This window comes from Nannobrachium achirus (genome assembly GCF_963921795.1).
Source record: "Nannobrachium achirus genome assembly, chromosome: 5".
Lineage (NCBI taxonomy): Eukaryota > Metazoa > Chordata > Actinopteri > Myctophiformes > Myctophidae > Nannobrachium > Nannobrachium achirus.
In genome coordinates this window covers 19,929,701-20,047,200 of record NC_137814.1, presented here as the reverse complement: position 1 = coordinate 20,047,200, position 117,500 = coordinate 19,929,701, and the positions used below count along the sequence as shown (strand labels likewise).

The following is a 117,500-nucleotide window of genomic DNA, read 5'->3' as shown; positions in this document are numbered from 1 at the left end:
GGTACCAGGGGTCTCCATATATGGGTAACTGGTCCGAATCCGATATACATCACTGGCCAGATGGCCATGACAGGGCGCGACCTGGCTTTTCGCCCTTATATTTTCGATTTTCGAGCTGTGCCAACCGTTCTTACGTCTAGCTTTGTGTGTCCCTATGTTCGTAGTACGAGACTAACGTCACACGAGACTAACGTCATAGAAAGTACGCAGAAACCGGCATCACCACAGCTGACTTCACGGACAGAACAACCCATAAGGAGATATGCATGCGTGTTGTGTACTCGTTAGATACCATGCATGTAGCCTTACATTAAGACATCTATTGGTGAGACTTCCACATTGTGACTATGACAATGCTAGGGAGTCTTACCCACAGATATAAAAAGCTAGATGCCTCGTTCGCCTCTGCAGTTAATTGGAGCGATGTGCAAAAGTTCTTGTCCGGACTTCCTGAAAAAACTAAGGGAACGCTGTCAGTCAAAGTGACTACTGGCCAATCACAGCGCGACTTTTCCAGGACACTCTTGGGACTTATCCAAGGACCACAATTCATTTCAACAGAGCCAGTTCCGATGTTGCGCGGCTCAGCTGTTCTCACAGGCTGCGTGCGTAAAGACACGCCCCCACCTGTCTCTGATTGGCCTGTGAACTTCCCTATGTGTGACGCACGCGGAAGCAATGAAGACGGAAGTGATGAAGATTCCCTTAGTTGCTAAATGCATACGCCCCCTCGCCGAAGGAGGCATCTAGCTTTTTATATCTGTGGTCTTACCGACTTGTCAGACAGTAGATAGGAAGTCATAAGAACCAGTAAGACTCCCTAATCGGGAAATAAGCGACCGTCAGGTCGCATACACAAACTTGGTCGCATACACAAACTTTAGAAGGCAATGAATGGTAGGCAATCAGTAGGGAATATGGGAAATGGAACAGATCCATATTGATGACATGACTTTAGAGATACTGTGTACCGCTTTGCGTGATTTTAGGGAAAAAACTTGATAAATAAATAAATAATGAAGATAACATAGTGTTCTCGCCTTTCAGGCGAGCCCACAACTAAAGATGCAATTGGAAATTGCAAGTGTGGTTGCTGACGTGACTATATTTTGCAGCAAGTTAACTGTCATGTGAAGCTTGACCAATTGATTCCCTATTGATTCCCACTCCCATTGATTCCCTATTGATTCCCTATCCCGTTGATTCCCTATTGATTCCCATTCCCATTGATTCCATCAATTTCCAATGGCCGCGGAAAGGTTTATCCAGTGAAAAGAAGGTTTCCCCAGAACTACAGTGTGTTGAAATTGCAAGTGTGGATTCCGACGTGACTATTCTGCTGCAAGCTGTCATGCTGAAGCTCAACCAATACTCGAGCTAGCTATAGGGCCACTCCTCAAATGTTTTTCCTTCAGTTTTCAATTGCATCTGATTTCCATCAATTTCCAATGGCATCTGATTCACAAAAAAGTTTATCTAGTGGAGAAAATAAAGTTTCCCTAGGACTACAATGTGTTGCCACACTATAAAGATAAAGAGTCGCTGTTGTTTCCAATGCTGGCGTTCCCAAAGTCTTTCTTTCTCTTGTCTTGAGTGCTTCTATAATCTATTTAGCCTGAAGACACACGAGTCATGAACTGACCTGTTAAATGGCAATGGGCAATAATAGACCGTTCATCTGTCTAGTTAGAGACCAGGCCGCATGGTCTGCTCTGGCTGGTTAGCCTAGTTCAGTCCACGGGGGTTTGGGGCCACAATATAAACTCCTGCTGCTCGAAACCATTCAGCACCGTTTAGTGAGGAAAGCGCTCTGATGGCTTTTGTCTTCCATAGACTAACTAGTAGAATGACGCAGCACGGCGCTGCTTTGATGCGTTCGATGCGCCCCGTTAACAGTTTAAATTTACACCTGCCTCTTGCATTCCTCTCCGGGCGGGATTCCTCCCTCCCATCTTGACTTTAGTGGGAATGTTTGTTCTGTGTAACAACAAGCCTCATTCACTTTTAAGTCTATGATGTTGTCTATAATGAAGTGTGGAATAAAGGCTGAAATTAACATTGTTGGTCAGTTAAAATGAGGACAGACACTCCCTTGGTGAGGGAGTTATGCTACTGGGCTGACGCAATAACGTCCAATAATCATAATATCTTCTCCCGTCTGGACTATTACGTTTGATGACCAGCATGTTCAGGGGTGGAAAAGGTACTCACATATTGTACTTAATTAAAAGTATCAATAGGCCTACTGCAATATAGAAATACTCAGTTACAAGTAAAAGTTCGGAATTCAAAATGTAGCCTACTTGAGTAAAAGTATGGAAGTATTGGCATCAGAACGTAGAAGTAAAGTAGCCTACCAAAAGTAAAAGTGCAAAATGTTTGAAAATAGCAGATCTACAAGCTCACAACGCATCGCACTGCGAGGTGTTGTGAGCTTGAGGTATGAAATAGGGCTAAAGTGGTTATGTTTTATAATATTAGCCTATATAGCCTATACAAAGTAACTAACTACAGTTTTCAAATAAGTGAAGTGTAGTAAAAGTAGCCTACAATATTTGGATTTGAGATGTAGTCGAGTGATGTAGTCGAGTAGGTAAAGGCTACTGGAAATTGGACATACTCAAGTGAAGTAGGCTACAAATACATCAAAATGTTACTGAAGTCACAGTAGGCCTACTTGAGTGAATGTACTTTAAGTACATTCACTCAAGTAGCCTACTGTGACTTCAGTAACATAGTTAGGCTACTTTACACCACTGAGCATGTTGGATGCCTCATGCATTCAGTCAGTGGCTAATATAATAGGCCATATCGTTAATAATAACCTAAATTAAACTTGGATGGATTTTTTCCCCCCACGAAATAGTGTGGGTTGTGAAACACTACACTGAAACACAATGTTAAAAAGCAACCCATTCAACATTCAAGGCAGTATAGGCTGCACAATTCATGCAGCACAGAGCTGTTGCTCAGAGGCGTCAATTGGGTATGGCAAGCTCTGGCAGCTGCCATTAGTGCCATATAGACCTACCTTGGCTCCAGGGGAAAACAATAAAATGTACTTCTTAAAAATAAATTCATCCCTCGCGCGCGTGCAAGACACCAGTCATGTTGCCATACCTTAGCCTTTTCTGAACTGACGCCACTGCTGTTGCTCCATCTTTAATAAATGCAAACATTTGTGCCTGGGCTCCATTCATTGATGGCTCACTTAACCTCTTAATTTATGTATGACCACCATAGTTCTATTCAGGCAGCGGCCATCGGTCACACCGCATGGCCCTTTTACCCCTTTCATCCCTGCGGTAATCGCCGCGTATTTCACGCAGCAACGAGCGCCACTGCCAGCGAGAGTTCGCTTAATTGTCCTCGTTATTGACAAGTCGGTTCCGGTGTGTTAGTGATTTTCCACTCCTTCGCGACCGAGTCGTGGTTTGGTTGGGGACATCTGTGGGGGGTCAGGGGTGAGGGCAACCCCGGAGCGCGCATCCATCTGCCCAACAAAATACCCATGTCTTTCACACAAGGACTGCTAAACACCTCTAATATCCCCCCAATACCATTTGCATTATTATTAGACCTAAATGAGAAGCGCAGTGTTGTTGGCCAATGGCCATATACGCGTTGGAAAAATATATATAGACCTATTAAAAAAATGTAATACTACAACATTAGGCTATGCCTAAACCAAAACAGCCTTTATGTGGGGTTTATTGTGCAATCAAAGGGATATCAAGAAGAAACTAGGACACGTTATTACAGCTACTTCGAGAGAGCTTCCCAAATCCTCTATAATCTTATTTTTGGGAGGACAACGAGATCTATTCCGTGGAAAACATTCTTGTCCCCTATTATTAGAACACTGGAGATGTTGGAGCTGCTTTCAAAAATAACCAGTGTTGGTAGCCTAATTAATTCCAATATATTGTAGGAACCCCCATGGCATTATATCCATCATATATAGCAGCCTTATATGGAGGTAGAGGGTGCCAACCGTTTAGAATGAGCACAACTGAACTTAACGATTTCTTTCAGGCACTCAAACAATATCACGTTATCATTATCTCTCCTGTATACAGTGGGGCATCATAAATGCCCATCTGGGCCTGGTCTGGGACAGTCCATAACCATTTGTGTGGTGTCACTGATTTTATTAACAGCGCAATGGGAAGCAGGTTTTACAGGGGGTGGCAGCTGCTCTCAAGCGAACAACCACACATCTATAGAGCATTTCCAGAGATAATAAAAGCAACTACAATGGACAGCAATATGACTATGATAACATCAGCATGGAACCTACTGGGCTAATGACAATAAGACTGCATGTCTTATCATGTGGTTCTCATGGTTCTCGGGGGGTCCCCAGCAAATTGATGAACAGTTGAACCCTGAGAATAGGCCTACTGTTTTCAAAACATTTGGAAAAATCTTGGAAAATGTAATAACTTTTCAATCACTTTCAAAATGTTTAACAGCAGTAAATCTTCCTTTATGGACGTCCCTGGCACTGCAGATACTGTACATGTCAATTTGGGGTCTGAAACTGTCTTGAGATATTAGAGGAGGGGTCTTCAACAGGGGGTCCTCAGAGTTACTACAGGGGGGCTGCCAAATCTTTGTGTGATAGGATCATGTTTTTTTACATTAACCATTTGATCCTTATATTCTGAGTGGAACATCTACAAGCTTACAACGCCTCGCAGTGCGAGGCGTTTTTTGGCAAAGAGGTTTGTAGAGGGAAAAGAAGAGCAGACTAAAGTATTTGGTGGTTCAAGTGGTTAAATGTCTGAAAAAACAAATTACTCCAACATAATGGCAGTGCTGTCAAACAAGTCTAAGCTGTCTAAGAAATCTACGAACATTTTTAATCTGCAACACAATTTTATACAATATGTAGAGGGGGTCCCTGCTTCATCTCTCTCTCAGCTAAGGGGTCCCTGGCCTGAAAACGTTGAAGACCCCTGTATTAGAGGGTCTTTGACCTTTAACATGAACATTTTGAGAACCACTATTCTATATTAGGCCTATTTGCATGCAGACATCCCTTCTTGCCATGCAGTGCTCTCAGGTTTTGTGACGCGCCTGTCTGGACTGTGGGCCCCAATGGGCCCCTATATCCTAACCTAACCCACCCACCCACCAAAGACCCAGCATCTCTGGCGGAACAAACCCAGTTCAGCCCCACAGAGACCCTGAATATAGAGCAGCTATTCTATCTAATGAGGCAGAACTTGGGTGGGTTGCATCTATAAAAACTTTGCCAGCCTTCTGTTCTTTGGCAAACAAAGACAGAATTTGAAAAGTTTCACCCGTTTCCCCCCTTCTCCCCGCCTCTGACACACACACACACACACACACACACACACACACACACACACACACACACACACACACACACACACACACACACACACACACACACACACACACACACACACACACTTGAAGCAGTTGAAACAGGCACCCCCCTTTTTTTATTTCATTGAATTTATTCTCAAGAACAACGCTTCCACGGGGAGAGCTTTGATATGGCAGGGTTGTGTTGGAAGGGGGTCTGTGAGGAATTGGCGGCTGAAGATGTTTCCTCTATTTTTCATAATGTAATCTATGCGATATTCTATCCCAGACCCAATACATGATAGCCTAGTACTAATTTGACTATTTCCCGCGTTGTGAACAGGGATAATTGGGTAGCCTTTTGCCTGCTCTTGTCTTGCGCATGCATGCACATTATGTGTATAATGATCATCTAACAGCCTGTTTACATTAATGTTTTTCTTTTTGATGCATGGCAGAGGACAGGAGGGAAATGCTGCACAGTTGACAGTCCCACATAACTTTATCTACTCGGATGAATTTATACCCCCTGTGCCCCTTTGTTTCGACGGTTTTTAACAACTGCTGTCAATACTTCGATCAATATTTCCCATGCATAATGCATTTCGCGCATGAAAATGCAATTCAAAGTGTTCTGGAGAAGAACAAACAATAGTGTGTGAGTGAAGGCTCGCGATGTGGAGCGCATTGACATGTGGTGGTGCCACGCACGACAGAGCCGCAGCCACGGCAGTTAAAGCAGGGGTTTATATACATTATGCACAGCATTGATTGAAGAGTTTATTATCAGTTTGCAATAGAATGAAAAAATCGAACCTCGTTTCGAAGTGAAGTGGTGAATTTGTATTCTATGTGTTCTAGATCTATACATTCTGTGATCTACTTTCTATGTGCGTTATATAGTTCTAGTTCTTCTGAATGAATGAATGATTTTGTCTGGAGAGCCAAATTGTCATGTGAAGCTTGGCCAATCCTCAATTCTTCATTCTGGACATGCACGGGACATGACAGACAAAACTAACCAATCACAGCGCGGAGATGCACGGGACAGGTACGGGACAGACAAAGCCACACCTTGGAAGCGGCTTTCACCGCTTCAAAAAGGTACAGTTTGACAGCGCAAATCACTGGTGCACGGTCAACTAAAATGAGATCCTATAAGCGTTATACGGCTTACAGGAACCATATCTCATATAACATTGAAAGACAGACGGATAGAATAGAACATAATTTGCATGATAACATCAATTTGGCCTACAAAAGCAGAAAAGAAAAGAATAAAAATAACGGACGGGGGCTTTGCACGAGTAGCAGCCGTGACTTTTCATACCAATTTTGAAGGAGGCTAGGGATTTGCACTCACGTGTTGTTGGGGTGGTGGTATAGCTGGAGAACGAATTAGATCCTTGTTTAGTGTTAAATCTGCGTTGAACATGATTATATAGTGGAAAGAAATTGGGCCCCTTCCTTACTTCCTTCACAGGTGGTTACCAATGATTCTTATGAGTTAGTGTATATACCGGTATACTATGTTACAGTTAGTTTGAAAAAACTTAGATTGGGAAAGGAGCGCTTGTTAGTTCACCTGGAAGTGGAAGAAGCTCATGTCTCAGTGGTAGAGCATTTGAATGCATTGGTCCCACGTCTAATTGTTCCTCCATTGTTCCCATTAGTCCCACGCTGGTGAATGCTAACCTGGTGAATGCTACTATGCCTAAACCTAACCCTAACCCTATCCTCAGTAAAACTATGCCTAAACCTAACCCTATAACCTCAGTAAAACTATGCCTAAACATAACCCTAATCCTAACCCTAACCTCAGTAAAACTATGCCTAAACCTAACTCTAATCCTAACCCTAACCTCAGTAAAACTATGCCTAAACCTAACCCTATAACCTCAGTAAAACTATGCCTATAGACATAACCCTAATCCTAACCCTAACCTCAGTAAAACTATGCCTAAACCTAACTCTAATCCTAACCCTAACCTCAGTAAAACTATGCCTAAACCTAACCCTAATCCTAACCCTAACCTCAGATTCCTAGTTCCCCGAAGGAGCGGTTGCTCCACCTTGTGCCCAAAAACGAGCGCTCCTGTTCTCAATCTACCTGAATCTCAAACAAACTGTGACATATATAGCACTGGTTCTCCTTTTGATTTCAAGGACCACCATACCTCTGAGAGTGTACAAATGGAACCAAATGGACCCGTACAGGTCCATTTGGCAACCATAAGGGGCCATTTGGAAGAGAGTTTCCAGTGAGCCAACATGCACAATATCAGCACCCTGACCAGTGAAACACAGCCTTCATTAGGACCTGTGAAGGAAGTATAAGCCCCTTTTCAACCGCAGCTTTAGCAAAAGTATTAATGCATACTATGATCATTTTAATACACTATAATAGATTATAATAGTGGTTATAAACACAATATAATCTATTATCATGTATTACAACTATATCCTGGTGGTCTAAATGAAAAGTCAGTGAGCGATCACGATCAGTCCTTCTGAAGTGTTTGGCCCTGTTTGGCCTAGCTCAGACCTACTCTAGATTGGATACTTTTTAGTACCACGTTTAGTACCACTTTCACACCACTCTACCCAGATCCTTGTAGTGGAAAACCTGCACAAGTGGGCGGTGTGGAGTGGTGTGGTGTTGAGCCATGTCAGTGGAAAAGGGGCTATAGAGGCCCAATTTCATTCCAATATGACTGCTGTGCATAGAGCATATAGTTTTGTTGTTTTGGTATATATGAGAAATGATAATTGTTCGTCCTACTTTGTTCTTTGTTTGTGTTGGTTGAGCAGCATTGTTTTTGTATCTTTGCCTCATTAAGGCCCCAAGCGGTCAGCACGAATTCAATCAAGGCATGGCTGTTGAAATATTGATTAAGGCCCACAGTGTATGGAGAGATATGTGCAGGTTTTCTGGTGCGGGGCGTTTTGTTGCATATAGACCAAGTTATTTGTCTTCAGTCGCTTGTTTACTCCCACGGGAAAATCGGCGCCTTTCGTTCACAGTGTCTCCGGCAAGAGGGGACATGTTGCTCGCATAATGCTGGGTTTGTTGTGCACGCGTATATGGTACGCCGATGCGTGTGTGTGTGTGTGTGTGTGTGAGAGGGTGTAGAGAGAGAGAGAGAGAGAGAGAGAGAGAGAGAGAGAGAGAGAGAGAGAGAGAGAGAGAGAGAGAGAGAGCTAGCGTGTGCGCGTGCGTGCTGTATTTATGCATATGATTTATGCGTGCCGTTCCGTGTGAATGGGTGCGTGCACATGAGTGTATGTGTGGTGCACGTGGGTGGGTGTCTGCATTTGCGCGCGCGCGCGTGCGTGCGTGCGTGTGTGTGTGTGTGTGTGAGTGTGCGTGCGCGCGCGAACGTGCGGCGTGCCTTCGCATTATGCGTTGCTCTTTATGAGGCGTGTGCTCTTAATGTTCAAAGAGAATTCTCTAGTTTTATGGAGGATGACTTCGTAAACAGGGAGGATTTTAACGATGTTATGTGAGGTTGAGGTGCAGGCGTGCAGCTGGGCACCTGTACCATCTCTAGGACCCCGTCCTCTAGTCCAATTAATATAGCCCTGCGGGGGGGTTCATTTCAACATACTCTTCCAGGGACTTGAAAGAGAAATAAATAGGCTATTGGACAACTTTAGGCCTACTAATTCGTTCACCCATATAGCCATGCTGGACGGCTAGATAAAGGCCTGCCTATAACTTGATATCAGTGGCGTCAGTTCAGAAAAGGCTAAGGTATGGCAACATGACTGGTGTCTTGCACGCGCGCGAGGGCGCGCGTGCAAGACACCAGTCTTAGCAACAGGCACGATGAATTTATTTTAAGAAGTACATTTTATTGTTTTCCCCTGTAGCCAAGGTATGGCAGCTGCCATATAGCTTGCCATACCCAATTGACGCCGTATGGCAGCTGCCATATAGCGTGCCATACCCAATTGACGCCTCTGCTTGCTATAGGCTAAGTGAATGCATTGCAGCCGGAAAAGATGAGAGAGAGAAGTCTGAAACCTTTACTGGCCAGGGCTGCCTGCATGCGCGCTAAATAGCAGATCTACATATAAGATCACAACAGTCAGCCACACCATCTTGCAACGGAGTCTAATTTAAACTTCGTGCAGCGAGTGATAGTGATGATGATGACTCATAGTAGCCTCACTTCAAAAGTGGGTTAGTGCCCAAAGTTGATCTAATATATACGACTGCAGGCATCAAAGCTTTCACTCCAGTGGGACATCATTCATCTTCGGTATAGCTCCACCAAGCTACTGATGAGCCGAAATATGACCCAAAGTTTTGACTATTATAGTGTGATAATCATGAAAAATGACTCATAGCACGCAGAGATAAACGGCATGATTCGAAGCTCTCCACAATCCATCACTTCAGCAGGGGGGCCGCGCAGAGCCTGTGCCTGTTTCTCACATCAAGAAGACACCCACAGCTAAGCACTTGCTGCTAATTTGACATACTATTAAGCACGACCTATAACAAGACACACAGGTACAATCACCATTGTGAATTTAACTGGTCCATTTGGGTCAATTGTACACACGGGCTTAATGAATGAATGAGGATAGCCTATCATGTGCATACATGGGGATCGTTGGTCGAAGGCAAATTAAGCAATAAACCATCATGTGAAATGAGCAAAACAATTATTTTAATTAACCTGTGTTTGATTAAGATTTTATCAAATGATGGATGGTACACCCTTTATACAGGTGAAAAACTTCTTATTTCCTTTTCTTGAAAGGCAATAAATCAAACAATTTGTCCACCTTGCCTGAGAGGTTACACATTACTGTGCAATCCATTCTCCTGCATGCCGCCAAAGTGGTGGAATTACTCTGACAGCTAAAAAAAAGTATAGCTATAATACCACAATTAATTGTGTATGTATTCAAAATGTTAATTGTCTTGAATAACCTTCAACTACACGGTATAGTCGGTATTAGTATTTTATTAGAGGCTACACAAGGCGTACAAGCCACAACATGTTATTGGATTGTAATTAATGATGCGTTCATTGGGACTGCTAACCTATAATATTGCAATAGGCATACTAATTTATTAGTAGGCTATGTTTTGTAAAAAGGTACAATAACTAGTCACTAAAGCTGTCAGTTAAAGTGAAGAAGTAGGCTATGAAACGGTGTATTTGCCTCTGATAAAGCATAAAGTATCAGAAATATACTCAATAAAGAAAAAGCACCTCAATGCTCAAGTAGGCCTATACGCAACAGAATGAGTAAATGCAGCCTATGAGTCTACTTAAATTCCACCACTGAACAACAGCCTTTGACATATTAATGAGAAGAGAATGCTGTATGTTTGGGACGTATATAGCTATGGTGCAGAGGGGGACACATAACTTCACTTGAGTGATATCCAGTCCAGACGTCCGCCTGTCGCTCCTAACCTCCCTCCACGCTTTTCTTAACTCGTCCACCCCATCTGTTCATCCAAAGCAACCAGGGCACAATCTGGCTCACTGCAACCATCAGGTATGTGCACGCGTAAAACGCGCACTCGCGCGCGCGCAAGCCCACGGGCGGTGAACCTCCACAGCCGTTTATTAACGCCAGCTCCAACTTTTGGCCCCCCTTTTGTCTTCCCCCCCCCCCTTTTTTTTGCCAACAGAAAACTAGGCTCAACTAGAGTCTCAAGCAACTGCACAGCCTTGGAACTGTCGACATTGTGTATTCACACAGCATCCCATGCAGCCCAGGACAGAGAGAGAGAGACCTCCTGAATTCAACCGTATCCCTTCCCCCTGGATTCTCCCACTAGACTGATGTATGGGCTAAAGTTGTTCCCTGGCCGACTATAACTTAGGCCGTTCCTTTTATTGGGGCTTGATGTGTGAATCTTTATGTGTGCCCACCCCTGACCTCCTCCTGCATCCCCGCTCCAGAATGCCCTGCGAATGGAGGCAGGGCGGCGAAGCGAAAAACGGCTGGACAAAAGCTGATGAGATTCAAAGCGGAGTAAAGGGAGTGAAAGAAACAAGGCGAGATGGGAGGAGGGGAGGAGGAGTTCAGGGGGGGAAAAGGAGAGAAGGACCCTTAAATCATCATCGGAAAGTCATTAGAAACCTGGCGTGGCCCGTCGTTGACGGCCGCACAGATTGCCCGCTACCAAGCACAATACCGGTAATGAAGTGTAAGCAAAGTGGGAGTGTCAGAAGACAGATTTCTTTGCTGTAGTCACTCCGATGCCCTAAAGTTTCCCTCAATCTGTGTATGGGGGTGTAAAGAGCTGCATTCATGAGATGTTAACTGTTTTGTTAGTTAGGAGGAATTTATTCAAAGTGTTGCAGCTATCAGTCGACAGATGGGTCGTATGGTGATGGATCTGAACCGAAGTTAACCAGGAGAGAATGAGACAGAGGAAAGAGAAAGAATGTTTAATGCAACTGGACGTTGCCAATCTGGTGACGTTCTGGAGACAGTCAATAATAGGCCTATAGTTGTTGGTTTCATTCACTTCAAGTTAAAACGCAGCAGGGGTCTTCCACGTTTTACAGGCCAAAGGTATAGGACCCCTTGGCTGTGAGAGATGAAGCAGGGACCCCCACTAAATATTGTATAACATTATGTTGCAGTCTTGCAGATTAATCCTTTTCATAGAGCCTCATATAGACTTGTTTGACAGCACTGTCATCGGTGTTGGATTCATGTTAAAGCGCATTTTCAGAAAGTTAACCCTACTTAGAAAACGTGCATGTGATCTGCTATTTCCCCCTACACCTAAACCTCTTTGATGAAAATAGCAGATCTCCAAACCAACAATGCCTCCCAGCATGAGGCATTGAAGATCAGTTATCTTCTGCTACCATCAGAAAGTGGATAATGTAAAAAAAATATCCTAAACATAAGGTGCCCCAACCCAACTGGTGCCCCCTGGCCCCTGGACCTAGCTGCCTGGGCCCCCATGTTGAAGACCCCGGATTGCTCCGTTTTGGTTGACATGCACGTAAAACGCGAATCACATATCCTATAGTTGCCTTGCCTCCATAGAATTCTGTCCAAACAGTCTACGTGTTGGAGTGGTGAAGCAAACGTCTTATAGGCCCATTTAATTTCACTACACAACTTATAATTGGTCAATTAGCGCATTTCACTTCAATGTGAAATCCATGAATGGTCCCAGTTTAAATGGAGTGAGTGTGGTCCTCTCTCGGAGACCCTATAGTATAGTATAGGCCATGACACAGGTTGCTCAAGTGCTCTTGTCTCTTCTGTCGCGCTGAACGGCGCATTCACACTTTAATCATATCTATCAATGGTCGGAGGAGATGGGCCATTATACAGACAGATCCTCGAGTGCGATTCACCGGTGTGGAGACACTGGAGAGCAATAATTGCATAATTAGTGCCGGGGAACTAATTAGAGCGGTGCTGCTTGTGATGGCACGCGAGTTAACCAAAGGTTAGATGGGGATTGAAGGGGCGCGCATGAGGGTGTCCAACAGCTCCAAGATCGATTATTTAGACACCCCTCGCCAGATCCCTCTCTTTCTCACCGTGCACCCCCACCCCCCGCCCTGCTCCCCCCGCGGTTGCTTATCTGGCGGACAATAGGGACCAAATCGCTCATTTCCATCTCAATGACTTAAGCTCCAACGAGAGGCAAGGATCAGGCGACCAACTCGGGACCAAATACCCTGCGATCACTAGAGCAAATGGGACCACAATGCTGATGGAGAGAGAGAGGAGGGGGTCTCTAAAGATTTTCGCTTTTTCTTCTTTCTGTCTGTCTTTTTTTCTTTAAGAAAATGCTAATAATGTCTCGTGAAGAATGGCCAGGATTTTGGAGGCTCTCACTAATTCTACTATTGTTGGACTCGCGTGCAGACTAGTGAGATTGACATTACAATCACGTGAGAGATGTGATATTGTTGTGCGTGCGCGCGCGTGCGTGTGTCCTTCAAAAGAGGTCTCTTCGGTTTGCCAACTGCCAAGTATAGTCCAACATTCTGAAAGTCCCCCCCCCCCCCCCCCCCCCACACACACACACACACACACACACGAAGAGAGTTTAATCCGGATGGTGTAATTTGCTTTTGATTGCTCTCTTTCTCTGTAAGAATGCTGAAAGGTGGGTATTAGAACATCATTCAAATTCTGTGTATTCTTAAACTATATAAAGAGAGAATAAACACGGTGGTTCTCACACGACGGAATACAACAACCCCACTGGGCGCTTTGTGTATAGTTGAATGCGCACGTTGCGTTCAACTTGTGCCAAATAGTCTCTTAAAAAACAATTTAAACTTAATAAAGATCTGTCTGTTGAATCAAGGTTGCTGGCTGAACGCTTTGCACCTCGGCCCAAAACGGTGTAAGACTTGCATTATTATGCTATTTGACTGGATATGTTGTCCATTCAGGTGCAAGGCTGCTATTTGACTTGCTGTAGCAGATGGGCTCTTTATATATAAAAGAACATGCCAACTGATATTAGCCTCTCCCTGGAAAGGCGAGAGTTGCCTCTGAAAAAGCTTAAGGCTGTGTCAGTGTGTGTGTGTGTGTGTGTGTGTGTGTGTGTGTGTGTCCGCGCGCGCAAGAGAGAGCGAGGGGGGGGGGAGAGAGAGAGAGAGAAAGAGAAAGTCGAATGGGTCTGGTGAAAGAATGAGAAAATCTCCTAAAGAGCCGTGACGGGGGCCTGGCCGTTCCCTAAATGTATTTTAATAAGAGGTAGCTACCCTCATATGTCCAGGCTACCTCATTCATCCCGCCTCTCCCTCCAATAAAGGAGCCATAGTCGGACGGGGAGGCTCGGGGACCGGGGCAGGTTCAGCCATGGGCGGGACAAAGGCCGCATGTGGTGCTGTCTCATTATGCCGCCGTTAGGCGGAGGGCTGTATGGAGCTTGGAAGCAGCAGGGGCCCGGGTCCCCACAGGCCGGCTCAGGGCCACAATGCAGCCGAGGACGGCTGCAAAGGGAGACCCAGCCACGCCATTATACCGCCGCCGCTAACGAGGCCTTCATACGCCTTTGATATAATCTCACTATTGAAATCCTAGATAAATCCCCCCTGCATTTACAGCCAAATCCCATTTGTAACGGGTGTGTGTAGTGTAGTGTGCAGTGCGACTGTGTGTGTGTGTGTGTGTGTGTGTGTGTGTGTGTGTGTGTGTGTGTGTGTGTGTGTGTGTGTGTGTGTGTGTGTGTGTGTGTGTGTGTGTGTGTCTTCCTTCACCTGCATTCTGGCAGGCGAGGCCACGGAGAGAGGAGATGTCTGGCATGTTAAACCGGTTCGGAACACAGGCATTAATTGTATTTTTTGTTATCCCCCCTGTCCCGCTCACACGCACGTCTCGTGATGGGATCTGAGATCAGTCCATATTAGATTCAAATCAATGTTTAGATGGAAATTGCGGATATACTCACTTTAATTGAATCAAGTTGATCCTTAGAATAACAGTTAATGAGTTAATGGGGGAAAAAAGAACAAATTAAATGTATGTGATTATGTGATTATGGAAATAAAATGGTTAATGAAATGGTGCTATTGCATGCCACAGTTAGGCCTATACACGACACGGCCACTGAATCTCTCTGTGGCCATAATGTTATTTAATTTGAAACTGATCAGAATCAGATTAAATTACTGACACTTCATCAGACGGTCTGATGTGAAGTGTCAGTATGTTAATGTTTATTCTGTCTGTCTGGAGGTCTGAGGTTGAATGGAGTTGATTATCAGCGGACCACTGCGGGCAGGTCATCTGGCCAGTGCAATGAGCTATAGCCTACATACGGCACGTGCATACGGGGACAGAACAACTTGTAATAAATCTCATTTTATGGCGAATGTGTGGTGTATGTGTATGGCATCCTGAGCAGACACTCCTATTTAAATGCTTTGTCCTCTAGCTCAGGGACACTGCGCATCTCCCGTTGCCCTCCTGTGTCGGTGCGCAGACTCATTTAACAGCCCCGGGAACATAAACAAGCAACGGAAACTATTGCTGTATTAAATCAAGCCCCGCGTTTAGCCCACATTTCGGTGCCAAGTTCTCCCGTACAGTCCAGGAATCTCTAAACAGGCTTAGAGGTCTTTCAGAAGTCCCCCATTTCCCGTTCAAAGCGCGGATTGGTCACACAGCAGCTCATTTGCATGCTGCGCCGTATAAACCCTCCCGTCACTGCAGCCCTTTCGCGCTGAGAGAGCACACCTCGAGGAGAGCGCATACACAGCGTGCGCATTGACAAACCTATATGGCATTATAATATATATAGGCTTTAAGGAAGAAGAAAAAAGCGGTGGTGGAGAATCGAAAAGAAAAGGAGACATTATTGGGAACGCTTCTTTTTTTTCAACTTAGTTTGGTTGAACGTGGGACAGTTGAGTGAATTTGTTATTCTAATTTCTCTGTCAAAAGTGTCAAGGATGGGAGGAAGAGGGTGGAACGGTCTGGTGCTTGTGTGCATCTTTCTGGCTGCCCTGACGGCTCTCACGCGGGGGAAAACGGTGAAATTTCAGACATTTGAAGAGGACGCGCCGGGGACTGTAATCGGAAACTTGGCCAAGGACATTTCCTCCTCTCCCTTCCCGGGCTCCAAGACCAGCTTCAGGATGATGAAACAGTTCAACTCATCCTTCATCCGTCTGAGGGAGAGCGACGGGCAGCTGGCCATCGGGGAGAGGATAGACAGGGAGAGAATCTGCAAGCACATCCTGCACTGCATCATCGCGTTCGACGTGGTCAGCTTCTCCAAGGAGCAGTTCAAACTCATCCACGTCGAGGTGGAGGTCAAGGACATCAACGACAACTCCCCCGAGTTCCCCCGAAAGGAGTCGAGTTTGGAGATCTCTGAGAACACGGCGGTGGGCACGAGGATCCCGCTGGACTTCGCCCTGGATGAGGACGTGGGCGCGAACTATATCCAGAGCTACCAGATCTCCGTCAACAGTCACTTTTCCATCGACGTGCTCAGCAGAGCCGACGGGGTTAAATATGCGGAGCTGGTCCTCATGAAGGAACTCGACCGAGAGACGCAGAGTTCTTACTCACTGGAGCTGGTTGCTATGGACGGCGGCAGCCCGTCCCGCAGCGGAACGACGCGCATCAACGTCAAGGTGAAAGACTACAACGACAACAGCCCCGTGTTCGACAGGAACAGTTTCTCCGTGGACCTGCCCGAGGACGCGCCGGTGGGCTCGCTGCTGCTGGACCTGAACGCGGAGGACCCGGACGAGGGGCTGAACGGCGAGGTGGTGTACGGCTTCGGCCACCAGGTGCCCTCCGAGATAAGGCAACTTTTCAGAGTGGACCGCAAGACGGGACGCCTCACCCTCGAGAGCCCGATCGACTTCGAGAGCAAGAACACGTACGAGTTCGACGTGCAGGCGACCGACCTGGGCCAGAACCCGAGCCCGGCGGTCTGCAAGATCGTGGTGCAGGTGCAGGACGTCAACGACAACGCTCCGGAGATCTCCATCACCCCCATGACGTCCATCACGGCGGGGATCGCCTACATCACCGAGGCGGCGGCCCGGGAGAGCTTCGTTGCGCTCGTCAGCACCTCGGACAGCGACAGCGGCGCCAACGGCCAGGTGCACTGCACTCTGTACGGACACGACCACTTCAGGCTGCAGCAAGCCTACGAGGACAGCTTTATGATAGTCAGCACCAGCCCCTTGGACCGGGAGAAGATCCCCGAGTACAATCTGACGGTGGTGGCGGAGGATCTGGGCTCGCCGCCGTTCAGAACCATCACGCAGTACACCATCCGCTTGACGGACGAGAACGACAACGCGCCCGTGTTCAGCAAGCCCGTGTACGACGTGTCCGTGGTGGAGAACAACGCTCCCGGCGCGTACATCACCACCGTGGTGGCGAGAGACCTGGACCTGGGGCAGAACGGCAAGGTCAGCTACAAGCTGGCGGACACCTACTTCATGGGCTCTCCCATATCCACGTTCGTGTCTCTGGACCCGGCCAGCGGCTCGCTCTACGCGCTCCGGAGCTTTAACTACGAGTTGATGAAGCACATGGAGCTGCGCATCACGGCCAGCGACGGCGGCTCCCCGCCGCTCTCCGGCAGCGCCAGCGTCTACGTGCGGATCGTGGACCAGAACGACAACGCGCCGGTCATCACGCAGCCCGCGCTCCACAACGGCTCCGCGGAGGTGCCGCTGCCCCGCGACGCGCCCACGGGCTACGTGGTCACGCAGGTGGAGGCGCGCGACGCGGACGAGGGCGCCAACTCGGAGCTGTCCTACAGCCTGGCCGCCGCAGGGGAGGCGGCCGCGTTCTCCGTCAACAAGGCCACGGGGGAGGTGTACCTCAACCAGCCGCTGAGCCACCGCGACGTGGACGAGACCCTGAGCGTCATGGTGACGGTGAGCGACAGCGGGCGGCCCGCGCTCACCTCCACCGCCACGCTCCACTTCCTCCTGGTGGCGGGCGCCCCGCCGAGCGACAGGACCGTGTACCGCACGAGCGGCGTGGGGGACGACAGCGTGCACGCGCAGTGGGACCTGTCCGTGGTCATTATCGTCGTGCTGGCGGGGAGCTGCACCCTCCTGCTGCTCGCCATCATCCTCATCGCCACCACCTGCAACCGGCGCAAGCGAGACAAGAGCGGAGAGGACAGCGACTCGTACGGGGAGAAGGACACGTTGGAACGGAGTCGGACGCACATCGACAACCCGCTGCTGCCTCTCCACGGGACGGCGGGAGGGGAGGGCTTCGAGGAGCACTCCTACGCCAGCCAGCCCGGGGGCTTCACCTCAGCTCACCCGGGGAGCAGTGACATGTGCTCTGCCTCAGAGGACGGCAGCGAGGTCCCCTGTGTGTACGACTCGGACAGCAAGCCCCGCGGGAATAAGCACGAGGTGAGAATTCAGATTTCTTTTGAAATATAATTGTTCTGCACAAAAGACAATTTGACTTAATGAGATTGGTTCAAAGCCATAGACCAGTGGTCCTCAGTACCCCACTGATTTCTGAAGCCAAGTACCCCCTTCCGCTGACTACAGCATTTTGCTTATACATTTCACATCAAAAGATCAGATCCAATGCCAATATGTTCAAAATAAAACAGCATAATGGCAAATAAACATTGCTTTCTTTACAGTAAACCGTTGTCAAGAAAGCAATGTACAGATTATGTACAGATGATAATGTTCACACAAAGACTGTCAATGTTGTCATTACCCATACATTTTCTCCTGTATCTCCTGCAGTACCCCCACGTACCCCTAGGGGTACACGTATCCCCATTTGAGAAACACTGCCATAGAATATGAAGGGAGTGAAGAATGATATTCATTGATGTAGGCTCTTTCTCTGTCTTGTCTCCAGGGCTACTCCACCCTGCCCGGCTATGGGAACAGCAAGGAGGCGGTGAGACCCATCACCATCTGGAAGGGCAACTCCTACACCACCATCTCTGCCAGGGACCCGGTGTTCAGCGGCAAAGACAGTGGCAAGGGTGACAGTGACTTCAACGACAGTGACAGTGACGTCAGCGGACCGGATACGGGCCTGAAGAAAGACGGGGGCCTCGTTCCGCCCATGGGTCAAAACGGTAAGGGCAAAGATATTGAATATTGATAAGCTTGATGATGGAGGAGTGTCAAAGGGAGATCTGCGTGTGTTGGTCTCATTTCAAGGATCCCCAGTTTGTTATGAATTAGGCCACGGACCCCCATTTGATACAATGTGTTATCAATCTGTAAAATCCTCAGTGTTCATTTAACTTTAAGAGTGTCCAAATGGAACCATATTGGGTTCATTTGGTTCCATTTGTACACCCTCAGAGTTATAGATCCATATAGAATCCACAAGTCTATTTAGTTCAACAGACCGAGTGCCACGCTGCGAGCTTGTACATCTGCTATTTTTGAACATTTGTAACTCAAATATTTGCTTCTGGGGGGGTCCCTGGGACACCATATTTTGAGATGGGGGCCCGCGGCCAGATACATGTACTTTTGGGGGTCCTTGACGTGAAAAAGTTTGAGAACCACTGATTTAGAAGACATTTTAGTGCTTATGGGAACCAGTGCTCTAAACCATGGTCTCATCTCTTGTGCATCTCTGCAGGTCTGTGGGCGTGCACCAGTGAGTGCAAGGTCCTGGGCCACTCGGACCGCTGCTGGAGCCCCACGGCGGTGCATCGCGCCAACGCGGCGCCCTCGCCGTCGCCGGCGGGCGGCGTCTCTCCCGCCCCGACGACCGCCGGGGTGGTGGTCCCGTCCTCCTTTGGCGTCGGCATGTCCAAGACGGCCTCCCTGCCGCGGGACCCCCACCGCCGGGGGGACGCCGGCTTCTACCAGGCCCACCTGCCCAAGACGGTGGGTCTGCAGAGCGTCTACGAGAAGGTGCTGCACACGGGGTACGACTACGTCCTGGTCACGCCGCCCCGGCCGCCGCGGCTCCAGTGTCACCAGGAGGTCATCAGCGACGTCTCCATACCCGTTTACACGCCCTCCCCGTCGCGCTGTCCCGCCAACGACGTCTGATATAACTCACACACACTCGCGCGCACACGCAAACAGAGGCGTCAATTGGGTATGCCAATGAGGTATGGCAGCTGCCATACCAATTGGCTACAGGGGGAAAACGATAAAATGTACTTCTTAAAATAAATTCATCACGCCTGTTGCTAAGGTATGGCAACATGACTGGTGTCTTGCATAAGACACCAGTCATGTTGCTTTACCTTAGCTTTTGCTGAACTGATGCCACTGGCACTGCACACACACACACACACACACACACACACACACAACGCATATGCACACATGTCCACAAACACACACTTGAACTTGAACTGTACACTGTGTTTAAAACAAAGAAATATATAATTTATGAATCATTGACAATGAGAATCATGTGTAAAAAAAAAGAAGAAAAAAAAAGAAATATTTGTTGCCATGAAGAATGTGTACAGTAATATACACGATTTTATTATACACGTGTATTTGGGATTTTAAATGTTTTAATGTATAAAATCAACATTTGGGAGTCCATTCAGTCACTTTGGGGGAATTTGTTGGACATAAAGTGTATCTTATGGAAATTTCTTTTTGTACATACAGAGAATTTATTTTTTATAAAAGTAATAATTAAAAAGTGAAGATATGTAAATATGAATTGTAAATATTGACTTTTAAGCATGCTTACTATTTAAAATGGCCCACAGAACTATTGAGTTTGAGGCCGGAGAACCAGGATGTATCAAGTTGATAACAATGTATGAAATCATAATTTGAATGCAATAATGGCAATTGTATAGATTTCTTATGATCACGATATTCTGAGAGAAAAATAAACTTGAAAACTGCTGTTCCGAAAACGTTGCCTCTTTTGAATTCCTTTAACGTAGGCTACTATAAGCTAGAGAGATGCTCCTGACGTCAGTCATCGTTAAGGGCCAACAGGTGTCGCTGTTGCCGCGGCGGTGGGCTCCTGCCCTTGCAGGTGCCATGAGAAGGTCAGTTCCTCTTGTGAATTGGATTTATTGTGTCTGACCAGATGCTAAGTTAGGCTAGTATATGGCAGTCTTGGCAGATACACATACTTTGTTGCCCCACGGCAGAGAGACCAATACCTCACCCTCGTTTTAGCTATTTCTTTCTCATTCGATGCTTGGGGTGTGTGTGGTATATAGCCTTATTGAGGTTTTTTAAAATGGCCTATAGTGATTTATCTCGGAATTTATGGAGAACCGGAGTGTAATGTCTCCCCTGAAAACACTAAAAGGGCACAAAAGGGATTGTAAGCCAAGGCTTGACAAATTCCTCAATGATAACGTGTTTTATTTCTCCTCGCCAGAGTCAGAGAACACTGTTTTTCTCCCCCCCTCTCCTGCACCACACTATGAGAAAGTGATTTTTCTTTTGTGCCAAATACGTGCCGAGCAGCCTTGCGGAATTCCTCATTATCATTCTCTGACCTTCACGAACATGGATCCAATACAATTTTAATCACACAAAAGCAGCTCCGGAGTCTGTGGACGCGTGGAGGGAGTGAATGGGTTGCGGTGCGGTGGGGAGGGAGCTGGGAGGGCAGAGGAGGAAGGTTATTTAACTTCTCAGTCCACTGCACACTGTGGAACCTCCGTGTTGCCTCTGAGCTGGAGAAAACATGGCACATTCCTCCAGGGTCACCTTTAACCTCCTCCAGCAGCACAGTTTGCACAGAGAAAGTGTGAGAGATGGTGTGTAGTGTGTGTGTGTGTGTGTGTGTGTGTGTGTGAGATAGAGAGAGAGAGAGAGAGAGAGAGAGAGAGAGAGAGAGAGAGAGAGAGAGAGAGTTACAGAGAAACAGTGAGTGTGAAACAGACACAGAGTAGAGGGGGAGAGGGATAGCAGAGGCGTCAATCGGGTATGGCAGCTGAATGCCAGGGAGAAAACAATAAAAATGTACTTCTTAAAATGAATTCATCGTGCCTGTTGCTAAGGTATGGCAACGTGACTGGTGTCTTGCACGAGCGCGAAGACACCAGTCATGTTGCCATACCTTAGCAAATCGCTGAGCTGACGCCACTGTCCAGGCTAGGCTACTCGCAGAGGGAACTGTCCAAGGTGATTTGAGGAGAGTGTCCGCCATCCGTGGAGCATTTATGTGTTTTGCAGCCTGCCCAGTGACCAGTCCCCATCCATTCCTCGGGGTAGGCTAATGAATTCCTGACCTTTTCTTATTCCCCCTCTAATGAATACACGGGCGATAAGCATACATCAAGAAAATATATTGCCGTAATCACCACATAATCGACCATTATTCACAGAGCGAAAGGTTAACTCGCTTCAGATTTCCCATGGACCCCTTGAGCTGTTTTGCTATCTGGTAGCCCTCATATTATCGCCATCTCTCTCTAATCTGCGATGCTGGGTCATTTGCACCATTGTTCCAACCACCAGTGTGTCACGCAAGTAAAGTGCTAAGCACCACCTGCCCTGGCAGCGGTGGAAAAAGTACTCAAAAAAGTAAAAGTAGGCTATCAACACTACAATGTGGAAATACTATGTGTTACAACTTACAAGTTAAAGTCCGGATTTCAAAATGTACTAGAGTAAAAAAGAAATGGTACTCCAGTAAAGTAAAAGTAGGCCTCTAAACTTAAGTAGGGCCTACAGACCAAGGGTTTTCAACGTTTTCAGGCCAAGGACCCCTTAACTGAGAGAGAGATGAAGCAGGGACCCCCATGACCTTGTAATAGATTCCATATCTTTTCATTTAATAGCACAATCATCAGTGTATTTTGGATTCATTTCCATTTGTGTTTTCAGATATCCACTTGAACTGTCTGTCAATATAGGTCTACTTCTCCCCTCTACACCAAACATCTTTGCCGAAAATAGATTTTCTTTTGAAGACCCTTGCAGTAGACCTACTTAAGTAAATGTACTTTACTATCCACCACCACATGCGCCCTGCATGGCGAGGGCAAGGATAGTTGCAGGCAGGTGGAAAACAGAACCGCATAACTTCTCCCATGGTCACTTCCCCAAGCCAGTAATAAAACACGACTTCTGTGAATGAGCGGGTCTGTTTGGTTGAGGAAAAACAGGGGGGGGAGAGAGAGAGAGAGAGAGAGAGAGAGAGAGAGAGAGAGAGAGAGAGAGAGAGAGAGAGAGAGAGAGAGAGAGAGAGAGAGAGACACACTGGGTGAGACTGGGTGGAGTGGGGGGGGGGTGAGTTAGTGGTGGTCCCGTCGTGTACTCAGGTGTCCAGTGTGTTTTACTTCTAGTTGGAGCCATGGCCGGGAGCACGGAGAAAGTACCCATCGCCTCAGCGGGGCCCGAGGACATGCAGCAGTTCATGCCGCCGGTAAGTGCTGTGTGACAGGCGGGGAGGAGAGGGTGCAAAGCCGGGGTCCATATGGAGAGAGCCACGCCAGTGCCGGGAAAAATATAGGCCTACAATATTGGGTCCGTCTGATCTGTTCAATCAGGACCCCTCGCTGGAGAAAGTTGTTATAACGACTGAGGCCCTGTAAGCTGCCTTTATAACAACCTTGTTATAACGACTTTAAAAGTGTTTTTCTTCAGGCAATCTATAGGCTAAATGCAACTATTTTACAGTGGTGTAAAGTAACTAAGTAGGTTTACTTAAGTACTGTACTTGAGTATAATTTTGAGGTATTTGTACTTTACTTGAGTTGAGTATTTCCAATTTCCAATACCTTTACTTCTATAGGGAGGCCTAGTCCAAATATTGTACTTTTACTCCACTATAATTGTTTGAAAACGTTACTAGTTACTTTGCAGATATAAATTATAATCTTATAAAACATACATTACTATTGTAGCCCTATTTTATACCTTGGCTATTTGAAAATGGCACATCTACAAGCTCACAACGCGTCGCAATGCTATTTTCAAACTTTTTGTACTTTTACTTTTGGTACTAAAGCATATTTTGATGCCAATACTTTTGTACTTTTACTCAAGTACATTTTGAATTCTGGAATTTTACTTAGTTGTAACAGAGTATTTCTACATTGCAGTATTGATACTTTTACTTAAGTAAAAATATTTGAGTACTTTTTCCACCACTGCTGATGCTATAAATGCAACTATTTTTGGAACCAATTGGCACTATGGCAACACTCAGATAGGCCTATTTCCCCCCCCTTCTAAAGAACTGAATGCTTGTCGTTGACCGTATATAGGCGTATACCGCGGTGGCCGTCAAACCCGCCGCCACAGGACGCCTGCTGAAGGCCGGGATCGCAGTGCTTATCGCCGGTGCTATCCTTCTGCTGTTCGGGGCCATCGGGGCCTTCTACTTCTGGAACAACAACGAGAAACACGTAAGTGTATGTTTTGTTTATTTATTTAGCCTATTTAATGAACTCACGTTTATTTGGATTGTGCTTTGAGATGTGGAGAGCAGTTGGGTGAGTTGGGGACAGGCCATGGATTATTTAACCATATTTCTGTGGCAGCGCTTAGGCAAATAGTACAACTGTAAATGAAACACCACAGTTCCACGTAAGAAGGCCAGGTTATCCAGTCTGGGGGCCAGACATATGAATGGAAGCCTTGTGTGTGTGGTTCATGAATTCTTTCTGGTCCAGCTGATGCTCCAGGGGCGAGAGGTGTACGTGAAATTAAAGGAGGAAGATTCCCTGCATTTTGGTATATATTTTATCACGTAAAAAATATGTATTCTTTTGTTGTTCACAAAAGCGTTCTTTAACCTCACCAAAGAAGGCAAATGTTGTGTTCGCATTCGTTCTGTTCAACATGCAGACAAGACAAGTTTCTTGGTCTCTCTAATAAGTGTGCATGTGCATGTGTGCGTGTCAGAGGAAGAGAGAACGAGAAAGAAAGAAAGAAAGAAAGAAAGAAAGATAGGGAGTTATTTGAACAGAAAGGGAAGAAAAAATACATACCCAGAAGACAGACATTCTATTGTGCAGGACATGAGAGGAGGTGACAGGACATGACTGAGTGACTGCACAGAGAGAGAGAGAGAGGAGAGAGAGAGAGAGAGAGAGAAGAGAGAGAGAGAGAGAGAGAGAGAGAGAGAGAGAGAGAGAGAGTGTGAGTGAGTGAGTGAGTGAGTGAGTGAGTGTGTGTGTGTATTGGGGGTGGGTTATTAGGTTCAGGGAACTCATACCTGACATGCCAATCTAACATCTACGGTAACTATGTGTGCATGTGTGTGTGTGTGTGTGTGTGTGTGTGTGTGTGTGTGTGTGTGTTTGTGTGTGTGTGTGTGTGTGTGTGTGTGTGTGTGCGTGCATGTTTGTTTCAGGTGTACAATGTCCACTACAGCATGAGCATCAATGGTAAAGTGGAGGAGGGCTCCATGGAGATCGACACGGCCAACAACGTGGAGAGGTTCCGCACCGGCGCCGGAATCGACGAGGCAGAAGAGGTGCATGACTTCCAGATCGTAAGTCCATTGAAACCGTATAACGTACATAGCCCACTTCATTGTGCGTTGCTGGCCGGAAATCTGCTATTTTGGGGGACTAGAGGTTCGGGCCGCTAAAGTGGCCCTCACATCTAGAGTTCGGGTTGCTAGGTGGCCCTCACGGGAACCAGTAGAGTCGTTTTACTGAGAATAAGGTTAGAAATAACTTTAGGATTACGCATATCTTTCTGAGGTTAAGATTAGGAATAAGGTTAGGTTTTGGCACCGTTTTACTGAGGTCAAGGTTAGGAATAAGGTTAGGTTTAACCGTTTAGGCATAGTTTACAGAGGTATATAAGGATATTAAGGATCTCAATGGAGAATAACAAATAAGCCTTGCCTTACCCGAGTTTTCTTTTAGTTGACATTGATCAGTGAACTGTACTGTCATGAAACTGTACCTTTTCCTATCCAAAACTTCTAATAAATACCTCAATCAATCAATCAAAAGGCATAAACCATCAGCCCAGGCGAGTTTCTTTCCGGCGACTGTTCTGGTATTCGCCCTCACACCTACATTACACCGCCAATCCGACTGATATGCCCATATATGGAGATCTCTGTATAGTATATTGTTATGGCTGAGTCATGGTGACATGAGCATAAAGCCTTTAGGCTCAAAAACACAAGCGAAAAACAAATCCACCCAACAAAATACAATGATAAAGTCTGCAGGAGAACTGAATACAATTTACAATTTAGCATACAGTCTTATGCAGAGCGACTTAAGTGCGAAATTAGAGTAAGCAGGGTAAAGCAAGCATGAACCCCCAGTCATCAACAAACAACAATGTAAACAGTCACATAGTGTGAGCAGCAGAGTGCAAAGAGAACAATGCAGCGCCACAAAGAAACTAGGATACCAAGTAAACATCACACCTAGCATAGCAGCATCTGTCTAAACAACATGCTATCTAAACATTTGGGGTCAAGAATAATGTTCTCTTTTCAAATGACCCCCCCCCCCCAAACACACACACACACACACACACACACACACACACACACACACACACACACACACACATACAGTTTAAAATAAATTGCAGCGGTTCCCAAACTTTTTAGCCTGTGACCCAAAAGAGAAATGAGACATTGACTGAGGTTAGGGTTAGGATTAGGTTTAGGCATAGTTTTACTGAGGTTAGGGTTAGGTTTAGGCATAGTTTTACTGAGGTTAGGGTTAGGAATAGGGTTAGGTTTAGGCATAGTTTTACTGAGGTTAGGGTTAGGTTTAGGCATAGTTTTAGTGGGAAGTTTTTGTAGGAAAAGAAAATGGGATCTTTACTCAAGATCGATACAAATTGGTCTGTGACCCACAAATGGGTCCCGACTCACTGTTTGGGAACCAGTGCTCCATTGGTTTGTTGGGCGAGATATGATATGATATGATTGATTGATTGATTGATTGAAGAGTTTATTTGCAGTTTGCAATGGAAAAAAGTACAGTTTCATGACAGCGTAAATCACTGGTACAAGGTCAACTAAAAGGAGATCCTAGTAAGCTTTACGGCTTATTTACACAGGAACCACTTTATGTATCTCATATAACATTGAAAGACAGATGGATAGAACATAGTACTTTACATAGGATATCATCAATTACAAAAGCAGAAAAAGGGGGGATGGAAACATGGGGGCTTAGTCTATTTACAAGCCTCGAGTAGCAGCCGCCTGAAGGTGACTTTTCATACCAATTTCGAAGGAGGCTAGGGATTTGCACTCCTTAAAGGCTTGCGGAAGGGCGTTCCACATGTTGGCGGTATAGCTGGAGAACGAATTAGAGCCTTTTACAGTGTTAAATCTAGGTTGAACATGATTAGTGGAGCTGCTTCTGGTGTTGTGATCGTGGACATCCTTGACCTTTAGGAAGTAGTTTGTCAGGTACACGGGTATCTTGGAGGTGTAGTGTATCTTGTACACCAGGCCCATTGCAAGATGACAGAGATGTCATATACTCAATAGGCCCGACTTAATAAATCAAAATGACCAAATCCCGGTTATGTTTCCCCACCTGCTCTCTCTTTAATCACCCATCATTCTGTCCTGGCGTCCTCAGGGAATCACAGGCATCCGCTTCGCTGGGGGAGAGAAGTGCTACATCAAGACTCAGATCAAAGCCCGTCTGCCCGACGTAGAGGCTCTCAACAAGGATTCCCTGACCCTGGACCTGGTAGGATTGTCTGTCTGTCTCCTTATTAGGGATGGGACGATATGAAAATGTCATATCACGATTATTGTGACCCAATAAATCGCGTTTTACGATATTATCACGGTAATCAAAATATCCCCAACATCCATTATCCTGGGGTGAAAAACTTTCCAAAAAATAGCCGATAGATCTGCTATTTTCTGCTATTTTTAAGATATTTGGTAGAGAGTGAAAAAAAAGACTATCAAGTATGTATGTTATAAGTACCTTTTATTATAGAGGGTTCAAGTAGTACCGGATATGCAGCTCGGCAAATAAAAGGTGAATTGATCCCAGTGCATGACGGAGGACGATATCACAATAAATTAAATCTCCATGATATGATTATCACGATAAACGATAATATCGCTTATCGTCCCATCCCTACTCCTTATCTGTCTGTCTGCCTGTCTCTCCTAGCTTCAGTACTGTTCTGTGGTCTGGGGTTCCAGATTAAAAGCACACAGCACAGACGTGTGTATTATGGAGATGTTATCACTGCAGAACCCTTCCACTGTGCTCGTTAATTCACAGAACACGCACACGCGCGCGCACAATGACATACGCACACAGCACTCACAGTCTGTGACTGTTGAACTCAGACCGTCGTCTCACAATTAAAATCATTTACGTCCGCATATGCCTCGCAAGCACATAAATCCACAGCGCACGTGATTTGTTCTCGGGCGAGTCACACATAAACACGCACGCACACAATTAGTTATCATGCAGGGCTGCTCTTATTGCCTCACTCTGACTCATAAACGATCATTTATTTCACATCTGTGTGTGTGTGTGTGTGTGTGTGTGTGTGTGTGTGTGTGTGTGGATGGAGAGATTTATAATAGTCGCTTCAGGCTGGTCATCTGCTATCATTTAGAATGAGATGGCAAATGTGGTTCAGATACGCGCACCAACATGCACAAGCACAGATAAATGTACACATACACACAAGCAGATAGATATACACTCATACACACGCACACGCACACGCACACGCACACGCACACACACACACACACACACACACACACACACACACACTCAAGTAAAAGTATCAATACTGTAATATAGAAATACTCTATTACAAGTAAAAGTCCGGAATTAAACATTTACTTTAGTAAAAGACAAAAGTATTGATTTCAAAACATACTCAAAGTACCAAAAGTAAAAGTGAAAATGTTTGAAAATAGCAGATCTACAAGCTCTGTGAGCTTGTAGATCGACTATTTTCAAATAGCCAAGGTATAAAATAGGGCTAAAGTGGATCAATGTATGTTTTATAACATAATCATCTATATCTGCAAACTAACTAGTAACTAAAGTTTTCAAATAAATGTAGTGGAGTAAAAGTACAATATTTGGATCCGAGATGTAGTGGAGTAGAAGTAAAAGTACTGAAAACTGGAAATACTCAAGTAAAGTAAAAATACCTCACGATTGTACTTAAGTAGAGTACTTAAGTAAATGTACTCAGTTACTTTACACCACTGACACACACACGCGCACGCACGCATGCACACACACACACACACACGCACGCACACACGCACGCACGCACACACACACACACACACACACGCACGCACACTCTCTCTCTTCCAGAGGGAGCGGTTCTGATAAACTCTTATCGGTCCTGCAGAGGAGAAGGACGCTTGCTGTTATTTGTCCCTGGAGCAAATCATTTGAACCGAAGGGAGGCTGGTGGATAAAAACTCCCCAAACATCTGTGAGGGTAGCGTAGCGCCAACCTCCAGAACAAGCACCTCCCAGGCAAAAAGCCATTCCTCCAGTATTCCCATCTTAACCTGCGGGCTGTGTGGATATTTATATATATCAACTTTCTATATACTGTATACTGGAGATACACAGACGCACACTAATATGCATTAGCGTGTTTACGGAGTCCCTCTTTGGGAAATCTCATTAGTTTATTTGATGATTTCCCCCCTCCCTGAAAAAACGGGGGCAATTGAGGCCATCTCTTCCATCTCCAGTCCATCTGACTTTAATGCGCTGTGACTTGGTAGACGTTTGCTTAAAGGTGCTGTAATTGATATTTCTTTGTTAAAATAATTGTTAAATAGCTCTATATTATGATAATAATTGCTATAGAGCGTTTGTTCAACAACAGGAGTCTATATATAATATAGGTTCGGCCACGTACTGTATATGATATGGAGATATGCTGTGAGAGCCCAAACATGCTTACTCAGTTATTCGTTATGTGAAAGTCCTATGACGTCTATGACATCTAGTCTGGGATCACTTCACTTTTCGAGGTTTGATCCGGACGGGAGAGGAAATCACTTTACGTCATGTTGTAGTACTCAAAGGACTACAATTTGCCGGAACTATCAAACCGGATTCAGTTTTAACCCAAAATAATTCCCCTGCGCTCAAGGACATACTTTTAGGGCCTACCTAATAAACTCCTTGATGCGGCGTAGTTTTGCTTTTGAAAATGTTTGGGATATGCATCTTTTATTCCAACTCGTAGCTACTGGCAAGACTACACTAGGCTACCCCAGCATTTTAATAGGGATTGGGGAAACAAACGGAGGGAGCCAAAACAAAGCGACGCCGCTTCTTCGGCTTGTCGTTTCCGCCTAGACCGGATCAAACCGCCCGTTGTTAACGATCACCAGGCTTTCCCTCAGAAAGCCTGGTGGGCGAGGTTAATGACATCAGACATCATACATACAATCCCTTTTATGCCCATACATGGAGATCCCTGTCTGTAGAACCAGCCACACAGATATGGGCTGTCTTGGCCATATACTGTATGGATTCTGTTAGTGTGGTATGCGGCAGATGTGGCCTCCATATATCGGCATTCCCATATGAAGTCCTGTTGGATATGGGCTTAATATTGATCCCTTGACATCAGGGATCTCCATGTATGGGCATAAAAGGGATTCTGTTAGTATGGTTCCCCAGACATCACAGTGAAGTCAGAGTGTGATGTCAGAGCGGCAAACCGTTTCTGTTAGAGTGGTTCCCCTGACACTCAGTGATGTCACCTGTGATGTCACAGTGATGTGTCGGGGGAACCACAGTGTCAGGCGATACGGACAAGCTGTGACTGACCGTTCACATACTAAACTGCAACCTACGGTTGCAATTAACATTATGTCGTTGTCGGGTGAAAACCTTGTTTGTCCAAAACCGTTCGTTTTGCATTTTTCATTTAACAATGCGTTGTGTGCTTGTAGATCTGCTGTTTTTACTACTTTTGTGCGACGGCCTTGTATGATGAAGCAGGGCTTCACTTTGCGAAAGAACATACAAATTTGAAACATGGAGATACGAGGTTTCCATCCGACAACGACGATTACTAACCATGTTTGTTGGCGGGGGGATTATCTGTACTTTTTAAACATACAAGTTGTCAGCATGTGTTCTTTTCCCCCCGCTGTCTGTCTGCAGGAGGATGAAGTGATGCCAGCCAAGTTTGAAGAGGATTCTCTGATCTGGGTGGCATCTGACACTCCGCTCTCTGACTCTGCTTTCCTCAGCAACAAGATCAAGGATCTGTGTGGAGAGCTGCCAATTTACTGGCTCCGCCCCACCTACCCTAATGGTATGCAAACAGACCAGGGGCGTCACAAGGGGGGGGGGGGAGTTGCTAGGGCCCAAGGTGGAGGGGGCCTTAATTATTTTATACTTAAGCTATTGAAAAATAGCAGATATACAAGCTCACAGATGCGAGCTTGTATATCTGCTATTTTTGAAAAGTTGTGAAAATGTGTGCAAATCATTGAATACATGTATTTTTCAAGCGAACATTTGTAACTCAAATGTTGCTTCTGGGGGAGTCCCCATGGAACTAAATATTTTGAGATGGGGGTCCGTGGCCAAATACATATCATTTTGGGGGTCCTTCACATGAAAAGGTTGGAGCTCCACTGACATAGAAACATAGGTTTTTCCCAAAACCTATAGTCAATAGTTAAAGCACAAAATGATGCGTAATAATGCGTTCCCAGTCTAAATGGGTTAAACCCCCTCCCCCTGTGAAGAACGTTCATGGGGGGCCCGCAGTGAATCCTGGTACCCAGGGCCCAGGATTGGTGTGACACCCCTGCAAACAGACACCATCATCCAGATTATTAGCGGAATGAAAACATATGGTCTTTCGGTAGAATCAACTCTAATGAGACTGACAAGCCGGTCTCATTAGAGGCATTACGTCATGATTATAGAAGCAAAAGAAGAAGGGGAAAAAAAGCCTTCTGAAGAGGCTGTTCTTAAATCAGGAGGACGTCGAAGAGCAATGTATGCATTTGTAGAACAGCCCTAAGTTGCAGTGTTGTGTATTTTAGCCAATAACCATATGAACCGTTCTCAGTCTGGGGCAAACATTTGACAAAACCAGTGGATGTACAAGCTCACAACACATTGTGTAGATCTATTTTTGGAAAAGAGCATTTATTTAGTGTAGAGACTAGAGAGATAAAATAGTAGAGGGCTTAATGAATATAGAGTTCTGGGGGATTCCGGTCAACTAAATACATGCTTTAATCCATTAAAACCGGGGAAGCATCTGTGTCAGTTTAGATTTTTTGGTTGGCTATTCAAAAATAGCAGATGCACATCTTCTATTTTTGAACATTTTTGAAAAATGTTGAAAAACGACTGATTAAGAAGGCATTCGTAGAATCGGCCTCAGGTCGTGGTTAATAGTTCAGTTCTGACCGTGAAACCATGCATAACATTGACTATTCTGAGAAAAACTACATCCTCAAAACACAACTGTAGTCATTCATCCAAACGCCTCCAAAATTCCCGGAAACGACCGCGGCCGTCCTCAAAAGCAGCGCTGTTCCCATGAGCAGAGGTGGAAAGTAACTAAGCACTTGTACTTGTAACTAAAGTACTGTACTGTTAAATTTTGAGGTATTTTTTTTTACTTATTTCCAAATCTCAGTACTTTTACTTCTACTCCTCTACATCTCAGAGGCAAATAGGCCTATTGTACTTTTACTACAATCATTTGAAAACTTACTTTCACTAGTTACTTTGGATTATGATTACAAAACATACATTAGCCACTTAACAATTTTGCTGCCATTTTAAACATAGTTGTAGTAAGCAGCTGCCAAATTGTCCTTACCTTTTAACGTGGGCACGTGCACGCATAGTGCATGATCTGTGTGCGACTCATGTAGTAGACCGGTCGACAAGATGACAGCTTTCGAATAAAAAAAAAAATCCATTGGAATAGACAAATCCGTTGCCAGGCTGTTACCCCTGCTGTATCTGCCCGTGTTACATAAGAAAACATTGGAAACGGCCAGTTGTGCGCTATGGTAACACGTGGACACGTTCGCGCACATAGCAGACGATATGTGCGCGGATCATATGCCAGGCGGGCACAAGAATCAAACACTATCAAATAAAAAAAAATGTGTGAAAAAAGACGATGAAATGACGTGCTGCTCCTTCCTCTGTTTACAATGTAAACATATGGGACGGAAGCTACGATTGGGCCGGAAACCTAGATCCGGTCAGAACCGGAAATACGGCAGGATACAGTTAGGAGGCAGGCCTAAGACTCCGAAACGGCTATATACAGCGATCATACTTTTAATTGTTTCATAATGATTAAAGCTAATTACATTTCCGGGAACGACGGGCATCGCAGCGTGGTACAGTGGGAAATCAACGGTTTTCGACAGGGATCGCGGGAAATGAGTTAAGATTAGTTTTATTGGAAAAGTTACATAGTATAGCTTTAAGTATATTTTGATGCCAATACTTTTGTACTTATACTCAAGTAATTCTTTTTACCTAAGTAAAATATGTGATTACTGTTTCCACCACTGTGCAGGAGGACAGAGGAAGAGGAGGGCTGCTCCTCGTCTTCGCCGCCAGGCGCCTGCCGCCGAGGAAGAGGAAGACGTGGAGGCGGAGTTCAACCCGGAGAACCCCTATCAGGTGAGTCACACACACACGTTTGTAATACTACAGTATATCGTCGTTGTCGGGTGAAAACCTTGTATGTCCAAAACCGTTCGTTTTTATCATTAAAAAAATGAACTAACCTAGTGAAAACATGCCGATCTACAAGCACACAATGCCTCGCACTGCGAGGTGTTGTGTGCTTGTAGATCTGCTGTTTTCACTACTTTTGTGCGACAGCCTTGTTTGACGAAGCAGGGCTTTACTTAGCGAAAAAATGTACACATTTGAAACTTGGAGATACAAGGTTTCTGCCCGACAGTGACGATATCGTTGATGACATCAACGTTTTATGACACATTGTGACCTTGGTAAGGTCTGAGGAAGAGCCTCCCGGCTCGAAACGTTACTAGTGAATACTAACCTACGATGGGAGCAGCATTCTGGTGTGCGGATTTTATAGTTTTTTCACGTTGAGTTTTTAATCCAGCACCCAGCCCAGAGTGGCAAAAAAAAAAAGAAAACGACTTTCTGGCCTTGACGGCCCATTAATCCAAGCAGAAAAGTCCTATCTGATTGCATTAAACGATGTTAAATGACGTTAAACTCACTTTGCCACTCATTTTGTCATTCAATTTGCCACTAGATTTCACTTTATGCATGCGCATCATAAGACATAGGCCATAACTCCAAACACAACCCCTACCCCTGACATCTAAATGTCTTAAAATCTTTTAAATTTAAAAATAAATCTTTTAACTATAAAACAACCATGTATCTTATGAGGACCGGGTCATTTGTTTACTGTCTACGTTTCAAATTCTACTATACTTTTAGCTGCAGTTTGCCCTCACAAATATAGTGTATATACAAACTGACTCACGCGCATGCGTGCATGCATGCATGCACGCGTGCGAACACACACACAATGGTACAAGCATTTGCATAGACCAGTATTTCTCAAAGTGGATTCCAGGGACTCTGTGGGTTCCTTTAGGTCTGAATGGACCCATACATGTCTGTAACTCTGACAGTGTACAAATGGAACCAAATGGACCCGTCAGAGTTAAGGGGAGACCTTGAAATGTAAAAGTTTGAGAAACAATGGCATAGACCAGTGGTTCTCAAACTTTTTGGGCTTCAGTTCCCCCTTTTCTTTATTGTTGAATCCAAGTACCCCCTTTAATCCAGTGGTTCTTAAAGTGGATTCCATGGACGGTGTGGGCTCCTTTAGGGGGTCTTGACCCATACAAGTCTGTAACTCTAACAGTGAACAAATGGAGCCAAATGAACCCTAACGGGTTAATTTGGTTCCATTTGTACACTGTCAGAGTTAAGGGGAGACCTTGAAATTTGATAGTTTGAGAAACACTGCTTTAATCGACAACATTTTGACTAGAAAATACTGACATAAAAAGTCCAGTTTTTATGTTGAAAATGAAAGTAAGTAGCCTGTTTTCTATTCAGTAACAGTAAAATTACTTAAAATTAAACGTACTTAATTTGGTTTAAAGCTACGTATACAGAGCAGCACGTTCACATACATTTGTCAATGTTTTTATCATTAAACATAACAGTAAAATAAATGTTTCCATTTTCCACGTTCTCTCAAGTACCCCCTGTAGTACCTCTGCGTACCCCTAGGGGTACACGTCGTACCCCCATTTGAGAAACACTGGCATAGACAACCTGGCCATACGCTGCAGTTCTATGGTGTTATACTGCATGCCCACGGCCACCTAGCATAGTATATTCACACAGCTGTCCTGTGCTATGGGAGCGCTACCTGAGGAGGCTACGGCTGGCCAGCCCTTTCTCACAGCTGTGTGAGAGGCAACAGATGTCAGGGTCACGGCGGAGGCCCTCGGCCTGTCACAGCGAATCTGAGCGCTCGTGGGGTGTGGCGCTTTTTTTTTGTTATTGCTGTTGTATGACTGTGTGTGACAAAGTGGGTGTGTGTGTGTGTGTGTGTGTGTGTGTGTGTGTGTGTGTGTGCGCTGCTGTCTGTTTGACGAAGCCTTTCAGAATAGTCCCGTCTAAAGCTCTCTTTTCAGCCATTGAGGACATGTGAATAATTCTGCTCAAGGCCCCCCCTTCTCTCTACCCGCGTCAAGCGCTGATGCACACGCACGCACACGCACAGACTCCCATATGCAGGGGCGTCACAAGAGGGGGGGGGGGGGGGGGGGGGGGGGAGTGGGACTGAGTTACTACTAGGGCCCAATGTGGAGGGGTCTTCATTATTCATTCCTTATTTTATACTAGCTATTGAAAAATAGCAGATATACAAGCTCGGCTGCGAGCTTGTAGATTTGCTATTTTTCGAAGTTGTTAAAATGTGTGCAAAGCTTTGAATAGGTCTATATGTATTTTTTTTTTAATGTTTTTTATCCCACGGTTTTTGTAACCCATTTTTCTCACCCGGTGACTACCTAACCTGTAGTCCTGGTTTCCGCTCTCCCCCTGCCGCGCCAGGGGACATTGGGGAGCACCTGGCTGGCTAGGGGGAGGTAGTATAGAAACCAGGACTACTGCATGTTTTTGTGTGAGGGCCTATGCCCAAGGAGACACGGGGAGAACATGCAAACTCACCACAGAAAGGCCCTATCGCCAACCCCACCTAGGGTGTGGGTGCTGATGACGCGGGTGGAGGAACACGCCCCCAGCACCCACAGCTTCCCCCGGCGGGAATCGAACCCAGGACCTTCGAGCTGTGAGGCGAAGTGCTAACCACCGCACCACCGTGCCCCTCTATATGTATTTTTTAAGCGACTATTTGTAACTCAAAATTTGCTTCTGGGGGGTCCCTGTAACTAAATATTTTGAGATGGGGGTCCGTGTGGCTAAATACATATCATTTTGGGAGTCCTTCACATGAAAAAGTTTGAGCACCACGGTCATAGAAACATAGGTTTTTCAAAAAACCTTAGAAGGATTTGAAATATTCAAAGACTTGTACAAATATGTTCACGATTTTTCAAAAATAGCAGATCTACAAGCTCGCAGCCGCGCTGTGAGCTTGTATATCTGCTGTTTTTCAACAGTTAAAGCACAAAATGTGAGTGGATCCTTGTACCCAGGGCCCAGAATTTGGTGCGACACCCCTGCCCATACGTACATGCACACCTCCCCTTCCTCTCTCATCCCTTATGCTGGGGCCCAGTTCCCTAATCCCCCCTCTCTCTCTCTCTCTCTCTCTCTCTCTCTCTCCCTACCCCTGAGAGAATGGTGTGTTCCGCAACCCCCCCCCCCCCCACACACACACACAACACAACACGCTCTTTGACAGCTACAGAAAGGGGGGAGGGGGGGTATGGGGTGTTAGAGCACAGTGTGCGTACACGTCGGATTTTTTTTTTTTTGACAACAAAAAACCCCACATCTGACAACATCCCCTCCTCCAAATCCCCACGCCTGTCGGAAATGTATTTTTAATTGGTCTGAGATGAGCCGTCTCCGCCGCTTAAACCTCCAACGCATCGCGCGTCCCCGGGAACGACGGAACGCTGAGCTTATGATGCAGTGTACTGTACACCATGTGGGGAAGAAAAAAATAAATTAACCCAACGACCACTACTAACCGCTGTCTTTCAAACATCAGCGTGGTTTACCACTGGCAGGACACTGAACATTTTGATGCATGCAGAAATTCTGGGTATAAGGATCCACTGGGGGCCCCCCATGAATGTTCTTCATATAAGGGGGGGGGGGGGGGGACTGGGAACACATTATTACGCCTCATTCTGTGCTTTAACTATTGAAAAACAGCAGATCTACAAGCTCACAGCGCGGCACCGAGTGCCGCAGCTACGAGCTTGTAGATCTGCTATTTTTGAAAAATCGTGACAATTTGTATATTTGTGTATACAATTTGAATATTTCAAATCCTTCTAAGGTTTTTTGAAAAAAAAAAAAAAAAAAAAAAAAAAACATGTTTCTATGTCAGTGGTGCTCGATCCTTTTCCTGTGAAGGTCCCCCAAAATGATATGTATTTGGCCCACCGACCCCCCATCTCAAAATATTTAGTTCCAGGGACCCAATGTGGGAAAAAATAAACCCAACGACCACTAACCGCTGTCTTTCGAACTCCCCCCACATACGCTACCAGAGAGGTCTGGGGGGCGAGAACTCGGAGGGCACCATGACTTTTGACCCCATGCTAGAAGAGTTGAGGCATTACATTTTGTATAACATGGTTCCATTATGAAAATAGCAGATCTACATGCTCACAACGCCTCGCGTTGCGAGGCGTTGTGAAATAAACCCAATGACGACCACTACTAACCGCTGTCTTTCAAACTCTCCCCTCCCCCTCCCCCCACCCACCCCACCAGAGAGGTCTGGAGGGCGAGGACGCGGAGAACACCATGACCTGGGACCCCATGCTGGACCACATGGGCATCTGCTGCTCCGAGTGCCGCCGCAGCTACACGCAGTGCCAGAGGATCTGCGAGCCCCTGGGAGGCTACCACCCCTGGCCCTACCACTACCAGGGCTGCCGCGTGGCCTGCCGCGTCATCATGCCCTGCCGCTGGTGGGTGGGACGCATCCTGGGCATTCTGTAAAAAAAAGAAGAAAAAAAAAGGCCAAAACGGCACCTCTCTCCTCTCCTCTGGGGAGGTTGTGGGAGGGAGGGAGGGAGGAAGGGAGGGAGGGGTGTGGAGTTCTGGGGAGGGGGTAAATAAAGGGAGTTTAAAACCCATTTAAGACCTGGATTATTTTTATACTTTAGCTGTTGAAGAATAGCAGATGTACCAGCTCACAGCGCGGCGAGTGCAAGCATGCGTTTTTTTCAAAAACCCTATTTAGAAGACGGTTATAGAATCGGGTTGAAAATATTGAAAGACTTGCACAAATGTTCACGGTTTTTCGAAATTAGCAGATCTGCAAGCTCTGCGAGCTTGTATATCTGCTATGTTTTAATAGTTAAAGCATAAAATAATGGTTGAAGTAATAATGCGTAATAATGCGTTCCTGCTGGTCTTTATGGGTTAATGCCTGATTCGTCCTGATGCAATTCCGCCGAAACATCGCCGATTTTAAAAGCTCGCAACGTGTCGTGAAGCGACGTGGTAGCTTGTCGTAGATCAGATCTGCTATTTCCGCCGTGTGTCGCCGGTGTGCAACCAAGTATGAATTAGGCTTAAGAGAAAGTGCAAGCAAAGAGGTTCAAACAGGGTCCCAAGTCCTGCCTCTGCATTCTGTGTAGAACTGAGCGTATCGAGTGTTAAATTGTCACGTCCCAGGACAGAAAGACAAGTGAATAGAAGCAAAGAACTGCAGTAAGAGTCGACGCTCAGAGTTGATCATTAGAAATGCATGATAACAGTATCTGGGCCACACATATCATAATATGTAAAGGTATGCTAAACCACATACTGTACTGTTTCCATGTACCATATAGCTCAGCTCATTAAAAAAACAACACGCTGACTAAACCAAAGATTCAATTCTATAGATTATACCCTATATATCGTCACTGTTGGACAGAAACCTTGTATCTCCAAGTTTCAAATTTGTACGTTTTTTTCACCAAGTAAAGCCCTGCTTCGTCATACAAGGCTGTTGCACAAAAGTAGTGAAAACAGCCGCACCGCGAGGCATTGTGTGCTTGTAGATCTGCTATTTTCACTAGTTACGTTCATTTTAAAAATGATAAATACAAAACGAACAGTCTTGGACACACAAGGTTTCCACCCGACAACGACGAAATACAGCATACTGTTGGGAGAAAGACTGAAAAACAAAATGGTGGACTCTCAGCAAGCCCATTTACAGTGGAGCATGTTGAGGTCAGAGCCGCTGTTCATTTATGTGGAAAGCAGTGGGCTTTTTGTGTACGCTTGTATTTGAAGAGCTGTTTTTCCTTCCTGCCATTCACTGCTTTGTGATGTAAATAAATGTACACGATGAGAGGAATTCTATATAGGCAGAGTAGCAATGTGTCAAGCTGCATATTGTGTGTGCTTAATGTCTCAGCAGCCTTAACGTCTATTCAAGTTTTAACGGTTTCCCTTCACTCAAGCCGTTTTCTTCATTAACTTTCCTGCGCTGTCTGAATGCTTCCTCCACTGTGTTTCCATCCAAATTAAAGCAATTTTAAAGTTAAGAAATGTCACAGTGCAACGTCAACGAATAAATCTTTTTTTATGTAAACCTTCAAACGTCACCCTGCTTATCCGTTATTACAACTCCACATGACATATAGGAGCCACTTAGATATAGATATAACATTCTAGCACTAAAATACGCAAGTCATTTCCTCTGTTTATGCCACACACAACCATTTACAGTTTTTCCCCCCCTCCTCCTTCGGATGTGTGGCATCCCGAGCACTGAGCAGAGAGAGAAGTTACCAGAGTGCTTTAATGTCAAAGTTGCGGTTCTGGATCTCTTTAATGAGACTAAAGACTCTGCAGCCGTCACGCTCCCAGATCTTACCCACGATGCAAAGCGCTTAGCTCCTTTTGATGTCAGGGGGAGCAGCTTCAGGCGGTAGGGGGAGATGGGGGCTGGTGTTAGATGGGGTTGGAGGAAAAGTGTGTGTGTGTGTGTGTGTGTGTGTGTGTGTGTGTGTGTACGTGTGAGCTAGTGTGTTGCACTAGCTGGTAGCTAAAAGAGTCCCAACCGCTGCCACGAACGGGGCCCGTTTGATCGTCACCAGATGAAACGATGTGCGATAAATTCAACACTTAACCCTGTGTGAGAGGTCTGTGGCGGGGCCTGATCCATATTAATGCTACCGTGCCTGCCTTGCCACTTTGCCGGTGTATCGACTCCCCCGCAGCTGTAGCTGCGTTGTATGGTGGTGGTGGTGATGATAGTGTTACTGGGGGGGGGGGGGGGGGATGTAGGGGTTTGAGCCCACTTCTGCTGCTCCCTAGCTGCCTCTTTATTAGACTCTTCAGACCATCTCATCAACCATCACACTGGGACTGGTGATTGGAACTGGCATAACTAAGGCAGCTGTTCTCAAATGGTGTGCCGTGAAAAGAAAGTTCACTGATTTTGTGACCACGATCACACATTGCAATTTAACAGTGGACAGTGGTTCTCAACCTTTTCATGCCGTGACCCCCAAAATAATTATTATATTTTAATTGGGGACCCCCCCCCCCCCAACCTGACGAACACTAACAGTTGAGGCATCACATTTTGTATAACACGGTTCTATTGTGAAAATAGCAGATCTACATGCTCACAACGCCTCGCATTGCGAGGTGTTGTGAGCATGTAGATTGGCTATTTTCACAATTTCTGATTCTAATAAAATAATTTGGGGACGCCCCTTGGGGTCCCGACCCACAGGCTGAGAACCACTGATTTAAACCACTGCATTTTCAAATGGACTCCATCAGTACGTTTTTCATACTCATTTCACAATACAGTGGTGAATTGTATACCGTCCCTGAGCTTGTAGATGGGCTATTTTTGCTATGAAAACACAGGCGCGCCTTGAGATTTTGACTTGCCAATCGGTGTGCCTTGGGCACAGATGTTTCAAAGCCACTGGCATAAGGAACCCTGACATACTACATCCCTCCCAGCGTGTACACGAATAGTGATTTTTTGTATTCAAATTATTTGACCTCAAAGTATTCGAATAGTCGAATATTTGACAGGACTGGCCAAACTGTCAACAAACTGTTAAGTAAACTGTTAAGTAAGCAAGAGGCGAATATTTATCTGCGGAACAGAGTCACATTAAATGTAATACCTACAATTCCAAGTGCTTGTCAGGGTGGGGGTCCCCAGTTCAATTATGTTTATTTTGGGGGTCACGAAAGAGAAGAGAGAAAACAATACAAAAAAATACAAAAAATAAGCGAATATTCAACTTCGGTGAACGACGTCGAATAGTGACTTTGAACTCTCAGTACACCAAACTCCTAAGAGCACACACATCCCTCCAGGCTATATTGGTATCCAACCCTCTGTTGTGAGTCTGGCAAATTCAAACATTTTTATTGGTCCTTCAAACATATTTGCTTCCGGAAATGAACATAAGAAAGCCAACCCGTCCCCATTGCTGGTGTTAAAATCTGTCGAATAATTGCTCAGACAAATCCCAATTACAGGAAGCTAGGCCGGGAACACATTTTAGTGTATGGGAGGGGCTTACAGTACATGTACAGTATGTACATGTCAGTGGTGCTCAATCCTTTTCCTGTGAAGGACCCCCAAAATGATATGTATTTGGCCCACGGACCCCCATCTAAAAATATTTTGTTCCAGGGACCCCCCCACATACGCTACCAGAGAGGTCTGGGGGGCGAGAACTCGGAGGGCACCATAACCTTTGACCCCATGCTGGAAGAGTTGAGGCATTACATTTTGTATCACATGAATTGGTTCCATTATGAAATGGTTCCATTAATGAAATGGTTCCATTATGAAATGGAACCAATTCACAACAGAAGTGATTGAGCACCACTGACATGTAGCAATATTTGTTTTTGTAGGCTAATTTCTGATTTAGGCCTAACTATAGGTTAGGCCTAAATGGGTTAACATGAAAATCTAGTGTATGGAGGTGAAAAAAACAAGATTCAATTACACTTTTCTTTAACACTTCGAAGGCTTCCTTTTTTATTAATCTTTACATTTTTATACAACCGGTGAAACAGGACTTTTGTAAAAGGTTTCCTAAAAGGAGTGTTTTACTTTTTTTTAACACTTCAAAGAAATTCCTTTTTTTTATTAATCTTTACATTTTTATACAGGTGGTAAATCGGGACTTTCGTAAAAGACTTCCTAAAAGGTAAGGAGAGGAGAGAGGGGAAGTGGAACGAAATTTGGAAAACTTGACCCAGGTGAACCAAGCATGAACCAAGTGATTTCTCTGGTTATCTCTCAAATACCCATTATATAAATACAAATATTTTTGTATAATTATTTTCAAAGACCTAGGCATATTTGAGGTTACTAAACACCTAGTCTCGCGTAGCCAGACAACTATTCCACAATCTCCGAATGCTATACAGAGTCTGGAACGGCAGCTCCCGAACGGCGAGTATCGGAAGTAGCCACTGCTGCACTGTCCCATTGGAAACATAACAGAAACACAATAGCTCAGACAAAGTCATTCGAGCGGCCTATTCTTGTTATGAGTGTATAGTTTAAGAAAACGTTTGAAAACATCATCGAGGTAACACCAATAACACCAGAGAAAGACGAAATAACGCCCCAGAAATGTTGAAAGGAGACAAACGCTTCCAGTAGGACATGTTATTGCTACTGCACCAAGGGAGCGGTTGCATCACATCCGCTTTATCTCGCACTCATCGTTTCTATTTCCGTTTGCCAGACTGTATGCCGGGAGCATTTGCCTAAATCGCGGAGGCAACAGTCTGGCCTCGCGAGACTACTAAACACCTAATAATATATATATATATTTTTTTAAAGGCCTAGGTCTTCAGAGCCATCTTCAGAAAACTATGAATTATTTCTTTGTGTGACATTTGCTGCTGCTGGCTAGCACTAGTAACCAGAGCCAGCTCTGCTGCCAACTAGATGGCATAGCCAGACAGGAACAGTTCTCTGGAGCATTCCCCATAGTGAGACACCTCACTCATTACCAGGGTTAAAGGGAATAGGGAGGGATATTCCACTTTCAAAAAATCTTGTGGTCATTTTATCGTCTAATCAGGCTTTTGTGAACACCATGGGCAGTTTTAAATTTGCTTGATTCAATATTTAGAAATGTGATATTCATTTTATCAGTCACTCCCCATCCAGGGTCCATTCCTATAACTTCAAACTCCATTTTAACCATGACAAATTAATTAATACCAAATGTTTCATGGTTTAGGTATTGGTTCATAATACTCTGTCTACATTCTTTATCATTAAATCGCTGTTTGTATGATTCGCTCTGTATAATCGAGTTCTTACTGGCTTATTGGGCAGGTTACTTGTTTCCTTATTAATCTCTTATCACGCAAACTAGCAACTTGTACTGGCATCATAAAGCCAAGGCATCATAACAAAATATAAAGGTAAAAACAGAGGATGGAAAACATACAGGCATATGGGTCTACCTTTTACATTATTAGAAAGTAGGCCGGCAAGGAGAGTTCCAGGGGAAGTCTCTTTCCAAAGAAAGAGAGAGAGAGTTTCAAAGAGAGCTCCAGGGCAACCAACAGGGGCCTCAATAGTATTAGTCTCAATGCATTTCAGTACAGTGACATCAGAAAGTTTCTACCTGTGGCACGTTTTTCCGACTCGTGCTCTTGCGATCGTGGCCGAGAGGGACTTCGGGAATCGGGCTATTTCTTTGACATACATTTTCACAAAGGTCTTAGTTTTCACAAAGCTCTTAAAATAGGAAATGTAAGCGGATACTTGCATTGAGAAATCCTTTCATAAATATTATACAATTCAAATACTTCCACCTAATTTGATCCAATCTCCACCCCTTTTGACAATCGGATCAATTCAACCCATCAATCAAGACCATTGAAATGACTTCCTTGAGAAGATCTTTATTGCGTTGAGTCCTGGTTTAGGGTTGTGAGCTTATAGGAGAGGAGTGGCAGGGCACAGGGCTCCATGCTTGGCTTGCTGGTTTTGTGACTGTCACTCCCGCTGGCTGAAGCCAGTAGGTAGAGCTGGGCAATATATCATCGTTGTCGGGTGGAAACCTTGTATGTCCAAAACCGATCGTTTTTATCATTTAAAAAAAATGAATTAAACTAGTGAAAACAGACGATCTAACAACGCTGTTGTGTGCTTGTAGATCTGCTTGTAGATCTGCTTGTAGACATTACTTTTGTGCGACGGCCTTGTCTGATGAAGCAGGACTTTACTTCGCGAAAGAACGTACAAATTTGAAACTTGGAGATACGAGGTTTCTGCCCGACAGTGACGATATAAGTATTATATCAGTATCACGATATGACACTATATATTGTCTGGGACTTTGGATAGCATGATATGGCAAAGGTGTCGTCTCTTCGGTGGTGCTGTTTTAAAGGCTGCATTGACCATTTTCAGCCTGGCATGCCTATTTTTGGCATGTCAACAACACAGGCAAACAATGTTCAAATTGTGAGAACAGCAGATCAACAGGCTCACAATGCGATGTGATGTGAGCTCGTAGATCATCATGTGACACTGTGAGTAAAGTGAAGTGGTTATGTATAACTGTTCTGGTAGTTCTACTTCTGTTATTAGAAATCGTTACTGATGAGAATGTATCCAAATGATCACTGTGTAAACATTTTGTGAAAGCGTCAATAATAGTCATTCCCATGAGGTATTTGGTCAAAAACATTGTGATATTTAATTTTGTCCATATTGCCGGTAGGAGACACCGGAGCTCTGTGACCAGCCATGGTGGAGGAGAGAGGAGAGAAGGAGAGATGGGGGAGGTACAGGCATGTCAAGTGTGTGTGTGTGTGTGTGTGTGTGTGTGTGTGTGTGTGTGTGTGTGTGTGTGTGTGTGTGTGTGTGTGTGTGTGTGTGTGTGTGTGTGTGTGTACTAGGGATGGGACGATATGTTTTCATAATCACGAATATTGTCACCAAAGAAATCGCGATTTACGATATCACGATAATCAAAATATCCCCTACATACCTTATCCTTGGGCTGAACATTTGCTAAAAAATGGCTGAGCTTGTAGATCGTCTATTTTTTTGGCAAAGAGATTTGGTAGAGAGTGAAAAAAAAAGACTATCAAGTACGTATATTTTAAGTACATTTTACCAACAGAGGGTTTAAATGGTACCAGATATGCAGCTCGGCAAATAAAAGGTGAATTGATCCCAGTGCCTGACGGAGGACGTTTTCACGATAAATTAAATCTCCACGATACGATTATTGTGAGTGTTTTTTTATCACGATAAGTTATCGTCCCATCTCTAGTGTGTGTGTGTGTGAGAGAGAGAGGTAGAGAGAGAGGGGGAGAGAGAGAGGCAGAAAGAGACAGTGGTTCAGTACTTCTTGAACTCCACGTCTTCAGGCGGGCTCATCTCCACTTTTCTTTTGCCAACATCTGTCCAGTTGGTGCTCAGGACTGTACCACCTGACTCCATCTGCAGGGGGGGGGGGGGGGGGGTTGGGGGGAGAGGCAGACCATGACATAGTCTTTAATTAATAGTTAATGGCTATCGATAGCAAAGACTAGGCGTACAGTTAATCATTACCTTCAGTGGTGTTTGTCTTTTCTGTGATGCAAAAAGCCAATGCAGACATTTAAACCAAATCATTATACATGTACTCATTAGTCAGACTAAAGTACTTGTCTGACTTTATTCCATCCATCCCTTTCTTTCTTTCTTTCTTTCTTTCTTTCTTCCTTCCTTTCCTCCCACAGTTTTGGTGGCACTTGCTTGGGCCATATGTCAAATCGACAGGCTTCATCAGGAATCGATTCCTTGCATTTTGCTAAGAGATACGTTACATAGTTTAATTCATATACATTTATTCATGAATACATTTTCTCCATTGACTTTAATCAAAAATGTAACATTTCCCAAATACGGAGATGAGTGACACGGGAGAGTGTTTTCGGCAGGTGATTCAGTCCGAGCATATCAAAGGGTGCGTTCGGAAACGCTCAAATAGGGACAAGGAATGACAGATACAGGGATATTTGCAAGTGTGACTTGCGTCATGGCAACCACACTTTCTAGTTTTATTTCAAAGTGTTTGGTCTAAATTTGTTTAAACTGACAAATAGTTGATAATTAATTAAAATGCCTTTATAAGAAAAATAATCTTGCCATGTTGCCAAGCTGGAATATACTTATACCGGTAGCAATCTTTGTCTGTAAAGATTCAACATTATTGTTGATGGCACTTTAAAATCTTCACAAAACCATGATTCCTCGATACAAGAATTGTCTTAGGTCTACAGAATTCAACAGTTTCTACCTCACTAGAGAAGAGTCCGGGCAGAAGGGTATAGCCTCAGAGAGATTAACAGGACATGACTTTATACTTCCAAAAACATGTCTCCCCCTGTCTCAATAGTGAATGTTTCATACAGGGGTGTCACACCAAATTCTGGGCCCTGGGTACAAGGATTCACTCACATTTTGTGCTTTAACTATTGAAAAATAGCAGATATACAAGCTCAAAGCACGGCACCGAGTGTCGCGCTGCGAGCTTGTAGATCTGCTATTTTTTTTAAAACCCATGTTTCTATGTCAGTGGTGCTCAAACCTTTTCATGTGAAGGACCCCCAAAATGATATGTATTTGGCCATGGATCCCCATGTCAAAATATTTAGTTCCAGGGACCCCCATAAGCAAAATTTTGAGTTACAAATGTTCGCTTAAAAAATATATATATTCAAAGATTTGCACACATTTTCACAACTTTTAAAAAATATTGTAGATCTGCTAATTTTCAATAGCTAAAGTATAAAATAATTATGGCCCCTCCACCTTGGGCCCTAGTAACTCAGTCCCACTTTTCCCCCCCTTGTGACGCCCCTGGTTTCATATGTAACTCAGCAAGTGTACAAATTCGGTTCCATTTGTACATTGTCTGAGTCATGTTAACACTGGGTTAGGGTTAGGGAGATGTGTTGTGTGCAGAGTTGGGCAATATTACTCAGGAGAGTAATATGTTACTTATTACATATTACTCCTTAAAAAGTAAAAAAGTAACCTTTACTTTACTTATTACTTGAAATCAAGAGTAATACATTACATATTACATTATATCAAACATATAATTTTCCAAATGTCTGTCTGTCTGAGTGTCTGTCTGAAACAGCGTTTCTCCTCAGTGGCTGGAGCAATTGATCTGAAATCGCATCACCATTAGCATATGAACACACCTAACATAACTGTGAAGCCTGTTTGTCACTTTCACAAATCGTATGCTGTATATTAGCATTTTTATGGTGTATCTACTATCCATTCTGCATCTAGCATGAGGCAACATGTTTAACCAGCTCTCTCTCTGTGTGTGTGTGTGTGTGTGTGTGTGTGTGTGTGTGTGTGTGTGTGTGTGTGTGTGTGTGTGTCTGTGTGTGTGTGTGTGTGTGTGTGTGTGTGTGTGTGTGTGTGTGTGTGTGTGTGTGTGTGTATATATATGCACGCGCGGGGGGTGGGGGTGGGGGGGAGTGTCATGGCCCTGTTACAGATGTTGTCCAAAAATCATGCAGATCGGTACACAGTATCTCTATAGCCATTAAACGAAACGGGTATTTCTTACATTGATGCTCCTACATATTATCATGTAAGCACCAGTTAAAGTTACTTTCCATCCCTCATATACTGTGTGCACAGTGCACCCCATAACCCACACACTGCACATCATTTCAGAGCTCATATCTTTGAACGGGTAAGGACTAGTTATATTATATTTTCTAAAACGGCTAGTTCAATTCCTTAATTCTGATTGGCTGGTTGCCGTGGTATATGAGGCTATAACCCACACCTTGAATCAGTTTATATCAAAGTCAGGTGCGTTTTTTCTTTCCACTGTGCCGTGAGGCTGAACTTGAGAAGCGATCGTTTGATTTTCTCTCAAATCCTGCCGTGCGGGTGTTTCTAAGCACCGCCCGCATGCATAGGACAGTGACTGAATGTCTCCGGGCGGGGCTTGTAAAGGCGACAAGCGCCTCTATTCTCCAGGCACATACTCGGCTGTTAGTTTAGCCGGTTGCTATGCTAGCGTTTTTGATGTGATGTTCACCCACAAAGCAGCTAAATCTGGATGAAAATAAACATGTGTATGGATCGAATCGGAAACACTCGGCTGGCGCCTCGTGTTTCCCAACGCCTCTCAGCCGGTGTATACTACCCCGGTAACCACTCGCCTCTTGTGGCTTATTGCTTTAATATTACACACGCGTCATGTACTCACAAAGGACTTGTTCATGGCGCGCTTGACCTCATCAGAGCCGTCTGAGTAGATCTGCTGGAAGAGGCTGTTGAGCGCCGCGTCTCCCTCCGGCTTCTCCTGCTTCTCCTCCTCGCTGATCTCCCCCACCACCTTGTCCCAGTCCCTGGCGCCGGGGGCCGACGACGGGTACTGGCCTGTACGGATGGATGGGACCATAAGCCTTATTATCGTTTATCTTGATAAGACAAAAAAAAAAAAGACTCACAATAATCGTATCGTGGAGGTTTAAATCTACCGCGAAATTATCCTCCGTCGTGCGCTGGGATCAATTCACCTTTTATTTGCTGAGCTGCATATCCGGAATCATTTAAACCAGAGGTCTTCAACGTTTTCAGGCCAAGGACCCCTTAGCTGAGAGAGAGATGAAGCAGGGACCCCCAGATTCCATAGTTTCATCGTTTGACAGCACAATCATCAGTGTATTTTGGATTCCTGTCAATGTGTGTTTTCAGATATTTAACCACTTGAACCGTCCATACTTAATAAACTTGACCTTTCACTCTGTAATTAGTCTGCACTTTTCCCCCTCTAAACCAAACCTCTTTGACGAAAATAGCCGATCAGAATATGAATATGGACGCTAGGGTTAAAAGGCGAAATAAAAGTTTCTACCACACAAAGATTAGGAGGACCCCCTGTCTCTGAGGAACCCCTAGGGGTCCCAGACCCACTGTTGAAGACCCTTGGTTTATCGTGATGAAAAAACACTCACAATAATCGTATCGTGGAGATTTCAATTTATCGTGAAATTGTCCTCCGTCATGCACTGGGATCAATTCACCTTTTATTTGCCGAGCTGCATATCCGGTACCATTTAAACCCTCTATAATTGGTAAAAGGGACCTGGAAATAACGTACTTGATACAGTGTTTTTTCCCCCCGCTCTCTACCAAATCTAAAAAAAATAGCCGATCTACAAGCTCACAACTCGTCGTTTCGCCCCAGGTTAATGGATGTTGGGGATATTTTGATTATCGCGAGAATATCGTAAATCGCAATTTCTTTGGTCACAATAATCGCGAGGTGACATCTTCTTACTGGCCTGTTTGGGTGGACGGATCCGGCAAGCGGCTCACGTTAGTCCGGGTCGCAAAGTCGGGCAATCAAATCACAGGCTTTGATTAATTATTTATGCATTCACTTTATATTTAAAGTGATGCTGACCTTTGGTGGAACCTCGAGTTGTGCTGAGAAAGTGTGGTTTTGAACCGTTTCACCATACAAGGTGGTCTTTAGTGTGTATGGGTACATAAGAGTGAAATTTATTTTTGTTTGGCAACTGAGGCAGCATTAACAAAAAAAGAGCAAACAAATATATACGCAACAAGAATAATAAGGAGAAAATTAAGAGGCCAGTTTTGACCTTCCAAAACCGGGAAAGCATTTGTGTAACCACTTTAACTATTAGTTTATACTTTGGATATTCAGAAATAGTAGATCTGTGATTTGTACAAATCTTTGGATATATATATATTTTAAAGAGAACATTTTAAACTCAAATCATTGTTTCTGGGGGTCCCTGGAACAAGATCGTTTGAGATGTGTGTCCAGCGACCAAACACATATTATTTTGGGGGTCCTTGACAAGAAAATGTTTGCAAACCACTGATATAGAAATATGTTTTTCAGGATTTAGAAGACATTAGTCGGATCGGCCTCAGGTCTTAATAAATAGGTTACAGTGATTGAAGGTTCTTAGCCCTAAGTTATCTTTTCATAAAAAACTAATACTGAGAGTGGATGGAATCGTCAACTTCTGGTTCCTGGAACACAGAAGCAATGGATAAAATACATATTTGGACTTGGACATCATGGCCAGGTAGCTGTACAACTCAAGTTTCTATCAACATCACTTGAAACAAGAGTTGACAGTCTGCTTCCTCTTTATGGGCTATTTTTTATTCTATACAGTAGAGGCAACCGGAAAGTTAGAGAGTGAGACAGCGTAGGAGGAGTGGTGGTACAGGAGGAGACAACGTTCTGGTGGGATATGATGACCCAAGGCCGAGCTGGGCGAGCTGAAAAATATACGGTACATTATTGCAATATTTTGCAAGAATATCAACCATGATTATTTTCACGCCCACCTTTTTTTACACTTGAAAAATGCAAATATTGTCGCCGTCGGGCAGAAACCTTGCGTCTCTGAATTTTTTTCTTTGTGTAAATGAATGCCCCTAATTAACCCATTTAGAACAGGTACACATTAGTGTATTATTATTTTATGCTTTAACTATTGAAAGATAGCAGATATACAAGCTCACAGCGCGGCACCGAGTTGGTTAGGGTTAGGGTTAGCGCTGCGAGCTTGTAGATCTGCTATTTTTGAAGAAATCGTGAAAATTAGAATTTTGACCCGATTCTATAAGTGTCTTTTGAATCCTTCTAAGATTTTTTGAAAAACCTTTGATTCTATGTCAGCAATCTGGCCAGCCATCGTCAAGGAAAAGGTCCTTTGCACTTAAATGGAGCTCAGTTAGTCTGTTCTTGAGAGACTACTATGTCAGTGGTTCTCAAACTTTTTCAGGTGAAGGACCCCCAAAATGATATGGATTTGGCCACGGACCCCCATCTCAAAATATTTAGTTCCAGGGACCACCCAGGAGCACAATTTGAGTTATTAACGTTCAATTTAAAAATACATATATTCAAAGATTTGCACACATTTTCACGACTTTTTCAAAAATAGCAGATCTACAAGCTCGCAGCGCGGCACTCGGTGCCGCGCTGTGAGCTTGTATATATATATAATATATATATAATATAATTGGGGGGATTGTATATCCCCCCAATTATTTTGGGGGGGTCCCCAGATGATTAACTTAATGTGCAACATTGTTTTCTCACTCAACTGTAAACAAGCCAACATAACGTTTAAGTATATAGAGGGTATCTTCACATTTCTAAAGTGACAATTATAGGGACTTTTTAATACCTCTAAAATGACAAATGAAACATTGTCCAAATTGTCAAATATATAGAGGCAGAAATTGTGAAAATAGCTGATCTACATGCTCACAATGCCTCGCATCGCGAGGCGTTGTGAGCATGTAGATCTGCTATTTTCACAATAGAACCATGTTATACCAAATGTAATGTAGCACTGTAATATTGGATCATTCCGTTCTTGACAATAAGCAATCCTACTGTTTGAATGCTGTACAGACGCACGCATGGAGCAAAAATAATGATAGAAAAAAAATACTTTGAATGCTGTACAGACGCACGCATGGAGCAAAAATAATGATAGAAAAAACTTCGACTTTCTCTGGTGGGAGTCGACTTGTGTAATGAAGATCGACTCAGTCGACTTGTCGACTTTTTCGTTAATGCCCTATTTTGAACACGGCAAGGGTGGGGGAGTTCTAGAAGAGCTGCATGGGCTTGGGCTGTGTGTTGTTAATGCCATGTGACACATGGAGCACCTGTTGGAAGCCCTGTGCTCTTTGGCCCAAATGCTGACATTCTCCCAGCTTTGGTGGCCCTGTGGTGTGAGCGCTAAAAACATTAGCAAAGGACACGACGTTGTGTCCTGTTCTACTGAAAAACAAACTAGACGGCTAGAATCCTGCAGAGCCACACTGTGTGTGTGTGTGTGTGTGTGTGTGTGTGTGTGTGTGTGTGTGTTTACCTGTATGTGTACGTGTACCGTATGTGTATGTTTATGTGTGTGTGCGCGCATTAGGGATGGGACGATACGCGATATTATCGTTTATCGTGATGAAAAAAACACTCGCGATAATCGTATCGTGGAGATTTCATTTATCGTGATACCGTCCTCCGTCATGCACTGGGATCAATTCACCTTTTATTTGCCGAGCTGCATATCCGGTACCACATAAACCCTCTATAATTGGTAAAAGGTACTAATAATATACGTACTTGTCTTTTTTTCACTCTCTATCAAATGTCTTTGCCAAAAAGTAGCAGATCTACAAGCTCACAACGCATCGCAAAAAGATCTGCTATTTTTTGACAAATGTTCCGCCTCAGGATAATGGATTTTGATTATCGCGATAATATCGTAAATCGCGATTTCTTTTGTCACAATAAACGTGATATGACATTTTCATATCGTCCCATGTTTGGGAGTCCTTGGCATGGATAGTTTGGGAACCCCTGATCAACTACACAGAGGCCCCTTTTCGACCGGGGTTGAACCGGTTCAGTTCTTTCTTCCTGCCAATGGGAAGAACCAGTTCTGAGTGTTTCCACTGAACGTTAGTTGGGAACAGGAACTACAAAACCGGTGGCTCGTCTTGTGAACCGTGACAACATAACGTGGCCGTGTCCATAATCAGCAGGTTGGAAGACACTGCTGCGATATGTAAACGTAAACAGTGCCATCCGCAATAACAGCACGAACGCTCGCATGTAGTCTAATAAGCGATCCGCAATTCTTGATTAAACCCGAAAAGCAGTATCAACATGAAAAAACATACGTATACATTGCCAAGGCAAAAATGTAACGATCCAACCAAAACTAGGGCTTAATGTACATAAAAAGGGGATCCAGATGTACTGAACAAGGAGCTGTCACAGGTTTTCCTTTTTATATTAACAACTTGAACCCTAAAATTTTTTTCACGATGTTTCAAAAATAGCAGATCTACAAGCTCGCAGCGCGGCACTCGGTGCTGCGCTGTGAGCTTGTATATCTGCTATTTTTCAATACTTAAAGCATAAAATAATGATACACAATATAGTGTACCCGTTCTGAATGGGTTAAACTCTCACAATTATTTTATTACCTCCCACCAACTTTAAAAGGCACTGTATTCAAAAGCACTCGCTATATTCAAAGCAAGCAAAGCATGTTGTTTTTAGAAAGATACATTATATAATTGAACGTACATTATATTATATGTTATATTATACATTCAGTAGCAAAATCACAGTCCACTTATGTCAAAGGTAGACTTATTTGCGCCGTCGCCATTGCACAGCTCCACCAATAAGTGGGGGTGTGGGTGGGGTTTTAACAGATAAAAAGTGGTACTTAAGAGGATATCCTGCAGCGAGGGGGCGAGTACACATAATGCGCTTGCTTTGACTGCCCACTTACCTTTGAGTTCTGAGAGAGAGAGAGAGAGAGAGAGAGAGAGAGAGAGAGAGAGAGAGAGAGAGAGAGAGAGAAACACACACCAAGTATTCAAGTATTAATCTTGACAGTAATGGGACTGCGTGGGTTCAAATCGCGTCTCATATTTTTCACTGTCACCACCCCCCTCCCTCCCCCGCTGTCAGACTAATGAGAACGACTACGTAAAAAGTAACACGCGAGCCAGCATTGATCCTAACAATGCTGCCGGAGTTATGAGGAGGCCGACACAGAGACGGAGACAAAGAGAGACAGAGAGACGGGAATGGATGACTGAGGGCAAAGATCAGCTAACCACTTGAACCACGGCATCCGTATCGTCGTCGTCGGGTGGAAACCTTGTATGTCCAAAACCGTTGGTTTTGCATTCATCATTTCAAAAATGTTTTAAACTAGTGAAAATAGCCGATCTACAAACACACAACGCCTCGCACCGTGCTTGTAGATCGGCTATTTTCACTAGTTTTGTGCGACAGTCTTAGATGACGAGGCAGAGCTTTCGTTTACGAGAAAACTTCAAATTTGAAACTTGGGAGATACGAGGTTTCTGCCTGACAGTGACAATATACTGGTGGGATCATTAGTGGTTAAGAGGTGAACAGAGAGAGAGAGAGAGAGAGAGAGAGAGAGAGAGAGAGAGAGAGAGAGAGAGAGACATAGGGTTTGTACTGACTGGGGGTGAAGTGTCGGACGCTGGACTCCTGTCCTGATCCCTCCAGTGTGTCCCACCTGATGGCTTCTGTCTTCTTCATCTTGAGCTCCACCTGACGGGGAGAGAGAGGAAGAGGAACGATAAGAGAGAGAGAGGTTGTTGCTTTTTATCGATCGCTTGCGTTCGCCGCGGCGACCGACGCTGACATTTTTAACACGCGTCAAGCCCCCTCGTGGTAAACGGAGCTGACAGACGCAGGGTGGGGGGGCAGGAGAGAGAAAAGGGCAGATTAAAAATAACAGCCATCGGGAACGACAAGCGGTTTGAAACCACGGGAACAACACAGAGCATCGTTGCCGGGGCCAGATATATATATATATATACGCTCAGAAACATCATCATCCCAGCCCCCCTGTGTGTGTGTGTGTGTGTGTGTTTGTGTGTGTGTGTGACTGTGCAAACGTGAGTGTATGTGTGTGCGTGTAAATATGAGCCTTTGTGTGTGTGTGTGTGTGTGTGTGTGTGTGTGTGTGTGTGTGTGTGCGCATGTGCGTGTGTGAATGATGGACATAGGGAGAGATCAGGGAGATGCGGGGGCACCGCTCTATCTGGTGCTTCTCCTGACAGACATACAACACTAATGAGATGTCTGTCAGCCCAGGGGCCGCAGAGAGAGAGAGAGAGAGAGAGAGAGAGAGAGAGAGAGAGAGAGAGAGAGAGAGAGAGAGAGACAGTGATAGAGACAGTAAGAAAGAGACAGAAGGAGAAACAGAGAGAGAGAGGAGAGAAGGAGACACTTCTTTCTTACATGACTCTATTATAAGCCGACTACTTAAATTGACTGTTTTTTATGATCTCCAGTAAAGGTCACTTGAATGCTTTGGCTATATAAATGGATTTTTTTCTTTCTTTCACCACACCAACAAAGAACGCTGAAACAGAGGGGGGGTGAATGAGCATGAGAGAGATATAGAGGAGAACAAAAGGTGTTGGGAGAGACAGAGGGGTATTAATTCACATTTTTACATCCATGATGGCGTTTTATTTGTAAATAAAAATAAATGATCATCAACAAATGGATAGCATAATCGCAAAATAACAATAATTGATAGTTTCCGTCTAGACTTCATACAGTGGCATCTGGGCTAAATCATCACACCAGAAGAATGGGCACACACAATGCACGCACACGCACACACACAGACACACACACACAGACACACACACACACACACACACACACACACACACACACACACACACACACACAGAGCTACACTGACACGGCACATGCTGGTGAGACACGCAAGCTACACTGTTGTGCGCCACCGCCTGTCATGATGTGTGTGTGTGTGTGCGTGTGTGTTTAATACATGGGATGCAGTGTACTGTATGCGTGTGTGTTTGACAACGCTGGTATGTCTGTGCAATTAAAGGCTATTTCTGCTCCATTGGGCGATAAGGTAATTCATTCAGCACGGTGTCAGGACAGGAGAGAGAGATGGAGGGAGAGGGGTATGGAGGGAGAGAGAGAGAGAGAGAGAGAGAGAGAGAGAGAGAGAGAGAGAGAGATGGAGGGGGGAGAGTGGAAACAAAGAACAGCCGGGATGAAAACAAGAGAAGAGCAATAGCAGAGAGAGACGACAGGGACAAAGAAAGTGTTGGCGGGTGGAGAGGGAGAGAGAGAGAGAGAGAGAGAGAGAGAGAGAGAGAGAGAGAGAGAGAGAGAGAGTGAGAGAGAGAGAGAGATAGGAGAAGGGGGGGAATGAGAGACAGGGACGTGCAGAGAACGTTAGAGAGGCAGGGGCTGACATTTCGAAAAGGGCCTTTTGGTGAAAACACTGGAAATAGCCGACCTCCAAGCTCACAACGCGTCGCAGCTAGCTTGGAGGTCGGCTATTTCCGATGCTCGATTTCTAACACATTTCTTGATTTCAACATAAGACGCTGCATTCAAGTTCAGGATGCCGCCTTCAGGTATGGCACGGAAAGAGGGGCATTTGCATTCCTTTCACCGTAGCAAACACTGCATTCATGGTCGGGAGAGGGCACTTTTAAGGGCAGGGGCTCGAGCCCCCCTTTGATGTCCGTGTGTGCCCACGCCCGGCGAGAGAGAAAACACAAGGTCGAGGTCTGTGGCGCGACGGAGGGAACGTGGCGAGCGGGTGGGGAGAGACACAAAGAGAGGCAGGCAGCGAGGTAAACACTGGCGGGGCGCGAGGAGGAGGAGGGAGGGAGGGAGGGAGGGAGGGAGGGAGGGAGGGAAGAGAAGAATGAAGAAGATAAAAACACGCTCCAAACAGACTGTAATCATCCCGCCAGGTGATGATGAGCCGCTACGGCGCCGCCACGGAGCGCAGATTCAGTGTGTGTCAGCGTTTTTAGCTGTTTTTTTTCTTTTCTTTGCTCTGCGTTTTAAAAGGCTGCCTGCATATGTGTGTGTGGCTGTGTCTCAGTGGCTCTGCCGTTGTCACTTGTGTTGTGACGTGAAAACTCTCCACATGTCCACGCACGTGCCCACACTCGCACCATGTATTAATGTACAGCATGTGCATGCGTTTATGTATGCATGTACAGTATGTATGCATGCGTGTGTGTGTGTGTGTGTGTGTGTGTGATATTTGGATGTGTGCACTCCCGAACCATACAAGTGTGTGTGTGTATACGCTACACCACGTGCATGTACGTGCACAGACTGCACACAGTACAGTACGTGTGTGTGTCCCCGGAGTTCATGCAACATTAATCTAGCTGCCACATCTGTGTGTCTGGGCATTAAAGGGATATGGCAGGCCACGACACCGGGTGTGTGCCAGTGACAGGCGAGGAGACGCCTCTTTAAGAGGCTGTGACAGCAGTGCCACGCAGAGGCCACCACCCACTGGACTCTGCACACCAGGCGCGTGCGCACAGAGACATCAAAGGGGGGTGCGAGCCCCTGCCCTTTTATCTGTCACTAAAAAGTGCCCTCTCTCCAGACCACGAATGCGGTTTTACTATGGTGAAAGAAATATATACCTGAAGGCAGCGTTCAAGAGAATTGCCTTGTCCAAACTCTCCTGAACTTGAATGCAGCATCTTATGTTGAAAGAATTGCCCTCTATGAGTAGAAATCCATGCAGAAATCTCCAGTATTGACTTGATAATCGTTAGTTCAGTGTGGTATCAAGCACCGAAAATAGCCGACCTCCGAGTGTGGAGGTCTGCTATTTTCGATATTTTCACCAAAAGGCCCTTTTAGAAATGTCAGCCCCTGCCTCTCTAACATTCACTGCACATCCCTAATGCACAAACACACACACACGGACGCACGCACAGAAAGACCAACAAACACACAAATACACTTTCCCGGCCTCTTCTGTCCTCAAACGGTGCTTGCTCTCTCTCTCTCTCTCTCTCTCTCTCTCTCTCTCTCTCACCCTCTAATTTTCAGATCTTATGTACGGCTTTCAAAACAAATGCTGAACGGATGGCTAAAAGGAAATAAATGCAAACACTCGCAGATGCTGACAAGCGTTGCAAATTAAAGAGCAGAGAGAGATGCGACTTTACTCATTGGCTGAAGGGAGAGAGATGGCTTTGGAAACGTGACGAATCGGCCAGCGCGTGTGTACTCTAGAGTGTGTGTGTGTGTGTGTGTGTGTGTGTGTGTACACGTGTGTGTCTAGACGTCTGCTGCTCTGATCAAACACACTGGTGTGTAATTGGCTCCCCATCGTCATGGTGACCCCCGGGGTTAGGCCGTCCTTCGTGGCGAAGGACACAAGGTCGCTGTGATACGCACGCACGCACGCACAAACACACACACACTGGGATGGGACAATATGAAAATTTAATGTCACGATTATTGTGAGAAAAATAAATCACAATTTATGATATTATCGCAATAATTGAAATCCATTATCCTGGGGGCGGAATATTTGCCAAAAAATAGCGACAGAAACACCAGTATAACTGGCACAATTGTGTGGTTGAAAGATTGGAATTGTCAGACTCTACTGATGTGGGTGTGTGAATGGACCATGCATGTGTTCATAGTTTGTGTGTGTGTGTGTGTGTGTGTGTGTGGTGTGTGTGTACAGTACACACTCATGCCCGGCTTAGCTTCCCCCGCTGAGACTTTAAAGGCAGCGGGGAGACGGTGCATGAATACCAGCAGGGAGGAATGAATGAAGGCAACCCATTACAGAAAGAGAGAGAGAGAGTGGGAGAGGAAGAGAGAGAGGGAAGGAGAGAGGGAGGGAGAAACAGGAAAAGAGGGAGAGAGAGAGAGAGAGAGAGACAGACCTGGGTGGGGGTAAATCAACAGCTCCTGGGTTACAACATTTATTTTAAAACGCTCATTAGGGATGCGTGCCAATCTGGAGGAACTTGATTTGCTGACGCCGTTCGTTGTTCATGATGTGTCTGTCTGTTGGGTCGGCTCCCCTCTCCGCCCCCCCCCCCCCGCGCCGCCCTCTGCCTTCTGGGGCATGACTTTGAAACAGCACTTCCCAGAAATGACGTACGCTTACATGTTTAGCGACGGTTATTTCCCCCTTTTTTTGAGTGGTCGGGGGGAGTCTTTAACAGATAAATGCGGACGCGATCATGGATGTTGTGTTCTTAAGTGCTCTCTCTGTGTGTGTGTGTGTGTGTAGGGCCATGCATACCCATGGAGCCCAAAGGACCAGGGAACAGACAGGTCTTTGTGGGAGTAGAGTGGAGAGGGTGGAGGGTCTGCACTCTCCTTCCCCTCTCCGCTAACCTACTCTCCATTGACAGCACCCCCCCCCCCCCCCCCCCCACGCTCTTTCTCTAAGCACATTATAAAATTCTTTCATTCACCATTCGGGGTTTCAATTGATGATGGGTATTAATTTGGGAAGAATTTCATATTGGCGTTTGAAAAGCTTGGGTTTGCCGTTATACTCTTATCTGTGCTACGGTGAAGGTTAGAGTAGAGGTCGTTCACAGGCATGTATCAATGAAGGTTACGGTCAGCGTAAAGGTTAGTGTGTTAGATCAGTTATGATTAAGTCTGATGCAAGGCGATGTGGAACGGATGCAAGTCGACGCGACGCAATCCCAAAGTTTGCAAAGCCAACGTGTGCGCACTGCGCAGGGTGACCGTGTGGGAGGGAAGCGGGATATAACAGCACAAACGCTATGGAACAAAACAGTAGAGGGACAGAACGATGAACAGAAAGACAAATCGAGGAGACAAAAAAAAAAGAGAGGGCGAAATCCAAAGAGGGAGGTAGGAAGTGAGAAATAAATAGCAGGAATAGAAAGAACGGGGGGAGGAGAGAAAGAGAGAAAGAGAGAGAAAGAGAGAGGTCTGTTGGGTCTGTCTAAGGCGCTCTCCTCCGTTCCCCCATCTCTCCCAGACTGAGTGCTTGTTTAAGCTTCCACACACGTGCACCTCTGGTATGCAGTGTCCACTGTTGCCATGGAAAAGTGAGTGAGTGTGCATCCGAGTGCGCGCACGAGCACACACGCCTCTGCGCGAGAAAGAGAGTGTGTGTGTGTCTGTGTGCGTGAGAGAGGGAGGGAGAGTGTGTATCAATATGTGTGACTGGCCACTGTTTGTTTTTGAGATTGTGTGTGGGTGTGTGTGTGTCAGTGGAGTAAAGTAACTAAGTACATTTACGTACTGTAAGTACTGTTTTGAGGTAATTTACTGGAGTATTTCCAATTTTCAATACTTTTACTTCTGCTCCACTACATCTCAGAGGCAAATATTGTACTTGGTCTCGACTACATTTATTTGGAAACTTCAGTTACTAGTTACTTTGCAGATATAAATGATTATATTATAAAACATTCATTAAATCACTTTAGCCTTATTTTATTCCAAGGCTGTTTGAAAGTAGACGATCTACAAGCTCACAAGGTGTCGCATCGCGACATTTTGTACTTTTACTTTTGGTAATTTAAGTACATTTTGATGCCGATACTTTCGTACTTTTACTCAAGTCAATTTTGAATTACCTTTACTTGTAAGGGAGTATTTCTATTTTTGCAGTATTGATACTTTTACTTAAGTCAAATATGTGAGTACTTTTGTCCACCACTGTGTGTGTGTGTGTGTGTGTGTGTGTGTGTGTGTGTGTGCGCGCGTGCGTGCAGTCCGCGCACGTACGGTTGGTACGTGTGAATGACCAGTGTTAGTGCATTTGTATGTACAGTGTATATGAAGTGTATGTACAGTGTATATGAAGTGTATGTACAGTGTATATGAAGCGAGCGGAGGAGGGCAGTCAGGGGGGGGATTTATATTTTGCACTCCTCCGTGATGATGGAGGCTGGAGGCTTCAGATAGAAAAAAGGCTGGCAGCTTTTCTGCTGCTAAACTTGCTGATGTGCAGAGAAAACAGCCCCGGTTCCCCCCTCGCCCAGGCAGGTCAACCTCCACCCCGTCCCCACCGTGCTGCAAAACTGTGCCATTGACATTGTAAAGCTGCGGACAACGGAGAGATCTATGCTACACACTAGGGATGGGGCGATAAGCGATACTATCGTTTATTGTGATAAAAAACACGATAATCGTATCGTGGAGATGTAATTTATATTGTGATATTGTCCTCAGTCATGCACTGGGATCAATTCACCTTACCTAGCTGATATATCCAGTATCACTTAATAAACCCTCTATAATTGCTAAAAGGTACTTATAGTATAATATACGTACTTGATACAGTCTTTTTTTTTCCTCACTCTATCAAAAGTCTTTGTCAATAAATAGCCTATCTACAAGCTCACAAGCTTGTAGATCTTCTATTTTTTGGCAAATGTTCCGCCCCAGGATAATGGATTTTGATTAGTGCGATAATATTCCAAATGTATTTTGTCACAATAATGGTGATATGAAATGTTCATATGGTCCCATCCCACCTACACACAACACAACACAGGACAACATGAAACGACCTAACTCATCATTGCTGTCGGGCGTGTGTGAGAGGGGAGTGTTTTCAAAGTCAGTCGCCACTGACCAAATACTCCCCACTTTTAGTCTCTGTGACCATTCCAAAAAAAAGAACTAAATCCCATTGGACTTGCAAAAAAGTGCTGAATCCGCCTGGAGACATCTTTGGCATCCATCAGCCGTTGCGGCCGCGGGGATGAAAGAAGTCAGGTTTCTTGCGGTGTTGGTGACCCGAGCCCCCGCTGCTATAGCCAGGAAACAGTGAGCACCGTGTTGTTGCCATTTAATCTCCGCTATCGTATTCCGCAGTCAGGAAAAAATACAAAACAATCAATTTCTTTCGAGGGCTGCGCGGTTTGACCTAGAGCCCGACCGATACCCATGGGCAGGCGGATATATCTCGGCTGATATAAGGCCGTACATAAAATATTTATGCCGCCGTTTAATCCGACGACCTATTGGCGTTCACGTCAAACAGAAGATTAATGTGAATACCATGTGTTTGTGCTATCTGCCCCTGTGCCGTTTTGTGCGTGCCGAAAGATCAGCGATTCATCCTTGTTCAGCAGATTTAAAATATCTACAAGATGCATCGGTGCAATCCGTGAGGGAGAAGTTGTTAAGACTGTAAAATCCTGAGTGTTCTTTTAACCTGTTTAGACAGGTAATGCATTATTATATATATATATATATATATATATACATATATATATATATACAAGCTCACAGCGCGGCACAGAGTGCCACACTGCGAGCTTGTAGATCTGCTATTAAAGAAATAATTAAAAAAGTCTTTGAATATTTTGACCTGATTCTTGTCTTCTAAATACTTTTAAGGCTTTTTGAAAAAACTATGTTTTTACGTCAGACGGTTCTCAAACGTTTTCATGTCAAGGACCCCCAAAATGACATATATTTGGCCACGGACCCCCATCTCAAAAAATGTTGTTCCAGGGACTCCCCAGGAGCAAATATTTGAGTTACAAATGTTCGCACACATTTTTACAACTTTTCAGAAATAACAGATCTACAGCTAAAGTATAAAATAACTCCAGAGGGTTAACTCTCAGAGGGTACAAACCACCAGTGTTCATTTATGCTTTTGTACTGGCTGGTATTACGCATCTCAGCAGCAAGGGAATTGCCAGACATAATGGTTGTCTGCCATTGTTTTTCCGATCTTACTGCCTATCGGAATCGGCTCAAAATATCCAATTGTGTGACCCGTACCTGTCACACGATTGTCACAATATGTTATGGATGAAGCTCTCTCTCTCTCTGTCTCCATGCTGTATTCCCCTGGTGTCTCTCGCCCCGCCACACTCTGTACCCAACAGTCCTAGGAGCAGACGGAACTCTCCCAGCCCGAGCAAGAAGCACACAGACTCAGTCAACACTGGAGCACAGTCATTAGCCCACATCCCTTATACACACTAATTAGTCTATACTAAAAAGTGCCCTTCCTACTCATTAGAGCCATAATCACCTTAAACAGCACTGGGGTACTCTCACAGGACACAGCTTTAACATTTCACAGAGAGAGAGAGAGAGAGAGAGAGAGAGAGAGAGAGAGGGAGGGTGTAGAGAGTGCGCATCTGAGTGTAGATATATTTCATATTGTTTGTGTATGTACATGCGTAGGTACTAGGTATAAGCATATGAATGCCTGTCAAATAAATAGTGTGCGTGTGTACAATATATCCATGTTAGTGTGAGCCTGTGTGTGTGTGTAGTATGAGCGTGCGCGTGTGTAGGTTGACATTTGAGTGCCTGTGTGTGTATATTCTGTTCGTGCTGCGTGTGTAAGCAAGAATAAGTAGGCGGCTGCTGCTGCCCATGTGTGTTTCTGACTATCCTGCAGTTCATCCCGAGTGTTATATGTGGGTTCGGTGTGTACGGGTGCACAAATCTCCCGTTAACTCTGTGAGTTATGCTAAGGTGTCTACAGGGGACATATTTAACAAGCCTGGGGTGTTTTCTTCCCATTTCTCGTGGCTCCAGCTGGCTTAACAGCTTTAAGGAATTACAGACAGACAGCTGCAGCCTACTTTACACTGCTGCTTTTGGATGGCTTTTTTTCTTTTCCGAAAGAGGTTTAGAAGCTAATCGCACTGTGATAACCTTAAGGGCTTGTGAAAGTGTTCTATTGCTAATTTCCGTTTTCTCTTTTTCTGCCTCAATGACTAGAAAAAAAATCGAATGCAAGGCGTTGGTCAGTCTTCAATTCATCATTGGCCAGCTAGACAGCAGGAGTGTAAACTGAGCCACTATCACTCTCTGGAGGCGGTTGTTCTCCACAACAATAATAATAGAGGTCACCCTAAACAGTTGACAGTTGGACAATTCGATCGAAGGAGCCTGATTCGACTGCCAATCTTATAGAGTTGAATTGTGTCGAAGTGTTCCTGAGCAAGACGATTTAAATCAACCCTTAAAGGAGTAGTTCACCCCAAAAATGACTCTTTTTCTATTGATTACTCACCCCATGGAGACTTAGGCGTAGTTAAATAGGCCTATATCTTGTCATAGCAGTGATACACTCACTTCCCTGGGCTTCTTTTTGCACAGACCAGAAGATGAAACTGGTCATTTTCGTTGCGAAACCAGATTCATTTAAACTCAATGTTATGGTTGTTTTGTTGTTTTATTTGAACTTGACATCATAGAAGAAGCAAGAGATTAATCATGTAATGTTACTGAATGATATGAAAGACGGCCTTTAGGCGATTCAACGGCTGTAAGTAGGCTAATCCCTCCAAATAACAGGAGGATAGGAGGAAATAATGACTTGATAATTAGGAATTCTTTTTATATGTACTGTATACACCAATTTTATTTTTATTTATTTATTTTTATCCCACGATTTTGTAACCCATTTTTTCACCCAGCGCCTAAGCTGTAGTCCTGGTTTCTGCTCTCCCTCTGCCACGCCTGGGGAGCCCCGGCTGGCCAGGGAGAGGCAGTATATAAACCAGGACTACTGCATGTTTTTGTGAGGGTATCTGCCCTAAGAGACACGGGGAGAACATGCAAACTCCACAAAGAAAGGCCCTTCACCAAACCCCACCTAGGGTGTGGGCGCTGATGACGCGGAGGAGTAAACACGGCCCCCAGTGTCCCCCGGCAGGAATCGAACCCAGGACTTTCTAGCTGTGAGGCGACAGCGCTAACAACTGCACCACCGTGTTCTCCTTATATATACATATTTTGAAGGTTCCTACTCTCACCTATGGTCATGAAGTGTGGGTCATGACCGAAAGTATAAGGTTGCGGGTGCAAGCGGCCTAAATGGGTTTCCTCAGACGGGTGGCTGGTATCTCCCTTAGAGATAGGAAGAGAAGTTCAGTCACCCGAGAGAGACTTGGAGTAGAACCGCTGCTCCTACACTTGGAAAGGAGTCAGCTTAGGTGGTTCGGGCATCTAGTAAGGATGCCTCCCGAGCGCCTTTTTAGGAAGGTCCTCGATGCACGTCCCACTGGGAGGAGACCCCGTGGCAGACCAAAGACCAGATGGAGGGATTATATCTCCAAACTGGCTTGGGAACGCCTCGGTATACTCCCTGAGGGAGTGGAGGAAGTTGCTCGGGATAAGGAAATCTGGAGGTCTCAGTTGGAACTGTTACCCCCGCGACCCGATTCCGGATAAGCGGTTGAAGATGGATGGATGGAGGTTAATGACAGACAAGTAATTAAATCGGACTGAGAGACTGAATCTGTGTTCACCTCTCTCTTGACCTAAATCAAATTAACACGTAATTCTTTTGTAAGTTGAACTGAAAGGACCAATTAAGTTAACTGCATTCAGTCACAATTAAAATGTTATGCCAAGGGAAGAAAACAAGCAACTTAATCGGGTGTTTCGGCTCTTTTGTCTGGTGTGGAAAAGATGGAAGCCAATGTCGCAAGTGATGATACAGTATGTATCAATGAGCAAAACAATACCACGATTCAACAAACATTAGATGATAGGCAAGACTTGACCGATCCGAATACAGAATTACAGAATAGTAACACAAATGCTCATGTAGACAAAACAAACTCTACCAGCTGGGGGGGGGGGGGGGGGGGGTATCCAAGCACAATATTTCAGAATTCCATACTTTTTCCTGACTCTAATTTCCAGGAAATAGATGCGTATCATGTAAGTAAATTATCTAATCACCAATTTATTTTAATTTAATTATTATGAACATGTATACTATTATTGTTGCCAAATAATTTCCAGAAGATTGTAGCTAAGTAGTAGGTACTATACCAAATCCAGATAAGTTCAATACACAGCATTTTATTCAAGCTGCACGTGAACAGTTCAATACTTTTTTATAACTGCTGTACTGTATTTTTGGTGACTGAATTCCCCTCATGTGATCAAAAAATGTCTCCTCTTATGATCTCTCAACCCCTCCCATTTCCCATATAACTGGTCAAGTTTATGAAGTATTGACGGTCCAAGTGGTTAAATATATGAAATCCAAAATACACAATGATTGTGCTGTCAAACAATGAAACTATATGGAATCTATGAACAGGTTGCGGGGGTCCCTGCTTCATTTCTCTCTCAACTAAGGGGTCCTTGGCCTACAGTGTGACGGAGCGCCTGGGCTGACGGTGGGGTGCAGTACCTTGGTGGTGAGGATCTTAAAGGTGCTCTGTAGAGGAGTGATGGGATGCAGGAGCCGCAGGGAGAGGCTGTAGTCGTCTCCTGATGGCAACCGTACTGTGGCAGACAGCTGGAGGCAGGAGGGAACACACACATTTACATTACTATACTTGTGAGGACATCAAGACTTAACCTAACCCTAAAATGCTGAGTGTTGATTGATTATTTTATTAAACAAAAATGGAGAACAAGTATAGTCAATACAATAGAAAAGTATGATATGACATGACATGACATGACATGACATGACATGACATGACATGACATGACAGATATAGTACTTTATTGTCAGTGCACACTGAAATGTGTCTTGCGACACAGCAGCCATGTATGCAAAACATAAATACAAACATTTGACACAAGGGAACAAAAAAAACAGGGTTACATACAGTAACAGTACATAAGGATAATACAGACAAGAGCAATATCCACCGCTTAGCCTACCTCTGGCCAAGCTCCTGATTAAGCCTTAAAGTCAACTGATGGACAAAGGACCTTTTTAGTCTGACCTTATTGTATGCTGGAACACCATATCTCCTTCCTGAAGGCAGCAACCTATATTCTCTATATTATGCAACACAAGGCTATTGTTAGAGATAATTTCTTGCCAACCTTAGAATGCTGTTATTAGTCGTATAGCCTCTGAAGTGGTTGTCCAACTATCTTTGAACAAAAGTTCAGTTGTTGCAGCAGTTGTGACTTTAGAGCTACAGACAAGCATCCATACAGTAGTACAGTACAAGTACAGTTAAACACCCTGCCTAAAAGGAACATCCCAAATAAGACCTTTTACGGTATTTTTTTACGTTGGAAGTCCTTGGCTTGGTATTTAATTCATGGACATAATAAATAGCAAGCAAAGAAAACATTCAATAATATCGCAGTTATAAAAACACTATGTACAGGATAGGGGAAACAAGAGGGTGGGGCTAAGGTGTGTGTGTGTGTGTGTGGGGGTTCACTTCTCGCCTTTCTATGGGAGAAGTGAGAACTACCTCCTTCTCTGGCCTCCTGAAAGTTGAGTTTTCAGGGCAGTTTTGAAGGATGCCATGATGAATCTATAAACAACATACAAAATACCTCCAAAAGACATCAGTATTGACCGTCGGTAAAAACAAAAATCCAAATTGACAGCGAGAGACCAAGCGCTGACCTCTGCCCTGTGGCTGCACAGCGTTGAAGGAGACAACTCAACCCAGATACCAGATAAGAAAGACAAAGATGAATAAGGAAGGGTGGCAGGGGTGTCACACCACATTCTGGGCCCTGAGTACAAGGATTCACTGCAGGGGCCCCCATGAATGTTCTTCATAGGGGGAGGGAGTTTAACCCATTTAGAGTGGGAACGCATTATTACGCGTTATTTTGTGCTTGAACTGTTGAAAAATAGCAGATCTACAAGCTCGCAGCGCGGCACTCTGTGTTGCGCTGCTATTTTTGAAAAATCTTTGAATATTTCAAATCCTTCTAAGGTTTTTTGAAAAACCTATGTTTCTATGTCAGTGGTGCTCAAACCTTTTCATGTCAAGGACCATTTGGCCACGGACCCCCATCTTAAAATATTTAGTTCCAGGGACGCCCCAGAAGCAAAGTTTGAGTAACAAATGTTCGCTTAAAAAGAATTACACAAATTTTCACGACTTGAAAAATAAATAAAAAATAGCAGCTCGCAGCGCGGCACCGAGCTTGTATATCTGCTATTTTTCAATAATTAAAGCATAAAATAATTAAGGCCCCTCCACCTTGGGCACTAGTAACTCAGTCCCACTTCCCCCCCCCCCCCCCCCCCCCCCCCCTTGTGACGCCCCTGAAGGGTGGTGGCGTGGCGCGGCGGGGGAAGGGTGTCGGCGTGTCCTTGTGAATAATTGTCAGGCTGGTGTGACGGCAAGGAGTCTCCTGGCACTGTGTCCCCTGCAACCTGACGGACACTGACTGACCCCTGACGACGGGCGCTCCAGCTCCCTACAGCCTGTCACACTGGCCACTGAGTGACAGTAGTATCCAAGTAACATTTGGGTTGTTGTCAGGCAGAAACTTCTCACCTCCATAGTGTAACTTTTTGCATGCTTTCACCCCACTACGTTTCAAAGAAACCTATTGTACTTTAGACTTAAAGGAGTCATCCAGACCAAAACACATATAGGGTTAAATTTGCCTTTTATCATACCCCTTCATACCTGCTTTAGTCAATTTTTTTCATAGCTGCCCCTGTTGCTAGATTTCGGCTGCCCCTGTTGCTAGATTTCACAGGCTCTATCATAACTAACACAGTGGATTGTCCTTAGGCTAGTGCGGTTATTTCTTTAGCTTCAAAGTTAGTATTTTTTATTGGATTGTGTTTACACAACGTCCTGAGACCAACCAAACAGCTGTTTTGACCTCACAGGCACCCTTACTTGTCAAACGGCTTCTGCTCTGCACCAGAGCAGGGAGAGGAGAGGCTAGAAAGGGAGGGGAGGGAGGGGTCTCTTACGTTAGATAATTGACACCGGGTGAAAAATGGGTTATAAAATCTTGGGATAAAAATGTATAAAAATAAAAATAAAGAGTATTCAATCAATCAATCAATCAAAATTAAAATAGATGTCTACAAGCTCAAACGTGTCTTTTTTTTTACAGCCGATGTGTCCCATTTTTTTTTTGCCACTTTCAATCTTTCCATCCCTGTATTTTATTCCTGGTGAAAATAAACGTTTAATTTTTTACATTTTTTAAAATTTGTGACAAAATATCAGTCAAAATCAGTCATCGGTAGACTTTCCTAAAATCAGGATCGGCATCAAACTCAACATTCAGGCACGAGTCGGGCTCTACTCCTGGATAGGGATGGGACGATACGCGATATTATGGTTTATCGTGATAAAAAACACTCATGATAATCGTATCGTGGAGATTTCATTTATCGTGATATCGTCCTCCGTCATGCACTGGGATCAATTCACCTTTTATTTGTCGAGCTGCATATCCGGTACCATTTAAACCCACTATAATAGGTAAAAGGTACTTATAATATACGTACTTGATACAGTCTTTTTTCACACAAAAATAGCAGATCTACAAGCTCACAACGTGTCGCAACGTGAGCTTGTAGATCTGCTATTTTTTGGATAACGGATAATGGATTTTAATTATGGCGATGATATCATAAATCGCGATTTCTTTGGTCACAATAATCATGATATGAAATGTTCATATCGTCCCATCCCTACTCCTGGCACCGTGTCCCCTGCAGTGAGACGCTGGCCCCAGCTCCCTACAGCCTGCAGTGAGACGCTGGCCCCAGCTCCCTACAGCCTGCAGTGAGGCGCTGGCCCCAGCTCCCTACAGCCTGCAGTGAGGCGCTGGCCCCAGCTCCCTACAGCCTGCAGTGAGACGCTGGCCCCAGCTCCCTACAGCCTGCAGTGAGGCGCTGGCCCCAGCTCCCTACAGCCTGCAGTGAGGCGCTGGCCCCAGCTCCCTACAGCCTGCAGTGAGACGCTGGCCCCAGCTCCCTACAGCCTGCAGTGAGGCGCTGGCCCCAGCTCCCTACAGCCTGCAGTGAGACGCTGGCCCCAGCTCCCTACAGCCTGCAGTGAGGCGCTGGCCCCAGCTCCCTACAGCCTGCAGTGAGGCGCTGGCCCCAGCTCCCTACAGCCTGCAGTGAGGCGCTGGCCCCAGCTCCCTACAGCCTGCAGTGAGGCGCTGGCCCCAGCTCCCTACAGCCTGCAGTGAGACGCTGGCCCCAGCTCCCTACAGCCTGCAGTGAGGCGCTGGCCCCAGCTCCCTACAGCCTGCAGTGAGGCGCTGGCCCCAGCTCCCTACAGCCTGCAGTGAGACGCTGGCCCCAGCTCCCTACAGCCTGTCACAGTGGTGCCGAGGGTCACTGGGGTGCAAGGAGGCACACTTCCTCCGCGCCTCACAGCCTGCACTCGTCCAATGCCAGCCCACACACACCACCACAAGAGCTCTGGATAGACTCGTCACATTGGAATAATGGAATGGAGAAATATAACTGCCGTCTTCTGAGAAGCGCTACACAGAGACTTAAGCCCCGGCGCGATGTTTTATATCGTCGCTGTCGCGCGGAACCCTCTCCAAATTCTAACTTTTTGAGTTATATATTTTTTTAACCCATTTAGGACTAGAATTATTTTAAAAAATAGCAGATATACAAGCTCACAGCGCAGCACTGCAAGCTTGTAGATCTGCTAGTTTTTTTAAATTGTGATTTTTTGTCCTTGAATATATATTTTTAAAAGCGAACATTTGAAACTCAAATATTTGCTTCTGGGGGGTCCCTGGAACAACATATTTGGAGATGGGGGTCCGCGGCCAAATACATGTAACTTTGGGGGTCCTTGACATGAACCACTGATTTAGAAGAAGGATTTAGAAGACCTTTATAGAATCGCTTCAAAAATATTCAAAGACTTCAAAAACGCTGTGAGCTCTACAAGCTCACAGCGCGGCACTCGGTGCCACTCCCTGAGCTTGTATATCTGCTATTTTTGAATAGTTAAAACATAAAATAATGGTTAAAGTGGTTCAAATCTAAAGTGACACGTTCAATCCCAAATGGCTTAATTAACACCCTACTTGATCACGGCGACACGCAAAAGAAATCAAACGCAGCAGTTCCACAAGCTCCAAACGTGGTGCGAAGAGACCCATTTTGAGCTTGTAGATCTGCTACATTTGCTATTTTTGAATTAGAAATCCTGAAAGGTGACAGTTTTGGACATGAGAGGTTTCCACCCGACAGAGACCGATTGTAGGAATCGCAATATTGATGACAACTGTGGTTTCCCAAATCGTGAGAGGCTCCCCAATTTCGAGGCGTTCCAGAGAGCTTCCTCAGCCAAGTATCCTGGTACGGTGCATATTTCCAAATGCTTGGCCGACAAATGTAGTTGCCTGTCAGGGAACATCTGTCATTTGATGCATGGAAGGAGAAACCTAAGCATTAGCATGTCATTATCTTTTTTCCCCCCACAGTTTTCCCAAGTTTTATTCTATATTGTTTGAGCACTGAAAGAGAAATTGCGTAGGAAATGTTCTGCGTGCATCGTAATTCATATTATGCTATGAATGCTAAAATGTTTTGGTCTCCATATTGTACTGCCATAGATGTAGTATAAAAGGTAACCAAGTACAACAATATTTCTAGTAATAATATGAAAATGCTATACAAAATAAAATAACTAGTAAGACGCCTCAGGGCCATGGCTTGGCCATCTGGCCAGTGATGTATATCATACCATTTACCCATATATGGAGACCCCTGGTACCCCTATATGGAGATCCATGTACTGTATATGGAGATATGCTGTGAGAGCCCAAATATGCTTACTCAGTTATTTGTTATGTGAAAGTCCTATGACATCTATGACATCTGACATTATACCCTTTTATGGAGATCCCTGTCTGTAGAACCACAGATATGGGCTGTCTTAGTGGTTCCCTTGACATCATAGTGATGTCAGAGCGGCAAACCCATTCTGTTTGAGTGGTTCCCCTTAAATCATAGTGATGTCAGAGCATGATGTCAGCGGCAAACCCATAGACCGTAAAAAGGTGTACAGCATGTCAGCATGTGCGGTTTCACATACTAAACTGTGACCTTCGGTCGCAATAAATACAAATTGTCACAAATTGTCATATTTACTTCACTTACTTATGACTTCAGACCATTGCCTTTGATTAAACTTTTACAGGGAATTCACCCAGAGTTTCTAAGGGAGCTTTATTTTAACAGAGACCTGACAATATTAGGAGAATAGGAGATACAAACTTTGTAAAGTTGGGCGCAGAACCTAAAAGCGATCGAAAGCGGGGGGAGGGGGGATCAAGACTTTTAATATTCACTTCCAATTCATTCAATAACCGTAAAGTATACATGCCCTGCACACTTTGTCACGGGGGAGAAGGATAATTGGAAACTCTGCCTTTCATCTTGAATTGCACTAAATATAGTAGACACATAACCACACACACAGATCTGCTTAAAGATATGTATGAAGCTATCTGTATGTACTTTGCACCAAAACTTTCCAAAGGCTGAGAACAGTTGTTTAAGCCATTTAGGCCTAGAATTATTTAATGCTTTAGCTATTGAAAAATAACAGATATACAAGCTCACAGTGCGGCACTGAGTGCCGCGCTGCGAGCTTGTAGATCTGCTATTTTTGAAAAACCATGATTCTTTTTTTGCAAGTCTTTGAATATATCTATTTAAAAGCGAACATTTATAACTCAAATATTTGCTTCTAGGTGGTCCCTGGAACAACATATATTAAGATGGGGACATTGGGGGTCTGCGGCCAAATACCTGTATTATTATTATTATATATATTTTGTATTTAATTTTTATTTTGTCACATGCACAATCATTCACAGGGTCAACATTTTACATAATTCCCATCATTTTGGGGGTCCTTGACATGAAAAAGTTTGAGAACAGCTGATTTGGAGGAAGGATTTAGATGTCGGGTCAAGGATCGGGTTAAAGATATTCAAGGACTTGCAAACATTTTCACGATTTTTCAAAAATAGCAGATCTACAAGCTTGCAGCGCGGCACTCGGTGCCGCGCTGTGAGCTTGTATATCTGATATTTTTCAAGAGTAAAAAAGAATATGGTTAAAGTGGTTAAAATCTAACACGACTCGGGTCAGTCCCCGTTCTTGAAGGCTTAAGTGTGGATCTGGGGAAAGGGCGAACCAATTCTTTTGATATGGGGTTATTATCCTATGAGGACACACACAGCCGTTCTCTGGGGCTCCCTCCAGTTACCCCTCAGAGAGAGAGAGAGAGAGAGAGAGAGAGAGAGAGAGAGAGAACTGTAAAAGGAATAAAGAGAGCGAGAAAGGGCTTTCTCCCTGGGGGGGACTTTGAGGCTGATCTTAGATCAGCTGCGCTTCTCCATCTACTGACAATTAAGAGGTTGGGAATTGCGGGGAAGGTAAATTGTTCTCAGATCTCGACTTGGGGGCAATGTTTAACAAGGCACCACTGGAGGCATAGTTGGCTCCCCCGGGACCGACCGAGTGCACGTGCGAGTGCGAGTGTATGTGTGTAACGGAGAGGACCCGTCTAATGGTTGCCCCTGAGGAGAAGCCCAATAGGAAATCGCACACACACACACACACACACACGCACACGCGCGCGCACACGCACTCACACGCACGCGCACACGCACGCACGCACGCACACACACACACACACACACACGCACACGCCTATTTCCATTTGACACAAAGCCCAAATTCTTTTCTTCTACTTTGAAGTGTGTGTTGATGTTGTGTGTGTGTGTTAGGGATGGGACGATATGAAACTTTCATATCACGATTATTGTGACCAAAGAAATCGCGATTTACGATATTATCGCGATAATCAAAATCCATTATCCTGGGGCGGAACATTTGCCAAAAAATAGCAGATCTACAAGCTCACAACGCATCGCGTTGCGACGCATTGTAAGCTTGTAGATCGGTTATTTTTGGGCAAAGACATCTGATAGAGAATGGGAAAAAAAGACGTCAAGTACGTATATTATAAGTACCTTTTACCAATTATAGAAGGTTTAAGCTCGGCAAATAAAAGGTGAATTGATCCCAGTGCATGACGAAGGACGATATCGCCATAAATTGAACCTCCACGATACGATTATTGTGAGTGTTTTTTATCACGATAAACGATAATATTGCGTATCGTCCCATCCCTAGTGTGTGTGTGTGTGTGTGTGTGCACGCGTAAATGCACGTACCGCCGTCTCTGAGAAGTTGGCGCGGACCCCATCCTTCGGTACATTCTTCACCATGATTGTGACAATTACTTGGGACTCCGTCTGGTACCAATCATATCTGTGGAGCCACAGAAATGCACACGGTACCGTTTAGCCAAGTCTGAAGAATTGGTGATAAATTACAATCTTTTAAGCTCTCAGTTTTATGTCTCCACAAAACAAAAAACAAAACACAACACATCTACACACCCACACGCACACAACCCCACTCATTCGCTCAATTAACACAGATCAAAATTGGATGGCTTTTGACCAAAAACTCAAAATTGCAGCTCAAAAACAAACAGCCGGGCACAAACACAAAAAACAAACACACACACCCTGAAACAAGTATTGCTTGGCAACTGTCCAGAGACGTTTGTGTACTCACTTCACGTGCGGAGCTGCCGGTGGTGTCTGTTAGAGGATTCAGCCACCGGAACAGACAATTAGGCAGTGTGTTTTGGAAGGTGATGCACAAAACAAATGGACACAGGCAAGAGAGAAACAAAGAGCTTAGTAAGGCATCATCTGGAACAGTAGTGTACACACACACACACACACAGTACTGGGTTGCACTGCCAAGGCTAATGCTGAGAGCAACAGTGACCCCTGGTGGCCGGATGGAGGAACTCACCGTGCTGACTTTACCATTCTGGCTATTCTCTGGAAAGAAAGCAAGAGAGAGAGAGAGAGGGGTTATAAAAAATAACAGGGGGACATGATATTGCCATTATGACAGTAAAAACCTTACTCGGCTATTTCAGGGGTCTTCAACATTTTCAGACCAAGGACCCCTTAGTTGAGAGAGAGATGAAGCAGGGGGCGAACCCCCACAACCTGTTCATAGATTCCATATGGTTTAATCGTTTGACAGCACAATCATCAGTGTATTTTGGATTCATGTCAATTTGTGTTTTCAGATATTTAACCACTTGAGCCGTCATTGCCTAATAAACTTGACCTTTAACTCTGTACTTAGTCTGCTCTTTTCCCCCTCTACACCAAACCCCTTTGCCAAAAATAGCTGATCTGCTATTTTTGGCTACAGTTCTCCGAAATATGTACACTAGGGTTCAAGTTGTTTATATAAAAAGGATTGGAAGATTCGGAGGACCCCCTGTAGTAACTCTGAGGACCCCCTTGGGGTCCTGGACCCCCTGTGGAAGACCCCTGGACTAATTATGAAATTGATGGTCTCACAGCTACAGTACACACATGAACACACACAGATATAAGAGAGATATAACCTGCATTACCCATCGACCAATAGCTGTTTTACAGATTGGTAGCGAGGTAAACATGCAAACTGAATCTGCACACGTTTTTTGCTGTAGGCTAAACATAGATAGACTCCTCTCCAATGGCTCCCAAGGCAAGTTGTTTACTTGTCTGTCCACGCCCATTAAAAGCCCTGTGGGCCCCCTGCCAGCACGCCTGCACACCGTTTACCAGAAAGCTGTCATATATTATTCAATACATTCATTAGAGAGAGAGAGAGAGAGAGAGAGAGAGAGAGAGAGAGAGAGAGAGAGATTTGACGGCGAAAGGAGATGCGAGACGCGAGTTAATGTTGTCTTAATGAGGTCGTACTTGAAAAGAGGGAGGGCCGTGGGGACTGTTGAGATAAAAAGGTGTGTGTGTGTGTGTGTGTGTGTGTGTGTGTGTGTGTGCGTGCGTGTGTGCCTGTGTGTGTGTGTGCGTGCGTGTGCGCGCGTGCATTTTGAAGCGTACTGCAGTGGTGTCAGACAGGAGCTCGGGACAACCAGCTGCCTGCGCACACTGGAAACACATTGTCACCAGAAGAAGAACAAAGACAGCAGACGACTGTGAGATAAATAATCACTCAAGGTGTGTGTGTGTGTGTGTGTGTGTGTGTGTGTGTGTGTGTGTGTGTGTGTGTGTGTGTGTGTGTGTGTGTGTGTGTGTGTGTGTGTGTGTGTGTGCGCGTGCGTGCGTGTGCGCGATAGCACAAGTATGAGTGAGCATGTTGTGTGTATGGATAGCATTCTTTAAAGTTTTGTGGCGGGGATTTACACCAGCGAGCATACTTCTGTGTGTGTGTGTGTGTGTGTGTGTGTGTGTGTGTGTGTGTGTGTGTGTGTGTGTGTGTGTGTGTGTGTGTGTGTGTGTGTGTGCGCGTGTGCGTGTGTGTGCGTACACGTGCTGTGAGCCTCATCGGGGGTTTTCAAGATTGTCGGCAGGCAACTGTGATGAATCACAACGCTGCTGGGATTTAAACTGGAGCTGCGCACGTGTCAAAACCCACGTTCACTCGGAACGATTCAGGCCTACTGTATACTAGCACAGCCTTCACACACACGCATCCAGAGACGCACGTGTATCTTTAACGGAATGGGTCTGAACCCTCCCGAGGAGGGGTCACGCGCTCCCACGCTGCGCGCGTGTTCCACCTGCCGCATGCGGCCGTCTAGACGGGAAGTGGAGGAGGCTCGACGCGGGACGGCCAGAAAGTAGGGTGGAGGAAGACAGAGTGTCCCGTTAGCTTACTTACTCTCCATCATCTCCTCGCAGCGCTTCATCCAAACCTCAAAGGATTTGTCGGAACCTGAGGGACGAGACACCAGAGAGCATGGAGTCAAAAGATGTGACAGAATAATACTGGGCGAGCGCCAAAAGCCTGACATTATGCTTCAGTGACAAAGCGTCCTGTACCTGAACCTGTAGCAGAGGCTCCTACGTAGTACTCGTGTCACCTATTTTTCTATTTTCGCAATGAGCAACGATGTTTTGAGACGGTCTATTTCTGTTGGCATTGCACAGCACTTTGTGCTAAAATGCCATGTAGCTCATACAAATGTGTTCACACATAAACCATACAGCAACATCTATGGGAAGTTAATGGCAGATAGTTAGCGTATCAAATTAGAATTTCAGTTTCCACAATTAACAATCACAGCATTGATGAGGGGGCATTGTACATTGCTTTACTTAATTTCATCTATTTAAATATAATTGTTCATCGGGATGGTTTGGGGAATGTAATTTATTTATCTTACTTTTTGTACTGCATATAATTTTTTTTATAAATATATATATATATTTTTTTTTGGACCTCCAACAATGTACTAGGCATGATCGCGATCGCAAAATTTCATGTTTAACCCCCATACCAACCCCATCTTTCAAACATGGCAGCCATGTTTGTTTACATTTGAAGAAAACATAAGGGCTGCCATCTCCTGAATGCCTGAACGGATTTCCAAGCAGATTTTTTTGTTTGAAAGCTGTGAGAAGCGTTAGTGAACATGCGTAGTGCATGATCTGTGCACGAATTCGTGCACCAGCATGCACGCTATTTGTTAACCCTTTGTACCATTTTGGTGGCGAAACAGCAATATAAGAGGTCTCACTTTACATATGGCACCGACTGTGTTAATAAGTTAATGACAAATGCTTGATTGATTACAGTTATCATTTTAGCTGCAACATCTCAGGCTATTGGCTCAGTCCGTAGTGTGCTCGCATGAGAGTTGCAAGGTTCAGGGTTTGATCTCGGGTACTGCCAACTCAGCGTGTGAGCAGCACAGCCTGGGTAACTAAGACGTGTGGTAAGTGCTGGGAGCTGACAGTCGGGGTAGTGCTCCACCTCAGCAATCCATCTCCCAGGGGTCTAGCACAATGTAAAGGGGATAGATGCCCCCGTTGCTCGGCTGATGCTCGACAGTAAGCCACTCCCGACCTACTTACTTACTGTATCAATGTCAGTGAGGTGCCGAACAAAGTGGCTGAATTCTGCTCAACCACTTTGAGAGCTTTGGGAAGTGGCTGAAACAGTTAGAGCAGTGTTTTATCAATAGAAGTGCACGAGACCCCAGGTACTAACATACGGGCCAACAAAGTTATTAAGAAGTTAATTAAGCCATTCAGAACGGGTACACATTATTGTGTATCATTATTTTATGCTTTAACTATTGAAAAATAGCAGATAGACAAGCTCACAGCGCGGCACAGAGTGCCGCGCTGCGAGCTTGTAGATCTGCTATTTTTGAAAAATCGTGTAAATTAGAATTTTTACCCGATTCTATATTCTGTCTTTTGAATCCTTCAAAGAGTTTTTTAAAAACCAATGTTTCAATGTCAGCAATCTGGCCAGCCATCGTCAAAGAAAAGGTCCTTTTCACTTAAATGGAGCTGAGTTAGTCTGTTCTTGAGAGAGTACTATGTCAGTGGTTCTCAAACCTTTTCATGTGAAAGACCCCCAAAATGATATGTATTTGGCCACGGACCCCTATCTCAAAGTTTTTAGTTCCAGGGACCCCCCAGAAGCAAAATTTGAGTTACCAACGTTCACTTTAAAAATACATATCGTCAAAGATTCACATTTTCACGACTTTTTCAAAAATAGCAGATCTACGAGCTTGCAGCGCGGCACTCGGTGCCGCGCTGTGAGATTGTATATCTGCTATTTTTCACTGGTTAAAGCATTCAATAATCCTAGACCTAAAAAAGATATTAGGTAGGTATTAGTAAGGCAGGCTGACGTCATCCTCAAAAACTGTGCATGTCTGAATTTGCCTCCAAACAATATTGGGTCACTGGCAAATTATGCTAGGAAGAGTAAAAAGGTGGCTCTGCCAGGAAACAACAAGAAAAGGACAAATGGAAAAATCAGTGGACCAGAATGAAGGAGACATGAGAAGACGGGACAGGTGTTGCGAGGCGGCGGTGGGGAGGTGCGAGATAAGATAACACTGACAGCAACTCAGCACTTTTTTTGGGACGAGAAGAGCGATGCACCGCGGAGGAACTTTTTTTTTTTTTTGCCAATAAGTAAGCAAACAGCTGGGTGCAGCAGTGGCAAGAACTGAGATGAACTCTTCAGTACACTTAGCGCCCAGCGCTTTGTCCCCGAGGGCAGGACGAGCAGAACTCACCGTCCAGCTGGTGTCCCAGAGTAAAGGCTGCATGTGATGACTCATAGTGGTTCAGGTGGTACTCTGCTATTCTGCAGGGGGTCAGAGAGAGAGGGAGAGAGAGAGAGAGAGAGAGAGAGAGGGAGAGAGAGGGAGGGAGGGAGGAGGAAGATGATGACCGATGAAGCACACTCAACGATGACTTTATCCCAGAGCACGTGCTGCCTTAGCTGCATAGTTAACACAAATCCAGCCTGTACACAGTATGCCCTGGGTGGGGCTTGGTTGAGTGATAAAAAGGACTGTTAAGGGTGATGAACTTGTCTTGCACTGACTGCCCAAGGACAGTGGTTTCCAAACTTTTTAGAAATTCGCACGGGACCCAAAACTATGATAGCAGCTTGTAGAATTTAGCAGATCTACAAGCTCACAACACGTTGCTTCGCACCACGTTGAGAGCTTGTCGATCAGCAAAACTGGTCCGTGACCCACAAATGGATGGCGACCCACTGCTTGGGAAACGGTGCCCTAGGGCAGTGGATCTCAACCTTTTCTGGACCAGGCCCCAAATCTCCAAAGCATTTGCGGCCCACCCATCTGACCACTCAACATGGCAGCCAGTCAACCACGCGTGATTGGAAAGGACACCCGGGCTCCAGGGAAACCCCGCCCACCGAAGCTTTTGATTGGCTGAAGCGGAGCTAGGGAGCGCTCAATTGTAGTCGCTTGGACAGGGCGTTTATCGTGGGCTTAAATATAAAAAAATATAAATATAAATATAACGATTGCATTCACCACGGCTTCGTAACTCTGGCCCGCTCTTCGCGGCCACTCGCGCCTGCGGCGCTCGGGGGCGAAGAGCAGGACCAAGGGCCGCTGGCCTTCGCGCCGCTTGCAGTGTCGTGGACAATCGAGCGGCTCCGTCTGGAGCCCGGGTGTCCTTTCCAATCACGCGTCAACCACCCATCTGACCACTCAACATAATAATAATAATAAAAATAATAATAATAATAAAACTTTATTTGTATAGCACCTTTCATGACATGAAATGCAGCTCAAAGCGCTTTACAGAGCAGAAAATGAAGCACAAGTGCTTAACAGAGAAACAGTAAAATAAAATAAAAAATACAGAATAAAAAGAAATAATTAAAATTATTACAATTAAGCAGAGAAATAACAATTTCAGAACAGTGCGGACGTCAATTAGCAGCACAGGGATTTAAAAATTTAGCTAAAAGCAAGAGTAAAGAAATAGGTCTTGAGCTGTGCTTTAAAGCTATCCACAGAGGCTGCCTGTCTTAGGTGTAGTGGGAGTTTATTCCAAGCTGTCGGTCCGTAGAAGCAGAAAGCTGCTTCACCATATTTTTTATATTTCATTGTTGGCGCCTCAAGTAGGTCTGCACTAGAGGACCTGAGTGGGCGGGTTGGAACATATCTATGCAGGCAGTCATAGAGGTACGAAGGTGCCAGACCATTTAGAGCTTTATAAACAAGTAAAAGTATTTTAAAATCAATCCTAAAAACAACCGCCAACAACATGCCAACAACATGGCAGCCAGTCTGCAGAGTTATACTTTTATGATCAATCATATTCCGGCTTGGATCATTAGCTTAGTATACTTTTAAGTTCTTATTATTCACAATTGGAAACACATTTTTCACGGTTTTAAAGATTTGTTTTGGGGCTTTTATGCCTTTATGGATAGGACAGTAGACTGACAGGAAATGGGGGGAGAGATGGGGAGAGACACCCTGCAAAGGTCGTCCAGATCGGGAATCGAACCGGCGACGCTGCCAAGGCATCCATGCCTACGTGGCAATGCCTAAGTGGTATGCGCCTGCCTGGACCAGTAGGCGCAAGATTTTTTGGGGGGGGCTTTATTTTTCAAGGTTTTAAAGAAAATAAATATTACATTTTTGTATTATTATCTTATGATATCAATAGTCTTAGTGCTTTGCCAATTATATTTGGGCCCACTTATCATTATCTTGATGGCTCACAGTCACAGGTAGGGAACCACTGCCCTTGGGATAATATTGCATAATATGGGATAATATGGCAGCTAAGCTGCCACTGTGTGTTTGTTTGATGAAGGAACTCGCCATGTCAGAAATGGACGAGGGGGCGCCCAATTAGTGCAGGGACTAAGTACTCATACACCACTGTAGAGACTGGGGTTAGATTCCTCTATGGCAGGGGTTGGCAATAGGCGGCCTGGCTCGCAAACGTCGCAAAGTAGCAATTCTAGCAATTCTAGCAAACAGGTGTTTCGTTTGAAACACTTGTGTTCAACGGGACTCGGGAGCCGGAGGCAGGCAGTGCAGAGATGGGACGTTCGCGAACAAATCGGCTCTTTTGAACGGCTCTTTTAAATGAACGATGGGATCCGGTTCTTAGTCGCGAGACACAGAGTACTGACTGAATAGTGGGTGAACCTTGTACCTTAAACTCCCCCTGTGGGATAATAAAGGTATCTATCTATCTATTTGATGGTTCTAATGTGTAGTTTAACATTCAGATCAATTAGTTTTGAGTTCATACAGTATGTACATTATTCTCATCTTTCGGTCCTTACTGCTGCCTCCTCTATTCCACCATAAGTCTGTCTATCAAACAACCACACTGTCTTTCAACAGTGGTCGCGTTCTTCTTGATTCTACTTTGCCAACACTTATTTATTTTATACTGTGAAGCCATTTGTAAAATCTATTTCAATATAAGCGCCATCAATTAATTATTGATCACCCTTTTTGACCCGCAATTGAGGACAGAAATATCACAGCGATGAAGGCTTACATGTGCATGTGATGAATTAATGGTACGGAAGCTATAAATATTCACAGCCCTGCGTAATGGTAATGTATAATGACAGCTGTTCTCCTGCTGTTGGAGAACTCCGCCGGTTGCAACAAAATCGGTGAAATTGCACATTTTCTCCTAACTGACAAGTCTAATGACCCGGCATTAGACATTCTGCGGCTTGTACACTGTACCTATAGAGTGAGTGACAAATACAACCCTCTTGGATCTGGTGGAGCAAACACAATTATCAATATACAAACGGATGTTTAAGAGTATTTCCATATCCATTCATGGCGAGCCATGCAGTGAAAATTGGGCTTGTGCGAGTGCGGCCAGTTTCACAATGATTGGTTTATAAATCTCACGAAAGGAGCGTGTGCATATTAATGTCTTTGTATGTACAAAGTGTTTAATGCAAGCGTGTTGATGACTGCAGGGTTTCCATGCCTTCACATGGGGTCTCTATGATTGAACGAAGGTGTGGAAGCACTGTGTGCATGTGGGTGTAGAAAATAATTGCACCTAGGGCTGTCACGAGATTATGACATTTTACATGACGATTAATTGTCACTCAAATAATTGCGATTAACGATTTAATTGTGTTTTTGTTGTTGACAATTACATTTCTGTTTGGCTTGTAGGCTTTGAAGTTGCACACGGCAGATATGACACATAACCCAAATATACAAAGAAATTAAGGACATATTTGACAACTGTACACTTTAAAAAGAACATGGATAGTGGAAATAGCCGATCTACAAGCTACAACTGATCTACAAGCGATCTACAAGCTACAACGCGTCGCGATGCGACCCGTTGTGAGCTTGTAGATCTGCTATTTCCACATTTCTTTTAATGTTTGAACATATATAAACATTTTTCAACATTTAAACGATTATGACGATTATCAAAAGATAATTGCCATTATGTCAAATAATTGCAATTAGACGATGATGTAATAATTGTGACAGCCCTAATTGCACCATTTTATCAGGAGCGTTAGCTAGGACCTATTATATGAAGATGAAAATGGGTGAAGTGGTACTTTACTTTTTGTGTTTTAGGCAACACTGCGGGATGTCTAGCAGCCATTGTTGGGAGGAGCTGAGTGGCCCAACAACAGCGCTAAGGATATGAGATAAAACAAATGATCCCCCGGCCTTCCTTCTCGCCCTACAGTATCCAACCTTGGGCACGGCGACATCAGACAAGCAGATATAGACAGATACAGATCTGATATGCCTGACTTCAGTTGGATAACCTCAGGCAACATTCAATGAACGCTCGAGTGATAATCTCTCTCTACATACACTGTAAATATGAAGATAAAAATGTATTAATATTTCAAACTACTAGACCTGCAACCCGTATCGGTTTGATACATACCCCGGTATCTGTACCGTTTCACTCTCATCCGCGTAAGCATATTTGATATGTTCTTGCCGACCATGAGCACTGCTTTATCAGGACGATGCATGCTCAAGGATACGGGAGGCAACGGTTTAAAGTGCAATTCATCTTCCTTGGAGAACATCATGTTTTCTTATTTGTGCTTATTCATATATCCCACCCCGCTTCTCTCTGTTACAACTCCCATTTTTTCCGGTCACAGTTTAGGCATTTAGCAGACGCTTTAAATCCAAAGCGATTTACAATAAGCAGGTAATATGTCATATACGTTTCTAAGCCCTAAAATCCTAACTAGCTTCATGTATGGTCAGTGAGTGTTACAGTAGTGCTATGGGTTTAGGTGGAGTCTGAAGAGGTGCGTCTTCAGTCCACGGCGGAAGCTAGGGAGTGAGTCTGTAGTTCTAAGTGCGACAGGGAGTTTATTCCACAGTTTCGGGGCCAGGAGGGCAAATTGTCTAGGACGAGTGCATTTTTGTCCTGGGGATTTTAGCGAGGGTTCTGTCAGCATCCCTGTGTTGGCTGATCTGAGCGAACGGGTGGGGTTGTAGGGGTTATACTTATAATAAATATACTGTACACTGTTTAATACGCTTCAGAACATGCTGTGTGACATTGCCTTGTGTCATCTTGTTGTCCGGACCCGCTGCTTGTTTAATTAACCAAGAGGTACGTACTTCAAATGAATGACCAGTGACTACATAGAGGAAGGCTCATAAGGTCACACAGGCATTGACACTAAGGCTTGATCACCTGCCCCCGGCAGGTAAATAAAACTTTCGGGCAGGTGAAGTTGGCTTTCAGGTTGCCCGACTGGGCAAGCCCTCATTTGAGAGGACGCAACTGTCTATAAACACAACACGAGATATGTCTAAAGACCTGAACGTGGCCAGAACGCTCTGTCTGGTCTGGTCTGGGGAATATAAAATAAGAGCACTGTTTATCTATAATGTGCTGTTTTTACGGTTGCTACACTTAGAAATATAAAATAACAAGTGTGAAAGAATAAACATATTCAATCATAGCTATGTAGGTATTTTGTATTTGTATTTGTAGGTATTGAGGCAGACATTTTATCGCACAGCCCCACAAAGTAAAGAAATAAGTGTTAAATTGAGCAGTATTTCAAATCTTACCTATCATCTTATAAACGGACGATTTAAGTAGAACATGACCTGTACTTGCCTGACGGGCAAGTGCCTCTGAGACCTTAGTGTCAACCCCTGTCACAACATATACAGACTCCCTTTCAGGGACCAACGTTAAAAAGTTAGTTTTCTCCTTCTGGACTTTTTAAATCTACTTCAACTTTCCCCGTTTAAGTTTTTACTTGATACTGTTACGGCGATGCTGCTCTGCTCAGAGACTATTCTCACAGTTTACTTTCAACTAAAAGCATTGATTGATTATAAATGTAAACTGCATGTGGTACAGCAAGACATTAAAGCTAAAAGGAAACAGAAAAAAGTCCTGGGGACTTGTTTCCGTTGTGGTCCTATGTATTTTCTGTTGATTGTGTGTAAAACCACAGATATAAAGAGCTGGATGCCTCGTTCGCCTCTGCAGTTAATTGGAGCGATGTGCAAAAGTTCTAGTCCGGACTTCCTGGAAAAACTAAGGGAACGCTGTCAGTCAAAGTGACTATTGGCCAATCACTGCGTGTCTTTTCCGGGACTTATCCAAGGACTACAATTCAATTCAACAGAGCCAGTTCCGATGTTGCGCTGCTCAGCTGTTCTTACAGGCTGCATACGTAAAGACGAGCCCCCACCTGCCTCTGATTGGCTTACCGACTTCCGTATGTGTGACGCACGCGGAAGCAATGAACACGGAAGCGATGAAGCTTCCCTTAGTTGCTCAATGCATACACCCCCTAGCCGAAGGAGGCGTCTACCTTTCTATGTCTATGTGTAAAACAATACAGAGCAAGAGATCTTAGAAAATATTTAATTGAGAATTGATTCCAAGATCCAACTATTGTAGCATGCACCGGTAAAAACAAGATGGCAGAAACCAAACCTATCGTATCAATCGATCACTCGTCATTTCAGAACAGTCATGCTTTGCAGGGCTTCCAAAATAACTTTTCACACTGGTATTGCTTAATGTCAGTACGGTCGCTTTAAGACTGAGACTCCGTCAGCATCACCAAGCAATTGCATCATCAAATCTGCAACCGCACCGCATAACCTACAAGCTAACAGTGCATTGCATCCACTTAAATGTCCACTTGCAGATGTTTTTTATTTTATTTGCACACGACACCATACTACGGATTGTGTGTGTGTGTGTGTGTGTGTGTGTGTGTGTGTGTGTGTGTGTTTGTGTGTGTGTGTGTGTATGTACACAAGCTGTGTGCATCTAATCCTCTTACGCCACCTGACCAATTGAGATGTAGCAACTACCAATTGTGTGCATGAGGCAATTCAACTGAATTAAAAAGCTTTAGACAATTGATATATGTTGTTGCGACCATAGGTCGCAGTTAACAATGAAAACCGTCTTGTCTGTACGTCCGTGATTGAGTAAGTAACACCTATAGACAATGTATATGGTCTATAGCTGTTGTGACATCACTTTGTTGTGACATCACCTCATCAAAGATCAAACCCTGGATATCCATATATGGACCACTGGAAACCTAGAGTCGTACATGAAGCTGACCTCTACATCTGATTCCCAGATGATGCCCTGTTAGGGCAACCACACTAATAGAATCCCTTTTATGCCATCAATATTAAGCCCATATATGGGAATGCCCATATATGGACACATAGTGTCAGTTTAACCAGTGTGGTTGCCGCAACAAGAGTCACACTTGCAAATGAATGATGTCCTCGTCTCTTTCATGCCCATATACAGTATATGGAGATCCCTGTAGTCTACAGGTACATCTGATTCCCAGATGGAGACGACTGGATGATCACCTAGATCTCCATATGTGCATGGTTATCTCTTGTTGTTATGATACATTATCTTATTTTCCTTTGTTTTCATTGAAAATTTCTTGTTTTTATTATCTTGTCACTTGTTGTGCAGCACCCTTTGTGGCTCATGTCTAGAAAGGTGCTATATAAATAAAGTTATTATTATTATTACAGGTATATATTATTATATATATATTATGAGCAGGTTATACAGTGTTTATGATGCGTTATACACAATCATGGAATGTATAGCAAGTGTGATTTTATTTAACTGATGTGAGGATTATCATGCACATTTAACCATACACAATTACACACGCCCTGATGATGAAGGTGCAGACAGGGACAGACCCGCCTAATCACACTAATGCAATCACATGAAATGTTAACTCGCACACTCATTTTGGTGGCAGTCTGGAGTCAGAAAAGGCCGACAGAGTCAGCCCGCAACCGACTGAACAAATTGAGAAAATAAAAAAAACATTGCACAAGGCCAACCGAGCAGGTCTAGACAGTTTCCACTTGCCGACTTTTTTTACCCGCCCTGGGCAATCATTAATGTCAGACTCTCACCCTAGACATTAAATCAGATATGTTTTTCTGTTATTTTATGCCACATACCCTGTTCGCATCAAGGCAACAGGAAGGCTGGGATTCAGCTGCAGTGCTTTCTTGGCATCATCAACCGCACCTGCAGAATGAGAGAGACAACACGTATAAGCTCACTCATCAAGACTGATACACTAATCTCACTGCCCACAGTCTTTTACAGAAAACTATTTGGTGTAACGTTAAAAAGGAACAGATCGAGTTAAAGTGATAGTTCACCTATTTATGACATGAAGCTGTGTGAAATACTTGCCATTTATAGTGGTTACAAATGTATTAATCCATTACCAGAGTCCCGTGGTCAGCGTTCTGGTCAGTTTTAGATGAATATAAAGTAGTTCCGGTGATTTGGCAGGGGCTCATGGCCCAATCATTAAAAATAGATGAATCCACAAAACTAGCTTCATTTGTATTGTTGACCTATTTCTACCAAATAGACCAACTTTCGTTCAACTTTGACCCCTCTGTCACATGGTACTATTTTTTGTGTCCAGTATCACTACGCAGCTGCAACGTATTTCCCCAAAACAAGGTGCTTTGCAGGCAGCTGATCAGAACGAAACCTCGCTCTATATGGTAGAAATAGGTCAACAATACAAATTACGCTAGTTTTGTGGATTAATCTATTTTCAATGATTGGCCACGCCAAATGGCCCCCACCCCATTGGAACTACTTAATATTCATTAGAAACTGACCAGAACTCTGACCACGGGACTCTGGTAATCAATTAATACATTTTTAACCACTGTTTTAATGGCAAGTATTTCACACAGCTTTATGTCAAAAATAGGTGAACTATCACTTTAAGTACAAAGCCGACCCCTGCCAACTAATCATGAGTTTACTAAGTATAGATGGTAAGCACTTCAAATTGCCATGTTGTAGAAATGTGCTGTACAATCAAACTTGCCTTACCATAGTAATTCATCATAAGGTGAGAAATAAATAAAAAATAATAAGGTGAGAAAGAACAGCACAAGCCAAGGAGCCAATGTTGAGGAATATTGACTGTTGTTGAATAAGACTGACTGCGCTAAAAGCTATTGTCCTGCTCTGAAAACAAACCATTCCCTTTCTAAAACTCCTGGGCAGGTGAAATTATATTAAAAGTGGCTGGCAAACTTTTGGAACCCATGCATCAGCAGTTGTGGTCGGTAGACTAAAGTAAACACATTTCCCAGTCTGAGCACTGTCACTCAAAGAGAAGAAGAAAAAAAAAGAACAGGAACACAGAAATGTGTATCTGGAGAATCAGGCTCAGACTGTCTGAGGTGGATCCAACTTACAGCCAGGCCTGTCACAATTACTACATAATCGTCTAATTGAAATTATTTGACATAATCGCAATTATTTTCTCATAATTGTTTACATGTTGAAAAATATTTTTAAAGAATTAGAAGAATTGTGGATCTATAAGCTCACAACGCGTCACGATGCGAGGCTTTGTGAGCTTGTAGATCGGCTATTCCCACCATCAATGTTCTTTTTTTGAGTATAACGTCGTCAAATATGTCATGTCATTTGTTTGTAATGTATATTTATTTTATTTATGTGTTATATCTGCCATGTGCAACTTCAAAGCCTACAAGCCAAACAGAAATGTAATTGTCAAGTCAACGACAAAAACACAATTCATCGCAATTATTTGAGTGACAATTAATCGTCATGTAAAATGTCCTAATGGTGACAGCCCTACTTACAGCTGTAGTTCTTGAGCAGTATGTGGGCGTAGGCGCGTTGGCAGAACCACTCAGCATTGACACAGTCCCCCTGCAAGGCCTCGTTGAGCTCCTGGAAGAAAAGAAAACACCTGGCTTGTACTGTATATTGTTCCTGTGTCCATATTCTAACTTTTTTCTTTTCGTAAATCAACGGCATACTTAGGGGTGGGCGATATGGAAAAATACAATATCACACTATTTTTACAGTTACAGTACAACCACCTACAAGGAAACAAAAACTAAAGGATAAAGGAGTAACAGACCATTTAGACCAGTGGTCCGCAAAGTGATGTCCAGGGACTCTCTGGGTTCCTTTTGGGAGGTCTAAATTTGACCCTTACAAGAATGTAACTCTGACAGTATACAAATTAAACCAAATCCATTTGGTTTCATTTGTATATGGTCAGAGTTAGGGGGAGACCTTGACATTTTAAAGTTTGAGAACCACTTAGTTAGACCAAAATGCAGGTTTAAATGGATTCCGCAAGTAATCTCTGTATTAACAATTCAACAGAATTTTCTTTTTATAAGGCTCCCTCATTGTATCACGATACCTATGGTACCTCTGAAAAGGCATATCGTGGAGACATTGTATCGTCTCAACGATATTTATCAGTATCACCATATCGGCCACCCCTAGGCATACTTGACCACACTACAGCGTCACACAAAAGCACCAAAGCGCTGTTTTAATATTTTTAATCCTGAAAGGTTTTGGACATATGAGGTTTCCACCCAACAGAGACGATATGTTGAGCAAATAGAAAATCTATACATTTACTGTATGAGATCATTTATGTCATGTTATAACTATTGAATATAAAGTTGGTTTGGAAAGGGGTTGAACTCACAGTGTACTGTCAATTTAATCCACATTATTGTATTATTACAACCAAATTATAGGTTATAGTTATAGCTGTTAAAAGTCATTTTTACCATTCATTTCCCTCTATACCAGCAGCGATCAGCCACTGACTGGAGTATTGTGGTGGTGTTTGCCTACAGAAACACACTTCCCTATCGCTGTTTGGTCAACTTTGTGTGTTTTGGTAGACAGGGATGTTTCTACCACTTTTTCGAGTCACGTGTTCAAATTCTGGATTCTGATTGGCTAAATTCCGGAGGTTATGAGAGGACAACTGCCGCAAAGTTGTGTGAGGAGATCAATGCGCCTCAGTGTACATCCGGGGACTTCAGGAGGTAGTCGGAACACCTTTCCCCCAACCAACAAATGAAGGTCGCAGCGGTCCTATGTTTACTAACGTGCGTACTATCGTCGCCGATTTATTTGGATCCAATGCAATCCGCCAACTTTAAAGCCCCTTTTCTCTGAACCTATGCCTTTCTGGAAGCGAACAGCCTCTATTTACGGCCGGAACGGTGCTTTTAACTGACGTTAGCTTAGCTGTAAGCTAGACGCATGGATTAGTATGGAGTTGGCGCCATCTGTTGGTGAGTAGAAGATGTTGTTGGTGGAACTATCTGCTGTCTCGCGGAAGTTTTATAGGCAATAATGATTGTAACTTAAGATCCTTGCAAGTTACAACTATGTGTTTTCTTTCATGTATAAGGGAAAAAGTGGTAGAAAAGCTATTTACCACTCGGGGTCGGACATTATGCTCTGATAATGTCCTGTGTTAGGGTGTTATCGGACTCGGCTTCGCCTCGTCCGATAACACCCTAACACAGGACATTATCAGAGCATAATGTCCTCTCACTCGGGGTAAATTGCTTACTTTTAGGCAACCAAAACAAACAGTGGCGAGAAAAGAAAAACACCACCACCACCAAAACACAGTGTTTCTGCCAGGCAAACACCACTACACCCAATGGCTGATAACTGCTGTTATAGAGGGAAATGGTGGGTAAAAATAATAACACATGGCAAAGTTGCATACTACCATATGCCTTGAAAATAAATGCACTACTGAGTCCAACTAAGGCAGAGTCCGGACTGCCAGGCAGTGGCAGATAAGAGATACTGTATATTAGTTTCAGCTTTACTTTCTGATAACAGAAACCTAGCAAAAGCTTACTGATGTTTCTTAATTATGATGCCCTGGACAATTGCTTGAAATGTACACCATTACACTGTCTAAAACCTAAGGATATTTGAAACAATGTGTGAGCATTTACAAAGCCATCGGTGTACATATTTATATTCTAAACAGAGAGAAAGGTGTAGTGTGGGTTAATGACATCCACCTTAAGCAGGGGTTGACACTAAGGTCTCAGATTGTCCATTATAAGATGTAAATTTTTAATTACTGTTCAATTTAACATGTATTTCTTTACTTTCCGGGGCTGTGCGATTAAAAAATTTCATCCCTCAATTCTTATCCAAATACCTACATATTGAACGAATATGATTGAATATGTCTATGGGTTCACACTTGTTATTTTATATTTTTAAGTGTAACAACACTCTATGAAAACAGCACATTGTAAGTAAACAGTGCTCTTATTTTACATTCCACAGACCAGAAGACAGAGTGTTCTGGCCACATTCAGGTGTTTAGACAGACATCTCGTGTTGTGTTGTGGACGCAGCTCTCATTTCTGACAAATGTGAAGTGGCTACCCATCTTAACAAAACCTTTACCACCACAGCCCGTGAACTGGTCGAAAGACTGGTTGCCCCATCTGGGCGGTATGGTGTAAAATTTGTTAAAAAATTCTACAAAAAACTGGGCGTCAGAAAAAACTGTTTTAAACTTGCCACAGTGACAACTGATGAAGTGTTTAAGAAACTGAGTGCCCTACCTCAACACAAGGCCACTGGCCTTGATAAAATTCCAGCTAGATTTCTCAGAGATTCAGCCGCCACCATTGCTCCAATCATTACCCACATAATTAACCTTTCCATTGAACAGGGTCATGTCCCCAGGACTTCAAACTAGCAAAAGTAACCCCCCTGCATAAAAAAGGTAGCAAACTAGACCCTGGAAACTACCGCCCCGTTTCCATTCTTAGCTCCATATCCAAAGTCATGGAGAAAATAGTCTACGAACAGATTGCAAAATATCTTGATGAGAATAATCTGATTTACGAGTTCCAATCTGGATTCAGAAAATCTCATTCCACTGACACATGCCTTCTCTATTTGACTGACCAAATCAAACGCGAAGCGGATGACGGCAAATATAGCGGCATGGTCATGATGGACCTCCAGAAGGCATTTGACACCGTAAATCATTCTATTCTGATTGAGAAACTAAAAGCCATCGGTCTTGACAGCGCAGCAGTGAGTTGGATGCAATCTTACCTGGTGGGGAGGGAACAGGTGGTGGAGATTAACGGTACCCTGTCCCCCCCCCTCCCAGTAAGCTGTGGTGTTCCTCAAGGTAGCATACTGGGGCCTCTGTTGTTCCTAATATACGTGAACGACATGGCATCTGCTTGCGACTGCAATCTGTTCCTGTTCGCGGATGACTCGGCTCTCCTAGTCTCGGGCAAGGACCACTTGCAGGTTGAAAAGACACTTAACTCTGAACTAAGTAAGATCTGCACATGGCTTAACGATAATAAATTATCAATTCACTTGGGAAAAACTGAGTCCATCCTCTTTGGAACAAATCATAACCTCAATAAAGTCGATAACTTCACAATCAAAGTGGGTGACAAGGTCATAACACGAAAAAACGAAATCTCTTACTTAGGATGTATCCTTGAAGCTAATCTTTCCAGCGAAAAGATGACTTCTAAAGTAATAAATAAAATCAACCAACGAACTCGCTTCCTACAGAGGATCGCCCCAATGGTCAATTTCAACACACTGAAGACCATAGCTGGTGCAATAATCCAGCCCCTATTTGACTACGGAGTTCACGTATGGTATCGTGACGCCCCACAAGCCCTTAAAACTAAACTCCAAACAGCCCAAAATAAACTAATTAGGGTCCTGCTTACCCTTCCCTATCAGACTCACCTCACCGCTACTCACCAGTTAAGAGTGGGGTGGCTCAGAGTAGATGACAGAGTACAGCAACTTGCAATGGGCCTGGTGTACAAGATACACTACACCACTATGATACCCAAGTACCTGTCAAAATACTTTATAAACATTAAGGATGTCCATAACTACAACACCAGAGGCAGCGCCACAGATCACTTCCAACCCAGAGTCAAAACCAACAAAGGGTCAAACTCGTTTTTCTGCTATACCACCAAAATGTGGAAAGCCTTACCGAAGGCCATAAAGGAGTGTGGATCACTAGCATCCTTTAAAATTGCCCTAAAAAACCACTTACAGGCAGCAGCCGTTCGCAACTGGTAAAAAATGAACCTAGCCCAACCCTACCCTCCCCTGCCCCTTCTTTGTATATACTGTTTGTTTAGACTTACTGTTTTCTTTTTTGTTTTTCTTTACATATCTACTGCATAGTACTGTGTTCTATTTGTCTGTCATTCAATGTTATATGAGATACTTAAATGGTTTCCAGTGGAAATAAGCTTAGTCTTTTCATGGATCTCCTTTTAGTAGACCTTGTACCAGTGAACTGTACCGTCATGAAACTGTACCTTTTCCTATGCAAACTTCTAATAAAGTCTTCAATCAATCAATCAATGTTTATAGACTGTTGCGTCCCCTCTCAAATGAGCACTTGCCCAGTCGGGCAACCTGAAACCAAACTTCACCTGCCCGAAGGTTTTATTTACCAGCCGAGGGCAGGTGGGCAAGCCATAATGTCAATGCCTGTTAAGGTTAGTGTTAAATCGTTTACATGATTGATGCTTCTAATTTATTATTGATTGATTTATTGATTAAGCTAAACTAGAAGCATGTAACGATTTAACAATTACTAATGGTGTACAAGACTTGTAAGCCTGCTAACTTGTACAACAAGTTTACACAATTAGAGAATGTAGAAGAAGTGTTATTTGGATCAACGTTTGCCTGTCATTTCTCCTATGGTCACATCAATACAGCATGGAAATCTGTGGGTTCCTTTATGGGGGTCTAAATAGACCCATAAAAGTCTGTAACTCTGACAGTATACAAATGGAACCAAATGAACCCGTTGTCAGAGTTAAGGGGAGACCTTGAAATTTGAACGTTTATGAGAAACACTGCCCTAAACGCAGAAGAACCATCAGTGGAGGAGTGATGCTAACCTGCTAACGTAGCCAACTAGCAACAACATGGTGTGTCAAGGCATCAAGACAGTGATGATATCTTTGTAAACATCACCCGCAGCAGCACCGTATAGATCCCACGGTCCGATGACATTAACGTTTAAAACCACAACACATATATAGATGGTTTATGCGACGTTAAACCTTAATGTTTACCTCCAGAGCTCTGTGTGGATCCTCATCAATGAAGCTGTCGGGGAAACTGCTGAAATGATGAGAAGCCACCGTTAATTCTCCTGAATATATCAGACACACGCACACACACACATCATGGGAATTGTATGTTTTAATTATACTGTGACGGTAGTGTGTGCTGCGAACCTACCGTTCGGTAGCCATGTGTTGTTTTATTATTACTGTCTGTGCTTCAACGTTTTAGTAAAGCGAAAGTTCTGGACGAGAGGAGCAGCAAGCGAAATGTGACAACAACCCCTAGTTACACCACGCACGCGCACGCACGCACGCGCACGCACACACACACACACACACACACACACACACACACACACACACACACACACACACACAGCAAAACACCATGGAGGGCCTACCAGTCACTGCAACGCTGCCATCTAGCGACCTGGAGGAGTAGTGTACTAGCAGAAGTCACAAGTCATGCACTTCAAGAGTTTAATACTCAAACTTTTCCATGTCAAGGACATGTGTGTGTGTGTGTGTGTGTGTGTGTGTGTGTGTGTGTGTGTGTGTGTGTGTGTGTGTGTGTGTGCGTGCGCGTGCGCGTGTGTGTGTGTGTGTGTTTTGTCAGCGATTTCCATAATAGATGTGTTGTTAAAATGTTCAAAAATATACCAGATTCTTATTATTTTTTTCTGGATTTTCACAAAAATAGCAGATCTACAAGAGCAACAACAGTTCGCATCGTGTGATGATCAGCTGTTTTTGTATCGGCTATTTTCATATAGGGTTTGTATTTCTATGTATATAGAGGTTAAACTGATCGTGATGCTATATTAACACATTTCCCTGGACACCCCCTGGAACCCCCTCGAAGACCCCTGGAGATATACTTCATGGAAAAGTACGAGAGGAGTGATTACTAAGAGAAGTGATGTAGGCCTAGGCTAGATGAGTTTTGTACTAGGTGAGATAACTAGGATGAGTGATCAGTGATGCATTACTACTATAGAAGTGATGGAGTGCTGCACAATCCTCCTTCACTTTCATCTACAGTACTGTACAAATGGAACCAAATGGACCTGTAAGGCCGGGTGGAGTGATGTATAAGCATCAGTGTAACTTCTCTCAAGGGTCTAGACAACAGGATACATTTTAATGTTTAGGCTGTGTTGTCAAAAATGATCATTAAACATAACATACTAAAGACTCAGAATTTGACAAAATTACAACTTTTTATTTTGTGAATATACCATTTCAATTTTTTCTTTTTTTGCTCACAAATTGCACGACAGAAAAAACGACAGAAATGGAACAACTTCGCCATCTCTGCTCCCAAGTTCCAAAAAAACACATTCATTTGACAAAAATATCAGACCTCCACGATAAAGCAAAGCAAGAAAATGCTTTATTTGGAAATGAAGTGAGGCACAGTTTTTGCATAAGATAACACAGAGAGGAGGAACCGTTTTAAGTATATTCTAGACAATTTCACCTTACGGGAAAATAAACAGCTGACCTCAATTCCATTATAGGGCCAACCATTTCACTCCTTGCATAGTGGTCTATGCAAGGAAGTGAAATGGTTAGCCCTATAATGAAATTGATTTCAGCAAGTTCAGAAGGTGGAACAAAGTTTGTGCATCAAAATTAAGTATTACAATCCTGAGGAATAAAATGGCAGCAAGGCACAAAGTCAAACATTTTCATAAATGTATATAATATACAATAGATTATAATATACACACAGAACAAGACTTTACAGGTCTAAATAAGCATCCATAACAGTTAAACTAAACAGTGTTTCACAAAGACCTATTACCAGCAATTGCATTTTTCAAAAGGCACTGTAGCTAACTGAAATGCTATGAGAATTTCTCAAAATTGATTGTCAACTAAGAGTGAACCTGCGTCCACTTTAGGTACATCTGACATACTGTATGCATGTACATAAACAGCGCCTTCAACTGAATTCAATAAATGACAACAAACCGTCGGTTTCAACTATGTACACAACATAGGAATAGATTTATAGAATGTATTTTATATGGAATGTTGTTCCCTCAATAACCATACATTAAACATAAAAACTTAAACAGGGACAGTTGGATCAGAATGAGCCAAGACACTGAGGCACTTTGAAAGGCAACAGCAGAAGTAAACATTAGTGCAAAGCTCTTTTTAAGGTAGAGGAATGAAAGAGAGCAAAAGAAAAAGAAAGAAAACACAACAGTGTATTGTTTAGGAAATCAGCTCCATTACAGCAGAGCGTAAGTGCAAGAGGGTGGTGTTGAGTCTCTGCAGAGTGGCTGTACATTCCAGTGCATTACTATCTTTGGTAGGGTAGACAACAGTCAGGGGTGGGCAACACGTCAATGTATTAATGTTGTGACATGAAACTAGATACTATAATTTTGCATATTCTAATCATATTCAATCATAATGGCAAGTGTTGTCTTTTCCTGGTTTTAATCACTTTAGCCCCATTTTACGCTTCAAAAATGTTCCCGGAAAATACCCTCACACGTTGTGAGGTTGTAGATCTGCTATATTTGGAAAATATATATATATATTATATTTTTATTTTATTTGTGTTTATTCATAAACAATACAATATCATCCTCACAATATTTATATTATATTTGGTCACAAATATTATGATATTTGATTTCGTCCATATCGCCCAACACTAATGACTATTACAGAAAACGATGCAGAGCTGAAATAATAATGTCACAAGTCATCCCTGTGTACACACACACAAAGCTCCAAGGCTATTAAATTCTCATTAAGAGGGAAAATTAGAATGCTGCGAGAGCCTGCGCTCTGTTCCGGACATCCCGAAGAGGAAGTGCCAATCTAGGATTACTAACAAAGGTTCCCGTCACCGTCTTAGTCATGAAGATCTATAAAAGGAAAAGAGAAAAAGAAAAAAGTGGGAAAATCGGATCCTAGATCAGTTCTCCTACTTGGGAGGAACACTTCATACATTTGGGCCTCAGTCTGCAGAGATTGTCATGACAACAAGGTGCGGCTTCTGTGATTGGTCCCGAGTCTGTGTGGGTTTACATGTGGGGTTTCAGTTCTATTGGTCAGAGCTAGTGAAGGGCATTAGCTGTAGGTCCCCCAGGTGGGTTGTGGTCTGTCCCGAGTATGGCTCCTCTTCAACTTTGATGGCGTGCGCAGTGGGCCTCTTACAGTCCACGGCCACCTCTGCAGCGGCCTGCCGCTCGCACAGGCTCCCCAGCAACTGGGCCGTCTTGAAGACGGAAGCGTGGCCCGCGGGTTGAAGAGACTGGACCCTCTGCAGGTTCTGGAGTGTCCGCAGCATCTCTGCAGACACGATGGGCAGGTGCTGCTGCTGGATGAGGCTGTTCACTGCAGGCCTCAGGACAGTGCCCCGCTGGGCCTGGGGACGTGCCGTCGTCCTGATCCGCTGGTTGGCTGAGGCCCGTGCCGAGCCGGAGGGCTTCTTCTCCGTTTGGCAAGGGTCTACGTCATCCAACGATTGGCCGCTTGAACAAGAGCTGTCCTCCGGGTTGTCGCTCATGTCCCCCTCGCCACCACTGTAGTCGCCATGGTCGTCGTTTTCCTGTTTGATCCCGTCTCCGTCTGTGATGTAGATCATGTTTTGGGGAAGTGAGGTGAACTGGTAGACCAGCCTCTGGCCCTCCACCTTGTTTAGGATGCCTCTCTGGTAGTAATACCTACGGAATTGGTACACAGATGAGCAGGATTAACAAACACAAACCGAACACTTGATTGTTGCTATTGTCTACAACATAATCCATCAGCAAAACCCTCCTTTTGCTTTCTGTGCAACACATTTTAAATACCACCACAACAGTAACAATGCAACAACCGTCTAGCTAATGCTAACAAGCTACCCACATCATGGATATATTTGGATCGAGTTATCTCTTGTGACAATTTGGCTGTCACACTCTGCCATATCAGGGACAGTCTCCCGTGCATACTGTATGGGTTCCACAATAACACTCCCCCGCTCACTATTTGGAAAGGCCTTGTGTACAACTGTGAATGGTTTCCAGAAATACAAACAAACCAAGACATTTAATTCCTCTCCCTGAACTGGATAATAGATTCCACTACACTTTTCTCCTGCAAACGTGTGGTGGATAAAGGTTTGACTAAGTGGAGATGAACTAAACACCTACACATCAATCATCATACTGCCAAACAGTCAGCTGTGTCATTAACGGCATTGAATTATCCGTCATTCTAATGACCATAGCCAAATAGAACATTAATAATTAGTATTATCACAACAGACTAAGTTGCGTACTGTACCACTATAGCAACCGTATGTTAGTGAACACATCCGAGCATGCAAAGAAAGCCTCCAATGTTACCGTTACTATAATGATATGCTAGCATAAGCATTCATTGGTCTAACCTAAGCGCTCTGCCCATGGTCTCGTAGTTCATGTCAGGCTTGTTCTTGTGTTTGCCCCATAGTCTGGCCACTGCCTTAGAGTTCACCAGCTTAAAGATGCCCGTGTGGGGGTTGGTCCATTTGATGTATCGAGGGCAGGACTTTGGATCTTGCAGTAACTCCATCAGGAACTGCCACAGGAACAGCGTATGTCCTCCTAGAGAGAAGAAATTATGTAATGCTAGTCATCTTACACATTTTTATTTATTTAAACCTTTGTAAAGATTTTTTTCTTTTTGTGCGACGCAGACGCATTGAGAGCTTGAAGATTGGCTATTTTTGCTGCGCAAACATGCTTTCATAGAACACAAGCTGGCTTCTATGGAATCCAAATTACTCAAATCAACTGAGAACTTTACTTTATGCACATCCCAATAACTTCATATTTCATATTCACATAGATCTGTTTCTCTTGCATTCTTGATCCAAAATCAAGGCCAGGTGGACCTGCCCAGCATTCTTATATGCTGCTGTCTGGAGCATTTGCATTTGTTTTTCCACTCATTTATTCAGGTTAAAGGACTGTACTGTAGCAAGATGATTCCATATGTAGACTAGCTGGACTATTATGGGAGACTTTGCACCTTTTTCTTCATGCGGTTACACTTTTATTCTATCTACTCATGCCAAGTACAGTTGTAATAAGTTGTATTCATGCATCTTTACGTCACAGGATACTTAAAACACAATTTCCACCAGAGGAAGAATAAAGTTGAGCTATACTTATACTATACCTTTGCTGTATCTGCCCTTCTTCACAATGATGTCAGGGGGAGGTGATTCCGCCCTCCGATGTCGAGATTTCTTTCCTGAACAGACAAAGAGCAAGCATATAATTACATCAAATAAAACCAATAGTTTTCAAACTGTTCAACATCAAGCCCTGAAGTAACTGACCTTTCTTTTTGGTTTGTTGCAGCCCAACAGTCTCCTTGGGACACATGTGCCACTGGGACTGGTCAACAGCTCCCACAAATCCCTCCGCGGACACGGTCACCTGGGTAACAGGAGCGCTGATGACATTGCCCAGTGACGAAAAGAACATCTGAGCTAGAAGGAGGGGGAGCCATAAGCAAATGTAATTAGTGAGCACACTGTCACCAGTATGTCTAGAAGATAGCGCAGCACAATCAGCTGCATGTCCTTCACACAAGAAAAGAAATGTAGAGGCCGTGTGTGTGTGTGAGTGAATACTGTTGAGAATTGTACTTAACCACTTAAGCCCCATTTTTTAAATGAATTAAGAATTTGCCCTAAATTATTTAGAGAATCACAAAGATGGGCTATTTTCAAAGCGATAATGACACATGCCCCAAATAGGGAGGCAAGGGGCAAAGTGGTTAAGTGAGAGAGAGAGAGAGTGAGTGAGTGTGTGTGTATTTGTACACTTTTATCTTTATGCTATATTGTACAGCAGGGGTCTTCAACAGGGGGTCCGGGACTCCTAGGGGGTCCTCAGAGTTACTACAGGGGGGCCACCAAATCCTTGTGTGATAGGATAATTATTTTAACTTAACAACTTGAACTCGCATACCTATTCTGAGAACTTTAGCCAAAAATAGCAGATCTGCAAGCTCTCAACGCCTCGCGCTGTGAGGCGTTGAGAGCCTGTAGATCTGCTATTTTCGGCAAATAGGTATCGTATGTAGAGGTAAAAACATTTCTGAAAATACACATCAACATGAATCTATGAAATCGATGAAAATCTGCATCAAACATTTATACAATATGTAGAGGGGGTCCCTGCTTCATCTCTCTCTCAGCTAAGGGGTCCTTGGCCTGAAAACGTTGAAGACCCCTGTTGTACAGCATACACAGAGGAGAGATAATGACTGTCTGGTGACAGACTAACAGTAGTGCTGTTCCAGGGAGAGGGTGTCGGGGGAGTCCATGTCGAGCAGTGAGTCCGCAGCAACCAGCGTTTCCATGGTCTCCTCTTCTCCACTCTCACAGGGTTCCACTACAGGCCAGACAGGAGAAAAGAGAAAAGCAAATCAACCCTGCAACAGGTGGAGGAGAGGGGAGGAGGATCAGGTTTAAAATCGAGGGCATATTTGATATGGGACGAGTGGGTCTGAACTCTGAAGCCAACAATCGGCTACATTCAGCAGACACCAACATGGCTAGATCAGAATAACCTAGACCAGGGGTCTTCAACAGGGGGTCCGGGAGTCCCTCAGAGTTACTACAGGGGGTCCTCCAAATCTTTATGTGATAGAAACTTTTTTTTCTCCTTTTTTATATTGACCACTTGAATCCTAGCATCCATATTCAGAGAACTTTAGCCAAAAATAGCAGATCTACAAGCTCACAACGGCGTTGTGAGCTTGTAGATCGGCTATTTTCGGCAAAGAGCTTTGGTGAGTAAAAGAGCGGTACAGAGTGAAAGGTCAAGTTTTATATTAAGCATTGACGGTTCAAGTTGTTAAATATCTGAAAACACAAATTGACTTGAATCCAAAATACACTGATGATTGTGCTATCAAAATATGAAACTATGGAATATATTAACAGGTTGTGGGGGTCCCTGCTTCATCTCTCTCTCAACTAGGGGTCCTTGGCCTGAAAACGTTGACCCTGCCCTAGACCCCCCCCCCCCCCCCCCCTGCCCTAGACCCCCCCCCCCCCCACCCACACACACACACACACACACACACACACACACACACACGGTCGTTGGCGATCCGATTAAACAAAACAAAGGAAAACTATAGCCTACTCTTTTAAAGAGATACCCTAAGTATCTCTGCACTGCACCCTATTTAGTTGAGATTAGTTCGACAACGTTTTTTTTGTTAAAAACGGTGCCCCTTTCAACACGTTTAGCGTTAGCAGTGGTGTAAAGAAGTAACTATAGTACATTTACTTTTAAGTACAATTTCGAGGTATTTGTACTTTATTTACTTGAGTATGTCCACTTTTCAGTACTTCTACTCCACTACATCTCAGTCCAGAGGCAAATATTGCACTTTTACTCCACAACAATTATAACTTATTATTATTAGTACTTTCACTCAAGTAAACTTGAATTGCGGACTTTTACTTGTAACAGAGTACTCCTACAGGTAACAAGTCTGTGTGGTAGTTCCTCCTATATTGCAGTATTGATATGAGTACTTTTTCCCACCACAGCACGTTAGGCTAACGGGTTGCCAAACAACTTAGGACAGTTGTTCGATCCCCACTGACACCTCAACTCTGCCGTGGTGAAACAAACAACAACGCGGTGGTGACGACGGCAGAGCAGAACTTACTTTTAATGCCCCGCACCGGCGAGTATCGAGCCATAGTAGCGGACATTATCTGTCTTTTACGTCTTCATGATGATAGAAATCATTAACTTTTTTTTTTCACGGACTGCCGTTGCGTTGTTGTGTTCTACTTCCTGAATGTGTCCAAGCCAAGGGGCGTGTTTCCTAAACCCACCAGGCTTGAGTTAAGACCCGCCTCGCGGAAACGCCCCTCAATAATCTTAAAGTATGAAAGTGCATTATGAACGTAAGACTTAGTGCAAAGCAAATACTGTACCTACTACCTAGTACCTATGGCTACCGTAGGCCTACTGATCCATTACAATAATACACGCAGAATACGGCCAAAGCCATATCCAAACTATAACAATTTAACTGATAATCAGTAAGAGTTTTTATTTTGAGCACAGTAGTGACAAATTAATAGCTTTCTCAGTACGTTTTTTTAACCACAGTACAAACTACAAAGTAAGTTTCAATTGATTTTTTTGATTTTTTTAGCACAGTTTATTTTGAGCACTGTAGTGACAAATTAATAGCTGTGTATTGTGCAAATGCAGGCTTTTCTCAGTCCATGTTTTAAGATTGTCTTCATGCCTTTACTAGGTCCGACTTTATCCAAGGATTTCAGCCACTCCAAGGTTGGCGGAAAAAATTACCTTTGGGAACTCAGATTGCTCCAAGGTAAATAAGCCACCACTGGAAGTTCTGGCGTTTCCGCGAGGCGGTCTTAACTCAAGCCTGGTGGGTTTAGGAAACACGCGTTGGTTCATCGTGTGTGCGACTGACGGCTCTTACTGCGCTTGCGCACCCCCTATCTCATCACCAGCAAGCACCAAAAATGGCCTTAGCTCTGAACTCACTGCCCTCTCCTACTGTACCTGCTAGGCTACTACTACTGTGTTTCTCAAACTTTCAAATGTCAAGGTCTCCCCAGATTTGCTTGGGTCAAGTAGACCCCCCTAAAGGAACCCACAGTGTCCCTGGAATCCACTTTGAGAAACACTGTACTACTATATCTACTATCAGTGGTGGGGAAAAGTAGGCCTAGGTCTACTCACATTTTTCACTCAAGTAAAAGTATCAATGCTGCAAAATAGAAATACTCTGTTACAAGTAGAATCCAGAGTTCAAAATGTACTTGAGGAGAGTAAAAGTACAAAAGTATTGGTATCAAAATGTATCAAAAGTAGTCAAGTTCAATTTAGAAATCCTTTGAAAATAGCAGATCTACAAGTTCACAATGTATCACATCGCGACAAATTGTGAACTTTCAAATGTCTGTGGTTAATGTAAACTAGTAACTAATGTTTTCATATCATTTTAGTGGAGTAAAGGTACCACCGTACCAGTAAGACTCCCTAATCGGGAGATAAGCGACCGTCAGGTCGCATACACAAACTTTAGAAGGCAATGGTAGCCAATCGGGAGGGAATATGGGAAATGGGACAGATCCATGTTGATGACATGACTTTAGAGTATACTGTGTACCGCTTTGTGTGATTCTAGGGCAAAATCTGTAGGAGCAGTGTCCAAAAATGTGTTTTGCAAAAATCAGTCTCATGGTATCTGAGATGTAGTGGGGTAGAAGTAAAAGTATTAACAATTGGAAATACTCCAGTGAAGTAAAGGTACCTCAAAACTGTACTTGTACAGTAGGCTACTTAAGTAAATGTACTAGGCCATGGCTACACAGAGCTGGATATTTCATATATCCCGTTTTTTTCAGATATCCACATAGAAAAATATCTAGGTCCACACGGAGCTGGATATTTCATATATCCTGGTTTTTCAGATATCCACATAGAAAAATATCTAGGTCCACACGACAAAGATATCTAGGTCTAACAAGCACACACACAGTAAAGTCTTCAAAGATATCCGGGTTCCCTGTCTACACGGATCCAGTGAATAGGATATTTTTCAATCTCTCCACTTATTTATCCGGTTTAAAAAATATCCAGTTTCACAGCCGAAATATCCAGCTTCGTGTGGCTGCAAGCCCCAACAGCACAAAAAAATGTCTAGCTTCAGAAATATCCAGCTCCGTGTAGCCATGGCCTTAGTTACACCACTATCTACCTGGTCTGTCTGCCTCACAAAACAAAGGTGCTACTGTGAGAGTCAACCTGTACAGCTGTGATTTCTCAAACCTTTTCATGCCAATTAAGGACCCCCAAATTAAAAAGTATTGGCCTTGGGGCCTCATTTGAAAATATGTTGTGCCATCACACAACATTTGTGTTGTTAAAATGTTTAAGAAATATTTTCTGAAAATAACGCATCTACATGCAAGCTCACAAGCTGTGTGCTTATAGATCCAAACCACTGCTGAACACTGCACTGCAAAATCCCAAGTGTTAATTTATAGCTGCCAGTGCCAAGCCGTGCCCGTGAATGTATTTTTCTACCAGAGATTGTAACCTAGGTCTACTGTGTGGGAGAGCAGACTTCTACTAATACTCCTCAAGCTAGAATCATTGCTTGGTCAGGGGAGATATTGTGTTTATGACCTTCAGGCGAGGCAACACTACTTATCAGCCAGCAACCCCAACACAAGGGCAGGGCCTACATTTCTCAATGGAAATGTGGGCGAGTGGAGTGTGAGTGGGGAGACCTATACTCCAACCACTGCAGATGTGCTTGTTAAATTGCATTAATATACTCTTCCATAAAGATTGGGTTAAATAACATTTGATTTATTTAAATAATTTACACCTTTTAAATGGGGTATTTCACTTGCCCCATTTCTTGCCTGGGCGCATTCAAACAAATTGCGTCTTTTATCGTTATATAATAAATCGTTTTTGTCACACAAAGTTCTTATGGGCAATCATGTTCAATCATTCTAATCCCCCAAAATCATGCTCTAATAATGACAATTGTTTGTCATTATTATCCCCACCAGGCCCGGAAGCCCAAAGGCGAGGGATTTTGTTTTCGCTCCTTCTGTCCGTCTATGAACAATTATTTGGGAAGGAGGTTCTTCCTTGGCCTCCCGGGAGTATGCGTGCAAAGTTTCACACTAATTGGTCCAGCCCTGCCTGAGATTAGCTGTTCATAGAAGCAAAAACATACGGACGGTACTCTGACTGAATTATTAGTGATGTAGTTAGTATTAATGAGCAAATTATACTAGATCAATATGTCTTATATTTTCACGGAAATAAATGGTCTAAATATTAGCTTTTTAGCCTCCACTTTCATTGGCCAGGTCAAATTTACCCAAAGACGTGTGTTATAAGTTGATACAGGAGGTGGTTGCAAATGCATGAAATGTACCATTTTCATATCATAATTAATTAGTACAGTGAATATTTCAAGCAGAAGTTTCATAGAGGAAATGGCATGAAATGTACACATTGTCCTTGATGTTGAAAATGTCAGAGTAGTACAGGGGAGGAGAGTAGCAGACCGGAAGTGCCGTCGCTGGAGCCTGGTGACAGGGGCTCTTCAGTATTTCACTCGCTGTGATGTAGACTAAATCACATCTTGTTCACCCTTTTAACGCATTCACAGGCCTCTCCAAGGTAGGCAACATTATTATTTCACATAATCGGCTCTTGTGTTAATGTTTTATGTAAGAAATCTGACTTTATTGACTTTAAAATTGACTTAAATTAACTTGGAGAGGCCCGTGAATGCGTTAAAAGGGGGAAAAGACGTGATTTAGTCTACTTACCAGCGAGTGAAAATGCCTTGGTTACAATGGAGTTGGTGATATTCCTGCTGAAGAGCAGCAGGAATATCACCAGACTCCAGTAGGCTAAACAGTGACGTCACGTCCGCTTTCCACGCTTACAATGGGAGTCGACGTAAGTGTCAGAACTCTCTCTTTCTACGGGCCTGGAAAATGTAAAAACTGACCCATGTGTTCCACATTAAATTTGACACATTCTAGTCGGGCAGTGGGTGGGTGTCATTTTAGTAATTTGAACATCCTGTAGCCATAATTGTCCAATGCTAGTGGGTGTCAGGTGCCTTGGGCAGGATACATGTCTTACCAGCACACTTTTTTTCTCTCTCTCTTTTTTCTTTTTTTTTTTTTCTTTTCTTTTTAGGTGTTGAGTGGTCGTGCAGTCCTCTCACAACCTGCACAAACTGCCATGTGTAGACGGACCCAAGAAGGTGCAGCTTTCTTGCTCGGAGTGTGCATCTCCTAGCCTTTGCCTACAGAAGCAGAGCCTACAAGGCAGCAGGCGGTTGGGGTCAGAGCTTTCTTCTCCTGACCTAGACAGTTCCTGAAGAGGAATGACCAACCAGCAGCAGGCGTTTTGGAATCAGAGTTTCCCTCTCCTATCTGATGTGTTGGCTAGACTAGGTACCATCGGACATACCATACAGGCATGCAGAAGAACCTGGTCAGACAATAGGGACATTTCCTTAGCCAAAGGGCCCTTGCTGAGGTACATTTCTACCTCTCTATAGCCTGCAGTAGCAGTTTAACGTCATACCCAGGACAGCCGATGTTAGTAAAGCATGAGGAATGTATCAAACTACCCAAATTCACCAGAACACAGGAAATGACACCTTTGCAAGGGCGAGTCGTCCTGTAGACACCAGGAACACAACAATGCTGTAGGTTTCTTAGGCTGTTGTTGTTTTTATAAAATGTCAGATAAAATGAATGTCAAATATTGAAATACTGAAACGACTTAAAACTGTTTGAGGTTGAAGTGGTTATCATGTGTTTTGTAATAATCAAAATATACAAAGTAACTAGTAATTGAAGTTTTAATAGGAGTGGAGTAAAAGTACAAAATCTTCCGCTGAGATGTCGTGGGATAGAAGTAAAAGTGTTGACAATTGTAAATACTGAAGAAAGTAAAAACACCTCAAAATCGTACTAAAGTACAGTACTTGAGCATGTGTAGCTTTACACCAGTGGTTCTCAACCTGAGGGTGGGGATCCCCAGGGGGGTCCCCAAATTATTTTGGTGGGGTCCCCAGATGATTAACTTAATGTGAAACATTGTTTTCTCACTCAACAGTAAATAAACCAACTTAAATATTAAGTGTATAGAGGGTATATATGCACATATCTAAAGTGACAATTAAGGACTTTTTAACACCTCTAAAATGACAAATTAGGGGCGCCCGCTGGCCTACTGGTCCAGGCGCATGTCATTTAGGCATTGCCACATAGGCATGGATGCCTGGCGGCATCGCCGATTCGATTGACTTTTGCCGCATGTCACTCCCCATCTCTCCCCCCATTTCCTGTCAGTCTACTGTCCTATCCAATAAAGGCATAAAAGCCCCAAAAAACTAAACTTTTAAATGACAAATTAAACATTGTCCAAATATTAGAGGCAGAAATTGTGAAAAAAGCCGATCTGAAGAAAGTAACAGCGTTGTGAGCATGTAGATCTGCTATTTTCACAATAGAACCGTGTTATACAAAATGTAATGCCTCAACTCTTAGTGCTCGTCAGGGGAGGGGGGTCCCCAGTTAAAATAAGATTATTTTGGGGGTCGCGGCCTGAAAACTTTAAGAACCACTGCTTTACACCACTGTGTGTCTGTGAATGCTTACCTTTCTGCAGAGGCTGGTGGTCGTCTATGTAGGACTGTTCACAAGTCAGTCCAGAGTAAGAGAGCAGGTGTGTATCGGGTACCTGTTCAACAATCACTGCCGGGTAAGCGGGGTGCCCCTCCAGCTGTGAAACGGGATCACAAAAATTACAATTTAGGCAAATAACCTAAATCTATAATCTGTACATTTCAAACTATAGACGATAGGATGCCAAGGTCTACAAATTAATCTGGCATCTGTCTACATAACTATGCTATCTAAATTACATTTTAGCCTTGGCATAAGATTCAATGCATCAATCAAAATGCACCTGAGCACATGCTGTACTTCCACACACACGTTCACTCAAATTTTCACCCACGCCAGTGTAAGGCCTCCGTTTTATTTACCTGTGACATGTTGTCAACATGATCACTGGCAAAATCAAAGATGAGTTCAGTCTCCTGCAGCATGGTTAAATGTACAGCACACAGACACACACAAGAACAGACACTCTACGATGACGATGGCATCTCCAGGGCCAATGCTTCTACTGCGCTGGCTTGATATGTCTTTGCGTATAAACAGATCCAGTTGGGCCGAAGATCTTCTCCAACAATAGTGAACTTGTCTGAATCGAGTCTCTCGGAAGAGTGTTCACTCCAGCATGCATGCAGTGGTGTTTGTCGCTTTCCATCCAGTTAGTATTGTCCACAGTAGAGAAGCTACAAGACGATATTAATTGACCAGAGAGAGGTTGTCACAGGAAGTTCACGCTCGCTCTGCTTCTCGTGCGCTTGATGAGGAAGCGGGGGCCGCCAATAACCGTCCTGTGGTCTGTGACTGAACCTGCCAAAATGAGAACAGAGAGAGAGAGAGGCCCATGTGCATGAGAGAGAGAGAGAGATGGAGAGTTGCCACATAGTTGTTCACACCTGCTATAAGAGAAGTGCAACAGTGTTTAATACAAACCCAAAAGATTGAGATGTGGCCTGAGCCGTCAGTCTAAAACACACACACAAATGAACACCATAGTTTGATAAATATATCTCTCTCCCTCTCTGTCTCTCTGTCTCTGTCTCTTTCTGTCTCTCTCTCTGTCTGTCTGTCTGTCTGTCTCTCTCTCTCTCTCTCTCTCTCTCTCTCTCTCTCTCTCTAACACATCTCACTCCCTCTCTCTCTCTCTCTCTCTCTCTCTCTCTCTCTCTAACACATCTCACTCCCTCTGTCTTATCTTGCCACCGAAAGAGGCCAAACCAGTAACAGGAAGGAAGTTTCTGCATCTAAATGTGTAACCATGCCTACAAGTGTTTGTGTGTGTGTGTGTGTGTGTGTGTGTGTGTGTGTGTGTGTGTGTGTGTGTGTGTGTGTGTGTGTGTGTGTGTGTGTGTGTGTGTGTGTGTGTGTTGGGGGGGGGGGGGGGGGGGGGGGGGTAGAGGGGGGCCAGCTGTACATTACACTTGAAGCTGCAAGAAAGAGCGAGAGTTTGTGTGTGTGTGTGTGTGTGTGTGTGTGTGTGTGTGTGTGTGTGTGTGTGTGTGTGTGTGTGTGTGTGTGTGTGCGCGGGCACGTGTGTAGATGTGTTGTGTATGTATTGAAGCTGCAATCTTTTCTTTTTTCTTCTTCTTTTGCACAGCAGCAGTACATGGCTCAGCGGTGTGTGCCACAGGTTCACAGGTCACAACAGCATGACTGCAAGGCCGGACTCTACACACTTTAGAACAATCACCTTTCCTCACCACTCCTTCTGTGCTGCAGTCATCAAATCCCCCAAAGTAAGTTTTTATCTCTAGTTCCTCTCTAGAGTAGATCAATTCTGGATGTTGGAAATTGGAGTCACTTCAGTATTTCTAAGATAGAGGTTTGGGGACATGAGCTTGGGAGAAGTAGCCTACTGCACATGAACCACTAGACCCTATTCCAAAACATCTGAAGCTTTTCTTTTTGCTATAATGACATGACCAGGGTGAAAGCGGTTGAACAAGTAGTGGTCACGTAGTTCTCCGTCAGTAGAGAGACCAGGCCATCCTCATACACGCAGATAAGAGGTGGAGCTTGTGTCATATAGTCACAAGCTGTACCCATAACAATAATTAGCTAGCCAACGTGAAGTGGTTTCTTGACAATAATATTCAAATTGCCAGAACATATAATAAGGCCAAGGATGAATGACACCCATACATCACAAGCACGATAGTCCGTCTTTATAAACACTCCCTTGTTCTCCTCTCTATACATCTCACCTGTCCGTTAGCATAATCCCGGTGATTGCGTAACTTGAAGCTAAATAAATCGACCGTTAAACCTGCTTCCCTCTATTGCTGTTGTACCATGACCTCTCTCTCTCTCTCTCTCTCTCTCACACACACGCACGCACGCACGCACGCACGCACGCACATACACACACACACACACGTGTCAAATTACAGCAAAGGGTACCATAGCGTTGGCATGGTGCCATCTGCACACCTGCATGTACTACCTCAGTCCCTCCCTGAACAAACTGAAGCTCTCAATACTCTCTGGCTGGTGTAATAACTTAATAGCTCATTGCTTGGGTTTCAATTATCTCGACAAAAGTAACTGGCGGGAGAGAAGGTATTCATGCGTCATTTGTGCCACTCTACTACTGATACTTCCGAAATGCATGTTTTTCGAGAAGCAATCAGCTGACCGCAGGGCGTTGTGTGTGTGTGTGTGTGTGTGTGTGTGTGTGTGTGTGTGTGTATCAGAGAGAGAGAGAGAGAGAGAGAGAGAGAGAGAGAGAGCGAGAGAGAGTGGGCTGGAGGTGCGGTGTGTCTAGGTCTGTTATCACACAGGAAGCACAGCCCAGTTAGGAGGCACCACTTCCTGAGCAGAGGAGGTCCACTGGGCCTGCCATACAGCCTGATTCATGCATGCTTCGTCGCACAACTCATGCACCCAAAATAGCAGACCTGCAAGCTCACATTGCGTTGTGGATGCTACATGTTGTGAGCTTGTAGGTCTGCCGTTTATGCAACATACCGCCGTGCAACAGAGCATAATTTTGGGCTTACCACGGGCAACATCTCTGTCAGCAATGGCACTCTCATTCTCAACTCCTGATTTTTGCTGCTGTTGGTGCTTGTTCATTTGCTTAGATGTGGTAGATTGAGGACTGGTACTCAATTTAGCATTTGATTATGTGAACTTTGGAAAACAAAGGTCAAAAACATTTATGCACTTGCAAAGCAACGTTATTTTCTTTTGAAAACAACGTTGATATTTCACCACAAATAAAAGTATCAACTTGTGTGAATGAAATTATATCAGTGGTATAGCAAAGGCAGACCACCAGCGATGGTATCTGGCACGGTACATTATTTTGTTAATTATTTACATCTGACAGTCCAAACAGCTATATTATAGTCATATATTGTAAATAATTATAGTATTAGTATATTATATGATCCTCCCACCTGCAGAATGATTTGATTAATGTTGAGAGTGAATCACAAGCAGGAACTTAAGACAATACACTGCTTCTGTCCATATCCAGAGACCTTGAACTCTCGGTTCTATGAAAGAGCTTGTTTATTCAGTTTGAAAAGGAGTATGTCTGTCTCCAGATAAAGGTTTTAATTAACTAAATGTCTTCTATATGCAACATTCAAGGATGTGACCTGCACAATGATTACCCAAGCATTTCTATCAACATCTGTTACAGCAGGGTTAGGCAACCTTAGGCACGGGTGCCAACATCGGCACAGGGGAGGGTGATCACCGGCACACTGGCAGAAGTGTGAGAGAGAGGATTTTTATTTTAAAAACAAATCTTTTTTTTTAACGTGGTCAATTAAATGAAGTTAGCTAATGTATAGCCAATTACATCTTGCACAAAATTCTACATTCATTAAAACTCTGAACTCTGACTGCATGGGGAGGGAGTTGGGGAGATAGGTGGATTATTGCTCTGGGTCTAATGATAGTTATAACAATGTCCTGCCAAACAAAATATGTCAAAATCTTTGTCATTAAGGGGCGCCCGCTGGCCTAGTGGTCAAGGCGCATACCACATACTAGGCTATGATGCCTGCTGGCGTCGCCGGTTCGATTCCCGATCCGGAAGACCTTTGCCGCATGTCATTCCCCATCTCGCTCCCCATTTCCTGTCAGTCTACTATCCTATCAAATAAAGGCATAAAAAGCCCAAAAAACGAATCTAAAAAAATATATATATATTTGTCATTAAAATGTATGTTGACATGGCACACTGACACAAAACAAATGCTATCTCATTTCCATCGACAACTTCCCATATGCATAAATACCCAATTGTCCACATGCATCATTCATACTCATTGCTCAAATCAACACCTTCCTTACTCACTACATGAACACAACTACGCAGTAGCTGCAATGTAACTGTGAGGGCTATGCGGCCCTAACTTCTAGTGGGATTATCATTAATACAATCTTGAATGTAGTATTAATATTTTTTTTCTGTAGAACATAATTAGACCAATTTCAATTTGGCCCGTAAACGCATCAAATCTCATACTGATACTGCAGATGTCAGTCACATGCTTATAATGCTACATAGCAGTGTTGATTTTGTCGACTAAAACTATGACGAAAAATGTTTGTCGACTGTGTTTTTTTCACAGTCGACAAAAACTAAGCTGTGGTGACTAAAACTAAGACTAAATATATTGACAATTTCGTCAACAAAATAAAAACTAGACTAAAACGTTAGGGAGGGAGGAGAGGGAGAAGAGAGTCAGAGAGAAGAGAGAGCGTTGCGACGCGTTGTGAGCTTGTAGATCGCCTATTTTCAGCACACAACCAAGTGTAAAATCTGTCATTACGATGCCATCAAGGCCTGCCAAAATACATTTTAGTCGACTAAATCAACTGTAGCTTTAGTCGCCTAAAATCCTATGATATTTAGTCGACTAAAATTAGACTAAAACTAATATTTTTCAGGTGACTAAATTATGACTAAAACTAGTGCCGCGCACTAGTGCCGCGCTGCGAGCTTGTAGATCTGCTATTTTTGAAAAGTTGTGAAAATGTGTGAAAATCTTTGAATATATGTATTTTTTAAGCGAACATTTCTAACTCAAATTTTGCTTCTGGGGGTCCCTGGAACTAAATATTTTGAGGTCATCTTGGGGGTCCTTGACATAGGTTTCTTGCACACATTTTCACGATTTTTCAAAAATAGCAGATATACAAGCTCGCAGCGCGGCACTCGGTGCCGCGCTGTGAGCTTGTATATCTGCTATTTTTCAATAGTTAACATTCTTGAATCCTTGTACCCATGGCCCAGAATTTGGTGTGACGCCCCTAACAGAGGCCACAATTCCTGTCTCATACAAGCAGCTTATCATAATAGACCAGGGAGCCATTTAACTAATGTCATGTTCAGAATGTACCGGTACATCCACTACATCATAGGCCTAACAGTCAATGGGTAACATCAGGGGCGTCACACCAAATTCTGGGCCCTGGGTACAAGGATTCACTGCGGGCCCCCCATGAATGTTAACTATTGAAAAATAGCAGATATACAAGCTCACAGCGTGGCACCGAGTGCCGCGCTGCGAGCTTGTAGATCTGCTATTTTTGAAAAATCGTGAAAATGTGTGCCAAGAAACGGTAGGTTCCGTACGGAACCATTGTTTACTTAGATATGGAAGGATGACCTCCCACTTGGGTAATGACGCCCCCTGGCGATCATTCAGAGAAACTACTTCAGCTCCCGTACTAACGTAGGTAGGAAGGGCCTGTCACTCAAACCGGAGTGACCCGCCTCCAGGCTATATAAGCCCCCGGAGGCGGAAGTAACATCCTCTTAATACCACTCTCTGCCACATTCAGTGAAACAGAGGGGCATTACGTGGGAGGTCATCCTTCCATATCTAAGTAAACAATGGTTCCGTACGGAACCTACCGTTTACTGTCAATATTCCAGGATGACCTCCCACTTGGGATTCTTAAACTCCCCTCTAAGCCACAACCTACTCTCATACCCCCACACACCCCTCATACGGGTGAGCACAGCCCAAACGGGCGTGACCCATCACCCAGAAGGTCCCAGGCCCACCGGACCTGGGTGTGAAGGCATGAGAAAATAAGGAGAGACCCTGACAGACCGAAGTCCGCCTCATTCAACTAAATGAAAAGGACAAGTCCGCCTTATAAGTAAGACACACTATATAAGGAAAACACAGGGTCCCCCCCAAAATACCCCAGGTGGCTACATGCCCACCTGTGGGAGGGGAAGATCCGACTCCTCTATGACGTAGAGGAGGCAACTGCACCCAGAACCGAATGCGCTAGCGAAGAGGATTCGATATCCAGGTGATAGTAGGCTGCAAAGGTAGAAGGCGAAGACCAATTCGCCGAAACACAAATCTCCTGAACGGAGACTCCCTTTGCCAGTGCCCACGAAGTAGCCACACCTCTAGTGCTATGGGCTTTAAGTGCCTCCGGCACTTCCACACCCGCACTAGAGTAAGCCAGCCTAATAGCATCCACAATCCACCTCGAAAGAGTGGGTCTAGACACCGGCTTTCTGACAAGAACATTGCCCATTTCTACAAAGAGCTGAGAAGAAGCTCTAGAACCAGCAGTCCTGTCACAGTAGGCCTTCAATGCCCTGACAGGACAAAGGCAATTCAGCCGCTCATCCTCCGCCGAGACAAACGGAGGAGGATGAAAAGCCAGAAGAACAACAGGCTCCTTAGGGACCACCATGTTCTTAGGAACAAACTTAAGATGAGGCTTGAGCAACACCTTGAGATCATTGTTCATAAACTGCATGCACTCCGCAGACACCGAGAGAGCTTGCAGGTCACCAACTCTTTTAGCCGTGGCCAAAGCCAGCAAAAGAGCCGTCTTGAAACTCAAAAGTTTCAAAGGCATCCCTACAAGCGGCTCAAAGGGAGCCCGACATAGGCCCCCTAGAACCACCTGCAGATCCCAAACTGGGAACAAAGACCTAGTCACCGGCCTCAAACGTTCAACTCCTTGCATGAACTTGATGACCTCCGGGACTTTAGAAGGTGCCTTGCCCGCCACCCCCAGGTGACAGGCATTAATAGCCGCCAAATACCCCCTAAGGGTAGAAAATGCTAGACCACTTCTCAAGCGGTTCTGCATAAATTCCAGAATTTCCTGGGCTGACGCCACATGAGCCACCACAGGTGGAACACGCGACTCGCACCAGTCCTCAAAGGCATTCCACCTTCCATCATAAGACGCCCTCGTAGAGGGCGCCTTAGCACTCTGAATGGTATCAACCACTTCAGAAGAAAAACCGGCTGCCAGCAGGTTTAACCTTTCACGTGCCAAACCCACAGGTCTAGGACCTGCAGGCCTTGGTGGAAGATCTCCCCCCTGGCCTGACTCAACAGGTCCCTGCACTGAGGCAGCTGCCAACCCGGTTCGCAAAGGAGAGGGGCGATCGCCGATCTCCACGTGCCCTTGTAGGGAGCCACCAGGAGCATCTCCAGACCGAACCTCCTGACTCTCTCCAGAGTGGGTCGGATTAAGTCGAAGGGGGGAAACGCGTACAGTAGACCTCTCGGCCACGTGTGCGCTAAGGCGTCCAACCCCAAGGGAGGACTGCCCTTCACCGCGAAGAACAACGGACACTTCGTATTCTCCGCTGACGCAAACAGGTCCGCCACTGGCTGACCAAACTTGCGAAAAATCTGGCTCACCACCCTGGGGTGGAGAGACCAATCCTCGTAGCGAGGACCTCCCCTGGACAGGAGATCTGCTCCGCTGTTGAGGAGACCTGGGACGTGTGAGGCCCTGATCGACTTGAGGCGCGACAAGCACCAAACCGTCAATTCTCGAGCCAGACGGTCCAGTGGCAACGACGACAGGCCCCCCTGTTTGTTGACATAAAACATGGCCGTCGTATTGTCTGTCCTGACCAGGACGTGACAATGCAAAATCCAAGGCTCGAAATGCTTGAGCGCCAGGAGTATAGCCATCAACTCCAAATAGTTGATGTGACGACCCCTCATCTCCAGAGGCCAAAGCCCCTGCGCTGTGCGCCCCTCGAAAGTGGCTCCCCATCCACTGAGACTGGCGTCTGTCGTGATCGACTTGTGGGAAACCACCTCGCCAATCGAGACTCCGCTGGTGAGGAACCCCTCCACCAGCCACGGAGACAGGGCGATCGCGCAGGAAGGGGAAACCGTAACCTTCTTGTACTTCAAGGAGGGCGGGATCCCGAGGGATAACATCCATCTTTGAAAAGGTCTCATATGAAACCTGCCCAAACGCAACAGATGTACTGCGGAAGCCATCATTCCCGTCAGTACCATGCAACTCCTGTAAGTGACCTCCTGGCCCACTTGAAAGGAGTCGAGACATTCCCGAAACCTGTCCACCCTCTCCTCTGAGAGACGGGCCGACATGTCGGATGAGTCCAGAAGGACCCCAATGAATGTAAGACGACTTGCTGGAGTCAGCATGCTCTTGCCGTGGTTGACTATGAAACCTAAGGCCTTCAGGTGAGCCAAAACCACTTGTGTGTGACGCGCCACTTCGTGGGCGGAGCTCGCTGAAATCATCCAATCGTCGATGTACGTCGCCAACCTGACGCCCTGCCGTCTCAGCGGGGCGATGGCTGCTTCGGTCACTTTCACGAAAACCCTCGGGCTCAGTGACAGACCGAAAGGGAGTACTGTATACTCGTACAGGCGACCCTCGAAGGCGAACCGAAGGAATTTCCTGTGTGGGGGATAAATCTGGACGTGCTGATAAGCATCCTTCAGATCCACTGAACAGTGGAAATCCCCTTGCCTGACCGACCGTAACATGGTGGGTACTGTTAGCATCCTGAAAACGTACTTCTTCAGGTACACGTTTAGTGCCTTTAGGTCCAGGATGGGACGTAGCCCCCCCCCCTTTTTGGGCACCAGGAAATAACGGCTCCAAAATCCCATGCGGGATTGGGTCCTGTCCAGCTCCACTATAGCACCCTTGCTTAGCAATGAGCTGATCTCTTCTCTCAAAAGACTTGCTTTTAAACCACGTGCTCTGGTATGAATAACCCTGCTCGAAAGCGGGGGTATGTCTGCGAACTGTAACCTGTAACCCCTGGTTATCGTTCGAAATACCCAATGGCTCGGGTTGCATAACTTCCACTGGCGCGCACAGCGTGCTAGCGTGTTTTGAGCGAGAGAAACCCCACCACTGTGCTTCCGTGACGGCGGAGCTTTTTGGCGGCCGGACCGGAAGTGGGGAACCTGCGTATCCGTATCCGGAACGACCGGATGCGGAGCGCAAGGGTTCAATAGGCCGCATGGCGGAAACACCTTCTGGTTGTACCGCTTGACTAGCGGAGCTATTTTGCGGCGGGACCGGAAGTGGGGAACCTGCGTATCCGTATCCGGAACACCCGGATGCGGAGCGCAGGGGTTCAATAGGCCGCAAGGTGGGAACACCTTCCGATTGTACCGCTTGACTAGCGGAGCTCTTTTGCGGCCGGACCGGAAGCGGGGAGCTAGCGAATCCGTATCCGGTGAAACCGGAAGCGTTCGGTTTTGGCTCGATAGAGCGACAGGAAGAGCAAAGCGATTCGACTGATAAACAGACTCGCCCACAACTAAAGCATTCTCCCCTGACAGGAGAGGAACTTTTACGTTTAATACCTGCTCTAAGGCCTTTATGCTTGTCCCTTGACCCGGGCTCATAGTAGGCCGACAGAATTTCTGACTCAAGGTTAAATTCATAGCATCGCTCACGCGAGGGAAAATCCACTCGCGCGCATGAGGAACCATATAATTGTTTGACGTTAACATTACTGGTTGTTGATAAAACCTCTGACTGATTAAAGAGTCCTGACGGGACTCCATCATTCTTACAGGAGGCATGCATAAAGGATTCATGTTGTCGACGCGAGGGATATCCCACTCGCGCGCTTGAGGAACCACATAATTGTTTGACATTAACATTACTGGTTTCTGATAAAACCTGTGATTGATTATCGAGTCCTGACAGGACTTCATCATTACTACAGGAGGCATGCACGATGGGGTCGTCTGTGCTAGTGCGAGAGAGTTGGACAGAGACAGACTTTGTTCTTTCAACATGTTTATTGCCGACACAGGAGGCATCAAAATTAACATTTTCATTTCCCCGACACGGGGTACCGAAAAACGCCCTCGTTTGGGGGGAGGGGGACCGAGAGACACCTCGGACCCCCGCCCCAGCACAATTCCCCTCTTCAGAGTGTCATTTGCGCTGTCCCCTACCGCGGCCACCGCGGTATGAAGACTGCTGCCTGCCATCCTTGGACGGGCGGCGCGGCTGAGCGCGCTCGGGAACTACAGCCTTGGTGCGGGGCCTGTCAGGCGCCCTGGCTGCAGAGGCTCCCCTGGAGGAAGACGAGTGCTTCTTAAAAGAAGCAGAGCGGCCCCTTTCCTTGGCGCGGGAGGAGCGGGACGTCCTCCTAGCTTGCTGCGGTTCATCCTGTGGCACTGTGGTGGACTCGACGATGTCCTTAGCCGCCTTGAAGAAGGTAACTCTACCCTGCAGCAGCTCCAAGCCCCCACCCATGAGGGTGGTGGGACTGTTCTCCATATTTATGAGAGACTTGTACATCTCCCCGCGAGGACCTAGAGGCTTCTCGCCCACGTCCCTCTTAGGCTCGAGGTCGACATAGTCGAGCCAGCGGGCTCTCTCAGACTGGAGGTTGTAGTCCATGGACCTGCCCATCCACTTAACCGCATGCCAATTGACCTTCAGCATGATGTCAAATAGAGTGTTCAGTTCAGCTGTGTGCTCCCCCGTGGGCAGACCTTTGACCAGGTCCTTGGTGGAAGCGAGCAAGAGCTGGATCAGATTTAGGTCCTTAGCGGCCAGAGCAGCGGACCGGTAGGCGTTACGAGCCCTGTCCGACTGCAGCTTGTCCTCCAGGACAGTGAACCCCGGCGGGTTGGTGCCGACGGGGCCAACAAACGGCCCGTTTTTAGCCGTGCCTACATCTTTGTACTGGGGTCTGACGGAACTCAGAAAAGATTGTGCCAACAGGTGGTCCAGGTTAGGGCAGGTGGACATGCCTGCCTCCGCACCGCCCACCAAATCCAGCACAGAGAAAGGCAGCTTCCTGGGGTCTTTATGTGTCTTCCATGAGGAATGGAGGGCCTTGGTGAAACCTTTCACCAGCGGCAGCCTGGAGAGGACATACGGGGCGGGAACCGAAGGCTCCTGCCCGGGCATTTCATCATCATCCTCTGCCTCTTCAGAGGGGAGAGGAGGTGGCAACTCCTCTCCAACTCTGGCCAGAGCTCTCATGTAGACTGTGAGATGATCCAGCATTTCTGCTGCAGAATCGACGTCCTCTGCTCCCGCTTCACTCGCTTGACTGGCGGGTGGAGGGGCAG

At 44.5% G+C, this 117,500-nt stretch overlaps 4 protein-coding genes across 7 annotated transcripts; 2 read left to right on the top strand and 2 right to left on the bottom strand.

Moving 5' to 3' along the window:
- Window positions 1–15,755: 15,755 nt before the first annotated feature.
- Window positions 15,756–19,838, top strand: LOC308285590 (protocadherin-8-like; the record flags this gene model as incomplete). Its single annotated transcript, XM_080726379.1, has 3 exons — window positions 15,756–18,206; window positions 18,676–18,901; window positions 19,420–19,838. 3 exons carry the CDS (start codon window positions 15,756–15,758, stop codon window positions 19,836–19,838), a joined length of 3,096 nt encoding a protein of 1,031 aa, XP_080582505.1.
- Window positions 19,839–23,079: 3,241 nt separating this feature from the next.
- LOC308285603 (leukocyte cell-derived chemotaxin 1-like) lies at window positions 23,080–37,909 on the top strand (the record flags this gene model as incomplete). Its single annotated transcript, XM_080726398.1, has 7 exons — window positions 23,080–23,151; window positions 23,996–24,136; window positions 25,087–25,227; window positions 27,308–27,421; window positions 30,869–31,022; window positions 33,273–33,379; window positions 37,679–37,909. 7 exons carry the CDS (start codon window positions 23,080–23,082, stop codon window positions 37,907–37,909), a joined length of 960 nt encoding a protein of 319 aa, XP_080582524.1.
- A 4,057-nt stretch (window positions 37,910–41,966) lies between these two features.
- Window positions 41,967–93,213, bottom strand: sugt1 (SGT1 homolog, MIS12 kinetochore complex assembly cochaperone). Of its 3 annotated transcripts, none has more exons than XM_080726391.1 (13): window positions 93,097–93,213; window positions 92,928–92,976; window positions 87,615–87,705; window positions 85,926–85,995; window positions 78,189–78,259; window positions 75,806–75,859; window positions 73,928–73,956; window positions 73,682–73,707; window positions 73,273–73,369; window positions 65,492–65,599; window positions 53,982–54,072; window positions 48,169–48,341; window positions 41,967–45,380 (listed from the first exon to the last, which is right to left on the bottom strand). In XM_080726391.1, the coding sequence occupies exons 1-13, from the start codon at window positions 93,108–93,110 to the stop codon at window positions 45,279–45,281; spliced, it is 975 nt and encodes a 324-aa protein (XP_080582517.1). In that variant the 5' UTR covers window positions 93,111–93,213; the 3' UTR covers window positions 41,967–45,278. The 3 variants fall into 3 exon arrangements, with proteins under 3 accessions (XP_080582517.1, XP_080582518.1, XP_080582519.1); XM_080726392.1 differs by having other exon boundaries at window positions 92,928–92,973; window positions 93,097–93,202; XM_080726393.1 differs by lacking the exons at window positions 73,273–73,369; window positions 73,682–73,707.
- A 972-nt stretch (window positions 93,214–94,185) lies between these two features.
- On the bottom strand, window positions 94,186–106,654 carry LOC308285596 (ETS-related transcription factor Elf-1-like). 2 transcript variants are annotated; one of them, XM_080726387.1, is made up of 7 exons: window positions 106,539–106,654; window positions 106,150–106,273; window positions 99,215–99,322; window positions 98,260–98,412; window positions 98,097–98,171; window positions 97,324–97,519; window positions 94,186–96,613 (listed from the first exon to the last, which is right to left on the bottom strand). In XM_080726387.1, exons 1-7 carry the CDS (start codon window positions 106,599–106,601, stop codon window positions 95,992–95,994), a joined length of 1,341 nt encoding a protein of 446 aa, XP_080582513.1. In that variant the 5' UTR covers window positions 106,602–106,654; the 3' UTR covers window positions 94,186–95,991. The 2 variants fall into 2 exon arrangements, with proteins under 2 accessions (XP_080582513.1, XP_080582514.1); XM_080726388.1 differs by lacking the exons at window positions 106,150–106,273; window positions 106,539–106,654 and adding an exon at window positions 100,617–100,757.
- Window positions 106,655–117,500: the final 10,846 nt, after the last annotated feature.

What these genes read in the sequence shown, in the direction of transcription:
- sugt1 (XM_080726391.1), bottom strand. An exon ending in ATCCACACAGAGCTCTGGAG is followed by an intron (nt 87,706 to 92,927) that starts GTAAACATTAAG and finishes CTTTTCTTCCAG; the next exon opens with GAGCTCAACGAGGCCTTGCA. An exon ending in CTGCGAGGAGATGATGGAGA is followed by an intron (nt 73,957 to 75,805) that starts GTAAGTAAGCTA and finishes CTTTCTTTCCAG; the next exon opens with AGAATAGCCAGAATGGTAAA.
- LOC308285596 (XM_080726387.1), bottom strand. Translation starts at nt 106,601, where the DNA reads ATGCTGCAGGAGACTGAACTCATCTTTGATTTTGCCAGTGATCATGTT. An exon ending in ATGTTGACAACATGTCACAG is followed by an intron (nt 106,274 to 106,538) that starts GTAAATAAAACG and finishes CCCGTTTCACAG; the next exon opens with CTGGAGGGGCACCCCGCTTA. An exon ending in GAAGGGCAGATACAGCAAAG is followed by an intron (nt 97,520 to 98,096) that starts GTATAGTATAAG and finishes TCTTCTCTCTAG; the next exon opens with GAGGACATACGCTGTTCCTG.